The 144,179-nt window shown below is 37.7% G+C and overlaps 7 protein-coding genes and 2 pseudogenes across 8 annotated transcripts in view; 4 read left to right on the top strand and 5 right to left on the bottom strand.

Moving 5' to 3' along the window:
• Positions 1-94, bottom strand: part of LOC149943464 (acetylcholinesterase pseudogene) — a 4,351-nt pseudogene extending 4,257 nt beyond the window's left edge.
• Positions 95-27,843: 27,749 nt separating this feature from the next.
• Positions 27,844-58,037, bottom strand: LOC149943462 (acetylcholinesterase-like). The gene is made up of 5 exons (XM_090176100.1): positions 57,529-58,037; positions 57,119-57,410; positions 56,623-57,046; positions 28,247-28,529; positions 27,844-28,152 (listed from the first exon to the last, which is right to left on the bottom strand). The coding sequence occupies exons 1-5, from the start codon at positions 58,035-58,037 to the stop codon at positions 27,930-27,932; spliced, it is 1,731 nt and encodes a 576-aa protein (XP_090032226.1). The 3' UTR covers positions 27,844-27,929.
• On the bottom strand, positions 28,573-40,516 carry LOC149943463 (acetylcholinesterase pseudogene; annotated as a pseudogene).
• Positions 58,038-65,804: 7,767 nt separating the features above from the next.
• On the bottom strand, positions 65,805-68,486 carry LOC149943461 (acetylcholinesterase-like). The gene is made up of 5 exons (XM_090176099.1): positions 67,990-68,486; positions 67,570-67,861; positions 67,092-67,512; positions 66,154-66,436; positions 65,805-66,027 (listed from the first exon to the last, which is right to left on the bottom strand). The coding sequence occupies exons 1-5, from the start codon at positions 68,484-68,486 to the stop codon at positions 65,805-65,807; spliced, it is 1,716 nt and encodes a 571-aa protein (XP_090032225.1).
• A 1,637-nt stretch (positions 68,487-70,123) lies between these two features.
• LOC149943460 (nose resistant to fluoxetine protein 6-like) lies at positions 70,124-79,441 on the bottom strand. The gene is made up of 13 exons (XM_090176098.1): positions 79,376-79,441; positions 79,209-79,296; positions 79,019-79,142; positions 78,142-78,262; positions 77,974-78,067; positions 77,518-77,607; positions 77,294-77,459; positions 75,183-75,262; positions 74,981-75,103; positions 73,440-73,560; positions 72,407-72,593; positions 72,204-72,346; positions 70,124-70,632 (listed from the first exon to the last, which is right to left on the bottom strand). Exons 1-13 carry the CDS (start codon positions 79,395-79,397, stop codon positions 70,399-70,401), a joined length of 1,593 nt encoding a protein of 530 aa, XP_090032224.1. The 5' UTR covers positions 79,398-79,441; the 3' UTR covers positions 70,124-70,398.
• A 17,507-nt stretch (positions 79,442-96,948) lies between these two features.
• On the top strand, positions 96,949-118,735 carry LOC149943458 (medium-chain acyl-CoA ligase ACSF2, mitochondrial-like). Of its 2 annotated transcripts, XR_016480991.1 has the most exons (16): positions 96,949-97,023; positions 97,975-98,131; positions 98,205-98,333; positions 106,097-106,150; positions 106,225-106,394; positions 106,466-106,571; positions 108,419-108,511; positions 109,401-109,546; positions 111,768-111,859; positions 113,094-113,167; positions 113,230-113,340; positions 114,678-114,826; positions 117,115-117,256; positions 117,351-117,461; positions 118,305-118,528; positions 118,592-118,723. XR_016480991.1 is itself a non-coding variant. In XM_090175649.1 (15 exons), exons 1-15 carry the CDS (start codon positions 96,977-96,979, stop codon positions 118,443-118,445), a joined length of 1,722 nt encoding a protein of 573 aa, XP_090031775.1. In that variant the 5' UTR covers positions 96,949-96,976; the 3' UTR covers positions 118,446-118,735. The 2 variants fall into 2 exon arrangements, 1 of the variants encoding a protein (XP_090031775.1); XM_090175649.1 differs by having other exon boundaries at positions 118,305-118,735.
• Positions 100,414-102,231, top strand: LOC149943459 (uncharacterized). Its single transcript, XM_090175081.1, has one exon. The coding sequence runs from the start codon at positions 100,419-100,421 to the stop codon at positions 102,201-102,203; it is 1,785 nt and encodes a 594-aa protein (XP_090031207.1). The 5' UTR covers positions 100,414-100,418; the 3' UTR covers positions 102,204-102,231.
• Positions 118,736-120,006: 1,271 nt separating the features above from the next.
• Ak1 (Adenylate kinase 1) lies at positions 120,007-129,695 on the top strand. The gene is made up of 6 exons (XM_090175286.1): positions 120,007-120,328; positions 122,257-122,296; positions 122,651-122,814; positions 124,390-124,506; positions 126,281-126,466; positions 129,103-129,695. Exons 1-6 carry the CDS (start codon positions 120,326-120,328, stop codon positions 129,172-129,174), a joined length of 582 nt encoding a protein of 193 aa, XP_090031412.1. The 5' UTR covers positions 120,007-120,325; the 3' UTR covers positions 129,175-129,695.
• Positions 129,696-142,241: 12,546 nt separating this feature from the next.
• Positions 142,242-144,179, top strand: part of LOC149943456 (uncharacterized) — a 5,628-nt gene continuing 3,690 nt past the window's right edge. The window contains exon 1 of the mRNA XM_090176096.1: positions 142,242-144,179. This exon is cut by the window's right edge and continues 3,690 nt beyond it. Within this exon, the coding sequence (XP_090032222.1) occupies positions 142,242-144,179 (1,938 nt within the window).

Genomic DNA, 144,179 nt, shown 5'->3' with positions numbered 1-144,179 from the left:
TCGTTTTAATTAATAAGTGGCCGTATGTGTGGCTATCGCAACAATCTCCAAATGTGATAAGAATGAAAATACTGTAATAGAACAGGAGTGACATGATGACGAAGCGACGCGATGCCTAGTAGTCAACGAACAGTCACTCTGACCTAGCCAGTGATGTTCCGGGCGATTTCAATAACAAATTTTCCGCAATTCAGAAACGTACTTTTGATAAGAACACGTGTTTTTCCGTTCAATGCGCCATCTGTATTTGAATATATCCTCATTTAAAAAAACCGCGCAAATTGAACGGAAATTGCACGAAATTTGAATAGAAACGCGAATTTTAATGGTAAATCTACGAAATTTAAATACAAACAAGAAATTCAAATTCATATTCAATAAAGAAAAACAAAATTTTGAGTTTATTAAAGAAAATATTTATTTTGACAAAACTAATTCTCAAATGTTTATCACAGACAGTATTAATCTCGGGAAATTTTCATTTTTTTGAGTGAAACCCAGTTCACACTATATATTTAATTGGACCACTTAATGGTATCCAACTAATTGTAAGCAAGAAAATTGTATAGTGTGAACAGAAAAAGTGGGAGTTTTGTTACAATTTTTCTGTTCACACTATACAATTTTCTTGCTTACAATTAGTGGGATACAATTAAATGTCCCATTTAATTGTACAGTGTGAACTGGGCTTAACTCACTAGGTTGTCATTTATAACACTCTTTTTTAATGTGTTCTTTTGTTAATAACAAATCGTTGTAGGTGTTGGTCGATAGTAAATTTCTATGATCAGTTTTTATCAAATTTAAATTCGAAAATATTATTTCGACATTTGCACTGGAATGAGGTAGATAAATTAAGGCTTTGGCAAAACGGGATAAAGTTGGAAACATTTTGTTTCCCAATATATTTTTAATTTTCCCTACCTCATTCCAAAATTCCTCCAAAGTTGTATTAGGAGAATTTCCTAATATTTTAATGTCCTCATAATCTGTTAGCATTCTCCATCAAAAGAAAATATATTTCTAATTTGAATACATTATACATAGTACTTCGTAAAGGTCTATTACTCTGGAATAAAAGACACCTAATTCATTTGGCAGAATTTTTCCCTCCGAAATCAAAATTTCGGCTTTAGCGCCCATCACGTACACATTTTTTTAGATAAACGCTTTGTTTCATTCCTCGGATTTATTTTATTTACCGTAGTCTCATCAATATATTATTTTTTAAAAGTTTTAAGTAATGGGCTTTAACTCGAGTATGGAGTTTTGAAATTTGTGGCGATTCGCTTTGGAAGATTAGATTCATTTGATTGATTTCCCACAAAACAAAATCCAGGAACGAATAATAAAGCTTGAAAATAGGGTTCCTCGAGGCGTTCAGAATGGTTTGCGCAGAAGTAATTTTGTCCTCGAGAACCGCAGACTGAAAAAATAGCATAAGGGCATCCCATTGTTCCAGCATGCGGCTTACAACTGCCTGTACAGACCACGAAATAGTTTGGCAAGGTCTCAAAAGTTTGTGGGGCTAAACCTTAACATACTCTTGAAATTCTTTAAACTCGTGAATACGTTTGGCGCTATGACTGACAAACGAATACACATCTCGCCCTAGATCCTAAATGGTTATTGGTAATTTTAGGCATGCGTATGTGGAGCATGTATTTATCGAATGACAAACACATCCGATTACAAAAAGGTTAGGTATCTAGATTTTAATAGGGCTTTAACGTCGCCTAAATTTCCCATCATTACGGCCGCATTAGCCGATCATATTTGCAAGTGGTATTTCTAATTTACCTTAAAACAATTGCAATTTTTCTACCAAAATTTTGGCGTCTGCATTAGGCACTTCTAATTAACCAATATATTTATCTTTAGCTATACCAATTTCTTCGCCAAAAAACTTACAATGACAGCCATACTTTTGGTTGCGCTAATATCCGTTGTTTCGTCTACACTCTAAAAAAGGTTGGGTCAAATTTAACCCAAATTGGGTAAAATTTTACCCGAAACATGGGTCAGTATTGCACCTATTCAAATACTTGGGCAAACCTAAAACAACCCAAATTGGGCAAAATTATTAACCCAAACTTGGGTTTAACAAAAACTACCTGGATCGTTGGGTAGAATTTTAATAACCCAGAAAATGGGTTATCTTACACATTAGCCCAAAATATTAGGTTACTCTTTAATTTCAACCCAAACAATTGGGTCTCTGTAATTTGGCTAATTTAAAGCGTTGCCCAATTAAACGGTCAAAAGGTGTGTTTAACCCTGAGTAACTGCGTTTGGTATTTTCCCAAATTTGTGAGTTAATATTGGAAAGTTGCCGAGTTAAATGGTCAAAATGTTTAACCCTGAGAATCTGGTTGTTATATTTGCCCAAATTAGTGAGTTAAAAAAATTTTGTTCAATGCCTACTACCAAATAATTATTTTTCTTTTATATTGTTTAACTTAACAGTAACCTAAATTTATCCCAAGTTAGAAAAAGAAAACATTTATTTCTATTGATATCAACCCTTTATTAAATATTTGTGGTATTATTAGTATGATATCTTCGGGAACAGAGAATAATTTTTCACTTCCTATAACCATCCCTAACTCGAAGTTACCTAGTTATGTTTATTTTGCCAGGTTAGACGAAGCATATTTTATGTCTTTACACACCTTTTACAAGTTAGGCTTATCGACCGAGCTGGAGTTAGTCGATGATTGTGTTTTTATGCCAGACGGTCATTTCTTCTGTACAAAAGGGAAAGTGAGTGTCGACTTTTTATTAGATATAAAAACATTCTATCATACGTTTTATTTAGTCCCTACTCTTTATTGCGACTTTATTCTAGGTCATGACTTCCTATTGATACAAAAGGCTGTCATTAACTATGAGAGCATGACCATAGCCATAGGTGGTACTTTATTTCAGCTGGCAACATCTCCTCCGATACCTATCTCAGTATTAGATACCCTTGAAGGTAAAATGGCCATAGCGGAGGCCATAGACCATGGGGATATTTCACCTACTCAACAGCAGCAGCTGGGCGAGTAATTAGACACCTTTCTTAAGCTAATCACTAGTAAGATCGGCCACTCAGAGGTTATAAATCATTTTATAGACACCAAGATGCCAAACCGGTCACCGCCTACTATAAGAAGTTTTTCCCGTCCCAAAAGCTAATTATTAAAGAAGATATTGAGCTATTCCTTCGGTAAAATCTAATACAGCCATCTAGTAGTCCTTGGACATCCAACATCCATTTAATTACGAAAAAAGAAGGTGGTTGGCGCATGTGCATAGATTATAAGGCACTCAACAAAGTTACTAAGAAGGATCCTTACGAAAGTATTATTCGTAATTTAGGACAACTACGGTTTATAACAAACCTCGATCTAAAATCAGGCTATTTTCAGGTAAAAATGGATCCTGCTAGTAGAGCTAAAACTGCCTTCATTTCTCCTTATGGGAACTACGAATATAAAGTCATGCCATTCGGAGTATGCAACGGGCCTAGTACCTTTCACAAATTAATGGATTGTGTTTTTAGGGACAAAGGGCAATTTGACTTACTAGATGACTTAGTAATAGCTTCTTGTACATTGGATGAGCCCTCAAATATGTATGTACCCAGTTAAGTAATGCCGGACTGGTATTGAATATGTCCAAATGCTTTTTAGCTAGGAAAAGAGCTATTATATTAGGTCACATTATAGATGAGACCGGAGTTCATATTAACCCCGATAAAGCTTGAGCTGTTACTAACAAGGAGACTACCCGAGGTGTAACACACCGATTTTGATCAAACTCGGCGGTTTGGTAGACCTTCATGTAACTTGAAAAACCATGAAGGGAAATGTCTCCATAGGCAACCGTTTTGCCATGGCAACCAAAAATGTTTTTAACAACACAAAATGGAAATTTTCCCATTGAAAATAACATTTGAATCTGATCAATTTTAATAAATTTTTTGAAAATGCTAAAAATAGAAAATATAAATGCAAAAATAATGAAAAAGTTCGAATTTGATTAAAATTTTTACAGGGGGTACCCTTAAAATGGGTCAAACGGCCTAGCAACTTAAAAGAGTTACAAAGATTCTTAGGATTTACTGGTTGGCACAACAAGTTTATACCCAATTATGCTGAGCTATTAGTTTTTCCCTTATATAGATTGAAGCGGAAAAACATACGCTGGTATTGGTTGCAGGAATGCGAGGATTCTTTTAATAAGCTCAAACACGCGGTTATAGAGGCTAACAATTTTCCTTTACACTATTACAATAAAGATAGGCCTATCTTGGTAGCCAATGATGCTAGTAATAGGGCATTAGGAGTAATGTTATCACAAAAAGAAGGAAAAATTGAATATCCCATAGAGTACGGCTCTCGAGTATTGAACACCGCCGAAAGAAATAACTCAACTTACGCAAAGGAATGCCTAGCGATAGTGTGGGCCATACACAAATATAAACATTTCTTAGAAGGAAGGGAGTTTACGGTAATTACACATCAAAAGTCCCTACAATGGCTTTTTTCTCAGAAAGATCCCTCAGCCCGATGGATCATGTATATACAATCTTATAACTTCACTATCCAATATAAAAAAGGGTCAGAAAATGTCATAGCAGATATATTGTCTCGCGATGTAGAGGACGATACCCAACCTCTCTTAATAGGAGCGCTAAGAGTAAATAGAGGGATCCCCAGACCACCTCCTATATTTGCTAACATGTTTTCAATAGCAGACATCGAACGTGAACAACTAATAGATCCTGAGGTTAATGACATCCGAGAAAAAGTAGAGAGAGTGAACAATACCCATACTACTTATGAACTCCTCAATAACATAGTGTATCGGAAGCCCAGTAGGGGTGAACCTCGAAATCTCGTTCTTCCCCAGTTATTAAGGAATCAGTGCTTACATAGATACACACCTCCTTGCGGGACATCGGGGGAGAGCCAAAACTTATGAACAGATTAGAGTTAGGTATTACTGACCTAACATTAGTAAAGAGGTAGCACTGTTTGTTAAAACATGCGTACCCTGCCAGCAATATAAGGGAAGAAATAGAAAAACTCCTGGATTAATGAGGTCCACTACAGTTAACAATCCTGAGACCTCATAAGTGTTGATATAATGGGACCTTTACCCCAAAGCAATAAAGGTAATAAATTCCTAAAGTTTATGTGGATATATTTATTAGATATGTTGAATTACACACTGTATCTAACATAACTGCCTTCACAGTACGCGAAACTCTAAAAGACTTCGTACTGCGATGGGAGGCTCCTATTGCTTTTTTATCGGATAACGGAAGCCAATTTACTTCCAGGCTATGGAAGGAGGCTTGTTTATTTTTAAATACGTACCACCTACACTTCTCCCTATCATCCGCAAAGTAATCCTACCGAATGAGTGAATAAAGACCTAGTCATTTTATTATCTGTGTACGTAGGCAACAACCACACATTATGGGATGTAGGCCTACCTTCCCTTCAATTCGTGCACAATAATAGCCCTCATGACACCACAGGCAGAACACCCTTCTACCTTAGACATGGTCGGGAGGCCAGGTTACCTTGGGATGCCTACCAGGAAGTCGTAGAACGCATTAATGTAGAAGAAGCCACCTTAGAAACACAAGAGCGGTTTCACACTCTTCATAGCGAGATAGAACTAGCTAGGGAAACTATTAATAAAAATCAAATGAAACAGCGAAAATACTATGATTTAAAAAGGGATGATATACTGATAGAACCAGGCATGTTAGTATAGCGTGAAAACCATCCAATATCTAGAGCCCACCAGACACTCTCTCTCTTCCCATCAATCTCTTGAATTGGAGCCTCCCGACAATGTTTCCGTGTCTGAGGATGTAGAGCCTCCCCTACCTAGCGGGGATACTGATCCATTGCATAGGGACAATACTAATGAAGAGGAGGATCGACCAGGTCTTACCCGGAATAATAGAATCCATTATCAACAACAATATCCTAATCTTACTGATGATACGATACGACCTTTCGAAAATGGTTTTAACAGGGAAGTCGTCTTTCGGGTACCTGGAGGGGTAGATCGTGATATTTATTATCATGCACCTCCCCATTCAGAAAAAGTTAAAATCAAAAGTAAACGCTCAAACATATCTTTTAGAGCATCATAATGCTTTCCCAGATTTACATTTGAATTGTTTTAACTTTTCAAGGAACGACGTTCTTTTTACCCCTCCCTGGGAGGTGGTAAGATATGTCTAACCAATCACTAAACACCAACTAACTTGTTCTTTCCTCTTCCATAGACCCCCATTCCAAAACATCAGGTATCTATAGAAGGGAATGAAGAGGACCTTATACCTTTATCCATCCATTATCAAGCCCAGTATTCTTTTATCACTCTCGGAGCTGTTACCGGAAATCAAAACTAAAAAATATTGGGCAATAATCTGGGTCGCTTTTCAGTAAGACTTAATCATGCCCCTTATTCGAAGTCCAGCAACATATATATATATTTCCCAGGTTCAAATTAAACTAGGAGATAAAGCTATAACCTTTCTCGCCTTGGTATTGGCTGACCCGGCTCCCATGATAGTCCTAAATCGTACTGTTATTAAGGATAACCATATTTTTTATTGCATATGCGACTCCTGTCAACTTTTTGGAGGGCTGAGTGGGGAAGAGCAACATCCACCTTCTCCCAAGGAAGTGACATCGTCCTTATCAGAAGAACCTCATACCGATGATAATGTCACATTTCAGACGTCGAAGGGGGCGCGGGGCACGGGCGCCACCCACGTCTCAACGTCTGAGTTTATCATCTGGCAGCTCCATACTGGGCTATTTGACCATCAAAATGACTAAATACACGTATATTTGAACATTTTGTTTAAAGGTCCATCTACTTGGTTACACAATTTGTTAAATACTCGGGTTTAAGGTCATCTAAATTAAAGTTAGAAGCGTAGCAATTTGAAAATGCGTTATTCGGTTGAGAAAAATAGTGCTGCTGAAATTATACTCCTTGCATAGTTGCAACTTACGAAACACGTTTTTACCAAGGCTTAGTGTGTTATTTAATATTTTTATTCCGACACCGCATTGTATAATCTTCCCCAACGCGACCATAATTAACGTTTTTTCTATTAAAAATAAAGAATTTAACATTAATTATATTAAATCAAAATAGCTCATAATTAAAAATAGAAATAAAGTAAGTGAAACTATCAAACGATTTTACATCAGCTTACGTGTTAAGGAAATGCGTGGTAAGTTTAACTACCCTTTCACTTGAAATTAATTTAAACAATATCTTATACACTATTTTACTGTTAAAAATAAACTAAAATAAACTGAAAGAGTTTGTTCAGAAATTGATATTAGTGTTTAACTAAAAGAAATAGCGTTTAACAAAAAATTGTCTTATATATGTTAAAAATAATAGCATGTTTCTTAAATCTGCAATTTTAGAAATTTATAAATATTGTTTTAAAAGTATTTTGTAAACAGCTTAATAAAATTATATTTCCCTTTATTGAATACGTCTGTGTTATTTACTTTATTAATCAAGCCGACTCTGAACAAATGTTTTACTCTTTATTCTAATATAATTTCAAATTCAGGTATTGTTTAAAGTACAAATACATAATTTAAATACTTTTATTTAATTAATTTGTGTATCTGAAATGTATTTATTGAAAAATAAGTGGGTTTTACTATTTATCACGGTTATTTTTATTTATTAAAATGGCTCGGAAAATTTATTATCAATGATAAATAAATGATAATAGAAATTTTGTTGTTAATGCAGAACTATAAATCAAACAATCATTTCTAAACTTTGGAGGACTCCTTTTTGAAGATTGATTATCTACAATTATCTTTTATTCAAAACTGTTTCTTAACTATCGAGAACGTATGGCGTTTATGTATAAATACCCCTGAAATGAAAAAAGGATAATTCATAATACGATTCTTAACAACAAGTATCGCCAATTTTTGGGACGCTCCAGATGAGCTGGACTTTATAGAGGACATCACGATTGTTTGGTGGGAGATAACAAATCAAGACCTAAATAAATAAAATAATTGATTTTTCGTATTTATTTTTTTCTCTTAAAATCCTACTACATATTTTATAAGACCCATAATCTGTTGAAAACTGATGAATATCAAATTGAATGATACGAATGTCTTATTGTGTTATTGACGATAACGCATTTATAAATTTTATAAATTAACTTTAAATATCGTAAAGCCGATAAAAATAATATAAATTTATTCAAATCACCCATTTTAGGGATAAAAATGAAACGATTCAAAATATCTACAAAACTCAATTTTCATAAATAGACAATAGTTTTAAAATTAAGTTGGCTTATGGTAAATATTAGAATAATTTAAGAAATTCTGTTAAAAATTAGTAATTTTAATATTTTTATATTTTAATTTTTATATTTTTTATTTTATTTCATATTTTATTTTATATTTTATTTTATTTCATATTTGTATAATATTTTCCATTGATGGCTTTAGATGTCAGCAAAGCATCTATTAAAATAGATTTATGGCTAGTTAAAATAAAGTATTTTTATCAATGAACGTTATCTAGTTATATTATCTCATTATATGCCATTTCTTATCTTGATAAGTTTACGATTCACGGATATTTACAATATCCACATGTCAAAACCAGTATAATATTTTTTGGCAAGTAGAATTTCTAAGTGCTAATAATTATCGATAGGGGTAGCCATTATCACGTTACAACGTTGTTATGGTTCCAATGACAATAAGATATAAACTTGGCTTATCTTTGATAAAAAAAACGTCTCTTATTCACAAGAATGTACTAGCGCTATTAGATATTTTGAATGAAAGGCACTCTAAACTCCATCAAACATTCACCACACTTTATGAATTAAAATATATTAACCAATTTTGAAAATTAATATATCTACTTTCATCGCGCACACACTACCTACCACCCTGGAATCAACTATTTAGTGTTCATAAATTACATTTAAAATCGTAAATGTCGTTAGATAATATTCAACTATTTATTTTTAACAAATTACATTAAAATAATTTTATTTGTCTATAATAACATTTGCTTCGTCTTACAAACAATTTTACTTACAATAAGTTCGCAGAATTTATTTTCCAGAAACGTTTTACCAGAATACATCATATTGATTTCTGAATAATTTAAGTTACTAACAGCATCTAAAAAGTGCAAATCGACTCTTTGATACCACTCCATCATTAAACAGTCATGTTGTAATTGGGACTCGTGCGATATTTCACACCCGTAACACTTGTTTCGAATAAATTTACGTAGTTGATTTTCGATATTATCACTAATAAGATTGTGAACTCGTTTAACCTCATTAAAATATACTAAAAGTTCATCATAAAGTTCGGTAAATTTCTTCCACGACAAATAAGTGATCGCAAAGCCCTCTCTGGTGGGGAATAGCGTTTCTTCAAGCGGTTCAGTCCCGTGACACATTTTTCGTATGTTGAGAATTTTCACGTTTTGAAAAATACACAGATCTATTTGTCTGGTCGTTGATCCCTCGAAAAACGACGTAGAGCATTGGGAGGACTCGGTCTGAAAGAACGACGAAATTTCTTCCCGTTTCATCCAAAATTGATGTAATTCTTCTTCCGTTAGCTTAATCCCCTTTTTCCCATCTATTGTTCCGAAAAAGATTTCACAATCCGGTGTAACAGTGATACCTTTAACTTGGGATATGGGAAACACTTTCAGTCCATTCCTAAATAAGGTAACAGGTTTACAGTTAAAATCAAATAAAAAAATTAACCAAATAAATATACATATATGTTAAGAGACAAATCATTTTATTATGAACAGATTTTATACTTACATTTTTTAAGGTTTTCTAGGGATTGCTTCTATTTCAGTGAAACACTCTTCAAATGTGGTTTAAACATTGAATAGTCCCCTCTTTTTATACCTGCAAAGCACTTAAGGATTCTATCTTATTGATTAAAATTGGTCTTAAAAAACTTTCCATTCTAAGTACCCGCATTTTAAACTGCATTGTATTACGTGTATGTGGATTAACAAGAACATATCACTCTTTACAACTTACATCATTTCAATACATTTTCAACTTATTCCATACTATATTTAAATCGCGAGATAAAGAGAAACAAGCCGAACCTTATCAATATCTTATCTTATCTATCGATGCGTTTATACACGATACAACAAAAATTCCAATACATTAACGTACAACACCCACCACTAGTTAATAAACAAGCCGGACACAAATTTATAATGTTTTACACCCACCGTATGCCGAAAACGCGCTCATATGCTGAAAATATAGCGGAAAACATGTTCGCGTGCGGAAAATATCGCGGAAAACGCGCTCGCGTGCGGAAAACGCGTTGGTGCTCGGAATGCGAGATAAAGAGAAACAAGCCGAACCTTATCAATATCTTATCTTATCTATCGAAAAACTACCACAAAATAACATATGTTGCTTTTCTACGGGTTTTAACATACACCCCAATCCCACCTCACTCCACCTCCACCATGGGAGAAAACACCTAACATATTGTGGATTTACTCGGTCCTCATCTCTCACCTAGGTTAACAAGAACATATCACTCTTTACAACTTACATCATTTCAATACATTTTCAACTTATTCCATACTATATTTAAATCGCGAGATAAAGAGAAACAAGCCGAACCTTATCAATATCTTATCTTATCTATCGAAAAAACTACGGCAAAATAACATATGTTGCTTTTCTACGGGTTTTAACATACACCCCAATCCCACCTCACTCCACCTCAATTCCACCTCAATTCCACCTCACTCCCACCTCACTCCACCTCCACCCCGTGTTCCACGACTCTCAATGTGCCTCTACTCCAATGATGCGCTTAGCTCAACCTAGGAGGATAAAAGTGTACTTCTCAACATTCTCAATTCCATGCTACCTTCGTTATAAATTTCTACTTCTTCCGCTAAGCCTATCGCTTCAATTCCCACGACAGCAGCAATAACTCCCATTGCATTTTCGGCATTATTCACTTTACAAATGATATTAAAAATGTCGGAAAATTTTCACCGGAAGTAGGGAATTCAAAACAAGTAATACGTCACACTAAAGCAGCCCTTCAATTGGCCAAGAGGGGAAAGAAGAGGGAAATCAGTGAGCTCTCGTCGAATGGTAGGGCCGAAGCAAGTAGGCGTTTCCCTTCTTACTTGCGGGGTCATGCAGAATACGGCCGAATAAGTTACAGAGTAAATTAAAGAAGAACATTCAAATAATAAATCATAAATATAAATGCATCTGTATCAGTATTATTATGCTTCCCTGAGTCCAGCGGCTACTTACGTAGTAATAACCGTCGATAGAAATTGGTCCGATTCCGTCGAAGTTTTAGCCGACCGTGTTCAGTTTTTAGATTAACGGAAACGGATTATACGGATAGTTATTTTCTTTACTGTGTACACTCATTTGACACTGACTTTTAAGTTTGTAAGTTCTTTTTCTTTTCTATATTTTATATTACTTCATTATTTTACATGACATTGATAATACATATTGTAAATTGTTAACCAAGTTTATTAATCTTGAATTAACCCTTTAAAATCGAAAATCTTACATAACCTAAAGTGAAACTAAAACTATCGTTTCCCTCCAACGTTCCATATTTTTTATGATGTAGTAGTGTGTATAATATTTGTTTAGGTAATACCATAAGTCTATATTATTGTTTCATAAGTTTGTCACTTTGGGGAGTATTTTACTGAGAGCTAGTAACGGAGTGATGTCATCACAAGTAGAAAATCTCCCTCTAGCGAGGCGCTGTGAAAGACTACGTGTGACGCGTTAGCAAGCGGACGCAAAACGGTGACGAAGCCCGTAATGCAGGCTGTCTTGTGAATAGCTCTCAGTAAACTTTAGCATGTGAAGAATAGGAAGTGTCACACTTATGTAATAATATTATACACTTATGTGAATACTAATATACCGTTATACAGGGTGTTTTGAATTGCTCTGACTGGGCATTCTTTTCCAGAAACTGCAAGAGATAGAGTTTTCGAAATTTTCAGGGTATTATTTATAGTGTGGGATCGCTTTAAGTCCTTCAGAAAAATCGGAAATAATTTCGGGTTTTTGTAAATAATATTTTTTCACCGGTAGGTGCTAGAAAAACGTTTCGATGAGAAAGTTGTAGAGTGCTGTCGAAAATGTTTAAAGAAATTGGTTTCATTGGAAAAGAACACTGTTTCACGAAGATATGAGCTGATGAAAAAAAACAAGCTGTCAATAGACGTTTTCGCTGGTAGCGCGGGGAAGTGAACGGGGGTGAAAATCATAAGAGCTGCGCATGTCAAGTAGTGTGTTTGGGGGCAGGCTGTTTTTTGCTTGTAGTATTTACCTGCATTTCCTTACGTGATTTCAGTACGTAATTACTTATTTAGTAAAAATAAAATGGTTTCATGTTGTATTACCGGTTGCAAAAGTAGTTTTTTAGAATTCCAGTCGCTCGACGAAAGATTTGTGGTAGAATTATTAAATTATACAATCCAAATTTCAATGCCAAGGCTTGTATGAATTTGAAAATTTGTAATCGACATTTTATATCTGGTGGGCCTGGATGGGAACGCTCTGATAAAGATTTTATACCAACTTTAAATTTCCCCAAAAAAATCAAAAACTCTCCATCCAAATTAAAATTAGCCTGTCAAAGAAACGATCGGGCAGAAAAAAGAGGAAAAGTAAAAGTAAGTAAGACAATAATAATAACTTTGAAGCCTTTGGGTTTGTAGTCAAATAATATGATAATTAAAAACTCATTTTTAACCATTTAAGGAAGAAGAATATGGAAGGTTTATGGCACGCTCAATGCTACCGAAAAGGTTGATGTGCTCTTTACAGTTTCATAGCGGTTATGCTTGCCGTGATATTAGCTTAGAGGAAACCAAGAACATTTCTTCTGAAAACATCAAAATGACACTTAATGAATCACATTTGGGTAATACAATCTCTAACCTTATGGGAGACGGTTAATCATTAAAAGATTTAAATGGAACTGTTCAAGAAATGGATATAAGTGAACCCGCACAAGTGATTGGTTCTAAGGTTGGCTGTCAAGAAAACTCTACCCTTGACGCTAATGCCAGCTGTAGCATTTCTGATACGAAAGAGGTAGCAGTGCAGGCTGGGTTTTCAAAAAACGTTCGATCAATTGGCTGTCAGACTGAACATATGGACTTTGAACAAGAAAATAGAACCCTCCGAGAAAAATTAAAGGAATTGGAAACGCAGTTAAGGGACAAGACTTGGACTGTTGATAAAATTAAAGATAGCGATGCGATGACGAAATTTTATACTGGTCTACCAACATTTGCAGTTTTCATGTGGCTTTTTAGGTAATATTTAATTGTGGACTAAATACACCTGTGATACTTAATGTTATTTTATTTATAGTTTTTTTTTCAACCAAAAGCCGAAAGAATGACGTACTGGAAAGGAAATCAATCCAAACAAATAATCACTAAGAAGATAATTTTTAAACTTTCCTTTTTGGACCAGTTTCAAGCCGTGATGATGCGACTGAAACTTGGGCTTTTCGTTAAAGACATTGCGGACAGATTTGATATTTCACCTTCAACGTTTTCTGATATTTTTGCTACTTGGATAAAACTTATGCAACTAGAATTAGCTCAACTATTTCCTTTTCCAAGCCGAAGTTTGATAGAAAAATATATGCCAGAGGCCTTTAAAAATATCCTAATACAAGAATAGTTCTTTTTATAAACTAACGTGGCCTTCTTGTTGAAATGTTGCTCTTACGTCACAGTCTCTTACGTCACAGTCTCTTACTTTGACAAGCCTACGACCGCGTGCTACAGTCGCGAGGAATATAGCTTTTTCTAGAGCGCGTGCAAATCGCTCGTGCGAGGAATACACTAATAAAGCTGGTTCTTGTGACGTAAGAGCAACATTTTAACAAGTTGGGCAAGACCACTTTTTATTTTATAAAATCAACTATTTGCGCAGAAATTTTTGTAGAACGTTCCAAATCTATGACAACCCAACTTTTTCTAATTACAAGCATCATAATACTGTAAAATGTTTAGTTGGTATAACACCTGGTGGAGTGATTTCATTTGTATCCGAAGGGTGGGGTGGCCGTGTCTCAGATAACGTCATTATTAGGGACTCCAATTTAATATTATTATTGGAAGAATCTGATAATGTCATAGCGGACAAGGGATTTCTAATCGAAGATCTTTTGAAATAAAAAAATTGTGGGCTTAATTTACCTCCCTTTTTGAAGGATAAAGCGCAGTTTTCCGAGAAAGAAATTTATACGAACCCTTGGCATAAAAAATCTTAAGTTTTATTCCAAATAAAATGTAAATAGGAACATTATACAAGACTAGTTCAATAAACTTTTCTTATCACCTATTTTAAAAACTAATTTCGGAAAGGGGTTTAGCCTCATATTTTCTTGTTTTTGGTGCAATCCATACACAAGGTTTAGATGTACAGGCAACTTCAAAATCTGTATCCTCTGTTTAGCGTATTTCTCTAGGTAGAGACGTAACGCGCCAACATGACTACACCCACCAGATTTTCTAAAAAATATAAACCTAGCTATAATACTTCAACTTTAAAAACAATTACCTAGCAAGTACTTACCCCACTACACATTCACAAGCTCCACCACAAATATTTCCATCCAAAGAATCTAGGACCACCACAACCTGATAGCTCTCAGGACGTTGAGATGGTAAATAAATTGGCCATTAACCTGTAAGAGTGGAATCCCTAGGTTAATAGCATATAAACTAAATAAACAATTTTGTATTTGCAAACATACCATGCATATTTGGATCCCTCCATTTATGTCATCCGCAACCAAATGAGCAACGGCACGACTAAAGCCTTTGAAATTCTTGTTGCTAGCGTTATCAAGACTGGATTTTCTTTGAACCAAATAGTCATAAATTTCAATTGAAAATATAACTGGAATTGTTGAAGGGTTTGGATTTTTAGTCCAATTGCATAATTTATCAGGTTGTGGAGCATCTTCACCACATTTTTTCTAAAAACAATATCGTTCAAAGCTTAAGTTCACAAATGAAAATATCAAATTTCTTACCTTGGAAAAACTTGTGTACTCCACTGTTTAGCAATAGTTGTCCTTTTTCCTTATACTTAGATGGCACAATAGGCGTTGACGTTAAAATAGGATCTTTTGTACAGCTACACGTATCAAAACTTAACTCGCATACTTTACATATTGGAGAAACCGTATCCCCACTCCATACAATAGTTTCGTTACCGAGGCTTAACGAATGTTCACTTTTGGCGTCTAAATTCCCTTCAATTGCGCAGATATAATCTCTTTTCCTCCACTTTTGTTTAGTAATTATACCCATACCATTACACAGGACCTTTAGTTTTTTAATATTTAATTTATTTAGAGAATTTTCGCTCGAATCCATTTTTTATCACGTAGCGCCAAGGCGGAAATCGAACTGCTATGCCCCCAAATACGTTTCAGCGCATGCGCGCGCCTAAGTGCGAAAACGTGTATATGGGCCAATAGCCTTCGCATTTTTGTACGTAAATGAAAGAAATCACGTTAAAAGATTGTATTCCTTAAAAGAAAATTACATGTAATTTACCAAAACTCCAATTTAGGCCTACAGTAGACCTACAGTAGACCTAAAAACGTATCAGTAGGCCAACTACGCACAAAGGTCAAGTTTTCAATTAGTATTTAATGTGAAACCTTTTTTTTTTCAACCATTCTCTAACGTTTATTGGGTTAAATCAACATGCCTCTAAATTATTCTCGTGATCAGCGTGCTTTTATGGTCGAGTTATTTTATGGTGAAGCCAATCGTAACGCGCAAAGGGTTAGTGAATTGTTCACCGTTCGTTATCCAGATAGAAGACCAAGCCATAACACGGTTCTTGGAGCTGTTCGTGACTTTCAGACTTACGGAAACGTCAATCCCAGATTTCGTGGACCAGGTCGTCAAGACATCAACATGGAAGACACCGTTTTAGCCTATTTTGTTGCGTATCCTCGAGCAGCGGTGCGTATCCTCGAGCAATCGTCGGAGGTACAAGCAACGATCTCGGGTTATCGACGAATTACGTGTGGACCACTCTTCACAATCATAACTTCCATCCGTATCGAGCGACCCTCCACCAAGCTCTTCACGAAGGAGATATGGAACGTAGACTTGATTTCTGCAACTGGCTAATAACCATGTCTGATGAGAACCCATCATTACATTACATCAATCAACTGCTGGTGACCGACGAGTGTTCCTTTGGGAGAGATGGGCCTTTCAACCATCAAAACGCCCACATGTGGTGTCACTAAAATCATCACCGGGGTTTTCCTCACCATCATCATCAACAACTCAAACTCAATGTTTGGGCGGATTTGCTCGGGGATCGAGTTATTGGCCCATTTTTCCTCCCAGCTCGTCTTAATGGACAACGTTACTTGGCGCTTTTGCAGAACGAAATAGCAGACGCTTTAAAAGATATTCCGCTGGAAGCTTACAGACAGTTGTGGTACCAACATGACAGCGCACCGCCCCACGCACCTAGATGTGTAGTGGAGCATCTTAACAACGAGTTCCTTCAGCGTTGGGTTGGCAGGAATGGTCACGTTTGATGGCCTGCGAGGTCTCCGGACCTAACTTCGATGGACTTTTTCTTGTGGGGGTTCATCAAAGCACAAGTTTACGGGACGCCCGTTGAGGATATCGAAGATTTGCGTCACCGAATCATTGCAGCCTTCGAACTTGTCACTCCTGATATGATCAGACGCTCGTTTCAAAACATGCTTCAACGTGCCCAAACATTTATCGCGGCACACGAAGGTATCATAGATCCTCACTTGTAAAATTCTTGTTTATTCAAATAAAATGTTCAATTAAATCTTTCAGACATTTCTTTCATTTAAGTACCAAAATGCGAAGGCTATTGGTCCCTATGGATAGCTTGTTTTTATTCGTGAAAAAGTGTTCTTTTCCAATGAAACCAAGTTCTTTCAACATTTTCGACAGCAGTCTACAACTTTCTAATTGAAACGTTTTTTCTAGCACCTACCGGTGAAAAATATTTTTCAAAAACCCGAAATTATTTCCGATTTTTCTGAAATTTAGGTATTAAAGCGATCCCACACTAGAAATAATGCCCTGAAAATTCTCTATCTCTTGCAGTTTTTGAAAAATACCCAGTCAGAGCAAATCAAAACACCCTTTATATAAGCCGTTTTAATTCTTACTTATTCTAAGTTTTTACGTAAAATATGTTGGAAGAATATAATTTGAAACCATTTATAGTTATTCTCTATACCGAAAATTCAAACACGTGCAAACAATTTTATTCTGTTTAAATACATAGCCAGTGAGTTACATTTTCATATCTAAGGGTCATCTACGAATCAAATTTCGGGGTGGTTTTCGCTATTCGGGAACGTTGGGAGAAAAGGAAAGGTGGTGGAAGCATTGCTTTAAAAGTGCTAAGTACCCAAACCCTCCTTAAATACGCCATTGTTTATTAGTAGTAAACAAAAGTCTCGCAAAAAGAGTCACATAAGGGGGCCCCAAAAAGAGTTTCGCGGGGGCCCCGAGGACCTTAGTTACGCCACTGATTCGGGGCTAACTCCACAAAAGATTGCTAAAAAACAGACTGCATTTCTAAATTTTGTCACTCTCAGTCATTAATTAAGTAATTTTCTCTCTTAAAAATCCATAAACTATTAAAATATGACTAGTCATGCCTTTTCCAACTATTCATGTTCCAAAATTTTTAATATTTTCATCTACATGGTAACTAGGCTGGGTAGATTTCATAATCTTCGCATCACTCCCAACAAATTGCTAAAAAGAAGACTGCATTTTAATAATAAATCACATTATTGTATCTAACCCACTAAATTTCTTCAAAACAGTTAAAATAATAAGAGTCACTAATAAAATGTGATAAAAACAATTAAGCCTTAATATCAAGTCCCAAAAATTTAGTGTTCATTTGTAAGCATTTGAAATTTGTTACACATAGCCTTGATGTGGAATTTGCTTAATATTAGTCTTTTTAACTTGGTTTAAACTTAATCTTAAATCTAAATCTTAAAATCTAAAACACGACATTCGAAATGTAAGAAAGTATAAACTTTTGTTAATTTGAGTTTATTGCATAGATTCCAAACAGTGTTAGTCTAGGGCCCGAAAGTTAACCATCCACCCCTGATAATTAATAAAAAATTAAAGAAAATAAATATGAAGAAACATAATAACCATAAATACTTCGTGTATTTTTTTTCAGAGTGAGGGAGCAATTATAGTTTAGTTCAGCGCAGAGCCCTTTGCATGTCACTTATTAAGTGTCTGAAATACTTGATTTCTACCCAAGCTGGAATATCAGTTTAATAAAATAAAATTGACTTGTTGAGATAGATTTGGGTCCTGTATTTGGCTAAAATTCGAGACAAACCTCATTCGTTATTCATCGGGTAGGAAAATTTACTACTCAGCTTAATTAGTTACAAGCCCAAAACGGAGCTGGGCGAGAGTGAGTGTGGAAAATAGGTAACATCAATCATTGTCACTTAAACAATATCCAATGTCATACATAGGGTCGGAGTTAACTTATGATATAGCCACTCATATTAATCTAATTCTTCTACAACTTTAGCGAGTAACGACTAATTTACATTTCGGATTAGTTCTTATATTAATCATCTGTATCAATAAAAAATCACGCAATACCTGTTACTACAATAAAATATCTTAAATTAAACAATCTACTTAGTATGAAAGGTTTTTGTTACCAATTTCAATTTTTTATCAACTCATACACGCCGACGCCAGCCGCTCGAAGGAAATAATTTTGTTCTAAAAATGTGTGCAAGTTGCGAGGTGCTGAAAACGAACAATTTGGCGCGTAAAACCATTCAATAAAATCTCTTAAATTGTAGTCACTAGAAACTGCAGCAGCCGACAAGGCCTTGTGTTACCCGTTTTGGACCAAAAATAAACCAACTTGGGCTAAGAGATATATTTGCAAATAGCCCCAACGCATTTGCTGAAACACAATTACCCAAAATTGGGAAAATAACCCAAATCGGGTAAAAATTAACTCAATTTGGGTTAATTTTTACCCGATTTTTTGGCGCGACGCACTTTGTTTAAATTTTTCACACGCATCAAGGTAGTTTTATGGCGATTAATGTGGGTTATGTTTCCTTTGAATTGTTCATTGCAGGTAAAACAAAAAACACAATTGTTTTTCCCCGTAACCATTCTTCACTTCCGTTTAGCCAGATTTCTCTAAACTTATTTGAGGCCGCCTTGATTTTCCTTTTTTTCGCGATGAATCGTGGGTTTGATTTATGCAACTATATGATCTTCAGAAGAAATGAAGTTTGCAGATTCTTCACCAGAATCTGGAAGAATTTCTTCTCGAAATGAAACTTTGGCGATTCTCTTAGTAGTATACTTGTTTTAGAGAGAAGGATTATCGTCTGGGTAACGAGATAATCAGTCTGATATCTCGTTACCCAGACGGCACTCGCCAGACTCCCCCCCCTCCCCTTCAATCGCCAGATTATTCCCCCCTCATTACCCAGAACTCGATATCTAGAAATTGTTTTTCCCAAGCGCTCCTTCTCCCATCGTATCCCAGATCACAATCGCCAAACTCCTCCCCTTCAATCACCTGATTATCTCCCCTCCCCCTCGTTGCCCAGAATTCGATCTCTAGAATTTTTGTTAGAATTTGTTTCTCCCAACGACTGCTTCCCCTCGGTACCCAGACCGCAATCAGTAGATTCAATCTGCTCCCTCCTTTCCCCTCGTTACCCATAATTTAATCTCTAGAATGTTTGCTAGATTTGATGCCCCCCATCCCCCTCGTTACCCAGAGTGCAAATCCCTAGAATGTTTGCTATAATTTGTTTTACCCATCCCCATAATTGTTATCGCTTCCAATCGCTATAATTTTCATTCTCTAGAATTTGTTTTCCCCTCTTTTCCCCCTCCCCAAACTCCATAATTTATCGCTTTAATTTATTTTATGGCTTTCCGAACCCCAGAATTTCCAATCGCTATAATATGTTTTCCATATCCCCAAACTCCATAATTTATCTCTATATTGTTTCCAATCACCAGAATTTGTTATCGCTTCCGAACCCTAGAATTTCTAATCTCTATAATATGAGCAATTAGAACAAGTTATTTACATTTAATTTGTTTATTTTAGAACTTTGTAAAATTGTGTAACGATTATTTAACTTTTTTGGGAAACAATTCATAAATTTTTTGCTAACTTTCGTAAAAATGTTTATTTACTTACAATACAATAATTATTAATTCAAATTGCCGCGTAAAATATTTGAAACTGTGGCGCCCTCTATTATTAAAGAATTAACTTTATTCAAACTCAACGGGATAAAGTTCAATCCCTATCATACCGAGCTTTATTTTTTAAGTTACTATTATCTTTCAAGTTGGACTATAGTAAAAAACTAGTAAATTTCTATAAAAGGTTAGAACGTACCATTCCTAGTCTCTAGACTTCCCCAGCAACATTTTATTTGAAGGGGCGGGGTGTGTAGGGACCAAGGGTTCCTTGCACATAAATTATCCCCTAGATGGCGCTCCAGCCGAGTAGGCCAGAGTAGAATATACACGCTTGGTACTAAAGGTCAGTAGACCTAGCCAAGATAAGGGTAGATATATATAAGGTAGTACCAACCTCTGTCCCTCACTCCACACCTAGCCTCCAAAGGAGCTAGGCTTTCTGTATTAATTTATGTGGTTTTAGTTATAAAATGTAGCTAAGTAAAGAACTACCTTAATAAAGTCATGTCTTCCTTTGAACCTGTCTGCCTTATTTGCCTGCTGTGGTCTCTCTGGACCACGGTATCATCAGAGAAGATTCCCCCCAGGAACAATTAGTTCCTTACATTTGGAATGGACTTGATTGAATCGCCAATTTCTGTCGAAACCAGTAATGAAGCTTAAAGTACCATGTCCGTCATCGTAGAACGTATTAAGGATAGACAAATAGATAAAATTAAGGGATTGTCGTATGCTCATTGATTTTATGGTGCTACCATTTGTACATGTACCAGTCCGCAACCAGCATATCCACGAATGTCGTTCTCCAAAAACAAGCAAGAAAACTCGAGTTATCGCCAAATCTGTAAGGCGTTCAAAGAGCGCCTATTTGGAACGTCAGAAAGGTTTCCTAACTGAAAAGTTATCAATTAGTCAAAAGGATGGAGAAGCTCACTATGGCGATTACGCCATGAAACCCGACAATGGTAGCTTTATCGAAGATCAAACTAGAGGATCTACAAGTCACTCCGCAAAAACCAAACCAAATTGAAGTAACACCAAGGGCACAGAGTAACTGCTCATCGTGGTCAAAGTAAAGGAAAGTTTGCAAATTAAGGCCAACTACGTCCACGAAAAACAGGGTGCACTCCCTCCTATATTTGAGAGGTCGTTCGTACAACATGAACTACATGTTTGCATTCGGGCAAGATGATCAGGCCACTGCGAAAGCTATTTCGATGTAGTTGATGGATTGTGGATTGTTCGTTGACTTGGAATTCGGGTTTTGGGGGGCGTCGTCTGACGGTTTGGTCTGAGACGACGCGATAGTGGAAGTAAAATATCCATTCTCGTACAAAAAACCTTCATCCCTTTGAAATCGAGTGAGTTTTATCCTCATCTAGCGGATAAAATCGCTAGAAATTTTTATATTTCAGTCGTCGTATCCTTTTTTCGTCGACAGTAGGGAACCATTGCCCTTTAGTTAATTAAGTCTGACTAATGTCGATTTTTCAGTTAGGGTGAACATTTTTAGGAAACTATCTGACTAGTTCACTGTTCCACGTTCTAGCCTCGAAACGTGAAACGCCAGAGCTTGCGGACAAAATTGACTACCTTCATTTAATTAAAGACAGAGTTTGGTTTCAACAAGATAAAAACCCGCCGTATCATCACAAACAGGTCACCCTTTTTCAGCAAAGTCAACCGACCTCACATCGTTGGACCTTTTCTCCTGATATTTATATATGATAAAGTATACGCATTTCTTCTTGAGCCTACAGATGAACTTCAACAAAGAATTATGAGCTTTCCAAGTAACACCAAAAATAACAGTATGTGAGTTTGACAACGTGACTTTCGGAGCTCAAATTCGCATCGCATCCGAAGTGGATAGAGTCAAAAAATAAAAAATAAAAATATAAAAGACAATTATCAAAATGAAATTTAAATTAAAATTTTTTTTTAATTTTTACACATGCATATTAATCTGCACTTGGTAGTTAATTGGTAGCAAATTTAAACAGTCATTAACTATTAATATTATTATAGAAAAAAAGCTGATATATAGGTGTGTGTCGTTCACTGCGGCCAAGAAGGGACATAAATTTGAGTGGATACTTAGTGAGATCCAAGACAACATTCTGGATCCATTTATTCTTTGTAACAAAAATATGTTTTAAAAAAATCTAACAAAAGTTTCAAAAAATTTATAACATACATGTAAATGTATAAAAAATTTCCGACGCTAATAACAAGGGACGTTAATAAAAAGGGATGTTATTAACAAGGCAACGTTATTAACAAGGCAACGTTATTAATAAGGCAACGTTATGCACGTCATACCACTTTTGAATAACTCTCACGATGTAAGCGATAGTTGGATACACTGTTTTAAATGTGTGGATGGCTTCCTCGGTAGTTTTTTAGATATTCCAAAGTGGCTATTACAGTTGTTGAAAAGATCTATCACTCGATTTACGCTCATGTTGTAACACTCGGTTTTCACTGGGCGATTTTCTTTGCGTATATAATTTCGCAAAAAGAACGGAAAACGTAAAATCCGTTTTCCTAATTTTTTTTTCGCTTGTGAGTTTTCACTGGGCGAAACGATTTTTTTTTTAATTTCGAATACGGAACCGGAACAGAACTGACTCGTGTTAAAAAAAAATCAATAAAAATGATCTCGTCTGTACGGGGTAAATATCAACTATTTTAAGAAGGGCAAGGCTCCTGGTGAGGATGGTATCACCATTGAGCTTTTCAAGATATTTTTCTTAGCTTGCCCAGCGTTGTTTGTCAGGCTTTTCAACACTTGCCTCAGTATGGGATACTTCCCAAAGCTTTGGAAGGTTGCTAAGTTGGTTTTTCTTTATAAAGAAGGCAGAGACAGACAGGACGCAAAGGCCTACAGGCCAATCTCGCTTCTTCCGGTGGTAGGGAAGGTGCTTGATAAGCTGTTGTCAAGAAGGTTGTACTACTTTCTACACAGCAACAAACTGCTTAGCGATAAGCAATTTGGGTTTAGACATAGTCGATCCACGATTCACTGTCTTACCAATATGGTGAACCAAATCAGGAATAACAAAGCAAATAATTGTCACACCAGTCTGATATCTTTAGATATCGAGGGTGCTTTTGACAATGTGTGGATTCCAGGAATCCTACACGGTTTAAGGAACTTTAAGTGTCCGAAGAACATATATGAGACATATGTTAACTATCTGAAGGATAGAGTTGCAGTGGTGAGGGCAGGTAGTACCTGTGTACGGAGAGTACTGACCCGCGGCTGCCCTCAGGGTTCATGCAGGGGACCTCTGCTATTCAATGTGGTTATGGATAGCGCACTGAGGATTGAGTACCCAGGGATTCTCTAATCCAAGCCTTCGCTGATGACTTGCAGTCATTATTTTGGGGCACGTCCAGGCGTGCTCTCGAAACCACGGGTAAGGTGATCGTGTATAAATTGACTAAGTGGAGCCAAGTCTATAAGCTGAGTTTTTCCATTAAAAAGTCGGCGGCTATCACCTTCACCGCAAAATCCATAATGAACATTGCAAACGTTGACAAGTTGAAAGTTGTCAGTGTCACCATCGACAGCAAGCTTTCCTTTCTTCCTCATCTCGAGGAAGTAAGTGTCCGGGTGACGAAGCTTGTGCAAAGCATTGCTTGTTTTGCAAAGGTCGAGTGGGGCCTCGACCATAAAGCGTTAAGGACTATCTACAATGGGTGTATTGTGAGAGTAGTGGCTTACGCTTGCGGTGCTTGGTGGAAGAGCACACAAAACAGTGTGATGGTGAAGAATTGCGGCCCTTCGTATTACTTGTGCTTACCGGACTGTCTCGAGCGATGCGCTTCGGGTCCTTGCTGGTATTCAACCGTTGGACCTGCTGTGTTCAGATCCTTTTCTTTTAGAGAAGACAGCAAGCACTGTGGGGTGGAGTTACGCGGTGGTAACTACCTCTACCCAGGCGACCCATGGGAGGACCACCCAGCGGTCAGAAGCATTATAAACATCACAGAGCAACTACCCAATGGCAATGGGATAGAGGTGTTTACTGACGGTTCGTTGTCCGGTCGGGGTGCCGGAGTTGCATTTGCTGTGTACAGAGATGGTGTGGAAGTGTACAACGAGGTCACTCGTATTAATGGTAAGGTGGATGCGTTTTCTCTTGAGCTCTTAGCAATACATGAGGGTATTTGCTGGCTAAGGACGCATGGTCAACGTCCTGCTGATGGTGCAACGGTTTTTACAGATTGTCTTTTTGCTATAAACGCAATAAGCAATCATAAAAACAATCATGGTTTATGCCATGGTATCCGAAAGGTGTTAAAACGGATGGAGACTCAAGTAAACTTTACTTGGATAAAGTTGCACACTGGGTGTGCAGGGAATGAAAGGGCTGACTTTCTTGCAAAGTCAGCAACCGATCTTCCAGAGGTGAAGGAGATGAAGCCAACTAAGTTGGTGGCTCAATGAGGTGACGACTCAAAGGTGGCAGGAGTCGTGGGATGAGAGTGAGAAAGGAAAGGTAACTAAGAAGTACTTTCCTAAGGTCAATGGTAGCTTCAACACGAACTACTATTTGACGCAAATCCTAAGTGGGCACGGTAAGTACCCACTTTACCTGTTCAACTTGGGTTATATTGCATCGCCCAAATGCATATGTGGTGCACTATGTTCGTAATTGTCCGAAAACGAACCATCTGTTAAGGAGACCAATCCACGAGAATGGTCTCCATAATCTGGATAACGAAACGATCAACGATCTTGAACGCGTCATGCGTTATATCGTTGTGAATTTTGACGAACTCACGAGTGAGTCGTGAGTAGGTGGTGCAGGTATACGGGTGTATACTGTTTTGTGTACCGTGTACGCGCTTTAGGAAGCGTTTCCAATTTTTGTATACAGGTCGACGGCTCGGCCAGGACAAATGATGAGTAACCCCTGTAATGCTTTGGCGGTGCACGGGGTACATAAATACAACAATCTGATGTACGGGGGTAAAAAAAATTCAAACATTGTATAATGTCCCTTCGTGGGGTTGGGTTGGGGTTGGGTTTGGCGGGGTTTTCCTTCCTGTTTTTTTTTTCCTTCCATTCCCTTGGCTGTGTTTTCGCTTGATCTTCCCTTTCTTAACTTTCCTTGGCAAATCTACTTTCTACTCTACACCCCCGGTATGTATTCAATTTACGGTACGAGGGTATATAAATCTATATAACGAATGTACGGGGGTATACAAATAAAGATAACGAATGTAAACAAACATGGAGGACGACGGTTGTCGAAGTTATTAATACCCTTAAAATTTACTTTTTGTATCGAAGTTGGAAAAAAACAATACACTAGACGATTCTGGGTGCGTGATTTGTATTTTAGAAGGAGACTTTGCAAATCTTGTACAGGAAATGAGACAATCCGAATAAATTTTTGTCGTTTCAACTTAATACACTGCAGAGTGCAGACCGCTGATGATAAACTATATCAGATCTTAGGTCTTATCTCGAAATTTCAAAATGGCGACTTGAAAAAGGTAAACACACGCGCTCCCTCGGTTTCCTACATCACGTGACTAAAAGACTGGCTATGATTGGTCATATAACAGGAACATTTTTATTTTCCGCAAAACAATGCGAAAATCTCACAAAAATCGCCCAGTGAAAACCGGGTGTTAGTCGGAAAATGACCGAGGTCTTTTTATAGAAAATTTCACGTATTTTTCTGAAAAAAATGGTTCCATTCCATGATTAGTGTAATATATTGTTTACAAATTTAAATAAAGCGTCGTCTTCGCCTAATTTTTTCGAATCTAAAAGTAAAACTACACCTCTAGACTAGTTTAAACTGATTAACAATGTAACACTATTGTAATGTTTTGTAGTATGTTTACTGATATTTGACATTTTACATTTTTTATTTTTCCGATTTGCGGAAAATTTTCCGCATTTTATTTTTCCGGAAAATTAACAACACTAATTTGTTGGGTACACCGCTTTTCTTGTAAGGCAACCAACTTTTTTTGATATTATCGTGTTTTTGAAGCTCGTACGTCCATTTAAGGTATATACCCGATAAATTTTCAGAGCTTTCTTCACTTTCAGTTTCCAGAAACCAATTTTTATATTCTTCATCATGTGTAAATCTGACTTTGAATAAGCAGTTGATAAATTAAGGTCATTTGCGGACGTTTTGTGGTACGGTTTCAACGTTTTCACGATAAACTCATTATTCATAAATATCGTAGGGCTTAGGCTATGAAAATTTGGTTGACCCTGAACCATACTGTTGTGTATACACTGTTAAAAATAAAGGTTTTATTTTAGACCTCTAAAGTGCTTAAGACATTTTCCAATATTTAAGACCATTCAGGGTTTTATCCTAGAACATATTTAAACCTTCTGCTCCCCAAATTCAGTCCTTTTGTGGAGTGTTTAAGTACTTATTTTACACAATTTTATCCATTTTACTTCTTAAACAGTAAGAAGTTAATCCTTTTTAACTTTATTTTCAGTCCTTTATAGGCCTTATTTTTTTTAATATTAATCAATACGACTCAATAGATCACCCATTAACATGGACAGGTTAGGCTGGTTTTCGCTAGGGGGAAATAGTCGTTGAACGAAGGGAGTTGATCACGTAAAGTATCATTTAATACTCTTAGTTTTTGATATACACATAGCAAGAATTTTTAGGTGCCCATATTTGGGTTATAATATTTTGACGCCATAATCAATATCCCCTATATTTAAATCTGTTATCAAATTCTTAAAGACTTAACCTTAGTTAAATATTCCTGGTGATTGGAATTTCTTCGCATTATGTTATTTGAAAGAAAATATTTAAAAAATATCATTTTTTTCTTCGTTTAAGGAAATTAATTGGGTATTCGAAAGGACTAAATGTTAGAACATAACTTTTTTATACCTTTACCACCAGGACTGGAAAAGGTTTACTCTTAGGGCTCGTTCCTTTTCAATACCCCAAAAGGTATTGTATTCAACATGAAAGAGTAAAATGGGTCTAAAATAATTTATTAGACCGTTCTCAGTATCCAAATGGTTTGAAATAAATTAAAAGTCCAATTTTGGTCGTTTTATAAACCTTTATTTTTAACAGTGTATTTCTTATAAAAAAAAACTTTTTATCATGCTTATCGTATATCACGTGACAATCTAACGATATATAAACACCGGTAACCTATTGACAGGCACGCAGTGTGTAACCTTTCTTAATATGATACTTTATGAATAAATATGTTTTAGTTACAATGTTGTACTTCTTATGAGATCGTACACTACACATACATTCAAGGTCATTGAATTTATCATGAAAACTATTACGTTCAGAAACTCAGATCCAATTTGAAAAGTGTGCGCCATCCCGTTTTTTCTCCAAATGGCTCTCCACCGGCATAATCTGTTCAATACATAGCAGATAAACAAAGTCATTTAAAAAGCAAATGTGATGCCGCAAACATTTCTAATTGTAACGGTATTTTCTAAGCCTATTGGTTCTTACCGATCATTGAAAAGAAAAGAAGTATTGGTCAATAACATCGAGTTAAAGGTTTTGGCTCGCGTATGCACAGTGTCTTTTCTTTTTAAGCTGCTTGAGTAGAGGAAAGAGTTTTTTCCAGAACAGGCAGCGTTCAGTGTCAGTTTGAGCACGTTCGTAGTAGGCTTCATTGTCGGGTTCTAAAACCAGAATGTTTTTCTCCCGCGAATCGTATTTTGGCCAGTAAATTTGAACCACGTCGTCGGAGTCTGACCCTGAGTTAGGGTCTCTACGAAATTAATTACGTATTAAGGCATTAGCGACTCCAGCTTCACTAAAGGACGCTTTACAGTAAACCTAATTAAAATGGTTGTAAGACATACCCCGTTCTTGCAAAGTTGCCCCAATACCGCCTCAGTCGCTTTCCGAATTCAAGATATTCCTGTTCGTAACGGTCTCCATTAAGCAAGTCACTCGTGAGATATCGCAATTCCTCTCCGTGAGTGGTGCCCATCCATTTGGCGAAGTCACCACGAGGAGACCGATACGTGAAGTAGTAAGCGTACGTCTTGGGGCCCTTCAGAGTCGAGTAGCCCTCCAAGAAATCATTCCAAGGACACTTGAACGAGTAATCGGACAAAAAATCTTCGGCGCTTTTCAGGTTCGCTGAAAACAAAACGGATAATTTTGAAAGCGTGTCGCCTAATCGTTAAACGAGGCGCTTACACGACAACGAGTTGAAGTGTTCCCAATCCGTGTACAGATGCTTGATGGAGTCGTAGAATCTATCGCACTGGTCGGGTAGAGTAAATTCTACTACTTCTAGAAATTCTCGGTAATATAGACCTAATTGGTCGAATAGCGGTATGAAAACGTGTGGGATTATCATAGGCAGGAACAGCGTCCCTTCGTTCTTGGTGACACCTGTCATGACGTCCACCTCATTCGTGATGCGAGGTGGAGATGATCCGAAGACGCTGATTGGATTTTCCACCAAAAACTTGCCATCAACAACTGGCGAGAAAATGAAAGGAAACAACTTCTTGATTGGTTCGCTATTAACTAGTCTCATGGCATCCACCGTGTGGAAACATCTGACCAGCCCCGCGGTGCTGGACAGATGCGCACAATTCAATCTCTTTCCCATCTGAAACAACCAGGTATTTCAATAAAAGTAAAAATTACGTCGCCTTATCCAAATTTAACTTTTATTCAGTATGTTTACCTCTCTGATTGAACTTTTTTCGCTAGGAGAGGTATTACAATCACCGTGTCTATCTGTCTGTGTGTTTGTCTGGGCTGCGAGTTCGCAGTTTCGGGGCAAAGTGTAATCACTGTATTCGCAGTTTCTTGAAATTAGGGAAAAGGTTTTTTCACAAACCGTTCTTTTGGTTATTGGGTGTAGTAGGTTTCTTGTATTGCGATTGTGCTGGACGTATGTTGGAGAGTTTATGGCCATGTGTGTTGACGTTGATTAGAACGACTGTGCGTGTTTAGGGCTTTAGGCACGTGTCAGCTAGGCTAGGCTAGGCTATTACCCGAGGCATCTAACGACTTTTAATGCCTTCAACAGGTGGACGGGTTACAATGCGTCGGAAGGTGGAGGAAAGCTCTTCATGTCACGTGAGCCAAAATCTCCATACACTCACTATTACCGTTAACCTCTACAAGTTTTTATGGAAAGGGGATACCGAAGTACTCAGGGGAAACCCCTTTAACCAGTGAGGAGAGAACAAACAAACTCTACGCAGGAGTGGTTCCGAGTATTCACTCAGTGCCACAAGCTGGTATCGAACACGTTGTTGTATTTCAAATGTACTCTCCATCTTCTAATAATCATTGACTTTTAGGACGGACCGAGCGCTAAACGTCTTAGCATTCAAATGGCAGGGTTCCCATCAAATGTTCACGGTATACATCTTATTATCAATTTGCGGTAGCATCGGTTGGTAGGTAAACCCGGGCCCTCCTGCTTGGCAGGCGGGCGTTCTACCATAGAACCACCTACACTTATTTCGCGTTCGATTTAAATTATTGCGTAGAAGAAATTCAAATGTTGCGGCTTGTCTATTGAATAAAAACAAAACCGCGGGCCCTCCTGCATAATACGCTGCAAGTTCCTGCAACGATATTTCGAAGAACAGCTTTGGAGAAAAACCGTTTTCCTATACGCTTTTATAAACGTATTAACGTCAATTTATTCTATTTTTACCTCTCCGACGGGACTATGTATACTATGGGATATAGAGGCGAAGGCTGCATCAGTATTTGGAATATAATGTATTGCTAGAAAGATACCTGTGGTTACTTGAATGATTAAACAAAGGATGTGAAGTGACCCAAAATTTCACCAATAAGAAATATTGGAAGGATCTGGTAAATCAATTAATGCTGAATTTAAAATTTTAAAGATGGGGTGTGTTTTTCGGAGGGGTGCAATGCTTAGGAATAGTGAAGAATCTAAGATTATGTTTGCCTTATCAAGGCAACCCTTTAAATTTTATGGTACCTCTCTAGTCAAATTATCTTGTTTTTAGTTGAGGAATATAAGTACACGGAGCACAGTGGCCCTTGGGATTGTGCTGTAATTTTTACAATTGTAATAAGAATAATAAGAAGATTAGTTATAATTATTGCTATTCATGCGAGATTTATCATTAAGGAGTTAATTTTAATAATTGTTACTGTGTTTAAGGGAAGTGTTTTATAGAAGAGATTTATGAGAGGGGTAAGAATAAGCGTCATTAGAATAAGGAGTTTATTTTGGGTTGTAGAGAATGGTTCGTTTGGTGAGAGAGAAGCTATATATATAAATAAAATATTTAGTCCTCCAAGTAAAACTACTATGATGATGTAGCTGATAAGTCTTATTTTAGTTAAAAAAAATGCTTTGATGGCTAGACTAATTGTAAATAAAATTAATGCAAAAATTAGTATAATAGGGTGGTTTGAGAGTGTAATTATTAGTAAAGTAAAAGTAATAAGAAGGGTAATTAAATACAGAAAATAGTTAATTTATAATATCAATTTTGAAGATTGATGTCATCCTTTATATTTCTGAGTTTAGCTAAAGGGTTAAATTCCAATTTTGGTTTACAATACCAATGTTTCTAATAAACTAGTATTCGCGATATAATGGAAAATTTTAATTATTTTGCTTACTTGACTTTTATTGGGGGATTTTTAAGGGCGACGCAAGGTTTAGAGTATAAAACCCCTACAGATTTTTAAGATTAGTTTTAAGTCGTTCTCATTTATTATCTATAATTTTGAGCTTAGAATTTTTAATGTTAAATGGTTTTTTTTGGTTGCAAATAGAGCTGGTTATATGCTTTTGGATAGTTTAGTTCTCTTCTTGTATTTTTGAATTCGCAATTCGAATCTGTTCTTGACTAAATTACCATCGAAGTAAAACGCAAATACTTCAATAAGGTAACGCTGTATAATGATGTTTACAGTTTTGGGGCTCAATAAACAAGCAGTAGTTATCGGAAAAATATAGTTAAACAATACTACTAATTTGCTTTTGAATTCTAAGTATAAAACAAACACGTACTGAATTTAAAATTAAATTCTGTAGGGGTGTTAAATTTACAAATAAACTTTTAGTATTTTTTTAGAAGCTAATTAAAAATTAAAAGAGAATTGGACGAGTTAGAAAAGAGAATTCGCGACCGAAACGAGTGTAGGTGGCTTAACGAAGCTAGTTTCTCCGAGGTAGCGCCTATGATTTAGAGTCTGCTACAGTCAATTTAAAAAATCATAAGAACGTTTTTTCAAAAATAATCTTATCAAAATATAAGAAAACGATGCAAAAATAATATTAAAATGCAAGTATCTGTTAAGTCTCCTAGTGAGCTCTTGCGTTTTGTTGACGCGTTTCTGGAACTTGTGGTATTGGACTAATTATAAGACTGTTAGACTAAACTTAATTTTCTAAAATGACGAGAAGGAAATTTCACTACTATTATTTTATTTGACTGTTTCTAACGCTCTCCTTTATTAGAGCCTAAATTTGTTACCCTAGTGCAGCGGTTCCCAATTTATTTTTGCTATGGAACACCTAATTCTGGCGGAACCCCAACTAATTTTTTTTTACTTATCTTGAAAAACTCTTGACAGAGTCCAAGATGGACCCGCTACGAATTCTCGGAACCCCTGTGACCTTTCCGCGGACCTTTTGGAAACCACTGCCCTAGTGGTAGCCACTAATATTTCTTTCCAACTGCTTATAAAAAGCAACGCTTCCATACAAGAAAGCTCGGTCCTACCCTGGTTTTCACCTCTCTCGCTGACCGTCGGTGACGCTGACCAATGCTTTTATCTACCTGTCAATCAGGATTAAGGTTTTATCCCGTTATGCCGCCACCGAGTTCCGTGTAGAAAGCTTCTATTCAGAATAGGACCCCAGCAAGTTACGATATAGCGGGAATGGAAATTCCCCAAAAAACCGTTGGAAGATTTTACAGTATCATTATTTATAAAGTCAAATTTACTAATAACGATAAGGAAAATCTAATAGCGTCTGCTTTAGCCGCTACCTAAATAGGTTTCAATGGAAATCCAAAGGGGGCGTAGCAACAGTTTTCGGTCGCGATAAGCATAATAAAATTGTATTCATTGCAACAGTGAATATCGAACTGTATTAGGTAGTTTGGAATCAGTTGCTAGGATGGGAGTGGCTTAGTTATTACGCGCAGCCGCTCAAAAATTGCATTGAAGGGCATCATTTCGAAACTTGACTAGCTTTAAACGTTAATGCTTAGCGCGAAATTTAGTTTCTAAAATTTTAATACACATCTTTTTGATTCAAGGAAAATAGGTACAGGTATTTATCTAAGAATCATGAGTCATTTTCTTAGCCGGTTAAATCGCGCAATCCCAGTAACGTTCGGTGAATCAAGTCAATGACAAATGCCTGTCTCCTGATTGGCTCAAGTGATTACGTAAAACGCAGAAAGGCACCGCCCATCTTAGCCCCAGATGGTATAATTCGATATTCATGGTTAAAATGAGTACATTGATGGTAAAAGACAAGTTTTGTTTGTAAGATTGGCACACATCGATTTCAAGTCCAATGACGCTTAACGCTGGTCCCCGGCTGTACAATTTAATATTCCAAAGTGTGCGAAGATGGCAAAGACTCTCAAAGGGGATTCAAAGTCATGACGCCTTCTGACAAGTTGATGTCTAAGTGAGTCAAGTGAAGACGTTCTTCGATTTGATTATTAAAAAATAGTGCTCGCGATAATGGTATGGTATTTGCGGGAAAGGTAGCGTGATGTTTTTTTTTATATTTTTGTTTTTATTAAAAGTGGATGTTATGGTCACACATAACCTTTAGCGAAAAACACTTTGCATAGTTGCTATAATATCTACTAGGCTTATGTGTTTCACCGAATTCCGATGTTTCGTTTTTCAAACCACTTATCCCCAACTGGTCATTACAATTAGGCTTGTATTAAACCGTGGCCAATAATACTAAATTGCAATTGCGAATATTTTGCTATTCGAATATTTCCTTCGCCCAGTGAAATTTACAATTCCGCCATATGAAACCTTCTTATTCTGAAAGAAGAATAGGACTCTACCTTTCGAAACCACGGAAACCTTCCTTGCGCGAAGGAAACTATAACTCACGAGGAGACATCCCGAAGTGTAACCCACCGATTTTGTTCAAACTCGGGGGATTGGTAGACCTTCATGTATCATGAAAAATCCTAAAGGGAATTAATTCAATGGGCAACCGTTTTGCCATGGCAACGAAAAATGTTTTTGACAACACAAAATATTAAATTTTCAAATTGAAAATAACATGGGATTTTGACCTCAAATTGATCAACAGTTGATCAATTTTGATGTTTTTTCGTCAATTTTTATCTATTTTTGGCATTTTCGAAATTTTGAAATTTGTTAAATTTTTCACAGGGGGGGGGGTCCCAGGAATCGGTCAGAATCCCATGTTATTTTCAATGGGAAAATTTCCATTTGTTGTTGTCAAAAACATTTTTCGTTGCCATGGCCAAACGGTTGCCCATTGAATAAATTCCCTTTAGGATTTTTCAAGTTACATGAAGGTCTATCAATCCCCCGAGTTTGAACAAAAAAAAACTGATTTATGGCCTCACGAATTTTAATCGCATTAATACTAGCATACATTTTCACACTATTGCGATGTCGCTAGAATAAAATAAGTATAATGATATTACGAATTTTAGTTTTTAGAATGAATGTTGCTATAGAAAGAACTAAAGCTTCAGTGGCGTAGCGTACACGGGGTTTGCCAGACACCTTTCTCTGGACCCCCGACCTTTGGGGGGCCCCATCGCGATCGCGAACAAGAAGAGGTGGCCCGCGTGGGAATCACTGCAGGTGCCAAAAAATTAGCGTTAAAATAATTATTTCAACTATTCCATAATTTCATCTAAATTAAAGGTTATATTTAAAAAATAAATGGCTTTAACGGCCTATGAATTTCAAAGCAGTAGGTTTAGCAATTGAGTTGGGAATATTAATCTAGAGATCCAATCAAATCTGCTCCCCGCGAAACCAGTTTTGTAAATTACGAATGTGTTGTCTGCCCTAAACTGACGAGAAAAGTTTATCATTCGACTTGTGGCGCCATCCGCTTTTTAATGTAGGGATCTTAAATCTTTTGGCCGACAAACGCGATAGATGGCCACACGGGTAGAATGATAAAATTTTCTCGTCATTTTAGAGCAGATGGCAGTCACGAGACTTACGACACGTATTTTTCAAAACTTGTTTCGCGAAGTACCGAATTCTGAAGTACGGTTTGGACCTCTAGATTAATATTCCCAGCTCAATGGGGTTAGCAGACGTTAAATTTCCATCGCCACTCCTAGTGAAATGAAAATTGCAAAGAGGTTAATTGCACCCGAGGCCGGGAGTAGTGGCGTACTCCTGTAATCCCGAGTGTCTGGGAGTTAGAGTTTGTGGATGGCCGTTTGAGTACGACCACCTATCCTCCAACGGGTGGTCGGAATACTTCCACCACGGGTGTCCCACTTCTATCCCCAAGTATCCCCCTGTTGGCGTGGCCTTTACACATATCTCAACCAGTGGCGTAGCTAGTAAAATTGGGCCCCATTGCAAGATAAGAAAATGGGCCCCTGTGACATGTCAATTTTTGTGCGTTCCAATGCACGCGATTGGGTGCGTTGGCCTATTTTCGTCACTGGCTTCCAATATCGTGATAATGACATCACGGTAATACTCTCTAAAAATATACATGTATATGGCGTTCTTTCGTGAGACAGTCGACTAAGTAAAGGTTTATGGGCTGCATTGGCGTATTTACGCCACTGATCTCACCCCTGATTAATCGCATAGCGGTTAGCGGACTGTATTGTCTTTTTTTTTCCCCCATCTAAATATTAGCTTATTTAGCCTCAAATCTTCAATTTAATCATTTTCACAGTTAGTAATAGTCGTAATCAAAACAAGATAGTTAAGCTACATTTTGACCCAAAAGACGGGTACTTATAGGTACCCTTCGCGTTGATTGGCTGGTCTGTAAATTTGACGATAACTTAAATTATAGTAATTTTTAATTGTATATTTTATATGGGATATATAATTATGGTTCAAGTCTACTAAGTAGAGTATAAGTTGTCTAAGTATAATACTCTAATGGCTCTCTGACGACGTTATCATTTGGCTATTTATAATTTTAGCTTCCTTGGCCATTAATAGATGGCACCACGCTCTCCAGTAAAGTCGCTCGCATTTTTCGAAGAATCGGATAGATTCATGGCCATCTCTAATAACAGGGGCCTTTTCATAATACATGTGGCAATTATAGAGCCGCCACTTGCTTTAAAGGGGCTCCAAAGTTCGGTGGCAAAAGGTGTGTAAAGTCAGTAAAGTGCGAAATTTACGGTTGACTCTGCCCGCCTCTGCCTAGGCCGAGTGAGGGGCTGGGGGGAAGGAAAAGCATGCTCAATTTTCTTTTCTTTTTGCCACCGAGTTTTGGAGCCCCTTTAAGTATATTTGGAAGTCTAAATTTATAAATTATTCTATACATTTAATTTTTATGAGTAGTGACCCATTCAAAGCTGGATATTATTACAGTAGAAAGCTATAACCATAGAAATCACATAAGTACCTATGAGATTTCTATGGCTATAACAAACAATGTGATATTCTGCTTTTCCTGCACAAGTAGTTTTCAAAAATATTTCTTATTGCACTTCAGACTTCAGTCATTGTTTTTATGTTTTATAATAGAAAGTTCGTGGTTTACGTTTCTAGGCCTATTTGAATTTCATAGGTTTGACCTTGAAAAAATTACTAAAGCTTTAGGTAAAGCAGGGTACATTAAAATGTAAAATATGTCCAAACTAAACTCAATTGATCAGGTGAAGTCGAAGGTAAGAATTGATTTTTGAAAACTACATTTTGTATCTTTCGAGCGGCAACATATATAATTATTAAAGGGATATGCAAGTGATGTTGCATGGGCTTTGCGTCATAATTTTAAGAATTGGTAAATTTGTAGTCATAATTTTAACCAAATTACATGTACCTAAAATCTGAACCGTTTAGAATTTAGTAATAGTCTGAACTTGTTTAAGTTGACCTTTATGGGTGCGTTTTAGAAACACGTAGGGTTGGGGCCCCTTTTTCGCGTTCAACCCTGGGCCCCACGTCAATTCGCTACGCCACTGTAAAGCTTTATACTTCGAAGCTTTCACATAACTCATTCACTAAAAATTTCTTCGTTCGACAGTTTTTGAAGTACCTTTACGTGGTTTTTTAACGATTGAAGATATCTCAGACCATTTCGGCTAATAACTAGTATGAAACATTTTTTACTGCCATCTATAAAACCGAATGGTGTTCAGGAAAATGTTTGATTCACAACTGAATTTTTTGACGGATGATATTTTTAACTTTGAAATGTTCGAACGAATAAACTAGATATGTTTTATTGTTTTAAAACTTTCAATTTGTGAAGGTTACTCGACCTTTTTGTAGGAATTCGATTACTTCGCGAAAAAGTCTAGTGAAGGTAAATTGCTTCTTCAAAGGCAGTCCGTGAAGTGAAGATGCCCAACTCTGCTTATGATTTAACGTATTTACGTATACTTCAAAAAGCCGAACTACTATAAATTTTATTTTAGGACACTAACTTTCATATCATTTATTAGCGCGTAATCCTAAAAGCAAGAAAATAAACTTCTTCAACCCCTCCCCCTCCCCCACGGGTTTCATACTTCACAAGATGCGTACAATGCGGTGGAGATGTTGAGACTTTAGAACATGTTTTATTGGCTTGCTCAGCTTTGGATGATTTCCAGGAAATCCAAGATTGGAGAGAGCAGACTTTTTATTTACCCGTTGAAGACCTTCTCGGACTATCAGGAGAGGAATGGAACCCCGCTCTCATCAAACACCTTTTAACAAAATGGCATTGGCAAAAAACTCGTGTAATACAACAGAAGAGAAGTTCCGCGACTCAATAATATTTCTTTTTTTGCTCTTGTGTGTTTTATATATATATATATATTTAGTTCAATGTAATTGTTTTAATTCTATGTTGTTGTGCTCCCCTAAGCGGAGCCGCCCTAATATAAAAGGGCGCGTATTGTACGCAAACAAATAAACCATTCATTCATTCACCAACGTGCAAGCGCCGCCATTGCATTGCCACCGCAATTTGAAAATAGAACTACCGGGGAAAAATATAAAAAGAAAATTTACCTCAAAAGCTAATTGTTTAACTTGGGACTTTTCAAGTAATGAAAAATCCATGATCGGAGTTCCGCTGTCCATGATGGCCCGCTTAAAAAGGCCCTTCGAAAGAGGAGACATCACGTGATGCCCGACGCTGACCGCTCCGGCGCTGTGTCCAAACAAGGTGACGTCATCGGGGTTGCCTCCGAACGCCCCGATGTTGTTCCGAACCCATGTCAGGGCCAATAATTGGTCCATCAATCCGCAGTTGGCATCTGTTTCTGGGTGATCTAAGTTCATAAACCCGAGCGATGCTAACCTATAAAAACGTAACCGGAAACAATCCGCTTAACTAGTTTCACCAAAATAAAATAGGGGAGAAGTACGTTTCTGTAGCTTTGGGCCATGCAAGGCGACCCTTGTCCCTAAAAACCAGACTCGCACCAAAGAAATTCAAATTTAGCCAATCGGAGAGAGGTAAAGAATCGTTCAAAAATTTCCGTAGTGGCACCACCCAATGGTCATAAAACGAACTAGTGACTATTTACTTGGCGAAAGACTCGAGAGTCGCGACAGATCATCTGATCGAGTTTACAGTTTCGTGTACTGTTGTGGTACTTAATTTAGTTAATTAAGAATGAATAAGAGTGTTCAATGCAATTATTTTGTCCAGTAACAAGAGACATGATTTTCCAAACCAGTTAAAAAGGTAGAAATAAAGGTAGTACGGTTGAAATTTTGTCAAACACTAGCGAACAATTAAGCTTTGGCGTTGCTAGCCCGGCCGCCAGTACGTGTAGTGATGACAAAACTCAAACATCTGGTGATAAAAATATTTTCTATCATTCAACTATGCAAGCTATTGGATTTATTGGGGCATTACAAAAACGCAAATGGGACTAACGCAAGCTTTGTAAAAACATAAAGCTTAGACTCGGGTGAAACTTCAACTGAATTTGTGAAACTGATTGACATAAGCGGTGATGATGCCATTTTCAAAAACGAGACAACGAAGAAGCTTCAAATTTAGTTGAAAACAAATATACATATATAAACCTTGTTAACAATACCCACAATTAAACAAATACGTAAAGCCGTAGAGAGGCAGATAATAAACAAACGACACGAATTCTAGCCCACAAAATAATTTTGCCATTTTACTAACGTTATTAAAGGGCAACGCAAGTGATCATACAGGGGGTAAATTATCTTACAGATAAAAAGAACGACTGCGCATGCGGTATTTGCCATAACCTTGCCCTATGTAAAAAAGCAGAACCATATTTGCCGAATTTATTTTGTATAGGCTTCGAATTTAGAAAAGATAGCGCCATCTACTTAAACACCTGTCAACTTAATATGTGAAGAAATAGCAGACGACTTTTGAACATGAATGATCTTTAACTGAAAAGTTCAGCTTTTATATCGAGATAATATTGAATGAGCAGACAGCTTTCACACATTCGATTTAAAACTCAGTAGTTTAAACTACGCACGAAGCTTTACACAAAATAAATGCAATAAAACAAAGATAAATATTCTGTCGGGGTATAATGATACGGAAATTATTAAGGGAGACGGGATATAGGATAAAATGTGTGAGGCCTTCGATTAAGAATTTTCTTATTCAAGGTGAGGCTAGCGGCAGAGATTTACCGCGTCCAAGGCCTAATGTTTCAACCTCCATAATTAAAAATAATCAAATAGCAAATAATTTTATTCCAAAACATTGTTAAATCGAAAATATCAACGTCAAACTCTCGGAAACTAACTCAGTTCTTTACTCCATAAAAAATAAATTAAGCTAAGCCTAAAATCCTGGGTTCGTAGGTCGTGAGTCGTAAGCTAAGAAAATCGGAAAATTCGCGAATGAGAGCGAAATTGCGCCACGTGGCTTACCGAGGAAAATAGGGTTTTTGTAATGTATTGAGCGAGAGATGGCGCTATCTCTACTGCCTCTAAACCACCTGGGTTTTCTAGAATCTTCGCGAGCGGCGATGATAAACAGAATGACCGGGCGACGTAGAGAGTAGCTATGCGATTACTATTGTTAAACCAATAGTTATTTTCAATTGTTATGTAAAGTGTTCGTTTAGGTTAATAATAATAACTTATAGTAAGTCAACCTTGTTATCCTTATTCAACGCCTACACGAAACATAATAGTTTTCGGGTTGTATAACATCATCCTTGGAAAACCAACTTAGACTGGTAGAAGAAAACATAGTTCCCAACAAGCGCCCCCCTACATGGCCACTTGCGTTGCCCTTTAAGCAGTTGGTGTAAACATCCGTTGTTTCCCTCCAAAACCGCTCTCTACGAAAGTGACTACTCTCGAAATTTCCCAAGAAACGTACTCCCCCCTATTTTCTTCTGGTTTCATATAAAAAGGACTGCAATAAATGCGCTTTTGAAGCGGAGATCAGCAAAAAATAATTTTACCCACCTGTAATTCATGTTCACAACGATGAGGTTTTCCTCTCGGGCCAAGACACTTCCGTCGTGGAATGTGGCGGACGTGCCCGAAATGGCAAAACCTCCTCCGTGGATGAAGACCATCACGGTGGAGTTTGATGGTTTCGGGTGAGGGACGAAGACGTTCAGAGTGAGGCAATCCTCGCTGAGCGGAGTTCGAGGATTAAAGTTCTTAGTTCCGGGAATATCAAAATGTTTGAGTGAGATTTGGTAGCAGGAGTTCCCGTATTTCGTGGCGCTGAGAACGCCCGTCCACGGCGACGCCGGTTGCGGGTGCTTGAACCTCAAGTTCCCAGTGGGACTTTGCGCGTACGGTATCCCTAAATAAGCTTCCACTTTCCTCTTACCTGGTATTTCCTTCGTTACTCCTCTTACCCAACCATCATTCGCTTTAATTAATAAGTTGTCCAATGTGTCGGTATCGCAACAATCTCCAAATGTGATAAGAATGAAAATACTGTAATAGAACAGGAGTGACATGATGACGAAGCGACGCGATGCCTAGTAGTCAACGAACAGTCACTCTGACCTAGCCAGTGATGTTCCGTACGATTTCAGTAACGTATTTTCTCCAATTCGGAAACGTACTTTTGATAAAAACAGGTTTTTCCGTTCAAAGCGCCATCTGTGTTTGAAAATTTCCTCATTTAAAAAAAACCGCGAAAATTGAACGGAAATGGCATGATATTTGAATAGAAACGCGAATTTTAATGGTAAATCCACGAAATTTAAATGCAAACAAGAAATTTTAATACATATTCGATAAAGAAAAACAAAATTTTGAGTTTATTAAAGAAAATATTTATTTTTACAAAACCAATTCTCCAAAGTTTATAACAGACAGTATTAAACTCGGGAAATTTTAATTTTTTTCAGTGACTCACTAGCCCCAGTAGCAAAATTTAGTCGGGCCAACGTCGACAGAAATTAGTCGGCCGACTTAGTCGGGTCTGAGTTGGCCCACTTAGTCGGATCAAAGTCGGTAGGCTTGGTCAAATCGTAGTCGGCTACCCAGTCGAAATGTCACCGACGCCCGACTGCATTTTTTTGGGTCGGTAGTGAGTCCCTTCGTCGGGGTCGGCCCAACTTATTTCTGAACTGATGGCCCACCGTTATAAAGACTATCCTGCCAATCTTTATTATTATGCTTGCATATAAGTCGGCCCAACTATTATTAGGTTATGTAGCCGACCAATATATGGCGATTGCAGATCAGTCGGCCCTAATATTTTTCAGTCATGTAGCCGACCATTATTTGACCATTGAATATCAGTGGGCCTATCCTATAACCGACCAAAATTGTTGTATTACCGACCCCTATAAAGTTAGTCTCCCAACTGTATTTCGAGGGTTCGATATACATGATACCTACGAAAATACCATATTTCAAATATATGTCAAACTAGTGTATTTATTTAAACAATAATTCTTCAATATGTTTTAACAAAAGTATGATTGCTAAAGAAAAGTTACAAAAACTTGGTTACCAAAAATACTGTTTAGTAAGAAAAGTCATTTCAAATGAATAAAAAGTCAGCCGAACAGATAATAAAATATTATACATTTGATTATCAAATACTTATTCAGGGTTCATACAACATTTGGAATATTAATTTCCCTGATATTTCCAGGTTTTCTCCTGGAAATTTCCCGGTGCTAAAGCACCGTATGTTTTCGTTTAATCGAAAAAATATATATAATTATTGAGGCGCTTCCAGACTCAAACGAATTTCCCTGATATATCCAGCTTTTCGTTAAATATTTAAAATTTCCCTGATATCTCTCTGATTTTTTGGGAAATAATCTGTTTCACTGATATTTCCAGGTTTTCCAGGTTCGTATGAACCCTGTTATTGACTAATGGCTGCATTTAAATTATTCAATAAGGCAATATCACAATGTTCAAAATAAGTAATTAATAAAAACATTAAAAAAGGTAACCGAGTGGATATTAATACAGTATGTCTATTCCGTTATCGAATACTTCTTATTTCTAGGTAGGTATATTTCAAGGCTTAAGCACTAAAACTGTATCATTCTATCAACAATGTTTTTCATATATCACAGTTCCAAGTTTTGTCTCGGAAAGTAATCTGAATAGATAACAAAAACCTACAGCTTTCCATCACACATTTTAAATTTATCCAAATTATTTTAGTTTTGAATACTATAGCCATTTAAGGTCAAACTTTGGATACTTTAAAAAATTGAAATTAAATTATAATAAATTATTCGAAAACATCCAAACAATTTTATATGAGATGAATATCATAACAAGTAGTATAAAACTTTTATACCCGTAAATTAACAAATTTTAATACCCAAATAATTTTTCCCTTAGTGAAAAAAAGCTCGGAATTGATACCATAACAATTTCTTGGGTACCTACAACTTTAAAAGATAATGATATTTTATACATCCAAGATTGTTTATGTAAAACCATTACAAAGGCCAAAATAACCACTTAACCAGTGTATACATCTACTATATTTGAAGCTAAAGGAATCACTTTTGTCCGGTTCTTCATTGGCATCAACAGTGTTTAAACCATGGAATTTTAGACGACCTCCTTCTCTATCTTTTGAGTGTTTAAAGCACACATTTTCATGGAAGATTCTACATCCATTTCTATGACACCTTTTAAATTGGTTGACACTTTAACAGCATCTGGAAATACACAGAAATTATTAAGTTGAATTGATTAAAGTGTAATTTATTCATGTCACTTAATGCATCCTTCAACCTTAAGGTCTTTAATCAAGCTTTTCATTCGCGCAATATCATCACCATCTTCTAACCTAATTTTTTCTGCAAATTCTAACCTCTCATCTTCTATGCCCTCTAACTTATCATCATTTGCACCTTCTATACCACCATTGCCTACACCTTCCAGCCCCTCATATTCAACCCTTCTCAATTCGCTTTCTAATAAACCTATATTTTTATCTTCATCCAGTACCACAACAGTATCAGAATCTATATCACTGTCTAAATAAATGACAGTCATAATACTTTTAAGAAGGTTCTGTTTATATCTAAGCCTTTGCCTTTTAGAAACGTCCAACGAATGCTTGTAGTAATGAAGTTTGGTCTTTTACTTTTATCATCCATTAATACTATTACAAGGCTTAGGTAACCCGAGTAAAGCAGTTTTAAAAAGTAGGCTTAATAAACTTGTAACTTTCTAACAAAAATAAACTTCTAATCTTTGCGATAAACATATTTTACACCACAATAATTAATAAAAAAAATAGTATTACATACCTTTAGGAATAGTATTAGGAATTTTATTTACGTTAAAAACTCAAAAAGAACGCAGATCTCTATATACATCGTGGCTGGTAAAATAACGTAACCGCGCATTTTTATTACAGCCCAAAGACTGTCGCGAGAAGGATTATAGTATAGTCTTTGCTACCGTTGTAGTTATGGTTAGCAGGATTGCCAGTCGAGGTTCTCAGCTCAAAGAAAAATTGTACTCTTAGCTAAAAATCAAACAGGTGACAAAAATAAATATTAAATAAGGGAAACTAATATTTTTAACAAAAAGCTAACACACTAAAAATTATAGTAGAAGCAGAAATTGAAAAAACTGGCAGCTCTACTACAGTTTTTTGTTACAAATTAAAGCGATTCTTTAGGTTTTTACGGCTAAATAGGAAAATATTTGTCGGCCCGACGTTATTGATAGTTGGGCCAACCCTAAACTTCACATGCATCTCAAGAATGATGGGCAATGCCTTTTGCCGGATTTAAAATACTTTAAAACTTTAGAACTATCTTAAGTACCAAAAAAATAAAAATTTGAGCTTATAACTAATTAAGGGCAATTTTGATAACAACTTTATTCAAGGAAAAATGTTGAATAAATCCGCTAAAAATTAGGTCGGCCCGACTGCTACCGAAATCGAAGAAATAGAGATAGTTGGAAGTGAGTCGGTATGACGCCCAAAATAGGACTCGGACTCTCAACCGACTGTCCGACCCTAATCCGACCAAAAAACGGATTACGTGTGCTACTGGGGAGGTTGTTAATGTGTTCTTTGGTTAATAACAAATCGTTGCAGGTGTTGGTCGATGGTAAATTTCTGTGATCAGTTTTTATCAAATTTAAATTCGAAAATATTATTTCGACATTTGCACTGCAATGAGGTAGAGAAATTAAGGCTTTGGAAACATTTTGTTTCCCAAGATATTTTTAATTTTCCCTACCTCATTCCAAAATTCCTCCAAAGTTGTATTAGGAGAATTTCCTAATATTTTAATGTCCTCATAATCTGTTAGCATTCTCCACTCACTATTTAAAATTTCTAACTCATTTGGTTTTATTATATTCGGGAAACGTTTTGCCAAAGGAACTAGACTTTGGATATGACCGGAAACAGCCTCTTCTGGTTCAAACCAAGCTAATTTCGTTAAAACTTCATCATCAAAAGAAAATCTATTTCTAATTTGAATACATAGTTCTTCGTAAAAGTCTATTACTCTGGAGTAAAAGACACCTAATTCATTTGGCAGAATTTTTCCCTCCGAAATCAAAATTTCGGCTTAAGCGCCCATCACGTACACATTTTTTATAGATAAACGCTTTGTTTAATTCGAAGAATTTATTTTATTTGCCGTAGTCTCATCAATATATTATTTTTTAAAAGTTTTAAGTAATGGGCTTTAACTCGAGTATGGAGTTTTGAAATTTGTGGCGATTCGCTTTGGTAGATTAGATTCATTTGAAAATAGGGTTCCTCAAGGCGTTCAGAATGGTTGGCGCAGAAGTAATTTGGTCCTCGAGAGCCGCAGACTGAAAAAATAGGATAAGGGATCCCATTGTTTCAGCATGCGGCTTACAACCACCTGGTTTGGCAAGGTCTCAGACGTTTGTGGGGCTTAACATTAACATACTCTTGAAATTCTTTAAACTCGTAAATACGTTTCGCGCTATGACTGAAAAACGAATACACATCTCGCGCTAGATCCTCAATGGTTCTTGGTAATTTTAGGCATGTATTTTTCGAATGACAAACACATTCGATTACAAAAAGGTTAAGCTTGTTTTCCACTGGCGCGCGCAACGACACGTTTCTCAGCTTTGAAACGTTCAAACGTTTTTACGCGCTTAAAGAAAATAACATTATGACGCGCGCTAGTGGAAAACAAGCTTTAGGTATCTTAGCCACCTAAATTTCCCATCATTACGGCCGCATTATCAGCTGTATAGCCGATCATATTTGCAAGTGGTATTTCTAATTTACCTTAAAACAATTGCAATTTTTCTACCAAAGTTTTCGCGTCTGCATTAGGCACTTCTAATAAACCAATATATTTATTTTTAGCCCTACCAATTTCTTCGTCAAAAAATATTACAATGACAGCCATACTTTGGGTTGCGCTAATATCCGTTGTTTCGTCTAGGATTAGAGAATAGTATGTTTCTTGAACTTTTCGTTTAATATTGTCAATCGCTTCATCAGCGATGAAGCTGACTAGCTATGTAGTTTTCTTCATCCACACTTCAATCTTTGAGCTATTTCAGAGTCTGGAACCCACTTTTTAAAATTCTGCCAAATGTTCCATTACTTTGAAAGCGATGTTGTACTCAGCTACAAATCCAGATAATTGGAGCTCAGCCGACCTAATACTGAGATCCAAGGGAGTTTCCTGGGTTTGCTTGCGAAAAGCCACCTTTATCTCACTTTGGTTCTCTTTTGCGCGACGCACTTTGTTTAAATTTTTCACATGCCTCGAGGTAGTTTTATGGCGATTAATGTGGGTTATGTTTCCTTTGAATTGTTCATTGCAGGTAAAACAAAACCCACAATCATTTTTTTCCGTAACCATTCTTCGTTTCCGTTTAGCCAGACTTCTCTAAACTTATTTGAGGCCGCCTTGGTTTTCCTTTTCTTTCTCGATGACTCGTGGGTTTGATTTATGCAACTATATGATCTTCAGAAGAAATGAAGTTTTCAGATTCTTCACCAGAATCCGGAAGAATTTCTTCTCGAAATGAATCTTTGGCGACTCTCTTAGTAGTATACTTGTTTTAGAGAGAAGGATTATCGTCTGGGTAACGAGATAATCAGTCTGATATCTCGTTACCCAGACGGCAATCGCCAGACGAAGAGGCGAAGTTCGTGGTGATGGGCGAGAAAGAGATCCTACACTGATTCACGGTAAGGTACGGCGCGGGTCATTTTGACCACCGATGATCCACCTAGGCGAGGTCCCATGAAACGTTTACGAAGAGCGGCACCAGCTGAGTAAAACTGAGCTTGGTCGGCATCACAATCAGGAACGAGTTAGAGAGTCAGAGCGACTCCTTGACACGAGTGCCTGAGTTTTATATCCGAGGAACAAAAGTTTTAACGGGGTCTTCGAAGTTTTTCCATGAACCCTAGCGGTCCAGCGTGGCTTATAATGATCGCGCGAAAAAGGGGGGGTCCACCGGTCTTGGAAACTTTCTATCACCTTACACACAACAGAACGATTGGCGACGTTTGGGCAATGCCAGAGCGGGGTAATACCAGAGCGCGGCCAAAGGAATATTTTCCATGGGGGACGTTCATACATGATAAAAGTATAGAATTGACCAGAAATTGTTACAAGGCCCACTATTTTGAATCAGTGGCGTTATATAGCGATGTCCTTGTGAAGCCTTCCTTAGTCTATGCTCGGACAAAAAAATTGCCATTATAATTGAAGTACAAAATTTTTTAAACATATTGGAACTTGGAGGACAAATCCTAACTAGACCCGTTATGTGCAAGTTATGAACACTATTGGGTACGAGTTAGTAGTAAGTTTAGGATTTAGCTATATTATCCCTTTTAATTATGGACTATTCTACTTTTTCGAGTATTTTATCATGAACACTCTTTAAAGTCTAATGAATACTTCGATCATAATTGCATTACATTAGATCTCGAAGTCGTTAGGTTTATAATCAAAGTACTCAAAATGTATCCGTGTACTTAATATCTCTAATCTATAGGCAACCTTCGCCTCGGATTTAATGAAATGCAGATTATCTTTCGTTTTCGCTTTTTTGTGGATGACAAACCGGTTCTATCAAAAAAAATTAAAGATAAAAGTACGAATTTCTAATTCGTTCGAAGAAAATATAAGCTTTTAGCCGAGAGTAGTGGCCGGACCTCACGCTGTCAAGAGACGCAAGTATTCAGAGACCCGGGAATTATCTCCTTTTCTAGAACTTTCTACGCTCCGGCCGGGGTACGACCTTGGGACTTGCCTTTAGCGTTCATTCGCGTGCGGGTCCATCGTGCATGTGTATTGTGTGGTGAGCTCCGATTGAAATCGAAGCGTTACTTATTTTCGAAACGTTACTTAATGTTATAGTAGGTATTCTATGAGTATACTGAATGTTGTTGTTATGTTATTAGTAACATGATGTTAGAAACAACATCATGTTAAAAATATTCGTTATTGGATAGATAATAATCATACTTTACCTGGTCTAAATCGCAACTTGAATATCAGATTTTCAATACATTTTGGTCGTATTTACAAAGTATAATATGTCCTTTACAAGCAGGTAAGTGACTCTTCGGGAGCTGGACTCATTCTTGATGATATTGTGAGTTCGATTTACATATGACAATGGATCGAAAATGGTAGGAATAAACAAAGGTGTTCAAAACCGAATTCTGAACCAATATCCACGAGCATTTTTTAATCCATGGAACTGTCATAGCTTGAATTTGGTAATAGCAGATGCCGCCAAAACATCAGTTAAATCAGTTACTTTGTTCGGATTTCTTCAAATACTGTTTGTTATATTATCTGGATCAACAAAGCGATGGAAAGTGATATCCAAGCACGTAGAAGGCCTATCGCTGAAAAATGTTTGCGAAACTCGTTGGAAGAGTAGAGTTTCTAGCCTCGCTGCAGTTCGTTATCACTACTCTTCAGTTCATGACAACCTTCTGGATCTTCACGAAGAAACGAATGACTCAGTTGCAGCATCAGAGACCTTGTCCCTGATTCAGAACATGGAGCAATTTGAATTAATAGTTACAATGGTGGCTTGGTATGGTATGATATAGTTTCAAGTAAACATTGTAAGTAAGGCTATGCAGTCTGAAACTATGTATTTACCAAACGCTTCACAATTGCTGAAAAACTGCTCGGAATTTGTGAAAGAGTGCCGGGGTTCTCCATCTGCTCTGATGACAGCTAGTGAAATTGCTTCTAAGTCTCGGATAGATCCTATTTTTAAGCCAGTCCGATCCCAAAGAAAGAAGATATTATTTGAGTATGAGACCGTACATGAGACACCAACAGATCCCGAAGAATTGTTTAAAATGAACGTCTCTTATCCTATGATCGATACAATTGATTATGCATTGGTCACTCGATTTACACAACTATCCTAATTTAATGATACATGGTCCTTTTTATACAACATCAAAAAAATTCCTGAAAAGTCCAAATTGGAAATAGCCTCTGTAGATTTAGAGATAAGTCTAACCGATAGGGGGAAATATGACATATCTGGTTGTGAATTGGTTGAGGAATTTTTAAGCCTGAATCCATGGTTAAAAGACCTTGTATCAGCAGAACCAATAAAGGTTTTCCAACTTATTAAACAAAATGGTTCAAACATGTGTCAGGATAGACTGTAAAATCTTGCAATTTTGTCCATAGAAAATGGTATTGCCTAGGGCTTGTGTTATTCTGACTTAATAAAAAAAATTGCAAGTGCAAAAGCGAGGAAGGAGTCAATCTAGGCCTTTTAGTTATTTTTTATTTTTTCATTTGTTTCTGTATTAAATTAATTTACGATGTGAATTTGACGTATGCGTGATGCGAGCGTTGTCTGCGCCATAGTAGTTTAAATAAACCTTTTTAAACAGATATAGTTCCATTTAACTGTTACTGTTTCTTATCCATACTACTACTATACTAATCTTTCGGGGGTCTGAGTTATTAATACATAAAGATTTAAAATAAGTATGTTATCTTCAGTCCCTATGTACGGCTTAATCACGAATAATCGATTACATATTACAGAGGGCACCACAATGAGATCTCGCACCACCTGAAAATCTTGCTAGGGCCACTACTGCCTATACTGTAATTTAACGGCTTGTTCGCTTGAAACGAAGGCTTAGATAAAGGATAAACGCTTTCAAGGTGAAAAACAAGTTGGCAAACCACAATATACCTCTCCTCGGAAGTATGGTCCCTAGTGGTATTAATTTCTCGATACGACCCCCAAAGATATTTCCGCAATTCAGAGTTATTTACGAAAAACGTATTCTCGGTTCAAACCCTGCCCGGTATAAAATTTTAATTTTAATTTAAATAATTGAGACGAAACAATCGAGTTTAATTTATTCAGAATATTATAAATTAAGTAGTTACAACAGCGAGTTAGATTCACTAAAACAATGCACAATTGAATTTAACCCTTTTTACAGTACATGTTTATCAGTTGAATATAATACTAAGCAAATTTTAATGAAAGAAACATCTACAGATGGTATTTGTATTTTTCTCGCTTACGAAATACTTGCCGCATCTTTAACGCTCATTTTAGTTCAACTTCCAGTTGACGTTGTGACACATACCGCATGAAAAAGACCAATGCCGTCCAATTTCCAATATCATATAATGACTCGCACACCCAAGAAATCATTGACTGCGTTAGAAATCGTAGATATCCAAATATCCACACCAAATATATTTACAAGAAGCAAAAACCTTACCATCAACAAAGCACAGAGAGCCACTTGACTAACCGCCAGCTCTTAAAGCAATTAACGTTAAATTATCTCCTTTGAATTAACACAACTATATATAGGTCGTTAATAATACCCGTAAATAAATAACAAAAAAAACTAACAAAGTGGACCACCCACAGGGTCTACCCTTTAACCCTCTAATCTCGGCTGACTGCGCTAAAACAAGATTTAACCTTTAAAAAAAACCAGATTAGGCCTTCATAAATTCATTAATAAAAAAAGACTTTATTACCTATTATGCTTACGATGCCTGTCTTAATTTCAGTGAATTTAAGCAGCTATCGGTGGTTCTGTGGTAGAGCGCTCGATTGCCAAGCCGAATGGTCTGGGTTCGAAACCTGGGTGGCGCATTTGTTTTAATCAATAGAGAAACGCTAAATTAGAATTTCTTCGATGCAATAATTTCAATTTCAATTCTATTTCAATTAAACCAAAATTTCGTACTCTATTAAATACGCTTCCGATAAAGCTGAAGGTCTAATTTTCAAAAATGCGTAACAAGTGTCGGTGGTTCTGTGGTAGAACGTCCGCCTGTCAAGCAGGAGGTCTCGGGTTCAAATCCCGCCCGATGCGATCGCAAATTGATACTAAGACGAATACCGTGTACAATTGGTGGAAACCCTGCCATTGGACGTTGAGAGGTAGCATTACACTCAGCACTCGGTCCGTCCCAAAGTCATTAAGAAGAAGTTGGAGAGAAAACGCCCATATAAACACAACAGACTCAACATGCACAACCATCAGAACACAAACACAACAAATTCAACACTCACAGCCTACGCACAAACATTACAAAAACGTAATACACCAAACCGTCACGACGGTGAGCGAAAAAACACCATCCAAACCAAACAGCAAATGCATCCGTTAACGCTCACCGTCACACGGTGGTTTTGCTAACCCTTTGAGAAACTGCGTACGCAGTGATTACACTTTGCACCAAAAATGCGAACGCGTTCGCAGGCCTGACAGACCCACAGACCCACAGACCCACAGACCCACAGACAGACACGGTGGTTGTATAACCCCTCCTAGGGGACTTTGTCCCCTCGGGGAGGTAATAACGCTTACTTTAACCTAAAATTTATTATTAAAATTAACTCTTACGTGGTGCGAAGCTACCATCCGTAGGATTATGACTGAACGCCTCTAAGTCAGAATCCTGTCTAGTCGCTGCAATGATATCGTTCGTGCCTTTTGCGTTTGTTGGCTACGCTAGTCGAGATGCGTTTCGGCGCGGTCTCGGCGAAAAAGCCTTCTTAAAATAAGCATTGCAAAGCTTGCAGAGTTTCGCGGCTTTGGCTTGTTGATTTTTATCTTCGGAGAAACGTTATGGCACCAAATCGTCCGTAGACGACTTAGTGCACCACATAGAGGACATTTCCTGCATCAACAGGGGAAAGGGGTGTTGAGGGGTGGCTGGGCCCAACGAAACTCGAACCCTAGAGGCTTTGCCATGGGTTAATACGGCACTGCTCTTACTATTGTGTAAAGGATTTCTACCAAGGCTTCTTCTGCGCTGGCATACCAAAAGCAGACAGCCTGGTATCATAGACAGCATATACGCTGGAATTGAACCAACGAATATTGGACTACCGAGGCCACGTTTCAACAGGCCTCGAACGTCCAATTTAAGAAGGACTTGGTCATATTCGAAATAATAAAAATTTGCTGGTTAATGGTTTCGAAGGGTCTCGTTCACATCGGGTCCGAGGTGGTAATAAACCGCCATGATAGAAAATGGCGTTCAAATCAATAAAATAGCCTGAAATTCTATAAATAATTAAACTTTTTTGTGTTTGTATCGTATATGAAACCGGGAGGTCACAATCTAACCCTAAAGCAAAAAGTCTATTTAGAAAAAAATTGGTTTGAGCAGAAAACCATAAAACACTTATGAAACACTTTCTCCCTTTTGCTCTCAGGGCAATGATGGGCGCGCTCTTCTCATTTTCAGCGGTTTTGATAATTTTGGGCAAAACTGGGCGAAAACTCTAGGGGTTGGCCGTTCCCCGTAATCGATGTACAAGCCTGTAGCTTTGACTGCACTAAAATGATTACGTAAGTGAGTACAGATTTATCACTACCAAAGGCTGTACTCATTTTCATATTTATGTAATCGGTGTACAGATTGTTAAGTTTTTCGAAATTGACAAAAAAAAAACGGACCGTTCACTTTATTTTGCAGTATCGAATTTCCGTTGTTCAATTTAAACCAAATTCGACATTGAATTTAAAATATTCTTATGTTAATTTGGAACCGAGGGGCTAATCATTCTAAATAAAGCTTGGTTTCCACTAGCGCTTGTCGATAATATTTTTTTTTACCCGCGTAGGTAAGTGACTCGCCGTTACGAGCGCTAGTGGGGACCAAGGCTAACGATGATTTTTGGCGTCGACGCTACTCGTGAAAACTAGTCTTAATGGGCGTACACGTTTCCCGTAATGACTAATTTACGCATTTGGCGCAGCATAACTTCGCGAATATTATTATCGACGTACTCGGTGTTTGTTTTTTGTTTTGTTCTGACTCATAGACTACTGGTCAAAAGATTACTTATCCAAGGTCCGGGCGATAATTCATCGATGAGTAAACGATGCCATCATTTTCTACTGTATGACCTTTGGTGAAAGGCCTGATATTTATATGTTGAGACGTTTCTAGTAACCCTCAGCACTTGGTAACCGTAACTATAAACAGCACAACACAAACACACACCAATACAAATATTCCCCACACAACACACGAATAAACCCAAAGCGACTGCAATACCACTTCTCGTATCTTAGATCACGTTATTGTAGCGGTAATAAAAGTGGTCTTTTCTGGATCTCTGGAAACTGTGACCACAATGTTAACCCTTTGCCCCGGGTTTCCAACTGCGAACACCGTTCTAACACTTTGCCCGTGATGTCAACTGCGAACACACACAAAGACACTCAGAGAGGTTGTTATGGGACTTGACAGAGGGCGCGATATGCGTACCGGCTACCTGAACATTATATATACATACACCGCACAGGCTATGGCCTCACTCGCTTGACGAACTACTATGTAGACAGTTGTGATCACTTATATAATAGATCTTATTTAAATGTATTTAATAAATAGTTTAGTTTATAACTTGTTTCTTTATTACATCCAACTAAACAGAGTTAAAAACACAGTGCCAACTCAGGCCCGTACACGGGGGGCGCCAGGGGATGCTCAGCGCCCCCAAATGAGTACTTGAGCATCCCCAATCCGACTGACCCAAAAAAAATCGATTGCTCAATTACCGAAAATATGATCTAAAATATTTGTATATTAATCAAAAAGGAAAATTACTTTTACTAGAGAGCTAGTATCAGTAAATATTTGAAACCATTTTACTAAAGTTTTTGAAAATTGCTTTCTCGCGTCTCACTGCACCAGAAAAACTTTTCAATTGTAGAAATATTGAACTAGCTGATCAAAAATTTTTTGACAGATATTTAAGGGCTACAACCGGATTAGTATATTTACTAATTTCATAGGTGGGGATATAAAAATTACTCAAGGTATTGGCACCCCCAAAAAGAATTTGAGCGCCCCCGAGTTTTGGCGGCTGTGTACGGGCCTGTGCCAACTACAAACACATAAATAGAATTTCACTAAATATTTCACCATAAAGGCGAAATTATTTACAACACTTTAAACCGACAATGTTCTACAAAATAAATTTAAACACGCAAAATATTAATTTCAATAAACAATAAAAGGAATTAAAATTTCAATTTTTAACAAAACACCATTCAATACAAAATCCAATGTAATGAAATTTACAAACACTGAAATTATACTGATCAGCTAGGGTAATACCCAAGGCACCACCTTAGGCCCAAGTCAACTAGCGACTTTTAATGCCTTTTAATTCAGGTTGTCGGGTTACAATACGTAGGAGGGTGGTGGAAAGCCCTTCAAGTTTTTATTTAAACTCAAACTCCATATGATTTTAAAGAACGAAAATATAATGCCCTAAATTCACGCAATGAGATTATTGCCAATAATGTGGCGTTAGAAGTAGTGTTTGGCAGATGAGCACTGTCTTTTCTCTTTAAGTTGCTTGAGTTGAGGATAGAGCCTCTTCCAGAACAGGCAACGCTCTGTTTCAGTTTCAGACATTTCGTAGAAGGCTTCTGTGTCGGGTTTCAAAACCAAAATGTTCTTCTTCCGCGAATCGTATTCTGGCCAATAAATCGGAACGACATCGTCGGAATCTGACGCCGAATTCGGATCTCTGCAGAAATAATTACTCATTAGATGATTAGAGCTTCTAGGAATTATCATCTGCCTGTATCCCCGAAAGACTATGGTATTTTTGTCGGAAATTGTAGTGGGTTGTGGATAAATGACGTAAGCCTCTGTGACGTTGTAGCTTCACTTTTTGTATGGCTGTTAAAAGCCACAACGACGTTCAAATTTTACTAGTTTTTAGCGTCTGGAAAACGGCTACAAAACATCCTAAATAATATTTAGGGTACGGGGTATATAAATCTTTTTCAATTGCAGGTGCGGTTAATAATAAAAGTGGGGATTTCGTGCAGCTGACAATACAAAATGGCCCATTAGGGCTCGGAAAATGTATTTAAGAGAGAGTGATTCATTTCTCGCCTTCATTCTGGGAAAATTTTAAATGTTCTTCACTAAATTTGTTGTGTAGTTATCGCGTAGATGGGTGAAGAAAAGGGCAAAGCTATTGATTTAAGCCAATATCATAATTTTTGGATTAGTCCCCCTCGATTGTAAACGCATCGTCCTAGATAGAATGTTGGATAACCCCACCCACTGATGAAGTAAATGTATTTTTCAATGATTCGGTTTAGGATAACAACATATCAGGCTCGTTGCTTTATTATTTGAAAAATCATTATTCTCGTGACATAAGCTCAGCTTCGGGACTTGCGAGTTTTGCGTTTTTATGCTTTCCTTGCTTCCTTCATGGATTAAAAAACTAAGGATGTTCAGCGGAGCTAGATATCTCTACTAAAAGAAGTGTAGCTAGGTGTCCCGAACTTGTATATGTAATCCCCTTCCTACTCCCCTTTTACTGCGGCAAACGGAAAAAGAATTCTAAATACGGCGCCACCTTTCGTTTATTCACGGCACCAAATTAACGCAGTCACGTCGTGCTCTCGTAGCGTGTTTGAAATATAACGGTTTTCATTTTATAACTACAGACGAGCCATCCCAGCCATGGCTTAATGTAATTTTTAAATTAAATACCAATTTCGTAATTGAAAGGCTTACCCGATGATAAATCTAAATAGGAAATTTCTTTGGCATCGTTTGATGAAGACAAATATAATGTTTCATAATTATAATTCGAAAACATCATCAATTTTAATCATATACGTGGTAACCGTTGATCAACATTCGTCTGCTCCTCCGCTCTAGCCTAGGTCACGTGTGACGCAGCAAAAACAATATTGCATCCGTTTTGACGATTTCGCCCGCGAGATAGCGTTTGGGACAGGTATTTTTAATGTTTCTAGCTCTGCTGAACATCCTTAGTTTTTTTAATCCATGCTTCCTTACATAGAAAATCTGCCAAGGGTCCCATTTTCAATAAATCCGGTACTGTTAATGGTGTTTTCCTTTCGGCTGCTCCCCGGAACCAGTTTTGATGCAAAAAAGACATAGAGCCAATCGGGTAAAAATATTAAATATTAAATGATTAACGTATTATTATCAAAATCATCAAAAGCTGAGTATATAAATTTTAATATTTAAAAATTGATGAATTTATTGAAATTCAGTTAGAGGAAGAAGTACGTATCGCATATATTTGCTTTAATCTATAGGAAAAAGGTGATAAAACCTTTCTACGCTTTTTTGAAATTTAACCTCATAACATCCCCGAAATACTTCTCCGAGAAAAGTTGCGTTGTCATTGCAAAGGCACTCTTTCCTGTTCCAAAACGGAACTATGACGTAACGCGTGATATTGACTTGAGCTGAGTGAAATTTGAGAGCAATTTCGGAACAGGCCTAGGAAATCGTTAGCTCTACAAAAGACTGTTCAATAATTTCATAACTTTAGTTTCTAAATATTAAACTATTTAAACCAGTAGCGTAACCAAGATTTTGGCTCGGGAAAAAGGGTAATTGAAAAAAATCCAATTGTATACGTTTTGGGGGGGCAAGTGACTCTCTGTACCCCCCTCCCCCCATTGAATTGGGAATAATGACATAGGCGCGTTCGGGAGTCATAGTTTCGCGAAACAAATTCTGAGATTTCAAGTCAGCGCACTCAGCCGTCAACTCTATCATTATACGGTGGCGCCACCTATCACTTTCAACGTGGATTATTGGAAAAAAAAACATTATCATTGGATATAGTTACCACCAATGATAGAGTTCTCAATTTTGAAAAAAAATTCGGGGGTGCCCTCCCCCCTACGGCTACAACACTGATTTATACCGCATAATAAATCTATTTAAAATATTTCTAAAAGAGTATACCCCGTTCTTGCAAAGTTGGCCCAATATCGCATCAGGCGCCTTCCGAATTCAAGATCCTTCCTATCGTAATGGTCGCTATTGGCCAGGTCAGACATCAGATATCGCAATTCCTCCCCGTGGGTGGCTCCCATCCATTTGGCGAAGTCACCACGAGGAGACCGATAAGTGAAGTAGTAAGCGTACGTCTTAGGGCCCTTAAGAGTAGAGTAGCTCTCCAAGAACTCATTCCAGGGACACTTGAACGTGTATTCGGTTATAAACTCATCGGCGCTTTTCAGGTTCGCTGAAAACAAAACAGGGAAATTTTGAAATAGTGTCTCTCAGTCATTAAAAGAGGCGCTTACACGACGATGAGTTGAAGTGTTCCCAATCCGTGTACAGATGCTTGATGGAGTCGTAGAATCTATCGCACTGGTCGGGTCGAGTAAATCGCACCACTTCTAGAAATTCTTCGTAATAGGGACCGACTTTGTCGAACAGTGGTACGAAAACAAAGGGAATCATCAATGACAGGAACACTGCCCCTTCGTTCTTGACAACACCCGTCATGACGTCCACGTCATTCACAATGCGTAGCGACGACGATCTGAAGATGCGGACTGGATTTTCTACCAAAAAATGTCCATCGACAACTGGCGTGAAAGAAAAAGGCAGTACCAAATTTTTGAATAGTTTGTTATTAACTAGTGTCGAGGCATCCACCGTTTGGAAACATTTGACGAGTCCCGCGGTGCTCGACAGATCCAAGCAATTCAATCTCTTCCCCATCTGAAACAAATAGAACCTTCAAATCCAATATGCAATTTGAATTGCAGGGAAGAAAGTAGTTGTAAAACTGACCTCAAACGCTAATTGTTTAATTTCGGCCTTTTCAAGTAACAACAATTCCAGAAGAGGCGTTCCGCTTTCCATGATGGCCCGTTTAAAGAGTCCCTTCGAAAGAGGAGACATCATGTGAAATCCGACGCTGACTGCTCCGGCGCTGTGTCCAAACAAGGTGACGTCCTCAGGGTTGCCCCCGAATGCCCTAATGCTGTCCCGAACCCATTTCAGAGCCAATAATTGGTCCATCAATCCGCAATTGGCGTCTGTTTCCGGATGATCTAAATTCATAAACCCGAGCGACTCTAATCTATAAAAAGTGAATAGGGTAATATAACTGGCTTAACTTGAAAAAGAACCACAATAAGGGGACTTTTCTTTAGAGGATATTGGTAAATTTCAGTGCAGCAAAAAATAATTAAACTAACCGGTAATTGATAGTCACAACGATGAGGTTTTCCTCTCGGGCCAAGACACTTCCGTCGTGGAACGCGGCGGACGAGCTCGAAATGGCAAAAGCACCTCCGTGAATGAAGACCATCACGGTGGAGTTCAGTGGTTTCGGGTGAGGGACGAAGACGTTCAGAGTGAGGCAATCCTCGCTGAGCGGAGTTCGAGGATAGAAGTTCTTAGTTCCGGGAATATCGAAATGTTTGAGTGAAATTTGGTAGCAGGAGTTCCCGTATTTCGTGGCGCTGAGAACGCCCTTCCACGGCGACGCCGGTTGAGGGTGCTTGAATCTCAAGTGGCCAGTTGGACACTGCGCGTACGGTATCCCTAAAAAGGCTTCAACTTTCCTCTTGCCTGGTATTTCCTTCGTTACTCCTCTTACCCAACCATCATTTGTTTTAATTAATAATTGGTCGTATGTGTGGATATCGCAACCATCTCCAAATGTGATAAAAATGAAGATACTGAAATAGAAAAGGGGTGACATGGTGACCGAGTGTCGTGGTGCCTAGTAGTCAATAAATTGTCAAATACCTCATGGCAAATTTTCTTATACATGTACTTCTATTTTAAAGCTTTAACCACCATAATTAACGCTAGAGAATACGTCGATCATATTTGGTTTACAAGGAACCCATTAACTACACGAAGAACTTAAAGTCGTTAGACTTAACGTATTCACTAAAATGTTTTAGGTAACCTTCATTTTGGAGTTAATGAACTGCAAATCGCCTCTAGATTTTGCGCTTTTATGGATAAGAAAACCGGTTTTATTATAATTGAAATAAATTAAAATTTCAAACCCGTTCCTACTTAAATAATCGTTAGAAATACTATTAATGAAAATAATGGAGTTAATAACAAGTTAAATTGGATGTAATTTTAAATTTTACACAATTCATATAATTAATATAAGCATAAGTATAACCCGAACATACATGTTTTTCAAAGAACCGATTTACGTAAGGGAGAACTTAGAACCGGCTCTGATCTATTGAACGAAATCGAAAGTGTTTATAATGGCAACTTTTCCCAAATACCAAACTTTCCCCATTTACCGATCAGAATGAGATAGCTAAATTCAAAACTAGCCAATAGCTAGGCGAATTATCGTGACGTCCTGAAAATAGTACGAAGCAAAGCTTTCTCAAATGTAAACGAACGTTTAAAAGCTCGGGTCTTAGTTCTTTAAACGATTGTTTAAACTTAGATTCTTCTTAGCATCAGGTAAATAAAGAATTGCGATTTGAAAGTTTTTGTTAAAATTGTTTTTTTCCTCTTATAAAGCTAATAATCTTCTAAGCCTTGGCTATGTCGCCTCGAAGAAGACCGTCATTAACATCACTTCTTCAACCCACAAATCAGTCAACACAGTGTGATTTTTATCTGAAAGAAACTTCAAAAGCTGTTCAGAATAACCCTTTTTTGCGGAGTGCTGAAACCCAAACAAAACACCAAAGATTTAAAAATACTTGGACACAAACAATTGAAAAGAAGAATATACCTGAAACACAGATAACAACTTCGCAAACTGATTATGTTTATACCAGTAATATAGCAACACGTTGCGACTTTCACTTGAAAATAACACATTCCATAGAGACGCAAACTAGCTCTTTGAAAAGGAAATCTGTACATTCAAGTGATCAAGTATCGAAACGATTGAAATTATGCCACGACAAATCATTTACTAAACCTGCATTGGACCTCATTCACGATTATATCTCAAAATTAGAACTTTGTAAGTATAATAATAGAATAATTAATAATTTGTGACTTGTATATTAATGTTGTTTTTTATTTAACCCTGTATTGTTTTCCAATGTATGAAAAGTGTGGATGGTATGTTACGTCACCCGATCTGACAATTTAGTAACTCTAGGAAACTACCACGATACCCCTGTCAGAATATTTTTTACAATGGATGGATTCTTGACTATTCTAACCCCATTCAAAAAAGCTGAGCGTAAAGAAGTATTTAGATCTACTGATGAACGAGGAATAATAGTCAATTATAACGTAATCGATGAAGTATTAAAACAGCTATTTCAAAATCTTGTATTTTATCATGGGATTACCGAGGTTTGTGTAACTTTCTAAGCTGAATTAACAGAATAATAAGTATGCGACAAATAATTTAAATGTATTTGTTTTAAATAGGACGACTGTGAAAATATCAATACCAAGAAACTTGAGGAAATTATCGATTGCCCAGTTTTTTATGCTGCACCGAAAAATGTACCAAAGAACAGTTAAAAGCTCAAAGTTATCAGCATCAGTGTGGATAATGTCGTTATCTTAATCGGTAAATTTAACCATTATTTTTTGGATAATATTGGAAAATATTTTTTTTTTTACTTTTTGTGTAGATATATTTTAGAGCAAAAGAAAAAAAGGACTGAAGTCACACCACGAACCCATATTAAAAGGCAAAGCGTGCTTTCAAGGTGCAGAATTAGTGTTTTAACGCCAAGGTCACAAAAGAAACGGTTCATTGAAAATCGTACTCTACGATTCAGAGTAAATAAAAGAATAAAGGAATTAGAACAGAAGTTGGAGGAAACCAGTCTAGAACTCAATCACGATCAACACAAAAAATGCAGGAAGTAATTGCCAGTATTAATACTACTGGAAGTGAGGAACTTTAAAAGGTTTTCCAACAAGCGAGTGAAAAAAACCATATGCTAGGCATTGCCTTGAAAAAAAGCTGGAACCTGGATACTCAGAGGAATGGTTTCATGGATGACCAGATGAGATGTGAAAAAGGGAGTAAAGAAAACCGCTGGAGTCCATTAACATACCGCATTGCCTGAAGCGTGTTTTCGCGATCTCCAGCTGCTTATGAAGCATTAGCTTCCTTTGACATCCTTAAGTTGCCCAGTGTTTATTCTCTAAGGAACAAAATGAAAAACATTCCGTCAAAGCAAGGTATTGACCTAATTTTTCTAAAAGGAGAAACAAAGAGATTTGAAGAATTAGTTGAGAATTATCCAGGAAAGAATAAATCCCCTTAAGAAGGAGTGCTAATTTTTGATGATGTCAAAATTATAGGGAAGTTAATGTGGAACTCGAGCAACAACGAGTTTATTGGCTGTTGTATAGATCCGGCAGAATACCCTTCAATGGACGATTTATTTAAGGAAAACACCGTTTCTGAAACCTTAGAGGCAGAATATGTTTTACAATATTTATGGAGGTGCGTTTCTAGCAAATTCGATATAATTGGTCCCTATTTTATGCTGCCAAAAGCTGCTTAGAATTCTTTTCTAATTAACACCACATACGATGTTATCTGGCATTTCAATGTGTTGGTTTGGAAACATCTGCTCTGGTGTGTGATGGTGGCACTTCCAATATTGCAGGCTTTGCAGCATTAAGACACTCGATAGGAATAGAGAAACCCTTCACTCACTCTGAAAATGAGGATGGAACCTTAAATTTTCGGTTTAAACCTAGTTTTAAACACCCATTACTCAAGGGAAGACAAATACTTTGGATTGTTTGCCCAACACACCAATTAAAGATCATGATTATTTGATTAATGCGTTGAACCACTCCAAGGATAACGATTCTAAATAATTTACAATTTTAGGTGATATAACATTCGGATGGTCACAAATCGTTGATATGTATGAAAGGGAAGTTGACAGACGTGATAACAATGAATTGGTACAAGTGAAAGGTTTAATTTTGGCGTTCATCGAAAGAGATCCGTGGGTAAAATTAAATGTCACTCCGGCAAAAATTATGCAAACTCAGAAGGTTTTGGGTGAATTATTTAATTACGCAAACCCCATGGCAGAAGATCCACCCGAGGATAGAGATAAAGTTATGGCATTCCACGATTACTTATTTGAGAAGGGTTTGCTAGCGCACGAGAAAGTCGAGTCATCAGCTTCTGCACCTGTAAAATCTATGCTGCAAGGACTGGAATTTTTTGAGTCTTGGGCTACGGAACGAATTTTATGTGAAGAAAATCTAAAAGAAAAATCTGGTCAGAAATTTTTAGCGTGGCAAACATGGGAGCTTTTAAGAATTTCCATATTTGGTTTCTGTTACTTTGCTGAAGATTTCACATCACGTAACCCTACCAAGTATATTTACCCAGTACGCATTAATGGTTCTGCAGTGGAAACTATTTTCAGCCAACCAAAATATGTAACAGCCAGTAAACTCACAAGTTTGAACTATGGTACTTCTAGGCGGGCATTACTAATTAAAGGGTGTACAAAAACATCGCAAAACGCAGAAGCTGCATATCGTAAAGTTGGAGTTGATCTTTAATGTAAATTATGCAATTCTATTCAGCCAAAATAAAATTTCAATTTTTATTTTAACCTAAGATAATAACTGTATTTCTGTATAAGTAGCACCTCAGATTCTGACCACCGATACCCCTTTTTTCTTTTCTGTCATTTCGTGACTGAATCTTTGCCTTAACTAAGTCACCAAGCTTAGCTTGACCAATCTTTCTCTGATATATCTTCCTGAATTGTTCTAGTTCGTCAAACGAAAAATCCCTATTTACTATTTCCGTTATTTTGGATAAAGCGTCATGGAACATTTCTTTGAAAACTTCATTGTTCATTAATGTGGACATAGTCTCTTTTAAAGAAAAATTACAACGGTTAGGATAAGCATTTAAAATTAATTGTCAAAATCCTTACTTAGTACTTCTCCTGGTTTAATCTTATCCCATTTTACCCATTCATCCACAACCAGATCATGAACGTTCTCAATGTACGTGTTAAGGGCCACATGAGGTATTACTAATCCACCTTGGTTGATTTTTATTAAAGCTGGAGGGAGATCTTTTGAAAATTGATCCATGTTGCGTAGTGACAGGCTGATTTGGTATAATTTGTGCGCAATGTCTCTTTGCTTTTGGGTCAGGGGCTTCTTCCCTTGCCTAATTTTTGAATAAACTTGCATCCTTTTTTTATTCACTCGCCACATCTCTCCAAGGCATCCACCACCCTGCAGCCTTTGCAAAGAATAAATCCTGTCGGAATTCTTAAAACATTCTTCTTCTTAGGTGCAATGTTAACTTGCGTAGAGCTGGCTTTACTTTGACTAGCAGTTGAGCTGGATCTCTGTTGTTTGGCATGTTTTTCCAGTATTTTTTTAGCAATCCAATAAATTAATAATGTAAATTCAATTTCATCACAATTTAGCTTCAAAAAGAAATTATCGGGCTGGCTCATTCAATATGAGGAGACCCAGGAATTCCAAGCGCAAAGAAAACTAGAGTTTGGTGTGCGCTCCAACTTGAAATGATCTCTAAGTTCGAAGAACTTATCAACCAAAATTAGAATTATTTCATCCAATTTCCCACTGTCTTCTTGGTCTTCTAATATTTTCTTTTTAGAATGGCAAACTTTGAAAAAGTCATCTTCAAAAATGAGAATGTCTTCGCTTTTAAAGTCTTTCAGTAACTCAAGTTTTTCTTCCTTAGGCATCCAATCAACGGGGAAAACGTCACATCAAGTAGTTAAATCAGGCCAATAATGATTTATTAATTCATATTTTTAATTTATTCTTGACTTGAATTATTTTTACCAGAAAAATTACTTTAAATTTAATTTCTTATTTGTTACCATCACTCTAAATTTGGTAAAAGCTGCGTTATATGTAAAATCCGGAGTAACACCATTTTTGTTACACGTTTGGTGAAGTGGCGCGACAGTCACGTGATTTTAGGCGCCACTTTACAGAGATATCTGCTCACGCTGAGGAAGGGGAAAGGATTGAAAACAACACGTTTCACGCCCCCGCGCCAGATAAGTACTTTTTGTATGAAGTCTTATCAGACTTTTATATAAGTAATAATTTGGTATACCTGTTAAAGGTGACAAAAGAAGCCATAAAAAACATCATACCTGGGTCCTCCGAACCTCTTGCTACTAGCAGTGCGGAAACATTAGACCACATTGCTCTGTTTGTAGTAAATAATCAAGAAAAATTGAATGCGCTTTAGGAAATTATTCTAAACTAAATGAGCAATTTTCTCTCGCCTTTTCCAGTCATTTAGATAATACCAATAAAATTCCGGTGGACATACAAAACTCTCTTGTTCGGGCTGAAAAGGAAATTGAAATTGTTTTTATTTCAGTGATCTCGCCTTTATAAATGAATAATCAATAACCCTGAAACATAATTACATTTACCAGAAGTATATCTACTACTTTAAAATAAATTTAATGAATATTACTTATTACTTTTTCTCTAGCTTTCAGATGTAAAACTTCCCACAAGTTCCACAACAACAATTTCTTTATTATTGGCTACGTTCAGCGGGACTCAGCGGACTCAGCGCTGAGGTCAGCGCTGAGCGTTGAGCTTACTGTACGCTTTTTTGAACTTCCGGTTTCTACGTCATGTTGCTCAACGAAGTCAGCGGTCGGAGGAGCAGGTTTTTCCGTTGCTCATCGGTGTCGTGACGTCATTCGACAAAGTTAAAGGAGGGGTAGCAGACGATATTTTGTTCGTTAAGTCAGCGAACTATGAAATCGTACAACAACTTTTAGATTTTTGTGACGTAGCGTTGATTAAAAGAACTCAACGATAACTCAGCGGTTTTTCTCCGTTGATAGTTGTTGAACGCAGCCATTGTCAGCTGACCCATCGGCCAACGGAGCTGTCTCCATCTTCGTACTTGTTTTTTCACCTTATATCAGTTTGGCGGTAGATTTGAATTTAATTTGGATTTTTTTCAAATGTGGTTATCACCTTCCGGTAATTTTTTACCCAAAAAAGTAGTTTGGGGCTCAATAAACATTTCATTAAGTATATTCAGTAATTTGGGAGTTTTTTATCATTGGGTATCAGGTCAAAAGGGAGATGTGTCCGTCTTTCTCTTTAAATGATATCTACAATAATAAATACTTCTATTTTAAGAATTGAAATAATTTTTATTATTATAATTTGTAATACAAAAAATAATTTGACTGATGTTGTGAATAATTCGACAATCACTCGAATAATAATAATTCTCAGTCTTTCCAAAACAAATACGGCACATGATTATGAGGATCTATAATAAGATTATTTTATAAAACAATTGCTCCCAAAGTGACATTTTAAATATATCAAAACCGCCATTTTTTCATTATTTTCGCCTCCGTAAATTTCCCTCGATTGCTCTTCCTATTGCCGAGATCAATGGGTAGTGAGTCTCAAAATTACTCCACGTCGTCGCTTTGCAAATATAATTTACAAGTCTAAAACCGAAAAATAGTAGTAGAATCTGATTTGATTTGATTTTATGGCTGGCAAAATTAATAGCTTCGACAGGACGTGAGTCTTGGGTAGGCCTAGATAATGGTTAAAAAATTTAATACGCCTACGGTGGTAACAATCTAAATAACGAACGAACATTTCGCCATTTAAGTCGGTGATAAAGAAGCTTTCGCTATTATTAAAACAAAAAACGGTACAAGACTAGAACAAGAACTATTTATTTACATAACTATACGTGACAGGCGTTTATATGCATCGTGCAAAGAGTGCTTAAAATAAGCAATACATAAGACGTACAGATCATTAACAGCCTCGAAAAGCCCTTTATCGCGTATTAGTTCTCCATCGACCGAGTCACCCAATTTAAGGGTGACAGTGAGGGTGGAGCCTTTTGGAATTTGCGAATCATCCACACCTTATATCATTCCCTCCTGCTGTTTCCATGATTATGTGTATTCGGCTAATGCCCTCAAAAATTACAAGCATAAAAAAAACGTGTGACTATATTTTTTATTGATAAACACCAAAGATTTTAGAATAAGACGGTACTTTTATCATGGTACATCACCGGAATATCACATTATAATGATTGAATATTATAAAATACGTTTAACTTTTGAAATCGATAAAAGAACATGAGTTCGCTTTTGATACGAAACGTAATATCTCGTGAAGTTTAATATCTTTACCATTTTTATTATTTGCCATTCTTGTGCTTTCGTATTCTATAAGACTTGACCCTAGCTAAACAATTTAGGTTAGTGACAGCCTTCTGGACAGTGGCCAGCCACTAGAAGAAGATCCTTTCCGAATGCACCAACTCAAATGACAACCGCGCACGATCACTGACAAAAATGTGACTGGCAAAACCTCCAGGGCATTAAACACCTAAGCTTTTAAGTTAGATATTCAATTACCATTTCAAAAGTTACGACTGTTGAATTGTATAGGTAAAAAGGAGTATCACGGGAAAGTCTACTGATTTAAATTATAGTATTGGTCAATAATTGACGCGTTATAAGTACTGGTTTGCGGATGAACACTGTCTTTTCTCTTTAAGCTGATTAAGTAGTGGGTAGAGCCTCTTCCAGAACAAGCAACGCTCAGTTTCAGATTGAGATAGTTCGAAGAAGACTTCATTGTTAGGTTCCAAAACTAGTATGTTCTTTTCTCGCGAATCGTATTCTGGCCAATAAATCGAAACCAAATCGTTCGAATCTGTCGCTGAATTGGGATCTCTAGAAATGTAATTAGACATTCATACATTAGCGATCTAACTTCACTAAAGGCAGGAACATTTATAGCGCATACGGGTATATGTTCAAGTTCACAATAAACCAAATTAAAGTGGTTCTAGATCATACCCTGATCTTGCAAAGTTGGCCCAATATCGCCGGAGACGTTTTCCGAATTCCCGGTCCTTCTGGTCGTAATATTCACTATTGACCATTTCAGTCATCAGATATCGCAATTCCTCTCCGTGAGTGGTACCCATCCATTTGGCGAAGTCACCACGAGGAGACCGATACGTGAAGTAGTAAGCGTACGTCTTGGGGCCCTTCAGAGTAGAGTAGCGTTCCAAAAGGTCATTCCAAGGACACTTGAACCCGTAATCGGAAAGAAAATCGACGGCACTTTTCAGGTTTGCTGAAAATAAAATAATGAAAATACGACATCATATATATTCGGTCATTGAAAGCAGAAACCGAGATGCTAGATATTTCACACTGATGCTGTACGTGATCCGTTAATACTGCTGTTATAAGAATTCCGTTCAACTATCGCTACCACATATCCAACATAATCGTAAGTATGCCTCATTATAATATCTCAATTGAAAAATTTATTTCAATGAGGCCTTGTTTTGCGTAGGACAAGTTTTATAATAGAATAGGATAAAGGCTAACGGAATCTTGTGATTGCGAAAAACATTAAGGTGGCCAAGAACACTGGTTGGAGCATTTTCAGACGCGGTTTTGATGTGGTACTTTTCCATTTAAATCGTTGCAATATTCATACCTAGTCAAAAGGGGGAAGGAACTTCGTACCTTTATTAGTGAATTCATAGCTCATAAAAGGGGAGCATTTTCCCCGCCCCCCCCCCCTGCAGGTGCCCATGTCTTCAACTAATTTTTTATGGCATACTAATGAGCGATAATGCTACATACGCTAGCCGAGGTGCTCCGAAATCGAGTGTCCCTTCAGCAAGTTTTTCCAAAATAATACGACATGATTTCCCAATTGCCCCGTTTCAACTCGTTCTCATTTCAGGTCCATATATATTTTTGGTCTTGATACTTACATGACGAAGAGTTGAAGTGTTCCCAATCCGTGTAAAGATGCTTGATAGAGTCGTAGAAACGTTCGCACTGGTCAGGCCGAGTCAATTCCACTATTTCTTGAAATTCTTCGTAATAGGGACCGACTTTGTCGAACAATGGTACAAACACGAGAGGAATAACCAGTGACAAGAAAAGAGACGCCTCATTCTTGACGATACCCGTCATGACGTCCACGTCATTCGTGACGTGAAGTAAAGATGATTTGAAGACGTGCTTTGGATTTTCCACCAGAAATTTGCCATCAACAACTGGCAAGTAGACGAAAGGAACCAACCTCGTGATTGGTTCGCAATTGATTAGTTTCTTGGCATCCACCGTTTGGAAACATTCGACGAGGCTCACGGTGCTCGACAGGTCCGAACAATTCAATCTTTTTCCCGTCTTAAATAAATATATTGTTCAAATAGAAGTTCCAAAATACATTTCTTTGAAATTTACCTCGTAAGCAAATTTTCTGACTTCGAACTTTTCAAGTATGGCCAAATCCATCATTGGAGTTCCGCTGTCCATGATGGCCCGTTTAAAGAGTCCCTTCGAAAGAGGAGACATCATGTGAAATCCGACGCTGACCGCTCCGGCGCTGTGTCCGAACAAGGTGACGTCTTCAGGGTTGCCCCCGAATGCCCTGATGTTGTCTCGAACCCATTTCAGAGCCAATAATTGGTCCATCAGTCCGCAATTGGCGTCTGTTTCAGGATGATCTAAATTCATAAACCCGAGCGATGCTAACCTAAATAGAAATTTAAAATCGTCTGCGTAACTGGTTTCTTTTAAACTAGTAGCGTGATAATTGAGCCTTACGTATATAGCCCTGAGGTATTAGAAAAACGTAATACAGAAAAATATAATTTCACACACCTGTAATTCATGGTCACAACGATGAGGTTTTCCGCTCGGGCCAAGACACTTCCGTCATGGAAAACGGCGGACGTGCCCGAAATGGCAAAACCTCCCCCGTGGATGAAGACCATCACGGTGGAGTTTGATGGTTTCGGGTGAGGGACGAAGACGTTCAGAGTGAGGCAATCCTCGCTGAGCGGAGTTCGGGGGTAAAAGTTCTTAATTCCGGGAATATCGAAATGTTTGAGTGAAATTTGGTAGCAGGAGTTCCCGTATTTCGTGGCGTTGAGAACGCCAGTCCACGGGGATGCCGGTTGCGGGTGCTTGAACCTCAAGTTCCCAGTAGGGCTTTGCGCATACGGTATTCCTAAATAAGCTTCGACTTTCCTATTGCCCGGTAATTCTTGCGTTACTCCTCTCACCAATCCATCATTAGTTTTAATTACGAATTGGCCGTAAGCGTGGAGATCAAGACATACTAACAATGCGACAACTAAATAGAAGAGCGGTGACATATTTCGCGACGCGAACCCTCCTCGTCAAACTTGTCAACGAACTGTCACATACCCTTTGACAAATCTTCTTATACTTTTTTGGAAAATAATTTAAACGCACTTATTAAAGTACAAGATATTTTATCACTTTATTCATCTTCCAGCTTGGAGGACAAATACCTACATATAATATAATTTAGAGGTTAATGTGAAATAAGTACGCGAAGAATTCGAAGTCGTTACGCTTATGAAATGTCTGGGGAAAGGCTGCTGTGAGCAATCTATTGGCGTTCGCTAATCTATCGGAAAACTTCGCCTTGGGAAATAATTTATGTAAAACGTCTCTTTTTTACAGGAATTTGTGGACGACAAACCGGTTCAACTATAATTTAGAGAGACAAAAGTATGAATTTCAAATATTTTTAACTAAAATATCATTTGAAATACAGTAAGAAAATTTAATTGAGCCATTAATGAAATAAAATTAATATATTTTTAAACATAATGACAATGAAATTACCATTTTATCATAAAATTTGTGTTAACGATCAATTTTAAGCATAAATTATTATTTTATTTAATCAGATAATATCTGTTATTATTTTCTGAACATGTTTATTTTGTCTGATTAAATAATGTATGTTAGTCTTACCTCAATACGTTAACTGATTTGAATTCAAAGTCCGTGCTTCGACCTTGAAAAAAAACATGGCGCGCCTATAGTGTAACGGCTTTTAGGTATTGACACCAAATTCAATCTCCTGATAATCTGATCCACCCAACCCCCCTCTACGAATTGTGTCCATTGTCTTCGGGCATCGTAATGAAAATGATGTTCATTGGGAAAAATTTTCACTGGATAAATGATAAGGTTATTGGGATTTTTTTTAATGCACTAGTTTCTTTAGAAAGTGCTGCTTTTTGTAAAAATTCTTTCAGATTGTTATATTGAGCTTATCAGGGTAATTGAAATATTGTTCCTAATGAATTACTATAGCGCTGCAATTAATTTTTGTGGTAAAGTAACTCTTCGGTTGTTAAGAATTAGTGCCCTGATTATGATAAAGGACAGGGTTATTGAGTTAATGTACAGGGTGGTTGATATTTTAGTGAAATTTAAAAAGAGTGGTTACAATTTACTTATTAATTTTATGTACAGGGTGATTGAAATATTGTTCATAATTAATGGGTAGGGTGATTAATAAAGCGTTAAAATTACTTTTTGGTTGTTACTGCTTAGTGGGTTAGATATGTTTAAAGACAAGGTGATTGAGATCATGTTTTTAATATACAAGGTGCTGTTCATTTTCGACCAAATTCCTCTTGGGTTATTATAGTACGTTTATTAAGTTCATAAACAAGATGATTGAAAAATATTCAAATTTAAATATAATATTAATATTAATATTAATATTAATATTAATATTAATAGTAGGTTTAATGCAGCGTGGGGATTGTGTTACTTGTGTGTAGTTAAATGTCCGTGACATCTTGTTTTAAAAAGCATTAGCTCACGCGAAGTAAACGTAACTTTACTCTCTGATCTGATTTTAGGTATAAAAAGTAAAAACATTATAAATTCAATTACAGAAAATGGATGCATTTTTATATTTGTTTTTATTCAGATTACTGAGAACCAGCTAGTTGTTATCTGCAGATGGTTAAAAAAAATCGTTTATCTGATTTAGATAAATTTGAAAAATCTAGGTGTTGTCAGACAGAATAACAGTAGCTATGACAGCGTGTTCTTTGAGTACATTACCCCAACGTCACATGACGCCACCCGTATAGTTTTCCTTCTAGTGTCCGCTTCGAAACCAAATTTCTGTAATTTTGTTACGGTAACAACATTTTAATAGAGGTCATTGTCAATGATTTTATATTAAGAGAACCAGGTTCAAAACTTAAGTATGCTGACGCCCAGCATTTTGCGCTAAAAATGTGTCGAACAACTTTCGTCGGTGGACATCTTTGTGTGTTTGACGTACTCCGTTCCACTTTGACTTTTGGTCTCGTGATGAGCCGGTATCGAATCCCTGGGCTTCCTGAGAGTGGCCAGCCACTGGAAGAGGATCCTTTCCAATTGCACCAACGGAGATTCGAATGTCACCCGCAAGATCACGGCCAAAATGTGACTGGCGCTCAAAACCGCCAGGAAATTAAATACCTGATAAAACCATTTTTATGAAATTCAAACTACTGCGCAGTAATTTAACGCGCAAAAACTTCATTTTGAAATCAGTCAATAGAAGGATATGAATAAGCCTTGCCTAGATAAATTCACCTTATGAATTGACCGATTTAAAAATAACGTTTTGGCACACGACAGTTACTTTATATTGTGAGTTATAGCAGGCTTATTTACCGGCTTTTATACCCTAACATGGCGGAGTATTTTGTACGGACCCCTTTGTTAGGACTTTACCCCCCTTAAAATTTCAGGGTATGTCATAGCGTAACTTGCCAAGGAGCATTACATTCAGAATTAACACACCACTATACCCGGTAACAAAGACCCCAAAAGTGGTTAGCCTCGTCACCATGTCCTTGCGATCTAGCGTATACTGCAAGGAGCTTTAGACGCACCCCAGACTTGGGGAGCTTGACCCAATAAAAGACGCGCTTGTATTGTAAAACATTTTTCATTGGCTGCCTATGTCGTAGGGGAAAGCGGCCAATATATGTGGCGAGGGGCAGCTCACTCCAATGATTATTAGGACACCCTCATATGATTAAATCATGATTAGAGTAGATTAAAATGAAATATGTTGTTTTGGCTGTACAAAGATTAAAAATGATGAAATCATGATTAAATTTTTAATCATGATTATTAGGACACAATGTAACAAAGTGATTCACCCCTCGGTGTTTTGCTATCCTCCTAGGGTCAAGTTACAAGATTGAAAGACCCTATAAACCTCGTTCACAAAAAAACGACCTGATTTCATAGTTCACTCATACAACAATGGGCTCCATTGTGTATGCATTGACAAACTACTACAGGACTAGCGTTACTATACTAAGCCCCCATAGAGGATTTATCTTTTAACTGTCGCGCTATTCGACTGCAAATCCCCCGGTGCGTAATTCTCGAGAGTTAAAAATCTAGTACAAGATGGTGAATACTACTGTGGTGTTAATTTACGAGTTTTAATAAATTTTTAGTGCTATTACGGTTTATTGAGATTCTTAAAATCATCATTTTTCGGACTTAGTAAAGCATCTAGTTTATCAATCGATTCGCAAAGAACCGACTGAAATTTATTTTTAAGAATACCTAGAAGAGCAAAAATATTTACTATTAGTTGAATTACGGTTTAAAGTTAAGTATTCAATAAATTGTAATTTTTCTGGGCAATTTCCCCCTTTTAACAATTCAAGCTCCCTTTCGATGGAGGCTGCCATCTTGTACCGAAATTTCAAATTCCAAAAACTACACTGAGGGCGCTGTGCGTAGTCATAAATTTTGCTGCGGCAGAATTAGGACGAAAATTTATAGGCTTATATTACTAGTCCTAGTTTGTCGATGGTGTATGTAACGTTTAGATAATGTCTAGGAATATCATTCTGGCAACAAAGAGGGGTAAACTAAAACTAGTAGTATATCTAAAGTATAATTTTTCGTTTAAGTACATTGTACACGATGTTTATAGGGCCTTTAATTTTAAAACGAATTATTGCAGAAAGTATAGCCAAATTAAAATAAAAGCTGGGTTTAGTTCGAGCCTAGTAACCTACCATCGTCTTGTGCGTCACATCCATGGGCCCGATTCTCGACTGCTCGAAATAGAAAAGAACAAGAATGTGGATGAGGTAGATCAGGTAGGAGATGCGAACGAGCGGCTGAAATCCAGGCCACGAGAGGAATCTATGCACTACTCCTATTAAAAGGGAAATAATTAAAACCTTCCGAAGTTGCCGCCATCGACCTCTCGACGTACCCGCTTGTCCTGTGAAGCAGACGAGAACGACCCAGGCCAAACACAGTCCCCAGACCGTTCGTTGAAGGGACGCATAGAGGACGGCTTCGGTGGTGGTAAAGGGAATGCCGTTGTTCCACGGATGAATCCCGTAAATTATCGCCAGAGCTGTGCTCACCGACACACCCCACCCACAAAACGTGCTCCACTAAGAACGAGTCATTCTCAATTATTATCATAGTATTTCTAATTTTACTGTTTGTAGTACATATCACGACCGAAATTATTCTAGGTGGCGCTCTAAGGAGGTAGCCTATGATCTAGTGTCTGCTATCGTCAAATTAGATAAAAATGCTGAAATCTAAGCGACGTAATTGCTTCGTGTTAGCATTTGTCTATAATATTGTTCCATAAGTTTGTCACTTTGGAGAATATTTTACTGAGAGCTAGTAACGAAGTGACGTCATCACCAGAAGAAAATCTCCCCCTAGCGAGTCGCTGTCAAAGGCTACGAGTGGTGCGGGAGCAAGCGGACAGAAAACGGCGACGAAGCTGGTAATGAAGTCTGTCTTGTGAATAGCTCTCAGTTAAACTTTTGCATGTGAAGAATAGGAAATGTAACACTTATGTAACAATAGCTATGGTGTTAGTTTCGATTTTATCCATCATAGCCTTATAATACTGACTAACAAACCCTACCTATCTAGTTTTCGACGTCAACCAGAAGAGGACGTAGCGACAGTTTTCGGTCGCGAATTTCAATTATAGGTCAAACTATCAATTCTAGTAACTACAAAGCTGAGCGAGCTGAAGGTTTTACTAATTTCGCACTACGAAATACTAAATTTATCAATCAATTCTCGAATTTCGCAGACCACGTAACAGAAACCTGATGATGTAATCCACAGCCAATGGGAACCTTTGCTCGGTATAGTCACTTCTAGCTAATCAAACAAGACTTCTTTTGAGCCTAGTAGACCACTTAGCTCACTCCGCCAATTACTAGCGAGATGTTGGGGTTTTATCGGTCAGAGTATCTTTACGAAAAGTTTACCGTAGGAAGTTTAATTTTGGGATGTCTGGCAAGATAAGTCCCCAGGTAGAGGCCAACTGCGTAAACTCCCAGATGGACGTGAGGCATAATGTACACGTTCTTCGCGTACGTGTTCAGAAATCTGAAATGAAATACCCAATAAAACTGTATTCTATATTCAAGAGTAATAATAATAATACATCTTTTTAAACTCTGTATTCAAGAGTTTATAAACCGCGAATTTTGCATGACTCTGTCTGTAGAAAGGTACGGGGAATAGAACATTCTCTAAATTCCTAGCTAAGCCACAAATACTATATTTCATTACTTTAAGTGGACTTACAACTGTGACTATTATTTGCTCTTAAAAATCCTGCTTACGTTCAGTCCCTGTGGGTTGGTATTTTCTAAAACGTCAGGGTGAAGTGCGATTTTTGCAAATAACTAAGGTGATTTACGTTAATTTTTAAATATATAAACACTATAATTGTAATATTAACACAGCCAATAAGAGATGGTTATATCACCGTATAGACCGTAAGTGTAAGGAGGTGTTGGTTCGCGTGCCTTGAAGGGATGGCCACCACCTACGCATTGTAGTCCGGCCACCTGATTTAAAGGCAATAAAAGTCGCTAGATGACTTGGATATTAACCTATCTGATTATTATTAATATGTACAAATACACGGAACTATATTTGCATATAAGTCAGATCTATAAATAATAATAATCAAATAATAATCAGCTAGGCTAATACCCAAGGCACCACCTTAGGCCCAAGTCATCTAGCGACTTTTAATGCATTAAACAGGTGGTTGGGTTACAATTAATGCGTAGGAGGGTGGTGGCAAGCCCTTCATCTATCTTGTTTTCAGATACTCCCGGTTTAAACAAAATTTTGTTCGAGCCCTTTTGACTAGAGCTCGGCGTTTGGATAAGAATTAATCACTTTATTTATTTTTATCCAAAACACACATTTATCCACAAATTATCCGAAAAATCTATTATTTTTACATGTTAAATTGCTTTTTAGTCTGGATAATATCCACGAATAAACAGTTAATCGTAATTTTTATGGTTAATTGAAATTTTAGCGGTTAATTTATCTGTTTCGCCGAGCTCTACTCGTGACTTCATACTCAAAAGAAGGACAGCATTCGCTAATAAATTTATAGAATGGTTTTTTGTTTGAACGTAAATTCTACGGAATCACTTCATTAAACGGCCAACGGGAAATGTTAGGGGTGTAACGAAAGATTAGATCCTTTTTAATAGACGCTTAAATAAAACCTGTTCAGATATTTGCCTAGAAATAGTAATACAGAGGGCCAAGACAAACTTCTAAAAGCGTTATATTTTAAAGCACGCGCTGCTTAATATTTCAATTTAGAAGGGCTCGTTGAATTTCGCAATTTCGCACGAAAGAAAAAATGCGCGAGCACTATGAACTTTGGCCTTACAAATAAAACATCAAAACGTGACTATTTTATTCAGTAACTCGCGCGCATGCGCGTAGGGGGGGTAAGAAAAAGGAGAGCGTCATTTATTGGATCGCCATTTACCTTAAATCGAAGAAGACGAATAAGATGGTGGGAGGATAGTTTAATAAGTAAGTGACGAGACCAGTCGACACGACACAAGACAGGAGCATCAACAATAAGAAAAACATCCCCAATTTCTTACTTCTGAAATATTCGAAACGAGCAAAAATGTACTAGACTTTCATAGACTATAATTAAGAAAAAACTGGAATGGCAAACGCACTTGAATAAAATGGAAAAGTAGACTAGAGAAATCAGGAAACATTGAAAATCGACGGCTAGATACCAAACATGAGGCATACACTGAAACAAGATCTAGTTAATTAAAGGAGAACGGTCAAGCTTTAACCAGTTAGATAGCCCTATAGCCCGTTAAAAATAAAGAAATTTCGAGAAATTGAAAAGCGCGCGTCCGCTGCGACACCTAGGGGGCGATTCTGTAAAAATTCGAATGGGAATTCGATCTCGATACCCTATACCATGTCGAGATCGACTTCAACAATTTGCATTGATTTATCTTTATTCGAAATCTTTACCGAATACCATTCGTTGAGATCTCGAAGTTCAAAATATAGTTTTCGCTCGAAAATTGAATTTCGAAAATTTACAGAATAAATCGGTGAGACACTCCTTGCTTTAATAAAATTGAAAAACAATATAAAAGCGCGCACTGCTGAAGACGGGAAAGAGACTTAAGCCTAAATTGCGCGATTTTAAAAGTTAGGATAGTTCGCAAATCGCGGCAACCCCTAAGATGGCGGCGAAAATTCAAACAAAAACACTTGGCGTTATTTTGCGTTTCAACTTTTTGGGCCAAAAACTATTTTTTCAAGATAAAATAAGGTACGTGTAAGTATATTGATCTTTTGAAATGCAAATAAGGCGATATTTGGAAAAGCTTGGCCGTTCCCCTTTAAATCTCCAACAATATAATGGCATAAATAACATAATCAAAATAAGTATGACGATGAACCATTTCAATTTATGATAGTCTGTCTCGGAGTCGGAGTGTGCAATAACTGGCGGCTTTACCGGGGAGTCGGGGTCCGGCTCTTGTAACCCGTAAGGGCGGTGGCGCGCTGGGAGATGTTAGCTCCGTCCAAATGGTCCTATCTCCACCTCCGACTTCAGTCCGGTGTGGGCTGGCCACCTGGCCGCCTTGGCGGATTGAGCCTCCGTATGGGGGCACGGCGGTCCTGTTTCTCAGCCTTTTGGGCTCCCGCCGGGATATCCGGTGCCAGCTGTGCCGGGTTACTTGGACTGCCGTGTGCTCACCGTTCCCCTTTTTGGAGCTCTTTCCAATGGGTTTGGCTCTCTACCTTCGTAGGTAGGGTGTCGGCCGGAGTTGCCAGAGCATTCGCTCTCATTCCCACTGCTGTGTGCGAAGTGGCGCGCTGGTTGGCCCATTGCTGCACCTTCTGCTGGGTTGAGCGGCTTGCGTCAAGGGTGCGGCCATCAGTATTGGGGTTCTGCTACCCATGCTGGTTTTGTCACCTGTCCGGGCTTGTGGACGCTGGCGTAGGGCATTATGATGATAGACCTCCGGTGGTGTGGTTTCAATCTTACCTGTACACCGGGCTATAAATCTGACGCATGTCCAGTCTGTCTCGGAGTGATTACGTAAACGGATGTTTCGGAAGAGGAAACTCGTCACTCGCTTCGTTGGCAAAATTACTGTCAGGTTCGTCGATAAATACGAGTGAAAACGCGTTAAGCTCTCAAATTTTAATATAATTACCTTCAGAAACGAAGGCGATGTTTCTAATACTCAATTTTATTTTCCGATTAAATTATTCATCATTATTTTGCTAAGTAAACGTTCAATTTACCGTTGAAAGCGTTACAATTTTCGATGTCTTGGCTAATCTGTAAAAAAGGCTATTTTACCGTTTTTACGGGCATAATTACCTAGCACTTCCAAAAACTAGTGACAGCTCGTTGAGAGTTTTTAATTTATAGCCGCGTAATGATTTATAAGTAATTGGTGAAACAGACTATCATCTAGGAGCAACAAACACAAGGAGAACGCAGCTAGCCTTTGAACACGCTAACGCAGTGTTGTGTACAAATTTATTTGGATGAACCTTTACGCCGATCGTTTTACGGGCGGGGGGAAGATAATTTCCGAATTTTCCCCTTCCGACGGCAGCAGGAGCTAAAGCGTCTAACCAATGAAAAATGTACACCAGAAAATGTACGACTTTTTACAGGTTGCGTTCTCCTTGTGTGGGGTGCTGTGTTTGTTGCTCCTAGCTATCATCATCGGGAGAATAGGAAGTATTAACCTTACGTCAATTATGTTACTTATGATAGTGGGTAATACAAATATTGTACCATTCTGTTGAGGGGTAGAAAATTTCCAGCGAACAGGAGGTTCGTCCACCAGTTTTCTCGGCACAAATAGGCCAAATCTTCCATGGTGGCCTTGTACACGGGCCCCGAGCCCATCAAAGGGAGGACGATGGCGAAGGCGGTCACTAAAGCCACGCACGGCAACAACCTGGAGACGTACGCGTCAGTGAGCGATAAACAGTGTATGCTGAATATAACTAAAATACCGTAATATTCTTCGAACGATGAAAATAAATGGCGTATAGACCCTTTGCGAATCGTAGTATTTCACCAAATAATACGACGCTAACGTTGCGCTGTATAAAGAGAGAGAAGGAAACCATTGTTAAGCACGGCTCATATTCTACGAAATCAAAGGAATTCACAACTGTTGCTAGGAACAGAAATACGTGTATATCTTTCAAGAAAGATTATTAGCTTTAGTTTCTCATTTCGGTGGATATAAGAGAGATGATTGGCTTCTCCCGAGCTCGCTGCGAATCAAATTCTTTCTCGGAGCGTCCTCTTCTGACTCGTTCTTTCCATCAGCAAGTAAATTACCTGAGCCAGACTATTGGCTATGACGTAATTTAAAGCCGGGGCGATGGGAGTCGTCGCCTTATGCCGTTGCGCATTCCAGGTTCACTTGTGAATTCCTAGTGTATTATAGCTATTAAAGATACCTCATAAACATAAAAGATTCCACGGAAATGACAGAATTCGCGATAACTTGAAACCATACACCCTCTAGGAGTTTAGCAGCATTCAGAGTTTCTCCTAAAAAAAGGTAAAGAATTAGTCGAGAACAACTCAATTTGGGTTATATTAAATATCTTTCGTCATACGCGTACTTAACATTGATTTGTCGTGAATGAGGTAGGAATGCCCCAAGACGACCCACGTGGTAGAGATGTACCGGATGCCGTAGAGACAGTCCAATGACCTCTTTTCGGCGTCCTTGGTTTCAAATATCTTTGAGAAATTCCGCCTTAACGAAAAGGTTCGAATAATTTGGTTCGGATAACCTAAAAGTAGTTCAATTTTTAGTCTACCATTTCCATCAACCTCTGGCTAGATAATGAATATGGACAGTTCATAAAGACGTCACGGCTTTTTAGGGGAAGGATGGCAGTTCATTGTGCCAAGTGTAAAGCATTTTCCTAAAAGGGGTATTCGCTACAATGTATTAAGGTGCAAGGTTCTCTTTCAACAGCAAAGGCTAGCGTATAGACGTAAATCAAAATTGTGTTAAGCTTAATTTGTTTCAACTCATGGAAAGGTTCTGACCACTCTGCATAATCAGTGTACACGCTTCTCGTTAAGAGCGCGTACACCGCGTAATCGGTGTACAGGCAAACTCTAAGTAATCAGCCCCACGTTTCCACTAGCCCGATAAATAACGTATTGTTCTTTTCGCGTCTAAAAGCCTCTTTACATCCCAAAGTTGAATGGAGCTCCTATACGCGCGCTAGTGGAAACTATACGGATGATGCTCAACGGAATTTTTTTGCGTCGACGATCGGCGTCGTGGTAGTTTAACACCTTTTTTGAAAAATGAGTACTAGGTTTAAGGACAAAATCTAATAATCGACCAACTGAAAATATTATGTCCAGTGATCCAGACTTGGCTACAACGGGGAGGGGGCTGAAAGAGAGTTGGTTTAATTGAATCATCTTTGTGGCAGTGCCCATAGATACATTTTTAAAAAGTGAGACGTCATTAAGTACAGCCCCACCAGAATTAGTCGTACTGGGTTTGAGTGATTCTTTTAAGTCCGCGTTTTTGATTCGCAAATATTCGTCGACCACTGTTGAAAATACGTTGATGACTACAATCACAAATACGCAGATTCTGAATATATAATAAATATTAACAGTAAGGCAACTTCAAAACACAAATTAATAGCACTTATCTTACATTATAGCCATTTGTAGCCGATCAATTTTGAGAGGCTCCACAACCTCGCAAGTTTCCACTTCCAACACCATCAACAACTGCTTCGAAACTAATATATACAAAGAAGCCATGATTACAGTTAAAATGACACGTTTCCTACATTTTCGGGTTTAAAATTATTCACGTACTAATTTGAGCAATCTGCGTCATCTCGTCTTTGGAACAAGAAGATGGCACGCACACTCCGACCTTGATCGGCGTTTCGTAGAAAGCGTACAAATACCTCATCAAATCATTCATCATCTAAAATAGAAAGTGCAAAACCCAATTTATCACGAGAAAATCTCTCCCATAGTACCAAACACCCATTTCTCTATATATCAACTACCGACCCTCTAAGAGTGTGACGACACAATTCGAAAATACATATTCCACTTTTGCGTCACTATATGAATTAACTACCTAAAATCTAAGACGATTGATGTCTTACGCGGCTGTGGTCTGGTAGTCAAGAGTTAAAATCAAGACGTCGCAGTGTGAGCTGCGCTTCTTACAAAAGCTTGCTTGTTTCAGCATTAAGGAGCTATGAGAACAATCCCAAGTGCTTCTCTAGAAATTCTCCTTAATATTCTTCCTCTTCATCTTTTCATAGAGGAAGCTGCTGCTATGGGTGCCTATATATAGGCTTAACCAGAATGGTTGGTGGAGGCTAATAATTGGGATAGTCACACCAAGCCTTGCCGCGATATCTCTATTCAATAACCTGTTCTCTCAATTGGTTCTGATATTTATGGCTACTAAACAAACCTTTCAATTCTCATTTCCCAAGCAGCACAGAGTGGTCAAACAATAAGACCCTAGGAGCCAGAGAAGAAAAAAGCTGTTTTATTGATGGGTCTAAGACACAGTCTGGTGTAAATGCGGCTTTTATAAGATCCTTCGGGTTTATGCTAATGTTTTTCAGGCAGAAATTTCTGGGTCTATGGGAATGAAATGACTGATGTCTTCGCCAAAAGGGAGGCAGAGATTGGGTTGTATAAATTGAATTTTAGAGATTGGGTTCTTTGAACCCGCTGCTCCAATCTCCTTAGGCTTAGTGCACGACTGGGCTTATTTTTGCCCTTATCCCCTTTCAATAAAGACAATAATAATAATAATCTCTACAGAAATCGAAAATACCCATCCCCTTATTGCGTCACTTTGTATCAAAAACCCTCCGTCTAAGAGTTTGACGTCACAAATAGGGAATACCCATACCCTTTATTGCATCACTATATGTATCAAAAACCCTCCCTCAAAGAGTTTGACGTCACAAATCGAAAATACCGATACCTTTTTTGCGTCACTATGTATCAAAAACCCTCCCTCTAATAAGAGTGCGACGACACCAAATCGAAGATACACATACCCCTTATTGCATCATATGTATTAAAAACTCTCCGTCTAAGAGTTTGACGTCACAAATAGGAAATACCCATACCCTTTATTGCATCACTATATGTATCAAAAACCCTCCCTCTAAGAGTGTGACGACACAAAATAGAAAATACCCATATCCCTTATTGCGTCATATGTATTAAAAACCCTCCGTCTAAGAGTTTGACGTCACAAATTGAAAATATCCATACCCCTTTATTGCGTCACTATGTATCAAAAACCCACCCTGTGACGTCATTTATAAAATCCCCTCTTGCACTTCTCTAGGGCATTCGTAATCTTACCTCGGTCTTAAGCGTACTGTTAACTCGAGTAAAAACACTCGTGTCCAATTTAATCCTTTCCGGTCTGGGTGGCAATGGCGGTCGGACTGCGACGACACAATGTTGACCCCTGACCGAGTCTTCGTTGGAGAGTCCTCTGCTAGGGAACCTAACCTCGGTGCATTGGGCGTAGCTGCCGTATGCCCCCGTAGTTCCACTGAGAATGCCCCCGATGGGAATTCCGTTAGATTCCACCACTGAAAATCGGTATTCACCAAAAATAAATTAATTTTATCCCCGTAACAAATATCACTGTATATGATTCAAAGTATAAATATATTTTATGTCGCTAAATATTTCATAAAGCATACTTAGCTAAATACGTGCTACATCTCAATGTCGTCAGTAATCACAAAAGTTATTGATAAAAATTTTGGAAACATGATTACTGATTTTTGATACATTCTGATTTCTTTAGTGAGATATTATAATTGGCCGATGATTTACAGTTATTTTAAATTTTATTTAGTGATTTCCAGTGGTTACCTACAGTGCCGTCTTTCCCATTGGGCAAATAGGGCACTGCCCTAGGGCCCCAAGATTCTGGAGGGCCCCATTTTCAACTTTTGTAAGGTGAAAAAGATGAATCTTACAAATATTGTTTTCCACATTTTTTAAATATTAGTATTGTCTATTTACATTTTACAAATTTTTAAACTATCTAAAACATGTCTTTTCGTGATATAGACGGTGTAGACCGTCGCATTTTTTTATTTGAACCAATATTTGAAGATTATGGCGACGATGGACTTTGCATTGGAGGTTCAAAGCCTAGTTTTTCTTCTGCCTGCCCCCCTTTAAATTAGGCCAACATGTTCAGCGGTTGGCCTACCACCGGGGTATTTGTGCTCCAATAAGTTAATTTAAAGGGGGACAGGCAGAAAAAAACCTAGGCCTTTAAGAAATTGTCTGGAATTATTAGGGGCCCCGCGTATCGCTTTGCCCAGGGGCCCCCAATCACGTAAAGACGGCCCTGGTTACCTATGATTTGTACACGTGATTTCTATAGCACCTACCCCTTTGGTGATAACTATGATTTTCATTGTATTAAACACCCATAGTACCAGCTAGACAAAAAAATCATAATGATCTATGGGATCTGTAAATACTAAAACCAATAATGTTTACTTGCCGAAGAAAATTATATTTAATTATTTAAAAATAGTTGATCTTCTATAATTTATATAAGCTTATTATAGGTGTGTAAATTTTCATATTTTACTTTTTCATTCAATCAAAAAGATGTGTATTATAATTAATGTTTACGAAATAAAGGTACGCACTAAGCGTCGGTCATAGGACGCAAAGCGTGCTAAATGCAATGGCTAGAAAGTAGAGCTTTAAAGTGGCATACCTGCCCCGTTGAAAATATATTACAGCTATTTCTACATAGTCTTTGGAAACCTTAACCAATTGGAATTAATAAGGTTCTACGATCTCACCGCCGACAACGACATCTATTATTCCATCAGGGAAATTTCCCTGACCTTGAACCATGTCTTCAAGGTCATTTAAAATTTATCTCGAGAACCATTAGAGATAAAAAGTTGGTTTAAATTAAAAAAGTGTTCCCCTTCACATTTGGGGTCTATATAGCTTTGATACCACCTAAATTGACATTAATCAGTCTAGGGAATTAAAAAAATAGGACGGTCGTGATGTAATAATGTACAAGATACCAGGTTGAAGGGCTAATAGCTTGAAAGGTACTCATGCTAGAGTATCAAAATTTGCTAGACATACTCATCTAATAGGAAGTCTTTGGAATTGCAAACTTGGATGACATTCAACTCCTGGGTCAATGTCATTCAAAATTTATCTCGAGAGTCAATGGATTTAGAGAGATGGTTCCAATTTAAAAAGTGTGTAAATTGAAATTTTAAGTCTAAATGGGTTTTACCCAATGCAAAACACCATGATAAAAACCTTTCAAATTGGAACCATTTCTCTAAATCCATTGACTATCGAAATAAACATTGATTGGCCTTGAACCATGAGTTAAAGGTCATCCGAGTTTACAAATTCTAAAGACGCCATACCAGATGAGTATGTCTAGCAAATGTTGATACTCTAGCATGAGTATGATTCGAGTGATGAGCCCTTCAACCTGGTCTCTGGTACATTATTTTCATCACGTCGCTCATGTTTTTGTCTAAATTCTTGCGACTTGTTATTTGTCAAATAAGGAAGGATCAAAGTTATTTACACCTAAAATGTGAAGGGGAACACTTTTCTAAAAGAAACCAACTTTGTATCTCTAATAGTTCTCGAGATAAATTTTGAATGACCTTGAAGACATGGTTCAACGTCATGGGAATTTCCGTTTTCAAGTGACCCCCTACATGTTCTATGTGTCCTGAAAGTTTGAAATTCCTAGCTTAAATACATTTGGCGTTATTGGCCTTAATCAGGAATCCATACTTCTACTTGGAATGCTTATCGCGGCAGATTTTCGTCTCGATGTGGCTGACGGTTTTTTTTGACGTCACTATGTTAACTTAACAAACAACGACGTGAGAGGGGAGCGCGCGCAAAGAGGATTTTTCTCTCGTAGGTGGGACCAAAGCCGTCAGAGTGATCTTACCATACGTGATACTGCAGGATAAGCATTCGAAGTAGAGGTATGTATTCCTGCATATATGATAGAATAAAGTTAATTCAAATAAAGTAAATTGTAAAATGTTCAAAACAGAGTTAGTGAAAAGGTGTTTTGAAGCTAAGTCAATGAAATCAAGGACGGGAATCACATTTTTACCTTGGCGACTTATCAACTCATTTTAGTTTCCATAACTATTGCGAAATCACGCGCGATAAAAGATATCAACTTCAATTTTTTAATAAGAGATTTGTTAAGTTGTTTCTACGGGGAACATTCGAACGGACTTTCCTGGTACGTCAATTTTACGGTCAAAAACCGCCTAGCTCTTCTGGTCCGTCACTTTACCCTTGGCGAGTCTATGTGGTGGATAACGCAAAGTTTTCTCTCCTGTCAAAGATAATAATAGACTGGGATTCACTCCCCGAAGGCTATCGTTAAAGAAAGGCAAATTTCAAAATATAAAAAATGATAAATTATTTTATTTTGTTGAGTTTGGCCATCAGTAATAGCAAACTTGAAAATGAAAAAAAAAATATTGGCTTGTAGAATGGCTTGGCTTAAAACGTACAATATTTTTTAAAAAAGAAAGCGATCAATACTTTAACTCTTAAAGGGGTTCTAAACTTCGTCAAGATAGACGAAAAATTTGTTGGTAAAATTACATCAGAAAACTACAAATGCATGCACCATTCAGTTGCCATATTATTATTATTAAATAATAAATGCTCTATTATAATTTTATTATAATAATAACTATTCTAATAATAATATAAAATAAATACATGAATCTATTTAATTAAATAGATTCATGATAAATACCTAATCATATTTTAGGAACCATAACTCTTCGACTGCTTATAAATAACAGCTGAGTTCTATTTCCACTATATACATCACTTTAAATTGGCTCCGCCCCACGCGTCGCCGGAGGTGACCTAAGGCATTCCAGTTGAATATTCAATGGGTTAAATAGATCCATGATATATGAATCGTTACAGGAGCAGCCTTATAGGTATTTGATAACTTGTGTTTCATAGTTTTTTTGCTTTGGGTTTAAATAATAATAGTTTTACCAATTAGCTATCAGGAGTTTGTAAAATTTGCAAGAATTGTTGCAAGAACAATCAAATTTGGAAGAACATATTGCTCGTCAAATTGACACGCCCATTAAATATTTAGACTAACTAAGCGTGGTTTACTTCAGTGGCGTCGCTAGGCTGTTTTAGGTAGCGCTTGAGCCACCTGAAAATTTTCTGAAGCGCCTCCTAAAATTCCCGAAATTGATTTCATTGTTTTGATGAAACTCATAAAAGGGTTTCTATTACAATTTTGGAAATAAAAGGGTTCCTATTACAATTTTGGAAATAAAATGTTTTATTTTCTTAAAACGTTTCGTTATATACCTTTAATTTAGGTGGTTGGTTTCGGGAGAGTGAAAGAGGAGAGGACATAGAAGCTTTAACTTTTCCAACGTTATCTGAATTTGACCGAAGTTTTCTTGATAAAAATTATTTCTAAAAAAAGTCATCGGTTTGCTAAGTCGACCTGTATGGGAGCCCTTGAGCAGGCGCTTAAGCGCCCCCAAAACGGAAATTCTGGCGACGCCACTGGTTTACTTAGAGAGCTTTGCTAAACGAAGTACCTCAACGTGTAATCTAAGTGTGACGAACGCTACCTGGCGGAATACGTGGTTTACTGATCCCAACAAAACCTTCACCTTGGTTACGAAAAGTCCTAATCTAATGATATGTAATCATTATAGGTCACTCTTCATCAAATACAGGATTGGATTCGTAAGATTCTATTTAATTAATTTAACAAACACTATCCCGATGACGAAACGTCTGAAATCGAACGTTTCTAATAGCCGCAATCTGACCTTTTCGCAAAACGGCTGGTATTCACTGGGGCAAAAACGCCGCGACGGCGAGCGTTAACTTTTAAAACGCTCGACATTTTTGTTCTAGTTAAAACCAGACTTATCGAAATTTCACATTTGCGACAATAATGTTTTTTTTACTGGAATGGATAATTTTCTTTTAATATAATATGTTGAAATTATTTGGAAATAATATAATATCGACAAATACATGTACAAAAGAGTAAATTTTTGGGCGCGCGCTCTTGGTATATTTAGTAGATTGTGGCTCGCGCGATTTTGCACGCGCGTTGAAAATGAAAAAAGAAGAACGGGCTCAAATTCTTTAACCATACGACAGAAAATAACCAAATCATGTGACCACCGATCTTTTTTAGAATCACCAGTCTGTAAGTGTTTCTATAAAATACGGTAATTGTTTTTTTACGTCATTATCTATAGTCATTGAAGATAGAGAACGCGCGCTCGAGTCGATAAAAAGTTTGGAATTTGAAGTCCACGTGCGAAACTCACGTGCCAATAAAGCACTAAAAATATTAAGCATAGAAATACATTTTATACTTATAAATTTTTATTGTTTTATTTTATGGAAACACCTATTGTACCCTCCAGCTATTAGTGCGAAACTATAACCATGTATGCAGAAGAATTTTTTTTAAATGTTAGAAATAGTAGGCATATTAAACTTTGGCTAAGATACGTTGATGATACATATTTTATTATATTTAAGAATATAAGGGGGGGGAACTGAAAAATTATTGGATTTCGCTAATTCTATAGATAACTCGATTTAAGCTTAGGCTTCCCATTGTAAACAATTTTTAAACTACAAGTCCTATCATAGTAAAATAATAACATTAGTTCTACCTTATGTAAGAAATAAAAGCGAAATTATAAATAGACTCATTAAGAGTAAATTCAATATTAGCCTTGTTAGTAGGCGATAGTAAGAATATAACACGAATTTAAAAACTAAAATCCGCCTCAAAAATATATTGAAATATTAAACGAGAAATGAATAGTCCATAAATTTAAATGCAGTCGTAAAAAACCCTATATTGGTAAAAACGTATGATTGAACATAAAAATTGTATAAAAATTGGTGACCCCAAAAATGGTATGGCTGGAAAAAATTAGAATCACGTGATCAATTTAAACGAACCAAATATTTTATATAGGGAATCAAATTAGTTCAAAAGAAAATTAAATAAAAGTGTTTACATAAATGATATTGGTAGTCTTAATCTCGAAACTGTGGAGGTTGTTTGATAAGAAGCTCCTGTACACTACTCGTAGAAATTAGTTGGTTACTATTATTTTTTTTTATTTTTTTTTATTTTTTTAATATTGTACAACTATTCGAATTTTTGTGGCGAAAAGTTATATATTGTAAATATTGAAGAGGTCATCTAGTTTGTTAAAGACCCGCGGGTCGAAAGTTCACGACAATTTTTAATAAAAACAAAAAATCAATGTGTTTCCTCCGTTAAAATTTTCATTATCCATGGATTCTTTTAAAAAATTAATATTTATATATGGCTTGATTATTGTACGTCGAAAGAAAACGTTTGATTTAGTATAAATGTTTTTTTAAGTTAAATTAAATAGAATAGAATTTGTTTCGAGCCAAAATGTGGTTGTCGAAATTTTGTGCAAACCATGACTGGCAACACTGCTTTCTTGGGTTTTTATTAGTACGTAGTATAAATAGTGCAGTAAGATGAGTTCCATTTAATTGTTTTTTTGTAACACACCAGTCAAAAAGTCGCTAGTTTGCATTTATCTTCGTGAATAGAATATTTTTCAAATATACGAATGTATTTAATGGAATAATAACGCAACATTGAGATATCGTTATTTCACTGCATACAAAGGTTTGTTTTAGATAATTAATGAATAGGGTTTCACACTCAAATCTACGTTTTAAAAAATCAGCAATAAAGCCTTCGCCCCTTCATGCTCAAAAGGGAGAAAAGATTCTTGGAAGGTTGTAGGAATAGGAGAGAAATTCAGCACCTTAATCACTGCTAGTATGAGCGGGAGAGGCGATCTAGTGAGGGGCAATGGCGAGCTCGTGTTTTAATTAACTTAGTACTCCTAAACTAACGAAAGTCTTACTTCGAATGGCCCACAGTTGCAAATCTCGGACGCCGAAGAGCAGTTTCATCAGGGATGAGAGGCACTGGGCGCTCAAGTCCACTTCGGAACTGTACCTAAGCAAGATGGGCAAAGCCCGCTTAATGAGAGCCTCCAGACCACTCTTGGCGCTCGATTCCAATTCGGACAGTTTCGAGAAGGCGACTTCTTCCGATTCTTCGGTCACCGCTTCGGGCAGTTTACTTAACACGTCCGAAATGACCACGGGGGTCAAAAGAGCCACCACCAGCAACGCGCGTAGATATCCAGCACTCTTCACTTTCATTTTCGTTAATGGCACTGACATAGAAAAACTATTCCTTACGGGTAATGTACAAAAAGTGAAACCTCCTAATTTTATATATTTCGAAAATGTTCCTCCCCCCTCCCGGCAAAAGGTGTAACCGGTCTTAGGAGAAGAATTCTCGGTTTTTTCTAACGGTGTCAAAGGATTGAAAGGCTGATGTACCTCAAAATCACCGCCAATGGAAATAGATGGTCATTTCAAGTGTTTACTGTCAACTCAAATGAGGAACTCCCAAGGTCATTCCAAGCATAGACAAACAATAGATTGCTTCCAGGACAAGTATAGCTTACCTTTCCACTACCAGAAGTCCGTGATAACCCGCTTCGACGGGGTGGGAGTATGCAAGATCCAATAACCTGCACCGTGTTGAAAATCGCGAACAATATCATTTCACCATAAAGAATAAAATCAGAAATTACGATTAACCACAAATATATAGTCGTTTTATTCAGTGGCATAGCCAGAAATCCTTCAATGGAGGGGTTCAGTAAAATACACGAGAGTCCTCGAAAAGGGGGTTAAATTTTAGTACAGCCAAAGTTACGCTCAAGAGGGGGGTTGGACACGGGAACCCCCCCCCCCCCCATTGTCAACGCCACTGGTTGTATTGTAAAAGAAGTGCCTTTATTTCGACATCTTCACCGATTTTGTTCAAACTCGGGGGATTGGTAGACCTTCATGTAACTTGAAAAATCTTAAAGGGAAATTATTCAATGGGCAACGGTTTTGCCATGGCAACGAAAAATGTTTTTGACAGCATAAAATGGAAATTTTCCAATTGAAAATAACATGGGATTTTGACCGATTCCCTGTGAAAATTTTTAAATAAAATTGATAAATATTGATCAAAATTCATAGGAATTGACGGAAATTTATAAGTTGTGTAAAATTGGATTAATGTATAGATAAATTGCGATTTTTTGAAAAACAAAGTATTTATTTTGGTCAATTTGATCAAACTTGACCAAAATTTGATAATAATAGATCTAAATTAGCCCAATTTTAAAGTTTAGTTAAAATTATATAAAAATAAACTAAATTCGACCAACTATCTCAAAATTGTTTCAAATATTTTTTTTTCAAAATGAAAAATGTTAATAACACTGAAAAAAATTATCAAAATCAAAAGTTTCGATCCAAAACGATCAAAATTGATAGGAATTGATGGAAATTTATTTATATAGATAAATTGCTTTTTTTAAAATTATTTTCCAAATTTGGAAAATAATAGATCAAAATTAGCAAAATTTTTAAATTATTATTATTATTATTAATTATTTTAAGAAACACTATAATACAAACTTTTCTCGGTTTTTCTAATCATTTGTTTTCTCATATTTTACCTTTTTAAGTACGTTATATTTACACAAACATATTTATATACAGTAATATAATACTATATAGGAAAGAAATTAGTTCGTCATTTCCGTTTTCTACCAACCAACATGATTTTTTACTAACAATATTGTGAATTTAATTAAAAGTAACTTATTCGATGGTTCACTCAAGTATAATTGAAATATTTACGCGCTTACCCAATTTTATTTGAAATAATTAATAATTTTTCCCAATTTTATTTGAAATAATTAATAATTTTTCCCAATTTTACTTGAAGTAACTAACATTTATTGGTTTTACCCAAATTTGTTCGCTTTCATCCCTATTTAATTGTAGGCATGCAAAATTACCTAAAAAATCCCAAAATCGCCAAAAAATCGCTGTCATTTGGCGACTATTCTTTATTTTACCCAATTTTAATATTTTTTTTATTTTTCCTCCCAATTTGGGTCAATTTTACGTAATTTCTTTATTTCACCCAATTTGATTTGATATAAATAATTGTTAATGAATTTCACCCAATTTTATTACAAATAACTTATTTTCAAAGGTTTACCCAATTTAATCCAAATATTTAATTTTATTTGATAGAAATAATTTCAATTTTGAAAAAAAAATTAAATTAATCAATTTTGAAATATTTTTTTCAATGTTTGTATTTTTATCTCACATTTTTTCCAATTTAAGCCATATCGGTTCATTTTCACCCATTTGGTTCAAATTTCTCAACATGTGATCAATTTTGAATTTTTCGTCAATTTTTATCAATTTTTTATAATTTTGGTATTTTAATTTTTTTTCAATTTTTTTAAAACTTTTCACTGGGAATCAGTCAAAATCCCATGTTATTTTTAATAGGGAAATTTCCATTTTATGTTGTCAAAAACATTGAATAAATTCCCTTTAGGATTTTTCAAGTTACATGAAGGTCTACCAATCCCCCGAGTTTGAACGAAATCGGTGTGTAACACCTCGGGTCGTCTCCTTTGTCAGTGAAATATTTCCCAAAGTTACAAACAAAGGAACAATATTATAGATTTATGGTCTTACCTATCAAAAAGTGCGGGTTCCATTGTAACTACAAACTGAAAATTATAACAGCACGTTTTAATATACAGAACTATAATTATAACCATGTTTTTATAACAAAGTATTAAAGAACTTTTAAAAAACGAAAATTTCAAAAGCTCTCGTTATTGATTACAATGCTAGACAATTTCCGTTTTCGTCCAGTAATTAATTAAAAGGGAATTTGGTGGCTTGGATAAAATTAAATTAAAAATCTATATTCTCTCTGATGGGAGTTTGCTCCCCCCCCCCCCCCCTTTGGTGCGTCACTGTATTCGTGCACCTCTACTATATAGTACCAAAGTTTGTAGAACTGCGGTGGATATAGTATCACGGTGGACCTCTGTTCTTTTTCGATTTGCCTAATCTTTCCCACTTACCCCGAGAAAGTCGTTATTATAGGCTTCTGTCAAAACAAAGCTTGTCTTTTCTTCAACACAACGGCCGCTTCCATAAGAAGAAAGGGTGATGACCCGGAACTTCATACCCTGTCTCGCCGGTCGGTTCGTTGTACGAAACATCAAAGCAGACGATATCTTATAATCACTTGGACGCTCGCGTTTATTCTCTGCTCTAAGAGATCGTAGACACCCTTAAGAAATTATATACAGATTGTATAGCGACTAAAGGTCAATTCTTAAAGTTAATGGGTAAAAATTATCCTGAACAGCAATGAAATGGTTAGAGGATGTCTAATTCTGTCACGCCAAAAGCGTCGAAATTTTCTTGAACATTATGATTCTTGTGACTTTTTATAGGCTTGGTGTAGTTTAAATTTTGGTCAGAAGCATCGCAAGACTACCGACCGAGTTGTTAAGTTGAATGTGTGAAAACTGTCTGCTCTTTTCGAACTCTCTCTATAACTTCAGCCTCATAACATTTAAATCCAAAGGTCCGTCTGCTATTTCCGATCGACGGTTTTGTAACGAAGCGATGACCCACTTCCGGCACGTGACCTCCGAAAAATCGGCTTCCTTCGGTTGCTGTAATGCGCTGTCTATAGTACGTTAGCACGGTTATCTTGCGAAGACTCACTTCCGCTACGTCATAGCATCGTCTGCTTCTCTCCCATTCTCCGACATATCCTCATGATGAATAAAGTATATCTTGCATATTAAATTTAAATTTGGAACAAATTTACAATCACCCTATACATTAACTTAATAACAACCTAAAAGTATTTAAAAATGAGCGCTAAACGCAATCACCGATAAAGAAGCTGGCATACACGTGGGTATACGTAACCGAACTATAATGACCAGCTTTATTATACAGGGTGTTTCAAAAGGTTATGAAAAAAATTTAAGGAGTTGTAGGGGGTAAGTTGAGAAGTATGCCTGTTTTTTCCCCATTTTCCTACGATGTGTTAAAAGAGCGCCGGAGTGCTTCAAAGTGTGGCCCACTAGCCCCTGGAAGTAGGCTGCAACAAGCGAAAAACCAAGCAACTATAAAAAAAAGGTAGAAAACTAGGCTTGACGGCTAAAACGTGAGCTACGAACGAAGTTTGTACCTAAGTATTACGTGAGTTAAACATGTTATTAATGATCGACGTATTTCTTCAACTCCCTAAAATTGATCATTCATAAAATAAGGCCCATTAGAAAAGTATATAAGCGGGACGTTCAGAAACTAGTCAACGGAGTCCGCGTTGATCCGTTGAAAGTTGTTGAACGTTTTTTGTACTCCGGTATTGACGTTGAGCTTGATTTTCATTTGGGTTTTGTCGTCTGCCAAAGCGTCTAATCGATATAAATGTCGGAAAAAGGGAGAAGTTAGCCGTCTTGGTTCTCAACGCTGGAGCGTCCCGTTCAACAACTGATGACGTCATGATTTATTTTCATTCAACGTTGATTTTACGTTTACTAGTTACCTATATTATTATTATTATATTCCCACCAAATTGAAAAAGTATAACTATCTCCTATAGTAACGGCTCTCTTTGGGCCCTGACCTTATATTTTACCGGGGCCCGGGCCCGCTCTCAGTGGCCCTGGTTAAGGGCCCGTCTTTGAAGAAAAGAGGTCTACTTATCCCGGGTTTCTCTCCGAAAAAGTAAAACTATATCTCCCATAGTAAAGGCTCTCGTCGGCCCTGCGTATAAGCCATGGTTATCACAGGTCATAGTTTTTAAAAAGATATTATCAAGGATGTATTTATTTATTTATATTTAGGGAAAACGTAAGTTTTAGTGAACTAAAGAAATACTAATTTATTTATTAGGGGGAAGAAGCTTAGTTTTCGAGCGTGAGGGGGATTGGAAGCCACACTAAAACTCGTCTGAACATGGTCATTATCCATAAGAATAAATATTTACATTACTGGTCTAATCCGAAGTGTTTAAAGGGGAACGGCCAAGCTTTTCCAAATATCGCCTTATCAAAAGATTAACAAGACGTTCAATATACTAACACGTACCTTTTTTGATTTGAAAAAATAGCTTTTGGCCCAAAAAGTTGAAACAAAAAATAACGCCAGGTGTTTGGGTTTGAATTTTCGCCGCCATCTTAGGGGCTGCCGCCAGCGCCCCTAACCCCGTATGAGCGATTTGCGAACTATCCTAACTTTTAAAATCGCGCAATTTAGGCTTAAGTCTCTTATAACTGGAACGCGCCGCGCGTGCAAAACAATTTTTTTGCGTCTTCAGCAACGCGCGCTTTTACGTTGCTTTTTCGGTCTAACCGACTTCTCACCAGGTGTAGCGGCGGACGCGCGCTTTTCAATTTCCCGAAATTTCTTTATTTTATGAAAAATTAACCACTCAATATTTTTTGATGCGGTTTTCGGCATACATTTTAGTTTTTAATGGGCTATAGGGCTATCTAACTGGTTAAAGTTTGACCGTTCTCCTTTAATATATCGCTTGAAACATGTACCTACAAAGGTGCCCGCTGATTTTTTCGAATATTTTTTAGAAGAAAAACTAATGTGGGGGAAATTCATCATATAGGAAGTTTTTAAAACTTTTTCATCAGGAGGCTATTCTGTAAAATTAAAAAATAATTAAAAAATCATGATCCGTCAAAAATGACAATGCGCGTGTGCAGAAGAGGCTGCTATCGAAATATCAAACTATCGATAGTATTGGTCAAATTCAAAATCGTGGCGGTTTGTAATGCCGACGTTAGTGATTTTAATGAAATGCTTTGACATGCCGTCGATAATGCCAATTTAAGTCTTGGGAACCAAAATGAAACAGATATTTGTCATCCGCTGAAGCGTTTAGTTTATGATTTGACTCAAATACCGGATATAGCGTAACATACTGCCACCTAGGAGCAACAAACACAAGGAGAATGCAGCTAGCTATTATACACGCTAACGCAGTGTTTTGTACAAATTTCATTGGACGAGCCTTTACGCCGAACGTTTTAATAATAATAATAATAATAATAATTAGGGCGTCTTCTAAGAAGGGATATCCTCTTCAGCTCATAGCTGATTTTCAAGAGGGTTCCTTTAAGGAGGAAGACAATTTTGGAATTTTCAGAAGGCAGTAGGCGCTAAAGCGTCTAACCAAGAATGTATTTATATATTATTAGGAAGAATGATTATGTTGCGACAATCGCCGGGCACGTTGAACGCCTTTCCCCCTTCTCGCGCGGGGGGAAAGACAAAACGTCACCGGCGTTTGATTACCATCGCGTTAGGTGACGTAAATTTTAAGTAGCCAATGAAATACCGGGCGCCTGAGAGGAAAAGATGGCCCTGACCTCGTTAAGAGATATATTATGTACTTCTGGTTGTATTTAATTATGAGAAACAGAAATGTCAAATTAAGACGAGATAATTCATATTAATTAAGCTAACTATATAGCGACACTTGAGTGACATAAGCCAAAAGCAAATCAAAGAGGGATCAGATTTCCCCACTTCCCTAATTGGCGCACCTGCTGCTCTTCGAATAAATGATCTCGCGTATATACTCAAACAGCTCGCGAATTTGTTGAACTAGTTTAGTTACCGCGGGAGGTTACTTCGGTAAGTATGTCTGCCTAAATTATTTTCAATCAAGCTCACGTACATCCCTTACAAACGGTCAAATACTGGTAGAATTAAAACACAAAGTTTAAATGAAATCAAAGCGGTTCAGTAATCGATATAAGCCACGTTCACACTTACCCCTTAAATCGCTTCGTTTAGATAACTAGTTTTCGAAACCAGCGTGAGAAATCGCTTCGTGTTGGTTCGGGAAGCAACTTTTCCAAGTCGGTTCGCTTGGAATCGCTTTCAAAACGACAAGGCGGGGAAGTCAAATTGCTCGTATTTTCCAAAACAATGGGAATAAAATTCTAAATAATGTCCAATAAAATTACTGTATGTATAGTAAACATGATTAACTAATTGTTTTGGGATACATTTTAGTATTTTCAAAATTCTAGTCATAATTTGAAATGGCGTTAAGCTATAAGCGAACCGGGCTGAATAGAATTATCGTCGGCGGTCAAAACTGGCATACAAACCGACCTAAACTGGGTTTTAGGCTCTAGTGTGAACGTGGCTATAGTTTCCAGCTATACGAGCCGTATATATATATATACACCTTAATTTCGACGTTTGGTGGTGACAAAAAGTAATGAAATATGGTTTATTAAAAGCAATAAATGATTCTATTGATAGTGGGCTCGGACCTCAGTTAAACAATTCTGGGTCCGAGAGGAGCCGTTATTACTTTAGCTAGGTCTAATGTTTCCGGGGAAAAAGCACCTAGCTCGTCCAAATCCTAGCTAACCGGACCCGGGAAATTTCAACCGTTTTACTTCCTCTCGTCTGGCCTCCATATTAGCCATATCTTGAATATTTATTTTTTCTAAAACACAAAAAAATAAATCGACTCGTTAGTGTCAATTCGCCAAATTGGAGGCGTTACTTAATGACGTCATAACTACGTCACCGATTACGTCCTAGGACGTTCAGCCCGAAGCGTCCAAAACAATTCCACAGTTCATCGCGAAATAATTCCTTTCATCGCCGATAGATGGCTCTGTTAATAAGGACCCAAATTTCTTTACAAATGTAAAAAGAAAACTAAATTTCAAACATTAATTTCGAATGCGAAAAATGTAAACGTTTATATGGAACCAGTTTGGCCGTTCGATTTCCAAGAACATTTATTACACGCGCGCACCTTCTAAAAATTATATTGAGAAAATGAATCGTAAATTCAAAATATAAAAGAACTCTCTAAACAAGTTTAAAGCGGCATTTTAACACGCGAAACCTCGGAGAGACTATAGTTGTAGTTAGCCTTACTGGTTAGAGTACTAGTTATATAGAAAAGTAGCGATAGAAATAAAATAAAAAATAAAGTAAAAATGATAATGTAAGATCGGGCACCGCCCTTGGCACTACATTTCGATTTTATTATTACACAAAAAGAAAATAATCGTACCAGGCGGATAATAATTGTACAGATAAACTCGTTCCGAACGGCGGCAAACATGATAATTTCCCCATTGCCCGAGAGACACCGAATCTTACACCACAAGCTGATTTTCTTCTGATTGGTTTTTCCTTTGGTACTTCAGATTTTGAAACTTTATGTTTTTTTATTCGTTAAGACAGTTAATTTCAATTGTGTCGTGTAAAAAGTGTCGACGTTTTTCGCTACCAGCGTTTTTAAAAGGCTGCGCATTGAACTTCGATACATCTTCGAACTAATTCTTTAGGATAATTATTCTAAAGGTAAGAGGGAGTTTGGTATTAGTAAATTGGAATTCTTTTTAAAATTAAAATTTGGCATTTGAAGTAAAAAATAAAATGTACAAATTTAACGAAAGTAGCTTTATAACAACAATTTTAAATTTCAATTACTCGATTTTGGGGTTTTATTTTACCTTTAAATTTTTAATCGCTCTCTCTTTTAGGGAAGTCTATTTAAAACAATCGAAGTTAACTTTTCCCCATTAAATGATCTTAACTAAATGTTGCCCCTGAAATTATCCGCGTTAATATATATATCTGCAAATTCTAAAAAAATGCGCGAATATTTTACACATTCGCATAATTTCAAGTAAATCTAGTAACCGAATGAAATCGCATTTTGTGTTAGACGCTCAGATACAGATAACCGATCTAAATATTAAATGTAGTCACGAGTTTCAGGGCTTTCATCATAATAATACTGGTTCCGTTAAATTTAAAATTCACAAAAATACGTAGAATATAATCGTTTAAAAAATGACAGATCAAAATATATGTTAACATACAAAAACAAACGATATTAAGAAACACCGTTAAAGCCTTAGAGGGAAATTACTCGACAAAAACTTGAAAGATATTTCCACATTGCTCGGGGCTTACTTTTATATACAAGGACATTGGAATTGAAATATAATTGCAAAATATTAAATGAATCGAAGTGACAAAGGAGCTCGGCGAAATTCTACGAGTGAAACGTTTTTTCAAATTTGCCATTTGACCCAAAGGCAATAGAAAGCGAGTAAATGATAATAGACCGATAAGGTTATTTATCTTTTTGATAATCAACCGAAACCAATAAACATAATTCACGATGATAGCTTTGAGCAAATTAATTATAAAAACTGGGTATTTTATGAACACAAACGGGAAAAGACTGATTATTGTTATACTACGAAGATAAGACGATGAAAGATCATGACTCATATTTAAATAGCGGGTTTATTCTACTATTTTAACTTGTAGATTCGAATCGACGCGGAGCTATTTTTAGCTGAGACCAAAATGAACGACGAAAATAAGATATCGCGCGTATTACCAGCGCTCACAAAGTAAGTTCATTCATTTAGTTACTATCGACAATTGGAATAAGTACCGTAAGCCTACAATAACGTTACGTAAGTGTCTTACTGAGAACTTTTCACGGAGTGACGTCATCGCCGGAAGAAAAGCGCCGCCTAGCGAGGATCCGTCAAAGGCTACCTCAAGCGCGAGAATGAGCAGTCTCAAGTCTGTTTTGTGAATAGATCTCAAATACGAAGTGTATAGCTTATGAAACAATATTATAGACTTTTGACATAATTAATTTTTAATAAGCGAGTTTCAATAATATCTGACGCGTGCGCAGTTAGATGAAAAGGCGGATGAGGATGGTACTTTGAGGTCATACTTCAGCGTGACCTCGGTGACCTATGACATCAGCTTAGGTTGTTGTGAAAAGTACCATCCTAGTATAGTTACTTTAAAATCCGATAGATGGCGGTGCGGTGGTGGAAACTGATTAAGATGTCAGATTCGATAATCTAATAAGCGAGTTTGAATCCCATCTAGGGCACGCGCGGACGAGGATGTTACTTTGACGTCATACCTTAGCGTGACCTCTGTGACCTATAACTTTGGCTTAGACTTCCATTTGTTGCGAAAAGCACAATCCTAATAGTTATTTTTAAAGGCGAAAGATGACGACGGGGTTATTAAAACTCGCTTACGCGGCTGTCATACTTATGGTGGATTTTTACTTAGGCTATTTGCGATAAACAAGAATGTATGACTATGTTGAGATGATTTTTAACGCTGCACCTAAACCCCCTCACGCTCGAAAAGTAAACTCCCATCCCTTAAATAAAATAAAACTGATGTCTGAAGCACACACCAGTGACGATTTCCCTCCTGCCTTTCGTGCCGGGGGAACATTTGACCACAATGTCCATGGATCGTCTCAACGTAGTTATAGATATTCTTGTTTGGATATTGTATCGAAAATAAAGTTGTTATTATCCCAGAAAACTAAGCTACTTGCACGTCGGAGGTAACAAGCAATTCCTGTACACGGCCGTCGGAGAGTATTTGAGGTTCGTAGCCTCACAGGCACCGCACAAAGAAGCCCTCATTTCCCAACATCAAGGAATTCGGAAAACGTACCAAGAACTTTCCTCCGAAGTAATACGTAATTAAGCTTTGACATATTGTCGTGACGAGTGTAATATCTGTCTCCTAACTATATTTCGGTTAGGTGGACACCTTGGTTGCTGGTTTGAGAGAGCTTGGTCTGAAGAAGGGTGACCGAGTGGCTGTTTGGGGAAGGAACTCTTACGAATGGATCCTAACTTCCTTCGCACTCGCCAGGGCCGGAATCATTCTGGTAATTATAACCCTTACCATAGGTCACGTACTACGCGGAACTATGATATCGTCATAACAACATAGTCACTCGCGAGGTCACTCGTGACTCGTAATGAAGTCTAATAGGCCGTAATTTTCGTAACTGGGGGTTTATAGCCGTAAATGCAAACGGTGATATTATCCCATTTCCCGCCCTAAAAAATTGTGCTTACAACCAAATGACGGGGACTTTTTACAATTTATATATTATGACTAAATAAAGGTGCCTGAAAAAATTCAGCCCGGTAGAACTATTTCCGAAGTGAAACCCTAAAGTTACTGGACTAATAGGCAACTTTTTTAATTAGCTAAACAATTTTTAATTAAGGAAAATACCTTTAGAGTATGATTCTGACTGTGAAACTATATAACTGTGGCGGCAGGACGCTTACTTTACGACTGCAACGCGCTACGGGAGATGTCGCCAGTGCGCCGAGAGAAACGCCATGTTTTCAACGACTATGTGTTTGTTGTTAATCTTATCCTCAAAGCTTTCTTAGAAATAAAATTTCCCAATAATTACTTGATAGCGCAACTTGCAACCAGGTTTTTGCAGCACTAGAGTGTTGGTTTCATCACTGCTTGAAAAATTTGACAATAGATAGAAGAAAAACAATTTTTTTACCCGGAGCCAGGCGGAAAGACAGGGTGACATTCAAAGAAATTCCGTATACTTTGCAAGAAATCCGAAAGCCAGCCGGGATCTCTTCAAAATCTGGCAAGAAATCCGACGGGAAATATCGAAATCTGACAAGAAATATAGAAATTCTAAAATCGCGAAATCCGTCGAGAAACCCGAAATCCAACGAGAAATCCGAAGAAAAATCTCGAAAATTCAGCGTGAAATCCCGGATTTCAAAACCCCGTACACTTTTTTGGTGAATGTCCGAGCCTTGCATGAAAAATTACAAGAGGTAAAGGCGTGGTTTTTCGTCCGTAAATCACGGGGTGAACAGGGTGGCGGGTGCTGCAGACATATTCTACGTTCACGGCAATACATTATTATGCTAGAAAGGTATTTTCTTCAATGAAGCATTGTTCACGGGATATAATAATAATGTTTTAATTCAGGATAAAAAAGCTGTACACTTATTGGGCCCTGATACGCGATACAAAAGATACTATAACGCTCAAAACAAAAGAAACTATTTACATTAATATTAATTGATACAATGATAGTGCCCGAAAAACGAAAAAAAAACAAAATAAAAAAAATTTCACAAAAAAAAAGATACATATGAAGCGACAGTAATAAAATTAAAAAAAAAGGCTAATTGTAAGTAATGCTGAAATGAACAACAGTTCAGCCCCAGCATAACAATTTAGATAAACTAGACTTTCTAGTTGTAGAAAGTACTTCGTTTAAGCAAACGAAAATGAGAGCTCCACGTTACATTTTCACGCTCCATATAGGCTTCGAGCTTAGAAACGATAGCGCCATCTACTTTAATACCTGCCAACTAAATTTGTGAAGAAATAGAGTAGTGTCAGTCGTCTGCTTATGAAAAATGCAAAGACACTACAAGTATACTTGAGGACCGACAAGTATTAACGTATATAGTCTTTGCAATTTTTTCTTTAAAGACTGGCGAGTGTCGGCCATTTTGAGCGCAGTTTCCATAATGCAATGGTTTGTTTTAATCTTATAATTTTATTTTAACTAAGAAATGGAAAAGTCGGAATATTTTAACGGATTGGATTTTCACGTTAAAAGTAGATATTTAGAGAAAATCGCGTTCATTAATGACACCGACCCATATTATATTAAAAATAAAGACTATAAAATTGTTAAGCCTGATCAGCATGAGACATTAAAGTTTTTACCTGCTGTTACTTATGCTGATATTTATTGTTATCTGGTGGATGGAATATCACCATACACTCAAGAGCAATTAAAAAACTACAAAAGTTTAACTGGCTACAATCAGTTTGTTAGTGGCTTTGTAAGAGAGGTGTTGGTTAAATCGTTTAATAACTACGTTTTAGTGAAAGCAACTGTAAGTATTTTTAATTGGTAGTTCATTTCCAAAAGAATTCCTTATTTAATGAAGTTTTTTATTAGGTTATGCACTCACAGAGGTTGAATGAACCTCCACTGAAACCGTGGATCATTGTACTAAAGGATATATCATCCGTTACATGTGCTCATTGCAATTGCATGGCTGGTTTGGATGAGTCATGTTCCCATATTGCGGCGCTCCTATTTTACATTGATTATTCAGTAAGGTTTAGCGAGAAAACAACTGTTACTGGAGAGAAAGCTTACTGGGTTGTCCCTGTTATGCGAGATATTTGCTATGTTCCAATTGCCGAAATGAATCTAAATTCTGCTGCAGCGAGGAAAAAAAACCTTGAAAAAATATTAATTCTTGAAGAGCATGAAATTGTGTTGAGTTCATCCAAAAAAAAATCCTGTATTTTGGTTCAAAAACCAGTTCCTCTGATAACTGAAATTGAACATAAAAGGCTTGCAGAAAAATTATTTAGGCACTGTGGAAAAGGATCCTATTTCAGTATTGATAGGAACTATCAAGCTAATTTCATACCAAAATGTATTAACCCAGCATATCCTATATTATTAACGGAGTTGTTTGATGAAAAAACCAAGGGATTAACCTTAGATGAGCTCTTAAAAGAGTGCGAAACTATCAAAATTGACTTTACTGTAGAGCAAGCCCGGAGTGTTGAATTAGGAAGTAAATTACAAAACAAATGTAAAATGTGGAACCATTTTCGAGCTGGTAGAATTACTGCCTCCAATTTTCACAGAGCCTGTCACAGCAATCCAGAGAAACCGTCGGCATCTCTAATTTCAGTAATTTGCTACCCTAACTCTCACAAGTTTGAAAGTGTTGCTACCAATTGGGGTATCTCAAATGAGGAAACAATGCGGAAGGAATACATCAAACAGATGGAAGAAAAACATGTTAACTTTAAATGTGAAGTATCAGGACTCTGTCTAAATCCACGATTTCCTCATCTAGGAGCGTCACCCGATGGTTTGATTAGCTGCGATTGCTGCGGCAATGGTATTTTGGAAGGAAAATGCCCTTATACTTTAAAGGACCAATCGTACAAAAAAGGATTGATGAACCCAAATTTCTGTTTAACTGAGAACTTGGAACTGAAAAAAAAACACCCGTATTATTCCCAAGTACAAGCTCAATTGTTTATAAAAGAGAGCCTCTATTCAGATTTTTGCGTATGGACTAACGTAGATTTCTATGTCATTAGAGTGTACCCTGATAGGATTTTTTGGGAAACAGAATGCCCAAAGGCAGAAAGATTTTTCAAAAGAGCCATTTTTCCTCAGTTAGTTGGAAAATTTTTCACCAATGATCCGTCTCTTAAAGAAAACCAGCCAAAAAGAAAAAGAGGAAAAAAACAAGTGGTACCACAAGAAATTCACAAGCTTGATAAGGCCAAAATATCCTTGCCTTCAACGACTAAAGAGCTCGGAAATTTATCTCCTGTTATAGCTCTCCGCCCTGTACCTGAAGATATTTTATCACCAAGCAAAAGATTTAATAATAAAAAAAAGGAAAAAAAGCAAATAGTGAAATCTACACCTACAAATTACCAAGAGAAGGTTAATATAACCCAAGATGAGAAAGTTAAAAAACAAGCTGAGGAGGAAAATGGTCAGAAGACAGATGTTGAAAACGAGGAGGCGTGGTGTTATTGCAAAAAAAGAGAATCAGGAGAAATGATTTATTGTGAATCCGGAAGCTGTTTAATTAAATGGTTTCATGTTCAGTGCCTAAAGTTGAAAAAAATTCCGAAAGGAAAATGGGTTTGTCCAGATTGCATCAACAAGATTAAAACTAAAAAAAGACTTAAACTAGATTAATTTTAAATAGTAATTCGTTAAAATGAATTCAAATTTTTCCTTTTAAAATAAGTTTTAACTTAGTGATAAAATAGTTAACATTGTGATAAACTAGTCAAGCTATAAACGTTAAAGACTAGTCAAGTTAAATTAGAGAAGCTAATAAAAATACAACGATATTTTATACTAATTCCAGTTAGAGTTACATGGTTTTGGCTTTCAGGCAACTTAGTGATGTGGTACAGTTACTATATGCTTGTTAGTCGTTACATTTGCATATATATATTTAAAACTTGTTAACAATATTTACATGATAGTCTGACCGGTTTCGTTGGTTAGCCCTTCATCGTCTCCAATGTAAATATTGTAAACAAGTTTTAAATATATATGCAAATGTAAATAAATATGAACAAAAAGTTATTCTGAATAAATTTTAATTACACTTCAATTATGCTATTATATTATTCAATAGAAACTACTGATGGTGTCAAATTAGTTAGTGCACAACAAACTCTTGCAATTTTATCGATTGTGGCTACTGTTTCATCTGGGGCTTTCTTTAAAAGTTCAACTGGAATTTTAGTATGTAGTATTCTATACTTTTGTCGAAGCTGACCTATGACTCGCTCAACGTGTATTCTCACGTTAGCTAATTTGCGGGTTGCTTCTACATCATAAGGGTCTAACTGCTTTTTCCCATTCACAAAAGCAGGATACTTAATACTCGCACAATAAAACCCAACAGAATCATCAATGTCAAATCCTCTATCAGCAAGGACCAGGTCACCAGGTAGAAGCTTTTCTAATAGTCCCGAATGTTCAGTTAGATATTTGTCACTGACTCTACCTCCCCAGCCCTGAGAGATAAAACTGATTGAGCCTTGAGGAGTAATTCCAATAAGAAATTTCACAGTGTTTTGATGTTTATAATTTGACCAAGTTTCGGCCCGACTTTTAACACTGGATGGCTTATCAGAAAAAACTTCAAAGCAATCAATAATCACCGAGCACTTCTTTCCAAATTTCTCTCGAAAGCACATCGGCATTGTTGCATGCAATTCGTCTCTCTCTGGCCACTTAACAAATTTAAAGAGACGGTTATATAAAGCATTGAGGCAATTATAGAAAATTCTTCCCACTGAATTTTCTGAGATCCAAAATTTAAATGCCAGTTCTTTATTAGTTGAGGCTAAGCGAAGTTTCATTAGCGTTAAAATTAGTTGCTGAAATGCGCTTAGTTTGGAATTTTGAAATAAATAAGGTTGTATTTCCTCTAAAATGTCTTTCAGTAGTTCCAAACCTTCCAGACCAGTGAAAAACCGCACTTTTTCTTTGTCACAACCAAAGTAAGAGGGATGGAAATGTAATTTTTCTATTTCCTCATTTTTCTGAGTTATTTCAGAATGTAATTTGCATATTTCTTCCTCTCCATGGCTAATAACAATATTAAGGTCATTAATTTGAGAGCTCAAAGTTTGAATCATATCAGCACATTCTTTTAATTTAATTTCTAAATCTTCAGCTTCAAATTTGGGGCAAACTCGCAATATAGTTTGTGAATGTACATTACATACTTGTGGTTCAGTTTGTACGCAAAAATCTATCCCAGTAGTTTCAGTTTGTCCAGAAAAATCAGTTACACTATGATCAGTTTGCCCACCAAAATCTACACTACTAAAATCAGTTTGTCCCGAGAAATCGATACCAATTATTTTGGTTGTGACAGAACATCGAACCACATCTCCAGCTTCAACGTTATCAGCAGTTTTTGTGGTAGGATTAGATTCATTTGGCATACTAATTTCTGACCTCGAGACATTATCTTCAAGCAATGAGTTGGCTTCAGAAATGATAGACAGATTACCAATAACATCACTACTGTTACTTTTACCAATAGACGATACATCTTGAAAAGTACCATGATATTGTAAATGATTTTCAGATGGCGTTGATGTCATTATATTATCTGAAGAGTAATTAAGTTTTCGCCTTTTCATTCTCCTATTGTATCTTCCCACATTACCCGGAGTATGTGAAGTAGATACATCAGACGAACTACTAGTATCGTTGAATGAGGGCAACCATAAAGCTTGGAAGGTACACCTACGAAAGCATCTTTAATTTAATATGATGAAATATTATAAAACAAAATAAAACAAAAATTATTACCTGAGTAAAAGTGCCTAGAGCAAACTCTTAACTTGCCTTCTGACTCCTCTACATCTCTAAGCCTTAGCTTAATGATCCATTGGTTGCGCCTATAAGCAGATAGCTCTTCGGTTTGAGGCCCTTGGTTATGTATTATGGCAGGAATACAAAAAAATCTAATATCGCGCGAGTCATTGAGCGAATTATTTTTAGTTTTTTCGCCTAAACAGTTTTTTACGCAACAACGTCTATGTTTTCGAACCATTTTTACGAAAATCTGCGCCTAATATGGCGGACTGCCTCTTGAAAAATAGAGAGTCATAGATGGCGATACTATCGCTTCCTACCCCCTCCCCTATTACGTCAGATGATGACGTTTCAATCAAGACATGTTATATTACTCTATAGCAGACAACTTTTGAATGCCCATGATCTCCCCTCCTTACTTGATGGCCTGGATCCGCTCCTGCCCAGTTTTATATGTATCTAATCGACACTTGAATGCCGATGCGGAGGATTTGGTCTTAACGGCAGCCGGGAGATCATTCCAAAATGTAACAACCCGTTGGGTGAAGAAAACCCGCCTAGCTACCCCGTTGCGCCACTTTTTACGGATTGTGGGAGCCTTTTGGCCCTCCCACTTGATGTCGAAGAAGTCAACTGCAGTAACATCATACAGGCCATAAATGATTTTGAAGGTGTCAACTAAGTCAGCGCGAAGAAGTCTGTCCTTAAGGGACAGAAGACCCAACCTTTTTAACCGTTCATTATATGGTAAGGTTCTAAACCCTGAAACTAGCTTCGTGGCCTTTCTTTGCACCCTTTCCAGCTTTTCAATGTCTTTGACCAGGTGGAGGGACCAAATTACGTCACTTCCAATTCGGTGGCGAAAATCGCGTCACCAATTTTAAAGAGGAAATTAGTGATGCCATGGACAAACTACTGTACTACTACAATAGCGCAAATAATATAAAAATTTCACATTTACAGCCCACTAGTTGCATGTTTCGCGTGAAACAAGGTCGCATCGATTTTTTTTGTAGGGAAATGTTATACAGAAGCGTTCTGACATTCATTATGTTACTTATGGTATAACGCGTCACTCCTTCACTGCGTTGAAATAGAAACATTTTGAAAGGCAGATTTTGAGAATATGTTTACATATCAGATCGATTTGGGTACATTTTTTCGAATTTCATTCGTCCAAACGGTGGTACAAATGTTCGAATGCCGGAAAACAGAATCGTATGTCCGAAAACGTATTTCATTTGCCGAAAAATTTATCACAACTTTTGTTGGTGATTTAGTCGTTCAATTTATGTTAACTTTACTGGCGAATTTCATTTGTTCGAATAATCGTTTGTCCGTTTTTTCGAACATTAGGAATTGGTTGTTTCTTTTTAAATATTGTTAATATAAGAAAATAGTAACATTAACGTGAACCTAACCTAAAATATCCACAACATTCAACGCAATTCCCACTTACTATATCGGCCAAAAAAAATCCGGACAAAAAAAACAGCAATAAGAAATACTAATTTAGCGACAGAATTCGGACAAGTGATGCTACCGATTCGGACGAATGAAACAAACAAGTTGTCCAGTTCGAACAATTGAAACATTTGTAAATTTCGGCGGTTCGGACGAATGAAATTCGAACATTTGTTCCACCGTTCGGACGAATGAAATTCGAACAAATGTACCTACCCCATCAGATCTATATTTAGATTTTTGGTTTGTTACTTTCGTTCTTCAACGTTCAATAGGTGTGCGTTTGTCCGGCCTTCAAAGCTTCCGAAGTTGAATACGCTTTACAAAAGGTAAATGCTTGAGTCATCATCATATCATATGTAACTATAAAAACTGAACTATGTACGATTAATTTCTTTAAAAGGTTCAATGCAAAGCGATTTTCATCCAGCACGACTTGGAAGAGAACGACTATTACGGGATCCTGTGCAGCGTAGACGCTTCGATCGCCTCGACCGAAGCGGACAAAGAACTTTCGTTGAAGTCACTCCCGCATTTAAAACGCATTATATACGCCGGAAAGGATCTGAAATGGTAGAAATATCTCTTAATCCGTTTACTTTATGCCGAAAATTAACTTTAATTGTGTTTTTGGGAAACTTCAGCGGAACCATTCCATTCCAGAGTTTAATGAAAAGCGCGCCTACCAACAACAAATTTTGCCAAGAAGTTGTCCAACCAGACGACGTGTTTTGCATACACTACACATCGGTAAGATCATATTTATTACCCTAACAAGTAAATATTTGCAGTATTTACGCTTAAGGTCTATTCACTAGAGCCAACATTTTTTCCAATTTTGTTGGTGAATGTATTATCATTTAGTTTTGTCATAAGTTTATAAAATACTAGCAAGGATCCTATATGTTAGAAGGATATGAGGCGAGGGACGAGAAATGGCAGTGCCGTCGGTGGGTCATGCGCGATAGAGAATCCGTCTTTAGATTCCGTCAAGGACAAAACATAGGGGAAGCACCGCCAAAATTTGTCCTTGAGGGAATAGAAACAAGACGTCCCACGTTTAGAGGCTCTCTTAATATCGACACCGCTGCCGGCGTTTTGAAAAAAACGGGCTGGCCGGAGGGCTACCTATCCTTCTAACATATAGGATTCTTGATACTAGCTCCCTATAAGTTAGAATCCGCCATAGATCTACCGTTAAGAGCGATTTATCGCCTAAAAAATCAGGACCGGTATACGTGACTCCCCGCGGCAACTTTTTGCCCTACTATTTAGCTTCTTCAACTTCCGTCGGTAGCGGAAACGGCTATCTCCATGGATACGAGACGAAAAGAAGCGCGCGAAGTTAGCACGTAGAGCGGAGCTATCCCTAACGACGCTTGTTTGAAATTTGACACGGGCGACGATGGGTTTGTTGGCAGCGAAATATTTAATTTGGGGGAAATTTAAACGATATAACTAATGTGTCAACATTTTGGAGGAATATTTTATTCATTTCAATATGAACAGGTATTGTCGTTAAATATTCGTAGTTTAAAACTTATCTCTTGGCGACAACTCGTGTTAGGCTTAACGAGGTTCGATCCCGGCGTTGAAACGAAACCGGATTCTCACAGGAAAGCTCATATTTCGATTTTTCACCACCAGATGGCAACACGCCGCGACTTTTCGACTTCTTGGGGGAAATCACTGTTAACGCACAGACTATGTACTATTCTGATTTATAGGGGAGCCAGTATATTATAAACTTATTGTTTTGTATAATTAAAAGGATGTGTATAAAAATTATTATATTTAAATATTGGGACTTAAAGTTATTCAAAGCGTGTCCAACAAAAGCGTTTTTTTTTGCGGTCAACACGTGACCATATTTTCTCCATTCACACGGACCAACTTGGTTTGCGAATCGTGTTGACAAACAATGCTTTGCAAGAATGCTGACCTTTAGGGAGAGTGACTAAGGGTTGGTTTTCACTAGCGCAAAACCGTCGTGACGGCGGGCGTGAACGCAAACATTTTCTATTAGGCCTAACGAGGTATTTAAAAAGTTAGCGCCCCCCGTCACGGCGGTTTTGCCTTAGTGTAAACCAGCCTTAAATCGGTTCAAAGTCGGGCGTGATGTAGACCTATATGACATATGAAATTTCCCAAAAGGAGACGTTGCACTACCCATTCGATTTGCCATGGCAACCGAAAATGTCTTTGATCGCTTAAAACAAAAATAAGATTTTTTCCTTATTTTACCCAAAAATTGTTACAAATTTACTCCAAAATTGTTCCAATTTACCCAAACTTGATGAAATTTACCTAAATGTGGTACAAATTACCCATTTCGTGATTTTAAAATTTTTTGAAAATTTTCGTAGCTAGGAACCCTGTGTTTTAAGTGATCAAAAACATTTTCGGTTGCCATGGCAAATCGAATGGGTAGTGCAACGTCTCCTTTTGGGAAATTTCATATGTCATGTAGGTCTACATTACGCCCGACTTTGAACAAAATTGGCAATAAACACCTCGGGTACTCTCCTTGTAAGTGTAGTTCTTGCAGGGCGAATGTGTGTGGACGATGTATTAAACAAATTGTCATATTTTAAAAGGGAACAACTGGAACACCAAAGGCGGCGGTAATCACCAATTTCGCCATGTTAAACAACTCAGTTTTTACATTTGAAAGATGCATTCTGGAAGAGGTTAGTGTAAACAATTCGTTTCTCAAATATCCAAAGATAGCTAATGATCTCATACCACAAAAAATATGTTTAAAATATTAAAATTAATTGAAATAAGAATAATGACGTCTTGTCTAACGTTCTGTGGCTGCCCATACCTATAATTAATAGCAAAAGCAGGGGCGTAGGAACCAGGGGGGCAAGGGGGGCAATGCCCTCTTTAGAATTTTGCTGGGAGGGGCAACTAATGTTATTGCCCCCTCCAACTTTTTGGTCAGTAGAAATCTTCACAAGTCTCAAATTCTCATTTTAAAAGCATAAAAAGCTTGTAGAACCTCAACTGTGTTTAAATTTCAGTCTTTTCAGCCAATTTACATAGTAGTAAAAAGTACACATGCATTCGGAGAAGCTACACTCGATTAAAAATTCAAAACAATTTTCCAGACCCTTTTGGTTTATCTTTGCCCCCTCCAACTTCTAGAACGTTCCTACGCCCCTGAGCAAAAGTATATAAGATAAGTTAGATAACTCCCACGAGAGGCGTATTCATTTCGCTAATCTGTTAATATTAATCGCTTGAAACATGAACCTTCTCAGGCTCCTGCTAATGTTTCCACATTAGGTTGGGAAGAAAATGAGTACGGAAAGAAATATATTATATAGTTATTTTTCATTAATCATTTAGTAATTTATTTTTATTACAGAGAAAAAACATGATTTATAAATTTTAGATCCTCAGGCGGAGTTAGTCACGCGGTTAATATTGAGCCGTGGTGCGATGTTCAGATCCGCTGTTTTGGGGGAAATTCGCGCTCATATCTTATTTACTTCTGTTAATATTTAATCAGATAGTGTTTTAAACGAAATGGCTAATAATTTGAACTAATCTGAAAATGTGCACTTCCCTTAGACTTTGATTATGTGTATGCAACTTCCTCTGTATCACATCTTCGCTTGGATTCAGTTTCTAGGCGCCATGAGTCTCCAAGCGACGGTCGTCATTCCTTCCGCCCGGTTCAGCGCTTTGGCCACCCTAAAATCCATCGAATTTCATAGGTAAATATTACCCTCATTTTCACAAAATTTCGTTCGTAGTGGCCAAAACCGAGTTTTAACAGTATATATACTTCTCCCCTTAAATGTCAATCATTCTGCCCCCAGTATATATACTCCTCCCCTTAAATGTCAATCATTCTGCCCCCAGTATATATACTCCTCCCCTTAAACGTCAATAATTCTGCCCCAGTATATATACTCCTCCACTTAAACGACAATCATTCTGCCCCCAGTAAATATACTCCTCCACTTAAACGTCAATCATTCTGCCCCCAGTATATATACTCCTCCCCTTAAACGTCAATAATTCTGCCCCAGTATATATACTCCTCCCCTTAAATGTCAATCATTCTGCCCCCAGTATATATACTCCTCCACTTAAACGTCAATCATTCTGCCCCCAGTATATATACTCCTCCCCTTAAACGTCAATAATTCTGCCCCAGTATATATACTCCTCCACTTAAACGTCAATCATTCTGCCCCCAGTAAATATACTCCTCCCCTTAAATGTCAATCATTCTGCCCCCAGTATATATACTCCTCCCCTTAAATGTCAATAATTCTGCTCCCAGTATATATAGTCCTCCCCTTTAACCTCAATCATTCTGCCCCCAGTAAATCTACTCCTGCCCTTAAATGTCAATCATTCTGCCCCCAGTACATATACTCCCACTTAAAGGTTAATCATTCTGCCCCAAGTATATATACTCCTCCCCTTAAATATCAATAACGCTACCCGGTTTCTCATTGCGCTACGTGCGAGAAAGATTCAAACAAGTGACTTTCGAAAGAAATTCGAAATAGGAATGGTTGAGTATTTTTAACTTAGGCTGACTTACTACTTACTTTTTCTAAGTATTTTTACCTCCTTTTTTAGTTAATTAGATTTGAAAAAAAACGGTTTTCCGAAATAGGTGTTTTTAGATTTACTTTACTTTGGCTCTCAGTAGCGATTGGTTCCCTATATAATTCAGGCCCGGCGTTACGAGGTGCAGGGCCCTAGGCCGCAAGATATGAAATAGGGGCCCAAAAACTGTTTTACACTGAAAGTGGGGCCCCCGGAAAGCGCTGTGAAGCGCGGGGCCCTAGGCAGTCGCCTCGCTTGTCTTTCCCTAACTGTTGAATTTTGAAATATTGTATATGTATATTAAGATTTCATAATTACTGTAAATAATTTTTAGTGTATTTTGTTTTGTTGTACTTGAGCTTTTGCGCGTGATAGAAATGGAGAAATGTTGTGAAATATGGAAAAGCCCGAACTGGGTCTAGCAAAGAAAATTTCCTCTCTACCCAACAATGAGCGGGTAACTGCCCTACCCTTGAATGGCCAAATAGTGGTCAGGCGCGGAATATTAGGAGGGGTAGAGAGAGGAGAGGGCAATCATGGAAAGTTTTGGTTTAGAAGAGTGACGAGTGGCGAGAGCCTAGAGGTCACTAGTTACTGGTTAGTAGGAAAAAGGAACTTGAACTGAGCGGAGCAATAATTTATAAATGTGCTGAGTAAAAATAAATTTAAGTTGTGCTATTTAAAATAAAATTGAGCTTGTGCTAGTTGTGCTAAGGAAAGTTATGGTTGTCCATTTTTCATGAGAAGTCACATACCCGAACCATAAGCAAACAAAAATGCGCCAAACTTCGGTGTTTCAGTCCGCTGGAAGTTTTTAGAAGGTGAGCACTCAAAACGGGTTATTATCCGCAACACTAACGCCGGCCCTGCCCATATTCGAATTCTGGGAGCTTTCCGATCAAAGAATATAAAGCCCCAGGAATGGAAGGATTGATATTATTGGCCACGTGTTTTGGCTGCGCTAGAAACTTCCGGCAAAGGAAATCAGAGTAACCGGAAACGGTTACTGCAACCCGGTCTCTCTTTAAAAACGAGACGCGCAAAAGTTCCACTAGACGGAGCTACACCTTCCATTCCTGGGGCTTTATATTCTTTGTTCCGATTGGCGGTTTTGTAATGAAGTGATTTCCCACTTCCGGCACGGGACCTCCGAAAAATTATCCTCCGTCAGTCGCTATCTATAGTTGGTTACCTATGCGGCAAATGTTTTCGGAGTTCTGGTCGGAAGTGGGTAAACGCTATTGGCTACGCGCGAGTCAGTTATTTCGAGTCTAGGGTACGAGGTTTATATTATCTTTGGTAGAGATAGGTACATTCTTGACCAAATAAAGAAGTGTATTCTATTAATAACCAGTTGAATGTCTGTCGCAGGTGCAATTACATCGTCGGAGTGGAGACAATGTTCTTGTGCATGCTGGAGAAACTGAAAGAGACCGCCCTAGATACATCAACTCTCAAACTCAGTAAGAAACAGAAAATAGAAATATTTCTTGGCACACGGTAGATTTTAGAGGCGCTGGGTTTTGGCAAATTCATCCTTTACAAATTTACGTATTGATTTAAAAAATACCTTTTAAAGTTGTATAACCTTTGAATATTTAATTGGAATTTCTTAGAAATGTGAAAAGAGATGTTAAACACTCGATGTGAAGTATTCAGAAGTTCACAATATAACTTCCCCTTTGCTTAAACTATCTATTTACACATTGCTTTTTAGATGATAATTTTTAATATGAAATGAATAGACTGATACACGTATGTCGATGGAGAATACCCTTTCACCGGGATAACGACATAATTCAATACACGAAGTCTTACGAGATGTCGTCCACAGTCTGAACCAACCAAAACCCAAAAATTTTAATTTTAAATTATCTAAATAATAACGCAACAATATAATTTCTTCGTTTTTTAAGGCGAGGTTTTCTTCAGTTGAACATTTGATCATAGTTTTACATAAAACGTTGCTGCGCCCAACAACCAAAGTCATAAAAATAACCCCCGATACTGTTAATTTCATACTCTTCCTATCATGATGTCACAACTGGAAGAAGCAAAATCGATCGATATTGTTACAGTTTTTTCTAAAACATAATCGGACATTAATCAGAATGTTGCTGAAAATACCCAAAGCCTGAATTTTTTTTTTAAATCATCCAATTTTTATTCCCTTCCAGTGAAAATGTATAGTGGCGCCATCTAGTTTTTCTAAAATCATTAAAATCGAACTTCAAAGGGGTTCCCTCGAAATATTTGTTCGCATGGACGCAATTTCTGATTAGGTCTAACAATTGTAAGAGTTGTAATTCGGAAAATCGGGAAATTTTCTTTATTTTTTCGAAAAAAAGAGAAAAAGGTTTTCATTCCATGATTAGCCAAATATTGTAAAAGTAAAACTAAACCTCTAGACTAGTCCAGAATAATAACCCTTAAATATGTTTCGATTTTTTATTTTTCCGATTTGCTGACATTTTCCACATTTAATTTTTCCGGAAAATTAACAACTCTAGACTCTAAATCAAGGAATTTAATAATTATTTATAATATCAGGCAGTGGCGCACCCAGGGAGTCAGCAAGTCCCGGCCCCACCAAAACGTACTGCTCTTTTTTTTAACAAGGGCCCCTTTTAATTTATTTTCGGGTGCGCCTCTGTAATCCAGCGTAGATTTTCATTAACATTGTTTATTATTTTTAAGTAAAACTCGGAGGTTCACCGAGTAAACTGGACACCGTGTCGTTTATTGAAAAGAAATTAGGCGCCAGAGTATTGGTAAGTTTCTGAATACGCGTAAGCTGACAAGAATTCTTTCATGAAACCTCTACCTTTAAAAGATGGGTTATGGAAGCACAGAAACGTCGGGAACAGTAGCCACGGAGGATTACGTTAAAGACGACAAGAAAATTTCCAAAATAACTTGCGGGAAACTACAACCACATACCGAGGTAATTGTACAAGTGCTACTACTAACAATATGGAACTGCAGAGATGCTAAACCTACCCTCGCGTATAAAAAGCAGACGAGGATGGTACTTTGACGTCATACTTCAGCGTGACCTCGGTGGCCTATGTATGACGTCAGCTTAGGCTCCCTGTGTTGTGAATAGTACCATCCTAGTAGGTATTTTTAAAACTGATAGATGGCGGTGCGGTTATTGAAACTCGCTAAATTATTTTAATGTGAAAATGATTCCAAATTGGCGTTTAAAGTCACATTTTAGCTCTCGTTCTCGATATTTATAGCACCTTATAGATTCTGTTTTCATAATATTTATCACAGTTTTAATCATTCTTTTTTATTAATTTCTTGATTTCGCGGTCAAGATATGAATTAATTAAAAGACGTTTCAAACCGTACAGGCCAACATTTTAACCAAATTTCGTTGGTGAGTTCGCGAAATACTTTGGATTTTCGATAACACGCACCACGAAAAGTATTCGTGATTAAATTTACATATTTGGTGCTAAACCTCGGTCACAAAAACATTTGTGTGGAAATTTTCTAAATTTACAGGAAGCAAAACAGTCAACCATGTTTTGCTCAAATATTTACTAGTGTGAATTCGAGGCAATTTATTTGAGCGTTACTCTAACAATACAACGCGATGCTGAGGGAGTCCTTACCCCAGCAAGTGCAATATTCAAATACCAAATATTTTACGAACAATTATATTTGAAAGGCGCCTTAACCGAACAAATAATAGCGCCACCAAAATGTATTAACTGTAGTAGGTTGACGAAGAGTACGTAAGTGGTCTGACTTTTTCGTTAGGTGATTTAAACGCGGATGAACCATTGAGTTGGGAATATTAATTTAGAGGTCCAATCAAAACGTCGGATTTCAGTATTTCGCGAAACAAGTTTTTAAAAATAAGAATACTGTCGTCTGCTCCCATCGGCGTCCCAAATGACGAGAAAACGTTATCATTCTACCCGTGGCGCCGTCTATCTCTCAATGGTTCGTTCAAATAAGACGCGTTTTCAAGCAAAATATTTTTTCTTCAAAATAATGGATGGCGCCACTGGTCATATGATAACGTTTGCTCGTCATTTTAGAGCAGACGGCACATTCGTATTTTTCAAAAACTTGTTTCGCGGGGAGCAGATTTGATTGGATCTCTAGATTAATATTCCCAACTCAATGGGATGAACTGACTTTACGTAGTATGCCTGGGTGATGCCAAAGACTAATGCTATATTGCCCCGTATTCTTATGGTAGTCGAATGCATTCTTGATTTTAGTGATTTTGAAAACTAATAGGTGTATCCACTTTTCTTTTAGGTGAAAATCGTCAACGGTGAAGGTGAAGTGGTGCCATTGGGAGAGAAAGGAGAACTTCTGGTCAGGGGTTTCCAGATATTTCAAGGTTACTGGGACAATGAAAACAAAACGAAAGAAGCGATAGACAGAAACCAATGGTATCATACCGGGTAAGTGGTCGCGTCTATAATTTGACTAACACTTTGTAAGACACGGACTCTACAGCGGGATTCGTGACTGTCCTTTCGCTCTACCGTCTCAGGTAGCCGTTGGCAACCATGGTTGTAATACACAGTGGCGTCGCCAGGGTGTTTTAGGCAGCGCTTGAGCCACGTGAAACATTTCTGAAGCGCCCCCTAAAATTTCTTAATAGCGCCTCTTAAAATTCCAGGAAAGCTCCTAGTAAAATTTGGTCGAATATTATAGTACTTGTTAAACCTGTTAGTAGATTTTTAAAAGTGAAATATTATTGATCTCATTGTTTCTATTAGACAAATAAAACGGTTCCTATATTAATAAATTAATAGAAAATGTTTTCTTTTGTACCTTTAATTCGTAGTTCTTTTTCTAAGTCGATAAAAATATTATCCTTTTTGGATATTGGGAACCCCAGTTGGGTTATCGGCTTAAGCGCCCCCAAATTAAAAATCGTGGTGACGCCACTGGTAATACAAGGGAGTCGATGCTTCCAATAGTCCTTTCCATAAGATAAGCTACGCTTGCTGAACATATTTTCATGAAGAACAGGATACTTCGTGGAATTCACCCTTATATCCAGGGCTTTTCGTAAGGAAACTTCATGTATACGTCACTAGCTGGGAAGCCCCAAGCTAGAACTAAAATCCCGTGGAGACTGAGCCATGGCATAAACAAACTCTATCCCCCCCCCCCCCCGCACAGCAAATAAATTGACTGAGGCAGAAAAATATTGGTTGTATAGGTGTATGTAGGTTGCAGGATTCACGGCACCTTTCCAGGAGCAAAAATACATTATTTAATTAATTAACTTAATTGGAAATCGATGAAAAAGGCTTGATTCGCTGCCTTTGAGCCATAAGAATAGCTGTGAGAAATTTGGAGGTCCTAGGTTGAACGGCTCGGACGCCTATAGAGAAACAGACGCAAGACAGACAGACAGAAGACACTTAGGAATATTATAGTATAGATTTTAGTATACTTTTGAGATAAACATTTTGAGGGTCGATATCTGCACTTGCAATTTCCAGATCACCATTTTGAAAGTCCAGATTAGCATTTTATATGGTTGAAACCGCCAGTTCAAAGGTCAGATTGCTTTTATTAAAGGTTTCCCAATTTGGGCAACCATATTGCAATAACTCTAAAATGGTTGAGTTTAGGAAAATTAGATGCTGATAAATAATTATCTTCAGACTATACAACTTTTAAAAGCGAATTAGTTTGGCCACGGAATTTGTCTAACTAATTGGCAGTGAATTAAGCAGTGTGAACAACACTTATTTTTCGGGTAGGTGGCCGATGTTTTGTTGACAACCAATGAAATTAAGCTATTCCGTAAAGTCACTGACGCAGGATCGTTGAAACCTTTAACCCGTCGTCTGCTTACAATATAATATTTCTATTTTCAAAATAGCACACATCAATAATTTTGACAGACTAAACCTAGGCTGCGTTCAACAACCTTCTGATTCATTCCCGATTATGCATCACAAAAACCGTAACAGTTGTTGAACGGTTTTTGTTTCTTCCGGTTGTGACGTCACGATTAATTAACCTGGTCCACGAGCAAGCTTTTCTGATACGTTTAATAAACGTGTGGTTGATAAACGCGCACGTACAAGATTTCTGCTTGCCGCCATTTCGATTTATTCATTTTAAACGGGTTTTCAGCGTTTTTGCGTTCAACAACCATTTATAAGTAATTGGAGTGAACGGTATCACAATCAAAACTTGTCGAGGTTAACGGTAATAGTTAGTGTAGGGAGCTGTTGGCTCGCAGGGTTTTCCACCACCCTCCTACGCATTGTAACCCGGCCACCTGAAATAATGGCTTTAAAAGTAGCTTGATGACTTAGGCCTAGGGTGGTGCCTTGGGTATTAGCCTAGCTGATTATTATAAAGTATCGGATTATTTTAAGATTTTAGTTGTTGAATGCAGCCCTATTTTCAAAATTTCAGTATACCAGAAGATAATCGTTAGGCCTCGTGTGAACAATTGTCCCTACGTTTTAACTCACAAAAATCGAATATAATATTTTGGTGGAAAGCGTAAGGTACATCGGATACCAACAACTAATTTGGTACCCATAAAATTGAAGGTCCTAAAACATAAATGATAAATTCTAACTAACGTAACTTCTTGTCAAGATGCACATTTCCTTAGAGTCTAGCTCTAAAGGGCTTTTGTGGTGGGCCTCAAAATAAAATGTCAATATCAAAGCAATATGGTTGAAAGATAACAGCGGGCTTTTGTTTCCAGTGATATCGGACATTTGGACCAGGACGACAACCTGTACATTGACGGGCGACTGAAGAATATCGTGATACGCGGAGGTGAGAATATCTACCCGAATGAAATCGAAGAACTACTGAGGAAACACCCCGCCGTGCGCAATGTCCAAGTAATGCCACAATTCATTTCGCAACCTAAGAAGTAGAATCAAATTCTGTAGCCATCTAGCCAAGGCTAAATTGCAAAATTGCCGTTCCCAATAGGTGGTCGGGGTCCCGGATAGGAAAATGGGCGAGGAATTGTGCGCCTTATTAATATTGAAAGCCGGCTGTTCACTTACCACGGAGCGAATAATTGAATTTTGCAAAGGAAAGGTAACATAATAAGGCTCTTAATCAGTTTAGTATTACTTCTAAGCTCGTTCTTAGCTGTCTGGATCTCCTTTCGGAACTGGGCACCCATAATAGGGTCATAAGGGGCATCATGGCAATGAGACGGCCAACACTCTGGCCAAGGAGGATGCGGAGGCTAGGTTCTTAGGTGCTGAACCTGCTATTCGAATACCCAATAGCCTGGTTCGCAGTCATGTGCATGGCGCTATGACTGAGAGGCAGGTCAGGCTTTGGCTTGAGACGGATGGTCAGAGGCAGGCCAAGGAGTTTATTCCTGGGCCTTCTAAGAAAAGAGCAACTGAGTTGCTCTCGCTCTCTAAGAGTAGTATCAGGGTGGTTACGGGCCTACTTTTAGGTCACTGCCAGCTTAATCGACATCTGCATCTGATTGGTATCAGTGAGAGTCCTATGTGCGGAGCATGCCTTGCACATGTCCTTTGTGTCTGTGATACTTACGCGACTCAAAGGTTTGAGCATCTTGGTATGCATAGGCTGGAAACGAGCGATCTTTCCCACATTTCGGCGAAGCAAATCTTGTGCTTCGTTTCAGAGACTGGGCTTTTCCATGTTTAAAAGGCTGAGGCTGCACAATGGACCTCTGGTCGAAGTGCTAGGTTGGGTCTAACCCAACCACCCCAACTCTCACTAATAATAATAATAATAACGTAATACCATTTCGTCATTGTCATAGGTAACATAACGGAATAAGTATGAGATTTACTACTTATCGTGATACCGTCATTATGTGAAAAGTCAATAATCCGGAGCCAGCAGTGGCTCTACCAACCTTGAATGAAAGGAGGTTTTAACCGCTTTTTTCTTCAGGTGGCCCATTTCAAAATTCCCAAATACAGCTTAATCGTGGATTCGTTTCCAACCACGGCGACCGGCAAATACCAACTCTGCGAGATCAAGAGCATGGCGGAACGACTTTTGGGACTCGAACTCAACGACCCAAAACGATAGTTTTTGACGCTTCGAAGATACGTTGACTTTAGGAATCAAATCTTGTTTATATAACGTTTTAAATGTCCAATTTGTCGAAGATACGTTGACTTTAGGAATCAAATCTTCTTTAAATAACGTTTTAATTGTCCAATTTGTCGAAGATGGAAAAGCTCAACCTGTATTGATAGTGGCAGCGCCATCTATAGGTGCAACTCGGTACTAAAGAGAGCAGATTGTTTCTTCAAAGTGACTCGCGGCAATTTTTACCCTATAATTCGTAATTTTAATATTAAAATCTTTTAATTAAATTAATTGCAATTCTTTTATTGGGTGATGTAAGAATATCGCGATAAGTTACTTCAATGAGTACTTACTTTCAGAAGTATATAGTATAGATCTTACGAAATAAATATTCAGCGTCCTATACTGCAAATGTTTACATTCGCTAGAAACAGGTAATTTGGCCGGCTAAGTTTTATAAAATACGTAGTCAGTTACTAAAACTATTACTTTACTATTTACTATAAACAGCATGGCTCCCAGAGTTCCTATAATTCCTATAAATTCCTATAATTTCAATATGCTCCTATAATTTCCTATTTTTTCAAAATTGTTCCTATAAATTCCTATTTTTTGGAAATTTTCTAGTTTTTCTATAGCTATATCCAGAAATTCCTATAATTTTAAAAGTAATGTATTAGAATATAGCCTTAACGTTTGGGAAAAATTTGCCTTCTAAATAGTGGTTAGTTCTGGCTTAGGTCCGGTACTCCCAAAAACATCAACGGTTGGGCTTCCAGAGTTCCTATAAATTTCTGTAATTTCAATATACTCCTATAATTTCCTATTTTTTCAAAATTGTTCCTATAAATTTTTATTTTTAGCTAAAATGTTCCTATAAATTCCTATTTTTAGCTAAAATGTTCCTATAAATTCCCATATTTTCTATGAAATTTCCTATAATTCCTATAATATTTAATAAAAAATAGCTAGGGGCCCTGAAACAGGTAAATACACTGTTACACTGATTTTTTACATTTTACATCCTTGGGTGAAATAACACTTTGAAAACTGCCTCGAGCCCGCGAATGTAGACGTTCAACTTTTATAGCCTAGATATATTTGAAATACTTCCGTTACTAAATATGTCTATTCCTCCACAACATAAAAACCACTGGGAAAACTAGCTCAATAACCATTAAAATATACCAAAACCAATTTGATCCACTGTTCGTGTAGCCATACACCGGCGTTCTGGGAGTAGCCACCCCCTAGGGGCGCTCTCCGCGTCCGATAATAAAAGGACGTGAAGCGATACCTCATAAGCGGAGCCCTTCACCGACAGACAGTCAATCGAAATTTGGCCGGTATGACGTCAAAGGGTAGTCCCTACGTCACCGAAACTAATCGATGAATATGGCGCATTCTCCAGACGACAGAGCCGCTCCGAAAAGCGATCGAAGTACGGGCGTTTATCGGCGAAAAAAGCAAACAGCGGCGGCGCTTAGAATCAGGGATTACGCGAGGGTAGTAAACCGTCGCGAACCTTAAAGTGATAAAGCCCTTTTCAAAGTACATATAATAAACAGTCGCCTTTACAGCGACGGTGGGTCGGCATTGTTGCGCGGTGTTGTTGGCATCGAGCCGACGTCGAAATACCGTTACAGGCGAAGGAACAAAATCGTATACATCAGCCTTGCTGGCAAGAGTTTTCTCTGAACCCACCCTCGATTCGGCTCGCTTTCCACAATTTTACCTCCACCAGATGGAGTTGCCAGCAGCGTGTCAGCTCCGAGACTGAGCTAGAGCGACTGCCTCTGTGGATTAGAAATTCCTGGACCGTTTTTACACTAAGGGTTCTTCTCGTTTTTGGATAGCTTCTGAAACTGAATTTAAGAATGGTAAGTCCACTTTTTTTTACAAGTACCAGTCATTCCTCAAACGTACAATTATTTAAATACTTATTTAATAATAATAATTAAGAAGTTAGTTTAAACGATATTTTAAAGTAGATTTTGAATTTCTGGTAATTGGGTCATATTAAATTATTATCTTATATTACGTACGTATATAAATAATCCTGTTATATTTTGATTTGATATCGTAAATCCACAATACAAATCTGGCTGACACTCGCGAGATTAAGGTCGTTGGAAGAGAGATAGATAGACCGAATTTAAAGAACCGTACGACCTCTAACGGTATTTGCGCTCAACACGTATCGTTTATCGGGTTTTGCTCGTTCGCAAAGTCCATTAAGAGGGTAATCAAAATTGGCCGTGATTGCAAGGTCAAGAGGGATTCAAAGACCGTTTTCAAGTACTCCTATATATAATACATATAATAGCAAAAGTATATAAAATACTCTTACGATATATAAGTATTCATCTTCCTATAATGCTAGTGCTAATGTTTATACGCAGGCTCCAACTGATTTCTCAAAAATCGTTTTGGATAGAAAAATAGTGCGAGGTGAAATACATCACATACTCACTTTCTAAAACTACCGCAGACTAAAATAAATCAATAAATACTTATGGAAAGTATAATTTTTACATTAATAATTAGTTTTTCAATACATTTTTCAAAAATCGTTTTGGTTAGAAAAATAGTTCGTTGTCAAATACATAATATACTAACTAAAATATGGCTTAAAAATAAGTAAACATCCACTGGAAATATAATGTTTATATGGATACTTATCTCATAAAGGTTTGTATATACTTCTGATAACAGCAATTGATTAATAAGGTGTGAATACGATAGCTATAAAAATAATCAATTTTTACGATTCAGGTAAAAGATCTTAAATAGCTCTTATCTCTTACTATTAACGGATATTTCCTTCAAAAGCGGGTCGGGTAACGATAAAATAGCAATACTTTAGAACATAATAAATGTATCTCAACCCAATCAATTTTTAAATCAATCTTTGCTACCAACGTCTTTATCAGAGAGACCTTAAATCGAATTGAAGACTCAAGCGACATCAGAATTACATAATATATTTAAAAATAATAATAATCAGCTAGACTAATACCCAATACCTAAAGCCGGGTTATATATATTTCCGTACTGCTAATATTATTTTCTTAAAACTCGTAAAGTCGTGTGCACATAAGTATATGACCAAAAGTAGCATAAGACCCAAAAGTGTGTCAGCTGTACCTTCGTGCCTATTAAAATTTCTAGTGAGACCTAGTCACACTATAGACTACATAACCTAGTAGTTGGAATAGTACTAGCAATATTATATTTAGTCTATAGACTGGCGAGATTATCTCTTCAATTTAGTCGCCCGTAGACATACGTTCTAAAACGCCTCACTCGGCGGCGCTGGAGTACCTCGATTTTGATGACGTATTTTTCCGCCCCCCCCCCCTCCTTCGTTTCCCTGTTTTACTTTGCGACAAACTCTCATTAACTACTATACAGTTCTGACACACTTTTGGGTCTTATGCTACTTTTGATATGACCAATAAGTAGGGTAATTTTTACATTTTACTTCGTTAGGCGGAGTAATACGCGCGGTAAATTTCAGCCGTGATGCGGTGTATACTTCCGCGGTTTGGCAGGAAGCTCTCACTCGCGTGAAAATATTGGAGCCTACGAAAGTTTGGGATTCTTCTATCGTTAGAGATATTTTGTAAACTGCTGGTAAAATGTATATTTTGTTTTCGCGAAATTCAATGTATGGAAAATTAACGCTACTTCTAAAATAAAACGTTTTAGTTTTTTAATATTATATAATAAATAGAGTTCAAAAGACTATTTATGTTAAAAAGTCCGCTCGTTGAAGCCTAATTAAAGGCGTTTTTGTACTTTCTAGGCACCGACAGAGTTTAAAGTTCCTGTTATTTTCGTCATTGGTAAGAAAATTTTAAATTGTTCCAAGTCAAGAGTGCGTCCAGTCGGTAAAAAAAACTTTTTCGTTGAACACGGATCCGCCTAGCGGTTTTATTGGCTTTTCTCCTTAAAATATGTACCGAATTGACGTACCTCAAGGACGCAAAATAAGTGAATTTTTGGTCCCTGCAGGATAATATTTTCAGATAAATATTTTAACTTACGTGCGTTTGAATTATGATGATATGTAAATAATGAGAAGGAATTGAAGACAAGCAGTTTTTAAATAGTATTTTCGCCTGAGAGAGAAAAAGTGAACTAGACAGTTAAACCCTTTGATAATAATTTTGGTACTAACATTTGTAACAATTGTCAAGGTGGACCTGGTTCGGGAAAGGGCACCCAATGCGAGAAAATCGTGGCCAAGTATGGCTTCACCCATCTGTCGACCGGTGACCTGTTGCGAGACGAGGTCAACTCTGGCTCCGAGAGGGGACAGAAACTCGTCGATATCATGAAGAGGGGAGAGCTCGTACCCATGGTATCAAACACCTTTGTTTTCTCATTTTCATAAGGCCAGGAGCTCATCAAGGTAGGAGTATTCAATTTTAGCTTCACGGAAATTGCAACAGATGGTTCTTCGGACGGTACAATTCATATAACGTAGAACGACCAAATGGGAGTTCAATACTTCTATCTTTATGAACTCCTGGTACGTCCAAACTATTATAAGCCAATAAAGAAAATCACCAACTCATAGAATTTCGTTTGACGCTTATGACACCCTAAACTTTATGTCCGTATTTCTAATTAGATTCTTTTTCGACGACCGCTTAAAGTGACTCTGGACTTTCCTTGAGCGTTAATGACTGGTTAAGCCAGCCTCAAAAAACGTGAACGGGGGAACTTGAAGGATAAAGCTACGTCTACTCTCCTACAAGTTTAACCTACACGTTTTCTAGAGCGGGCCTAACCTCTATTAACGAAACGTTTAATAGATATCACGCATTCGATAAATAACCTGAGATGCCCTCCTACAAATTTTAACCTGGCCACCTGTTTAAAGCATTAAAAGTCGCTCGATGACTTAGGCCTAAGTTGGTGCTTTGGGTATAAAAATACGCGAAAAAGCATAAACGTCCGCAATAAAAAGGAGGCAAATTCTCGATAATAAAAAAACGCGAAACTCGGACCAAAATAGTGATGCACCGATATGGGTACAGCCGATATATCGGCTAATCGTGGCCGATAATATCGGCCGATATTAACAAAGTTACCTATCACAATATTATGCTTTTTTGTTTACTCTCGTAACCACCTGTTAAAAAATGATATGATCTATGGCTTTTGGAGTCGAAAAACCACTTATGATTCCTGACCGTTTTGGACGCGAATAATTATTTCCTACAACAGCGATCAACTGGCCTTTTTAAAAGGAAATGTAAGGTTGTGGCAATAAATGTTTTCCATTAATTAGTTAGTTGAGTATCGCCTTTTTTTAAAGTTTTTCCTGAAAATATTTTTCTAATACCAGAAGTATCGGCTAATATCGGCCTCGCTTAAGCCGATATTGGCCGATACCGATATTTGAAAAATTAGCCGATATATCGGCCGATAAATCGGTTACCGATATATCGGTGCATCCCTAGACCAAAAACCAATTTAATTACTTTAAATTTGTTAGGGTTTAGATTTTTGTCCCCTTTTTATTATGGACGTTTCTACCTTTTCGCGTATTTTAACGGCATTTTAGTCCTTGGGTATTAGCCTAGCTGATTATTTATTTATTTTTATTAATTAATTTATACTATAACTAGCTAGTTGAAAGAACTGTTATTTTTGTTAACAAGCTGTGAAAAACGCATTTGATATTTAACGCTTATGATATATAAAGTGGGATTCTTAAATAAATTAATTTGTAAGAGCAGTAACTAGTTAAAGATCAGAAATTTTTCTGAACAAGTTGTAATCTCAGCTATCATCAATTTTTTAAGTGAGCAGCGTTTCTATGGTTGTTTTTATGATGTAAAACGTTTTTTGAAACTATTTGGTTCACTGTAGGAGAAATATAATTAAGCATTGATTAATTAACTTTGATAATTTTGGGCTGCGACAGGACGACGTGATTCAACTGTTGAAGGAAGCGATGGAGAAGAAGCTATCGTCGTCGAACGGTTTCCTCATCGACGGCTATCCCAGAGAAAAAGACCAAGCCGTCAAGTTCGAAAATGAGGTACGATAAATGCAGCCGAAGTGACATCATTTGCAAAAGTGTGTCAATGCATAGACAGTATATATCCCTAAGGGGACGAGAATACGCTCTGATTTTTAGACCCCCAACACAGTCGCTTTGCGGCCAGCTGCAAGAGTTCGTGTCGATGCTAGGGCCCCAACCGAATAAAGACGGCCGTACTTTAAAAACGGGAACTTTCAAGGTCATTTGAAGCGCTTAGAAGCTTACGTGTTTCCCCCCCTCTTTCAATAACAGAGCGTCAGTGAGAGAAACAGCGACGTTAATGCAGTGGAAGGTAGGCGATTTCTCGTCCCCTTAGGGATATATACTGTCTATGGTCAATGGAAGCGTTTTTTAATTGAATTAAGTGAAATCTGACAGGGGTGGAGGGAGGTAGAGATGAGTCTTGGGCCTGCTAAAGGTGGGCTTACCCGACCCGAACTCGCCTCGAGGCGGGTCGGGTTTTCGATATCGAAGTTTTTGGCTGGTCGGGTTTAATATTATAATTTTTTTTTGGGGCCGGGCTGGGTCGGGCTTTTTACATAAGACTGACCAGGTCGGCTCGGGATTTTTATATATAAGTGATCGGGCCTTCAAATTTCCATTTTATTCGCAACAGCAAATCTCTACATACAGGAAGCGAATCATTATCTCGTGTTAATCATACTCTTGGCACGTTCACTAATTTTTAACCGTTTCTCAAAGAGCTCCAAGCGCCATCTACTGACAAAATTTGAATCTGGGAGGCCACTCTAGCATTTAGTACAAGCGGGCCGGTTTTCAATTTTATCGGGCCTGTTCGGGTCGGGTTTAAAATTTTAAAATTTTTATCAGGCCGGCCCCGGTCGGGTTTTCGAAATTAATAATTTTGGGTGGGCTGGGTTTCAATTTTGTATTTTTAAACGGGTCGGGTCGGGCTTTAAAACTAGCCGACCCGACTCATAGAGGGAGGGTATGTATTGGAAATGGAATGAGAAGGACGTTTAAAAGTAGAACTAGTGTCACCTGGTGAAAGCATCGAGAACTTAAGAAGCACTGAATATCGCACTGAAAAAGGCTAGCAAGTTTATGGTTTTTTTTTCACTTGACGGAAACGCTACCGCCATCTATATACGTTTCTATACAAACCTCGAAAGAACAAAACCAGAAAGTGCGTGCATCGTCCATCTTAGTCTAGCCTTCTACGCGCTCTATCTCGATAGTATCATTCAGAAAATCTTTAGCATTAGAAAGGAACTGGCACACTTTCTCAAATTATGTTACTTTTGATATAAGCAAATTGAAGTTATTGAAATTGGCCCGATATCTGGGTGTCATTTTCCTTGTGAAAGCTACTGAAATCGAATAATTGCACTACGGAATTGTCGGTATTCATTTAGCAAGTTTACAATTGGCGGTAAGTTTTCCATAAAAGCCGCTCCAAACAAAACCTAGTAAACGCCAATTTTGAAAATGTAGAGTTAGTTGTAAATTTAAATATAAATGCAAATTGTACACCCTACCGTAAAAATTCAAACCCCCACAAACATTACCGCAAGAAATACGCAAGAAATAATATAAATGAAAACTTAAATACCTCGAATTTAAAAAATGGCGCTTACTAGGTTTTGTTATGGGAAAACAGAATCCCACCTGTTCGAAATATACCGTTCTGATAACTTCTGTTTATTTACATTTGATATAATCAAGCTAAGCCCTTCAAGCTCGTACCTGCTACGCGTACTTCGGCACAAGTTATTGATTCCGTTATTTTCGTTCCACGAATGAACTCTAGATTTGCAGCTGTTCTTTCCTGTTGTACTTTGACGTATCGGAGGACACGATGACGGCACGACTGCTGAAAAGGGGAGAGACGAGCGGACGAGTCGACGACAACGAGGAGACGATACGAAACAGACTGCAGACCTTCAAGAACCACAGCCAACCCATTCTCGACCATTACGGCGACAAAGTCAAAGCGGTACAGCTGCATTTTTATACATATCCTTAAAGGGAGTACAAAGTAAGACGTTCAATGGTGGAGCTTGGACTAATACAGGGACTGTTCGGCTCCCTTAAAACTTAAAAGGACACTTCTTCCCAGTGGCGTAGTCAGAAATCCTTCGAAGGAGGGGTTCCAACTATGTAAAGTACCTGAGAGGGGTCGAGAAGGGGGTTAAATTTTAGTACAACTAAAGTTACGCCCAACGGGGGGGGGGGTTACACGGGAACCCTTCTCTTGTCTACGCCACAAGTCCTTCCGATCCTTCTCTCGTTTAAAAAATGCGTAAGTCACACTGCGCATGTGTGCAAAGGTATCACAAGCTGCGGCTATTTAAAAAAAAAAGATTTGCGTCTAATGTTTTTTAAACATGGCCGCTCCTTGTGATACCTTCGCACTTGCGCAGTCGCTGTTACGCATATTTTTCCCGAATGAAGAAGAGTTTTCACGCTTGCTAAAGAAATTCTGTTGTTCCGAAATGTCCCTGTATTACTTAGCCCAAGGGTTGAGCCACGCATTTTACACGTTAGGGGCGCTGTTGATCTACTTTTAGGAAGACACTTCTGGACGTTTCGGTGCAAATGAATTTCCCAAGCAGGCGCGCAAAAAAATTTCATAACCGGGTCTGCGCATGTGCTATGGTATGAAAAGGAGCGGCCCTTGTAATTAAGAAAGCAACGCCACCTTACGGCTCATAATTATATTACTAATTTGATTTCCAAAAACAGACGCCAAAAAGTACGGTACTGCTTATTAATCCCAACAGGGGACACTACTGAACATGATCGCACCAAGTGATATTCGCTGTTATGCCTATTTTCCCGATAGATGGATAAAGGAAAAATAAATACAATTGCCTAACAGGTTTACAGGTTTATTGGCTGCCGTAGAAACTACGCTCTTTTGGAACAGAGTGGATACTTTCGGAGCTCAGCAGCGCGAAATTTAAAATAGCAAAGTAAAACAAATAAAATCAATGGGAATGATTCGTTTTGATGGCGCAAGGCAAAAATAACCCCTACTCAGAGGGCGGGGCTACATGTGGTCAGAAAATTTATATACCGGTGCGGTGCTTCAAGCAGATCATAAAGCTCCTCAAGTTCATAAAGCCTACTACACCGGTGGTCTCATCAGAATGCCCTACGCCAACGTCCACATAGAATTATGTATTTGTGCCCCACCGTTCCGCTCTAGCACTACGGCGGCCTACAAGACTAAACAGGCCGGGACAAAAGTGCACTTGCGAAACCACGTTCGGCCAGTGAGACAGCCATCGTGACTGGCTCACATATAGCAAACAAACAACCTCATCATGGCCCAACAGTAGGCGACACCGTGGGCTGCCCGAAACCCTCGCTCGCACAGCTGAGGACTAGAGTGACTTATTCTTCCACTGCAAACTACCCTCCCCAGAAGGTTATATAATGCCGAGTATTTAACGCCCCCAGGGCTCCAGTGACCCAGAAAGCCGGGTGTGGAACGCCTTCTAGGGTCCAGTGACCCAGAACGCCGAGTATGGAACGTCCCATGGGCTCCAGTGACCCCATTAAACCACTTGATAGGGACAGTGGGAACGTCCACAGCCCGAACAGGTGACAAAACAGCCATGGGCAGCAAGAGCACTCAACTACTAACGGTCGCACCGCCGATGCAAGCCACTCATCCCGCCAAAACACGCAGCAATAGGGTGACCAGCTTCCAATTCGCGCACCGTTGGGGGATAGAGAGTGGGTGCTCTAGCATCTCTAGCCGACACCCTACCTACGTAGGTAGATAGCGTAGCCCTTCAGAAAAGGCTCCTAAGGGGGATCAACGGGCACACTGCAACCCACGTAAACCGGCATAGCTGGCACCGGATATCCCGGTGTGGCTCCAAAGGCCGGGAAACATCCAATGACGAAACCGAAATCCCCTTCCGATTACTACTCCTGTGGGCTTTATTCCTCCAAGACTGAAGCACACGCCGATGACGTTTTTCTCATGGTGGGTAAAACTGGAGCATGGTACCAGCTAGGAGCAACAAACACAAGGAGAACGCAGCTAGCCTTTAAACCCGCTAACGCCGCGTCGTGTACAAATTTCATTGGACGAGCCTTTATGCTGAGCATTTTACGGGCGGGGGGAAGACAATTTCGGGATTTTCCTCTTCCGAAGGCAGCAGGCGCTAAAGCGTCTAACCAATGAAAATTGTACAAAAGAAAATGCATGACTTTTGACGGGTTACGGTCTCCTTGTGTGGGGTGCTGTGTTTGTTGCTCCTAGCTGCCAGCGGATCTCCATTAATATAAAAAAACAACCGTTTAGTCATTGGTAGGAGCTTCTATTATGCGAAATTTGGACGTGTGTGCCTATTCTTCAGACATTTTTCCAAACTCAATTAAAGAATATTCGTCCATGTAGAAGATTCTACTAAATAACTCACTGGGCACACTTGGGTAAAACCCCATCACGCAGATTTGGCGGAGTGTAAAATATCGATTTGAAATTTAAGCCCCTGCCCCCACAATTACGTACCATATCCAAAACCCTGTATACTCCTTTTTAATAGCAGATTCGAAATTTGTGGTTGAGTATCACAAAAGATGATAACGAACCTAATGAATGATTTCGTACAGATCTCAGGCGAGAGGCCGACGGATGAAATTTTCGATGACGTCTGCAAGTACATCGACGGCCTTAAATGCTAACAGCAATTCTCCGGGATTGGTCTGTCAGTTCACCGCTCACCGCTGCGCTCATTCTCTCAACTATGCGACAACAATTCGTTCATTTTGACAAAACATTACAAATATATGCCTTCGAAGTTTGAGGAAAACATCGCGTGAAGTTAACAAAGATTCGTATAACAAAGAAATCAAAATCAAGAGTCCGAAATGTGCTGAACTATAAGTAAAGATCTTTGGATTTAAGAAACTTCCGTCTGCTAGAGATGCCGGTAGTGTAATTACATAATTACGAAAGAAATGTCTATTAAATTTTTACCCACTGAGGGTGTGATTGGCTTATTACATAGGTTATTCAGCTATTCGAAAAAAGTGAACTACGATATTTTACGTTTTTACAAAATGTGGTTCGATGTTTCCTCGCTACTTCGAAGGGATAATATAGAGCTTTTGGAGTGTCTAGTCAGTCAGTCACTTTTAAATTATTCGGATCATATTTAAATTAAATGGAAAAATAGAAATAAAGGATATTATTTACGTTATAACTGAGTGATATTTACTCCCGCCTGAAATTTTAAAATATTTGGAAGTTCGCGCTTGGGTAAGCTTTTTACAAGCCATATTTTATTCACGCTTGGCAAGGCAGATTTTATTTTAACATCAAATTAAAATTTGATTAATTTTAAAAGAGCTTCATGGTTTTAATTTCCTTTAATAGAAACTTTCGTGAGCTTTCGGACCGTGGTCCTTTTTCAGGCGTGTCGTGCAAAGGAAGGACCACTGTTGAAAAAGCTAAGTTCAAGAGAGGGATTTGGACACGCCTAGAGCTCGGGAAAAGGGATAAATTAACCACTTAAATTTCAATTTAATCATAAAAAATTCGATTAACTATTTATTTATGGATATTATTCGCGACTATAATACGATTTTATATGCAACAAAGTTTTTATTCGGATAATTTTCGGATACGGACAAAAGAAATGAACGGAAAATTTCTTAACCGAACGCCGATCCCTAGACACGCCAATGGTTTTTAAAGATGCAGTTGCCCTAAGCGAGCGTACCGAAAACCAAACTGTAAAAATAAAGGTTAACAAAAACGGCAGTGTCCAAAATGAGTAGTTCCTCAAAACCAAGCTGATCCCTTAAAACACAGAAACCTTAATGCAAAATACCCTTAAACTCAATACCCAAAAAGTGCAGTTACCCTTAAAGGTCAGGTCTCCTTAAAGCGAAATATACTTAAACTCAGTTACCTAAAAGTGCAGTTACCCTTAAAGGTCAGGTTGCCTAAAAGCGAAATATACTTAAACTCAGTTCCCTAAAAGTGCAGTTACCCTTAAAGGTCAGGTTGCATTAAAGCGAAATATCCTTAAGCTCAGTTCCCTAAAAGTGCAGTTACCCTAAAGGTCAGGTTGCATTAAAGCGAAATATCCTTAAGCTCAGTTCCCTAAAAGTGCAGTTACCCTTAAAGGTCAGGTTGCCTTAAACCGAAATATCCTTAAGCTCAGTTCCCTAAAAGTGCAGTTACCCTTAAAGGTCAGGTTGCCTTAAAGCGAAATATCCTTAAGCTCAGTTCCCTAAAAGTGCAGTTACCCTTAAAGGTCAGGTCGCCTTAAAGAGAAATCCCATAAACACCAGCTACCAAAAACGCAGTTCCCCTAAATTACGGCAGTTCCTAAAATGGGTTGTTTCCTAAAAGCTCCGACTGCTCAGTTCCCAAAAAAGGTAGTTTCTAGAAATTAGTTATTTCGGAAACTATTTACAATTTCCTCTAACTGAAATGTTTGATTAAAATAAACTTAAATATGTGATATTGAAAACATGAATTTGGTACTTTCTGTCGTATGCTTAAAGTAATTGAGCGCTTTTTTTTTTCATTTTCAACGCGAGAACCATAATCTACTAATATATCAAGAGCGCGTGCCCAAAGAATTACATTTAAAAATCACCTATTGTCAGATTATCTTTAAATATAGTCAGCACAATGGAACTATTATTTCCACAAAAAGAGGTCGATAAAAATAAAAGACGGAAATAATTCGCTTCTCCGGATGCCGTTAACTATTTTCATTTTCTTCTAAATAAAATGTTTGCTAACGATAAATAGCGAACCCCAGCCATCCAATCACACGCTGAATCCACACGGTTACTCCGCAACGTTCTTTGAAATATTTTGACGATTTTCCAAGGATCCTCTACATGAGCACACGACCGCCGTGTTTTTTTTATCAAGAGTTTATTGTAATGGTTTTTCTACGAGCTGAGGTAGTCACCGTTGACATTTTTCTACCACTACTACCAGATGTTATGAAAGGCTATTAATGGATAATTAAAGTTAAGTAATATTATTAGGTTGAAAATATCGGATTCACTGTCCCAAGCGCTAGCTGTTATTTAAATTAGGGATAAAGGGATAGAAATAGACACTAGGAGCTACCATGTATGTTTTCTTCTACAAGTTGTAAGTTGGTTTCACAAGGAGGATTTTATACGAAAACATTATTATCCTTGGTGTAACCACGTGGTGCAATTTTTCGATATTTCTTACTCACCGCCAACGAACCCAGGATTTTAGGCTTAGCTGAATTTATTTATCATGGAGAAAAGTACTGAGTTAGTTTCCGAGAGTTTGACGTTGATATTTTCAATTTAACAATGTTTGATTTGCCAACTTAATATTTTCAAATATGGAGATTGAAGCATTAGGCCTTGGACGCGGTATTTCTCTGCAGCTAGCTTCACGCACATGGCCCTATATCAAGTCTCCCAATCATTTTACATCGACAGAATATTTATCATGGTTTTTTATATTTCTTTTGAATAACTGCCCTATTTTTTTTTGGTGCAAAGGATCCGATTTGTCGGTAAGCTCGAAAACTTCACTTTCCGCGGCCACTTTCGCAACTAAAGAATGCATGGATTTTGCTATCGCATATAAGAACCGCGAGAGGCGCTTTTATACAAAATAAACGAGTCAAATATGGCTCGTTTTTTTTTAACTGTATTCGCAGTCGTTCTTTTTATCTATAAGATAATTTACCCTCCTGCAAGGCCACTTGCGTTGCCCTTTAAGTTCTTGCGTCCTCAAGTCATCTTAGCTCTTCTATCGTTATCTCCTCTTCCTCCATCCTGACACCGGGTTTTTACCACGGTGACCACGTGACTCCAACATCTTGGTCACTACCTCTTTTTAAAAGTATTGGCTGTTAATAATGGATATGGGCCAATCAAATATCACATACAGCAACTGACATTTTCAAGAATGTTCAAGGTTACTACCGGCAGTTGAGAAACGAAGTGGTCTACGTGACCCAGATAGTTCACGCAATAAATGGAATGTAGGGTCCCTATGGTCGGCATCTTCTATAAGACGGCAACTCTCCTCTCCTTCTAATGAGAAGGGTTGAGGTCGGGAAGTCGCGACAACAAAAATAATTTGACCTTCAAAAAAATGAAACCCTTTCCCCGAAACACAATTCAATGGAAAACGACAAAGTAAGAAGCAAGACTACAACAATTGATAATTTTCTAATACAAATAGGTTTTTTAAAAGTTAACGAAAAAATTCGTTGCATTATCTAGGAACTTTTAACGGCGCCACTAAGGTCGCTAGGGGCTACCCAAGCAGTCAAGCACCATTGTTTCCGGAATCATTTGGGGGGGCCCCAAAAGTAGGTCATTTGCTCATTTTATTTATCTTTGGCGATTTTCGACTTTAGATACTTATTTTTTTTTAATTAAGTCTGATTTGGTTGAAAATTATATTTTTAGATAGTGCTGATCATCTTAAAAGGCTATACCTTTTGACCGAATTTTTCTATAATATATTTCAGTTTATAGCCCAATGACAGGTTGCGGTTGAATGAGAATCATTAAATATATTTATAAATTTAAAAGAAATAGCTTTGTTTATTTTCAAGTTATTTCTCAAGGTCAATTTTGAATGTCTTTGAAGACATGGTTCAAAACTACTTTGACGAGAAAGTGGTGATTAGCAAATTTCCTATTGAAACCTAGTTTCTAAACCCAATGGATCACGAGATAATGTTTTCACACCTTAATCCACGTCTTCAAGTTCATCCAATTTTACAAACTTGAAGAACTCCCACCATTATAAGTTTGTCTAGCAAATTTCGATGTAACACGAATTGGTTTCGAGCGGTAGCGGCGCTAAGGTTTTTTCACAAGTGGGCTAATTATTTTGTGGCCCCTAAGAATTTTGTGGCCCTTACAACCATGGAGTGTAGCTTCACTCCATTTTACAAATTTAGTAACCCCTTATACATTTTTCAGGAAGCGAGAAGAGGTCGTTTTCTTGTTGCGGCTCTCGTCGGGTTTACTGGACCCCTATGACCTTGTATCCGACCTGGAGGGGACACGTACATGCCCGGGGTATTTCCATAAATTTCCTTTCTTTTCTTTCTATTGTCCATTCCACTTTCTCTCAATTTCCGCTCCCTTCCTCCCGAATCTATCTGTTTATGGTCTACTATCTTATTGAGTAAACAAATTGATTTTGAAAGGCAATAAAACAAATTTCTAGAGATAAAGAAAATTCATAAATTAAAATGTGGCCTCTTAATTATAAATTTGTGGCCCCTTTAATATAAATATGTGGCCCCTCTCAGAAATGCAGGGGGGCTAAAGCCCACTTCAGCCCACCCTTAGCGCCGCTACTGGTTTCGAGTTCTGTGCGTTTTCTTTCAATTTTCATTTTAACGGTCTTTGTGAATTTGGAAAACAGTTCTTCGACTTCCTATTGGTCAAATTCGATCGAATCAAAGCTAAGTAGACCTACTATGTGACGTGGAACACTTTTCTAATTGGAACCAACTTTCTAACACTTACGGTTCTCGCGATAGTTTTTGGATGACCTTGAAGACATGGTTCAAGGTCATTGAAATTCTTAAACTAAAGACCCTAAATCCTGATGAAGATGTGTAGCAAATTTTAGTACTCTAACACAATTATCTTTAGAGTTATCAGCTCCCGAACCTCGCTTTCGACACGTTATCAACTTAACGAACTTCTTGATTTTCATCTAGCATTTCTCGGCTTCCTATTGGTCAAATCCGATCAGGTCAAAGCTATTGGTACTTAGAAAGTCACGTGGAACACTTTTCTAATGGGAACCAACTTTCTAAAACTTACAGTTCTCGAGTTAGGTTTTGGATGACCTTGAAGACATGGTTCAAGGTCATCGACATTTTCGCAGTAGGTTTCCCCCTACATCTTGTATACGACTTGAAAATTTCAAAATCGTACCTAAAATAGATTTTGAGATATTCGCCCTGGTTCATCTTTTAGTGGACACACTGTATTGGTGGTTTTTTTTTAAATATAAAAATGTAAAATAATTAAATGTGAATAATTGAGAGCGGATTTCAACTCAGCGTAGAACCGTGGTTAGGTTCGGTTAAATTAGGGTTAGATTAGGTATAGGTTAAGTTAGGTTAGGTGCCTTATACACACAATCAACAGAAAACCATTAACCTCAAGAAGTAAACTCAAATACAACTTGTGATAGTATCAAAGGTGCCTCGAAACTACGAACAGGCAAAATTCAAAATCCATGTGTGATAGTAATAATAGTTCCTATTTGAAAGAGAGTGAGTCAACCCGTACCTCAACTAGTTAAAGGAAAGGTTCAGATTGTAATAATTTGTTGTATATAACATTCCCTAGGCTTAGAAACTACAGAAAATTAATAATATCTAAAATTAATTAATTCAAATTAAAGTTATACATTTTTTAATTATTGCTATTGATAAGAGCCATGCTTCTTATATTTCTAAGGCTCAGATTCCTGATTCGTTCTAAAACTAACCAATAGAGCGCGGTATACCGATCACGTGCATACTTTTCGTGTTCCCCAGTTGTTGCCAACCACGGCCCCCTGCACGCGCTCACGGTGCTCGAGCCTCTATCGTCGCGAGCAGAGCGCACGCGTGCAGGGGGCCGTGCCAAAACAAAGTCGAAACGCATAAAATTACTACTATTTCTATCATGTGATGAATGCCTAACTTTCCATTGGTTATAGAAAAAAAACAAATGGGAGATCCTACTACATAGTAGATTTCATACCGCTAGAAGCCAGAGCCAATCAGAAAGCTGAGCCTAGAATAGGTTCATGGATGCATCCATAAAAATTTTAAAACAGCTGATAATTTTAATTACGTAATTAATTAAATATTTTTAATTTCTGATTTCCTTATTAAATAGCTTCTTGAGTGTTATAAACTAAGAACAGTAAAAATACTATCTGAACCTTTCCTTTAATATAATTGTGATGCGTTAAATTTTAATAATTTTTATGGTTATCATAGTACTCCAATTAGAAATAAGCCAATACCCACTAGCTCCCAAAAATTATCAACTCGCAATACTTTAAAGGTTTCATCACAATTAAATAAATCTCAGAGTCCACTACACAAAGTTTCTGAACCAGTATTTGCCCACAAAGGATCAAATTATCAGCTCTCTCAGCCATATTGTTTAAAAATTCCCCCCGATAGTAGAAATAATTGTAATTGCAATGCAATAGAAATCATAGAAAAACTTGGGCGCTGGAAAAACAGATCTGAAAAAAGAGAAAGTAATATCCGTAACAAAATTCGCGTAAAAGATAAAAAAATTGGGGACATGAAGTATAAACTTTTCGACCTGACATATTCAAATAGACGTTTAGTAAAAGAAACCTATCCATTTCCCCACCTTTCAACTTTAAGACGCTACGCAGCTAAATTACAATTTAGCCATGGTTTCCTGGATGATTTCATAAATATAATGAGAGCCAATGGGCAAACCATGGACATTAAAGAGAAGCTCGTGGTGCTAAAATTCGATGAGGTTAAAATTAAATCTATTATGGAGTATAATGTCAAAGATGACCAAGTTCTCGGTCCCCATAGCCAGCTTCAAGTCATCATGGCTCGTGGGATATTTTCGAGCTGGAAACAGCCAATATATTTAGGGCTAGACCAAAAAATGACAAAAGCTATACAGGGCCGTAGGCAGGACATCGATATAGAGCGGGCAAACCATATTTTAGGAGGGGCGAATTGTCCCAAAAGGGGCGTCGGAGTTGAGTTGCAGAAACGGCTAGGTCGCCCGTACTGGAACCCTTTGGCTACGGGCCTGAAGCTATACTGTCATCTGCTATAGTAGAGATAAAAAAGGCAGGGTTTGATGTGGTTGCTTGCGTTAACGATTGCAACGCTATTTTCTTGATGACGAATTAAACGTGTCTATTGGTTTCCCTAGCGTTAGCAAAGTAGAAGGAATCTCGTGAAAAACAACCTTAACGTTAAGTAACCGGGTTCAAGAATGTCTAGGGGTATGATATAGGTAAATATATAACGAGAGTACGGGTGTCCAAACGGTTTTGTATATTATAAACCAAAATAATAATAACAATACAAATAACAATAAAATACTTAAACACTTAATAATAATAACAATAAGCATGCAAAAACACGAAATACGCGGGGGGGGGGGGGATACGCGGGCTCTCTCTCTTTATAACAATAGTTTGAAGCCTGTGGCTTTCGCTCACCGATTGATGAAACGGTCTGGTGCCGTTCAACGTCGCTCGTTTGGGTCTCCTTAACCCTTTGGCTCTGTCCGCTCTTTAACTCGGCCCACTCTCTGGCTCGATCCGAACTCTGGCTCGATCCGAATTCTGGCTCTGTACGAACTCTGGCTCTGTCCGATCTCGGGCTCTGTCCGACCTCTGGCTCGATCCGAACTCTGGCTCTGTCCGACCTCTGGCTCTGTCCGATCTCTGGCTCTGTCCGATCTCCGGCTCTGTCCGGTCTCTGGCTCGGTCCGGTCTCTGGCTCTGTCCGACCTCTGGCTCTTCCGTCACTCAGGGCGCTGAGGACTGTCTCTAAATCTCTCCAACTCCCTGGTTTTGTTCATCCCCATTTCAGCAGGCGTGGTTTAATTACGGAAACGGACATTTGGTGGATTCTTATTGGAGAGGTTAAAAGGTTAAGGGTAGCTTGGAGTAGGTGGTTTGGCTTAAAGATTATTGGCTGTAGAAGGTTTGCGTATAACAGTAGAAAGATGAAATCATCTGGTGTCTTTCCCAGGAAGAAGGTCGCACGACGGTACCACATGTCGCCACGTGTCTTTCGGGAAGGGTACACGTGGTTGTAGTTTTTATTTTTAAAGGTGGCCGTTTGAAGTAACACTTCTTTCAATAGTTTACTATAGATGCCCGAACGCCGTACAATAGAGAGCGCGCATCTCTAAGTCATTTACGATACGACGCCGAGTATTTAACAATAGAGAGAGAGAGAGAGAGAGAGGGGTTATAGCGCACAATGGATGAGTCAAGATGTGCGCGCTTTCCCAGCACCGAACGCTGGTTAGGGGAGAGCCACATGTAGAGGGGAGACGATGCAATACACGGACAACAATAATACATTTTACGAGAAAATACTAATGATACCTTTTTACGACTTGGACACCCGTAAGAAATTGAAAAATATAAAAGGGACTTAAAAACTAAAAGGCTCGGGGAAAACATGATTTCCTCCTACATATGGGAACGCATATGGTAGGACTTAATTAAGGAAGTGAATGTGAGAAAAGGTAAAATCTAAATAGGAAATATTTTAAATGCAATAATTTTTAAATAACACTAATCTTCAAATAACACCATTAAAAATGAGCGTTACACTCCTCCCTCCCCAAGACCGAACGTCCCCGTGAGGTGTTAAGTTAAAAAAAATCATTGGCGGGATCGAAGATTGTACCCATGAGCTGGAGTTGTATCAATATGGGGTGTAGTATGCCTATGCGCGGTACCGCCGTCTAACGTTGCGGTATCCCTATTCAAGCGTGGGATGAAGGTTTTCAACTGGGAAATATGGTGGGTGCCTTTGATTGGCTTTTGGTTTTTTTGGTGACATAACCTAAAAGTGTGGTCGGACAATTTTTCGGCGATTTCGTAAGGACCATCCCAAACGGGTGCTAATTTCCTGCCGAATTTATCAGCCGCGGAGGAGAGGTAATGCGTTTTCTTTAGCACCAGTTCTCCCGCTGTCAGGGAAAACGGTCTATGCTTTTTATCGTATATCCGTTTTTGGCGATTTTGGGCTTTGATTAGCTTTTCTTGGGCTCTTTTGTAAGCCCGCTGAACCAGGGGTGCTAAGGTCAGACCGTAATTTTTAATATTAGCATCCTTTAACTTTTCGTCAAGGTCGACCACCTCTGGAATAAAATGGTGGGGCTCTCTCAACTCGCGCCCAAAATTTAGATAGGCGGGGGTATAACCTGTGGATTCGTGTACACATGTTCGTAGCGAATATGCGTACTGCTGCAAACCCAGATCCCAGTTTTGGTGGGTATCTTTGACATAAGATGCGATCATAATACCGAGGTTTTTGTTTGCGCGCTCAGTCTGATTGCTCTGTGGGGAGTAGATAGAAGTAAGACGGTGTTTAACTCCCATTATTTCGAAAGCGGAACTCATAACCTTTGATACGAACTGCGGTCCATTATCCGAAACGACCCGTAAGGGAGCACCATTCCGCGTAAAAACGTCGTCTACCAGCTTATCCACTATCTGAGTGGTGGTAGCTTTCTTCATGGGGAATAACTCAACCCATTTAGTACCATAGTCTATGACCACTAGAATTTGCGTATGACCCCTTTTACTAGTGGGGTAAGGTCCTTTCAAATCAATCCCGATAACTTGCCAGGGCTTGGAGGGTGATGCTGATTTCATTAACCCAGGGGGCTTAGTGTGAGGGCTCTTGTATTTTTGACAGGTTTCGCACGACTTAATGTAACGGGTAATATCAGAATTCATTCCGTCCCACGTGTACATTTCTTTAACCCGCTTGTTTGTTTTAAAACTCCCTAAATGTCCCGACGTTTTGTTGTCGTGACAGCAATACATTACTAGCGATTTAAGGGTATCTGGGACCATAACCCGGTAACCATTGTATGCCTTATCCGCATATTTCGTAATAAATTTACACACTAAACCGTTTTCAATAGCGCAGCCGGTAGCTAATCTTTTTAACCATTCAGGAGGGTTCGTTACCGAAGCAGGATTGGTTAAATACTTCTTAACTAAGGAGATTGTCTCGTCTTTGGCTTGTTCACTAACGATTCTATCTAAATCCAGCACCGCTATCTTGTTTGCCTGCGCGGGAGAAACTATTGCGGCCGACAATGTAACTTCCGCGGGAAAACTCGACTCGGGGTCGTCATTTTTCTCCGGTATGCGGGAAAGCGCATCCGCTACTAAATTAGTTCTACCTGGGATATACTCAATCTGGAAGGGTTCAAAGGCCTGGAGTCTAAGCATCCACCTAGTCAACTTCCCGGTGGGGTCCTTTGCCCTATGTAGCCATTCTAAACTTTTGTGATCGCAGAACACTTTGAAATTAAATCCCTGGATATAGGGGCGAAAATGCTCGATTGTTTCAACTATCACTAGGCATTCCCTTTCGGTGGTAGAATATTTACGCTCACCCGTGCTAAGGGCGCGACTGAAGTATTGAATTACCCCTTCTTTTCCGTCGATCTTTTGACTTAAAACTCCTCCTATTCCGACGTCAGACGCGTCCGTCCTAACCGAAAATAGAAGATCATACCTCGGGGTCATTAGGATAGGGGTCGTTGATAAAGCGGTTTTCAGCAGATTGAAGGCCAGCTCCTGATCAGCTTCCCACGCCCACCTATGAATCCTATCCTTATGCAATAGCCGCGTGACTGGCTCCGCAATTTTCGCGAAACTAGGGATAAATTTGCGATAATACGACGCCATTCCCAAAAATCTCCGAACTTGTTTTACATTTCTGGGAGGGGGGTACTCTCTAATTGATTTTACTTTGTCTGGGTCTACTTCTATTCCCTCCTTAGATATGATATGCCCTAAAATACGAGTTCTACTTTGGCAAAAGCGGGCTTTTGAGGCCTTAGCCGTTAAGCCATTTTGATCTAGTATGGTCAATACCTCATCTAATAATTTTAAATGATCATTAAATGATTCGGTAGCAATAATAAGATCGTCTAAATAAGCGAAAACTCCTTGTTTTCTCAAACGAATAAACAATCTATTGATTAGTCTTTGGAACGTTCGGGGGGCATTGGTTAGGCCAAACATTAATACTTTTGGGCGGAATAGCCCTTTGTCTGTAATGAAAGCGGCTTTGTCCCGGCTTTGCTCGTTTAAGGGGATTTGCCAGTACCCTGACCGGAGGTCAATTAGCGTGATATAATTTGGTTTAGATATAGACTCAAGAATATCATCCATTCTTGGTAACGGGAATTTATCCTTTTTACTGGCCGAATTAAGTTTTTGGTAATTAATCACTAAGCGGTCATCTTTTCCCTCTTTCCTAACTAGAAACGCTGGGGCACACCAATCGCTGTCACAAGGTTCGATGAAGTCTTTTTCTACCATTTCCTCTACGATCGCGTTTAATTTATTTTGGATAGGAGGGGCGTACCGATATGGTTGGCACGCAATTGGGGGACTATCACCGGTATCAATATAATGTTCTGTGGTGTGGGTTCGGCCAGCTTCCTTGGTAAAGACGTTTTTATGGCTATTCACTACTTCGTATAACCGTCTCTTTTTGTTTTCATCCAGGGGGGTGTTATCAAGGGCCTTACTAAGTTCTTCCGCGTCGACAGAGTCATCGGGAGAATTAAACAAATATTTATCTACAACTAAATTATTTGCATGGTTATTTACAGTTAAATTATTGACCTCCCCCCTCGTATCATTAATCTGGAAAGAATGAATCTCATTGGGGAAAGATTTCCAAAAATAGGTACGGGCATTAAAATCCACATGCATTTGCCCTTTTCGTAATAAATCTAACCCGATGATAGCCGCAAAATTTAAATTTTCAACATATACCGCATTCATTTCTAACCTTATACCTGGCACTTCCAGAGGAACTTTCACCCTCCCTTTAGCGGATACAAATTTTTGAGTTGGGAGTTTAATGATTATGTCATCTGATTCCGTAATAAATCCTAACTTTTCTAACGTACTTTTTAGAGAAAAATTTAACAACGAGTGGGTTGCACCACAATCCACCAAAGCCTTACAAGGGACACCACCAATTTCTACACTAACAAATAACAGTTTTTCCCCGATTAACTGTTTAACGTTATGAATTTCGGCTATCGGGTGGTGTCCAGTCGGGGGGCGATTTGTCTTATTTATTGGTAGGCACGACGGCCTGATCCTCTCTGGCCGCCGTTCGTCCCGTTTCCCTGATTCCCGTTGTAGAAAACTTAGCCAACAAGCTAATTAAATTGAAAGTAATAAGTGTTAATTGTTAATTAATAATAGTGTATAAAATGAATAATTTCAATGTGTAATATTTTAGTTTTAGTATTTTATTTTAGTGTATTGTAATGATTATTAGTGTGTATTGTAATAATTATTTTAGTGTATTGTAATAATTATTTTAGTGTATTGTAATAGTATTTTCATGTATGTATTTTCCAAGTTTTGTATTTTTTTTGGTAAAATTCCAATATCCGTTCTCAGACAATGTAGAAAAAACCCAGGTCGTATCGAAAGCGCTCTATAGAAGGAAACGCAGGTGCGTTTTGGAAAATTTCCAGGGTCGGCCTGGTTTTCCCGAGCGCGCTGACCACCATTTTCGCGCCAAAAGGACGACTTGGGTTTCGTGCGAGAAATGTAGAGCAGATTGAAACAAGATCTGGGAGCGGTTAGTCATGGGACAGAAAATGTCCCAACCATAGGGCAAAAAATAAAATAGTAAACTTTAAAACTTAAAACCACCTTGTAGTATTATTTTAGAATATAGTATAATAGTAATAGTCATAGCACGTAATGCGCGATAGAGTAATTCATAGTAGTCCCTCAAAATAATAAAAAATATAAAATTATTAAAAACTATAGTCAGTCTAATTATAGCATAGGTAGCGAGCGTAGAAACAAAAAGTTCTCCCGCGGTCTGGTAGAATCCCGCATATAAAGAAAATTCTACATGGTGCCGAAACCCGGGACCCTTTGGATGATCATCGTGCATTGTGAACTATAGTAAGTGAAATAAATAAAATAAAAACATTATAGTTAAAAAATGGCTGGCGGAGAGGACCCAACTTCGGACTCCTCTAAGAAAGCAGTGAGTGGAGACAACCCAGTAACCAGATCTCAAGCTCAGCTAGTAGCGGCTCAGCAATTAGCGGCCCAGCAGCAGTTAGTCGCCCAAAATTCAACGCAGCCAAACACTATGCCGCAATCAAGCGCCCAAGATCCAGAAATCAAAAGGGCTAAAGCGTCTAGAAAAGGAGTAAGAGGATCCGTTGATAAACAAATAAAAGTGATCAAGGACTTACTCGACAATAACGCACGCGAAACCACCACGTACGAGCAATTAGAAAACGCGTTGCTAAGTCTTCAAACGAAAGAAGAAAATTTAGCTAAAGCCGATAATAAGCTAATGAGTCTTCTTCAAGATGAATCGGATATAGAAGCCCAGGCGGAAGAAATCGAGGACTTTTTGGACAACATCACAACCGCCAAGGCCAACACTTCCCGCAGGATGAAACAACTACGCGGAGAAATATCGTCGGCAAGAGTCAGTCTGGCCTCAACGGAAAAGGCGAACCAATCGCCCGGAGGAGATTTGGACAACAGCGGCCACGGTTCAAGGTCATCGCCGCCCACGTCGGAACCTCTAAGGATCAAGCTTCCCGAACTCACGTTGTCTAAATTCAACGGGGACCCGACTAAGTGGACATCGTTTTGGAATAGATTTCAAACGTTGATCGGAAATACAAACATCAACAAGGTAAACAAATTCCATTATTTGGTATCGTATTTAGAGGGCAAAGCGGCTAAAGCGGTAGAAGAATTATACGAGGCGGAAGAGTCGTACGACGTAGCGGTAGATATTTTAAAAGAAAGATTTGGTAAAGTTAAATCGATTATTCAAACGCACATGAATAAATTATTAGAATTACAACCGATAACGGATTCGGAAGACTTAAAAGCATTAAGAAACCTTCTAGATGTAGTAGAAATTACTGTCAGAAGCTTAAAATTGTTAGGTGTCGATACTTCCGGAAAAGGTTCCCTACTTTGCCCAACCCTACTTCGATGTTTACCTAACGATATGCGCACTCTGCTTTGTCAAAATAAAGATTCGGAAGACGAGTGGGACGCGGCCGAGATAGTTAAATTTTTACGTAAACAAATAGAAAGTAGAGAAATGGCCCGACTCTTAGGTGCAGGCTCAAAATCTAAAACAGAAAAATCAAAATTTTATAGTCAAGATTCTAGACACGAGAAGCGTAGTAACCCTCCGCCCAAAGAGCACAATAAATTTAGTTCCGCCGCATTAAATACCCAAATTGAAAAAACTTCAGATAACACCTTTTGCATATTTTGTAATAGTTTTAACCATAGAACTTCAAATTGTTCGAATCTTAGTTTAGAGAAAAAAAGAGAATTTGTTAAAGAAAGTAACCGTTGTTACATTTGTTTAAAATTAGGACATTCCGCTAGACACTGCCAATCAAACTTTAGAAATTGTAGGATTTGTAGAAAAGGTCATAATATGGCTGTATGTGACAAAAATAAGGCAAACATCCCTAAAGAATCTGGGTTAGGCCAAAATTCAGATAGTGAAAAACCAAAACATAGTTATAGCGCGGTAGTAACATCTGTTCAAACCTCAGACAAAATTTTTAATAAAACTGTAGTTTTACAAACGGCGAAAGCTGTAGCCTCGAATCCCGCCCAACCAAAAAATAGAATCCAAATTAGAATGGTCTTAGATGGGGGGAGTCAGGGGACTTTCATAACGGAAGAGTTAGCCCAAAAATTAAACTTACCTGTAATGGGGGAGGAAAGTTTCAACGTAGGCTCATTCATGGAGAAAACTCCTAAAAAAGCGATTAGAAAAAGCGTTCTCTTAGAGTTACAAAATAAGAAAAACTTCAATAAAAATATGGAATTAGTAGCGGTAGTCGTTCCCTTTATTTGTAACCCCACTGAAACTTTAGATTGCCCA

Source organism: Leiobunum rupestre, chromosome 5 (assembly GCF_980474605.1).
Source record: "Leiobunum rupestre chromosome 5, qqLeiRupe1.1.hap1, whole genome shotgun sequence".
Classification (NCBI taxonomy): Eukaryota; Metazoa; Arthropoda; class Arachnida; order Opiliones; family Sclerosomatidae; genus Leiobunum; species Leiobunum rupestre.
The sequence above is the reverse complement of the archived record's forward strand: the minus strand, read 5'-3'. Positions and strand labels throughout refer to the sequence as shown.

Excerpts from the sequence above, each read along its gene's own strand:
- LOC149943458 (XM_090175649.1), top strand. The coding sequence starts at position 96,977 with ATGAACGACGAAAATAAGATATCGCGCGTATTACCAGCGCTCACAAA. Across the intron at positions 109,547-111,767 it reads AAATCCATCGAATTTCATAG|GTGCAATTACATCGTCGGAG; the intron begins GTAAATATTACC and ends TGTCTGTCGCAG. Across the intron at positions 113,168-113,229 it reads AATTAGGCGCCAGAGTATTG|ATGGGTTATGGAAGCACAGA; the intron begins GTAAGTTTCTGA and ends TACCTTTAAAAG.
- LOC149943460 (XM_090176098.1), bottom strand. The coding sequence starts at position 79,397 with ATGACGCAGATTGCTCAAATTA. Across the intron at positions 77,460-77,517 it reads ATCGTTCGAAGAATATTACG|GTTGTTGCCGTGCGTGGCTT; the intron begins GTATTTTAGTTA and ends GTACGTCTCCAG. Across the intron at positions 72,594-73,439 it reads CCAAAATTAAACTTCCTACG|TGGAGCACGTTTTGTGGGTG; the intron begins GTAAACTTTTCG and ends ACTCGTTCTTAG.
- LOC149943459 (XM_090175081.1), top strand. The coding sequence starts at position 100,419 with ATGCACTCACAGAGGTTGAATGAACCTCCACTGAAACCGTGGATCATT.
- LOC149943462 (XM_090176100.1), bottom strand. The coding sequence starts at position 58,037 with ATGTCACCCCTTTTCTATTTCAGTATCTTCATTTTTATCACATTTGGA. Across the intron at positions 57,047-57,118 it reads TTAAACAATTAGCGTTTGAG|ATGGGGAAGAGATTGAATTG; the intron begins GTCAGTTTTACA and ends TATTTGTTTCAG. Across the intron at positions 28,153-28,246 it reads GGCAACTTTGCAAGAACGGG|AGACCCTAACTCAGGGTCAG; the intron begins GTATGTCTTACA and ends TTAATTTCGTAG.
- Ak1 (XM_090175286.1), top strand. Across the intron at positions 122,297-122,650 it reads TCCTGTTATTTTCGTCATTG|GTGGACCTGGTTCGGGAAAG; the intron begins GTAAGAAAATTT and ends ACAATTGTCAAG. Across the intron at positions 122,815-124,389 it reads GGGGAGAGCTCGTACCCATG|GACGACGTGATTCAACTGTT; the intron begins GTATCAAACACC and ends GGGCTGCGACAG.
- LOC149943461 (XM_090176099.1), bottom strand. The coding sequence starts at position 68,486 with ATGTCACCGCTCTTCTATTTAGTTGTCGCATTGTTAGTATGTCTTGAT. Across the intron at positions 66,437-67,091 it reads ACACTTCAACTCTTCGTCAT|CAAACCTGAAAAGTGCCGTC; the intron begins GTAAGTATCAAG and ends TTTTATTTTCAG. Across the intron at positions 66,028-66,153 it reads GCCAACTTTGCAAGATCAGG|AGATCCCAATTCAGCGACAG; the intron begins GTATGATCTAGA and ends TTACATTTCTAG.